The sequence below is a fragment of the Meriones unguiculatus genome, chromosome 21 (genome assembly GCF_030254825.1).
Source record: "Meriones unguiculatus strain TT.TT164.6M chromosome 21, Bangor_MerUng_6.1, whole genome shotgun sequence".
Taxonomy (NCBI): Eukaryota; Metazoa; Chordata; class Mammalia; order Rodentia; family Muridae; genus Meriones; species Meriones unguiculatus.
Genome location: NC_083368.1, coordinates 22,525,182 through 22,669,360, shown reverse-complemented (window position 1 = coordinate 22,669,360; position 144,179 = coordinate 22,525,182). Strand labels below are relative to the sequence as shown.

General features: G+C 38.4%; 1 protein-coding gene across 1 annotated transcript; it reads left to right on the top strand.

Annotated features, from left to right (window-relative positions):
- Positions 1-59,593: 59,593 nt before the first annotated feature.
- On the top strand, positions 59,594-109,561 carry Gnat3 (G protein subunit alpha transducin 3). Its single transcript, XM_060373749.1, has 8 exons — positions 59,594-59,819; positions 80,326-80,368; positions 83,794-83,935; positions 88,805-88,962; positions 91,412-91,540; positions 103,560-103,689; positions 103,899-104,052; positions 108,819-109,561. Exons 1-8 carry the CDS (start codon positions 59,702-59,704, stop codon positions 109,007-109,009), a joined length of 1,065 nt encoding a protein of 354 aa, XP_060229732.1. The 5' UTR covers positions 59,594-59,701; the 3' UTR covers positions 109,010-109,561.
- The last annotated feature ends 34,618 nt before the right edge of the window (positions 109,562-144,179 follow it).

Here is a 144,179-nt window from a genome sequence, read left to right as displayed (position 1 = left end):
ACATATTTTAGCCACATGGATATCACACGCAAGCTGAAGCTGCACTGAACAGAGCAGGAAGGAACACAAGCACCCTGCATGGGGAGGATCACAGAACAAAGCATGTTAGTAATGATACTGCCTTAGACTTTGTAACAATCCTATGTCCGGAGACTAAACATTTCTGTGAGTAAATATTTATTTGATTCAGTGTTTTTCTCAAAAATCCTACATCTTGTAAAGTGATAGAGTAAGTATTCAAATTGTTTTTGGCTTTGTTGATAATTCCTTATCAAATAAATCTTGCTGTTCAATTATCCTAATGCGTGTACTTGTAGATTCATTTTTATTTATATTTCTGTGTCCATAGGAGCATATTACACATGTGTTATGGTTGTACATGGACACAGAAAAGGTATCAGTTCACCTGCAGCTGTGGGCAGTTTGGGGCAGTTGTGAGCTACCTGAATGTGTGTTAGGATTATCACTCAGGACCTCTGCCAGACCAACAGGCATTCTTAACTGCTGATCCATCTCCCCAGCTTCATACCCCATATGTTTTAAATCTGTCCTTTCATAAAAGCGCATATATATAGTAGAGTTCTGAGTGAATGCAAAGCATTAATTTAATTTTCAGGTTTTACTTGTTTTTATATATGAGCTAACATTTCTAACCATTTTTTATTGCTCATTTTTTTTTTTATAGTTTACATGCAAACCCTCTAGTGTTTAAAAATAGTGTTCATGAGATGGGGAGATGGATCAATGGGTAAGAGCACTTGCTGTATGAGCATGAGGGCCCGAGTTTACATCTCTGGTGTCTAGTCACTTAAAGCCTGGCAATCCTATGTGTACCAGTTAACCCAGCAATAAAGAAGGTGGAGACAGGAGGATGGCTGAAACTTGCTGGACAGACAATGTAACTGATAAATTGCAAGTTTCAGGTTTAGGTGTCTATTCGTCTAAGTAACTTGTGTCCAGGACTAAGGTGGAGGGCATAGGACCGCTAATGTCCTCCTCTAGTCTCCATAGTCATGCACATGGGCACGGGTACCCGTATCCACCGGTACCTACCACATATATGCACGCATTCACAGATATGCACACACCACAAATAAACAATTAATGTAAATAAATGGTATTTATCTTTGACATTATAACATTATATTTAATGCTTAACATAACATTTTAAATTATACTTAATTAATTAATAAATATCCTGTATTAAGAGTAGTCATAACAGAGAACTGAATTTGATTTTTTTTTACTAACAAGAAAATATTACTTTTAAATAATTAAACAATCAAATGTTAAAAGTATTTTTGTTAGAGTATATGCTAAAATCTTAATCATCATTTTTCCTTACTAAATATTTACTGAAAAACTAAAATTGAACTTTTGACATTTGTTATAAACAGTAATTTTTAATTAATTGCTATTTACTTTTTGTATTTCATACTTAAAATTTCTCATATTGGTTTTGTGTTCCTATTTTCATTGCAAGTTAGAAATACATTTTCAAGTCCATGAAATACAAAATGCATTACATTTTGGATGATCATCATTCCTATTTTAAAACATTCAATATACAAAATACAAGTTCCACTCATCTGTAGTGGTTGGACCAATAAACGGAAATTTCAACAGAGTTAATAGAATAGCCCCTTTCTCATTACTGGATTTGAATTGCTAACGATGACCTTTTACGCTGTCTTAGGATGCTGTTAAAGTGAACACATAGTTCCAATCCGGCAGCTATTGAGCTGCTGCCAGTTTGTAAGTGCCAATCAACACATGGATACATGATGGAGATGCTCCCTCTCCACCAGAGCACTTCAACAGCTTTTTACCTCACAGTGTTGTAACACTATGGTGCATAAGAAAATTTCTTTTTTTTTTTTTTCTCTGCTTATGACATTTATTTCAAATGTATTTTCATAAATATAAAATGATAGTAAAATATTCATTATGATTGCATCCCTCCAAATTGATTATGAACAATCTTTTTAGTGGCTCCAGAACCATTCTTTTTTTTTTTTTTTCAATGCAGTTTATTCAGGAACATTGAACAATCCTCGGACCCCGGGGAAAGCCAGCCCACAGCTTAAATAGCCTCTGGGTAGCCAACCCAGGCGTGCCACGGGGGCAATGCAGATAGGTCCACATACATGGAAGCAAGCCAGATCCTCGGCCTTAGCCAAATGTGGAGTTGTTCGTGACAGAGAGCACTCACCATCGGGAAGGTGGAAGGCGGAAACCAGCTCCATCTTTAAGGCATAGCATTCCGCAGCTTTCTACAGTTCCCCCTTTTTGTTTTAGACGCATCAGGCAAGAGTAGAGGTCTGATCTCTGATATTAGAAATAAATTGGGACTTTGTACAGATGTTCATTTAGGTGTCATCCACCCAAAGAGCATCAGACAGTCCGATACCTTTTTCTCAGAGGCGGGACCTGGGGCATCAACCCGCATGCAATCAGACATGCTCTTCTCGAAAATTTCTAAATAGCAATGATGACCTTCCAAAACCAATCCATGTTGAAAACTCTCCTGACTGAGTGGTGCTCATTTGACAGCCAGCATGAACATCCCAAGGCTGTGCTTCGTTCAGTTGAAAATGATATTCCAAATTGATTGTGTAACAGAGAATGAAGCAGATTCATTTGGAACTGCACCACTGTTAACCCCTGAACATTAAAAAAAGAAAACACTTGGCAGCTGAAGAAAGTTGCTGACCAGTAATTTATATGTGATCAGTTGCACATACAGTTGCAAGTTAACAGTACTCTAAGAGTACTTTGATATCAACTTTGATCAGAAATACCTGAAATAAATTAGTAAATACGTAGGAAAATGGCTACTATGCAAATTTCTGAAAAATAAAAAGGATTTGACCCTGTAGAAAAGAAAAGCAGTGTGCTTCTCTAAAAAGCTGTGTGGTCTGTAAGGCGGAGGACATGCACAAAGAGAGAGATACTTAATTGGTCAACAATGTTGCTAAGAGCATAGGAAACTAAGTAGATCTTTATGTGAACACGGATCAAAGGTGTGGAAGCTGGACAGACGCAGCCAGGGCAAGTAATTGGGGACAAAATGTTACACTGATCTTTGATTGGGAGGTAGGGTCTGTTTGAGCACACAGCTCAAATTCATGCAAAAAGGAAAAACAAACCAATAAAAGAACAAACAGAAAGAACTCCAGGCAACTAAGGAGAACAGAGAATAGGAAAAATAGTCTTCTCCAGGGAGGAGCACACCAGTTAGTTATCTAGTACCTAATGGATAGCCTTGAAAGCATACATGCAAACAACAATATACTGACTGAATAGGTCATATTTAGGAATACACATACATATACATACATACGTGTTTGTGCATGTAACAACAATTTTTTAAAAGAGGCCATGGAATTAAAAGACAATAAGGGGTGTGAAATGGGTGGGTTTGAAGGGAGGAAAGAGAAGGGAGAAAAGATGTGATTATATTATAATCACAAATAAAAAAATAACACGGCTAATAATGTTGCTAGTGGTTTTCTTTTTTTCTTTTATTGTTATATAGTGAAAGTGCTAACTATGTCATATAATATCCTTAGATATTAGCCTTAGGTAAAATCACGTTTGAAAAATAATTGTTAGTTTTATCTGAATATTAATAAATTGTATTAATACTTTCTATTGAAATTGGAACATTTTCCCATGGAATTATTTTAGATTGTGCTTATGTTCAAGAGTTCTTTCTATTTTTTTTTTCTTAGCATCATCTGGTATAGCTATACACTGTGCATTTTGTTTTTTCTTTTCTTTCCCACACTTAGAGCTTCCTTCCTTCTCCTTGAGACAAGGAAGTTCCAAGTCTCCAGCTCAAGGTTTCTACACTATAATGTCCCTCAAAGTAGAAATTTGTTCATATGAACCATGAGAGGAAGAAAAGGAAACACATAATAATATGTCACTTATTCTAAAGGAAACATCTGTTCCCTCACGTAAGTGATAGGTAATTTAAGCTAACAATGTCTATGATATACAAATGAGTGAATTCAGCAGTAAAGATTTCAAGGTTTCACTCTTATTCAAGATTTATCTGGCTTGTCCCTTCCAGGAAACTTCAAACTCACAGCATTTATCTTTCATTTAAAAAACTGAAGTGTATGCAAAATTCATGAAGCAAAGTGTGTGTTTAAAGGGATAGCAGAAGCAGTCAGGCTTGTTCGGTCCCCCAGAAACTATCTCTCTTTTTTTTTTTTTTCTTGGAAAGTTAAGGTCAGTGTCATCTGATTTTTTTTTTCTTCACAAAAAACAGTATTTGGAGGTTATTGGTTTTTATCTTGTGTCAAAATAAAACCCACACTTTTATTTTCAGAAGTGGAGCCTACCACACCAATCTTTATTAGCTTTTTACAATGGTGAAGTCAACTCCTGAGTTACAGTTAGGGTTAGGACTAGAGCTAGGGTTAAGGTTCGGCAGACCTTCAATAGTAAGAGGTTCGGCAGACCTTCGATAATAAGAGGAACACGAGGTCCACAGAAAACAATTAGCAGATATGTGAAAATAGAGGTTGGACAATAAGTGAGAACTTAGATTACAATTGCAACGAATAAGGTTAATAGAGATTGAGGGGGAAAATCTTTATATTGGATGTTTTTCTTGCAGGCATCCCAAATCACCACCCAAAAGCCTCTCCATAGGTTTATTAAGTTTTTGTTATTAATAGTAGAATTAAGGTAATTCAGGACATCAATTTTTTTAAGATGCTGAGTCTAAAAACAAGTATGTAATGGTATCTCTAATTAACTATCTGATTGAATGAGTTATTCCAATGACCTCCAAGAATGACAATCAACAGTTAGACCAACATCATTTGTTGAAGATGCTAAACTTAAATCAATCAGTGGGGTAGACAGTCATTCGGTACAGTATGTCAGTGATGCTCTGAGGATGACTACCTCTTCATTTGCCTTTTGAAGTAACAAGCCAAGTGAATACCTTCATATATATGGTCATTCTTTTAAAAAAATATAGTTATTTACTTATTTATTACAATTTATTCACTTTGTATCCCCACTGCAGCCCCCTCCTTTGTCTCCTCCCAGTCCTACCCACCCTCTCTCTTCTTACACTATGCCCTTTCCCTAGTCCCCTGATAGAGGAGGACCTCCTCCCTTTCTATCTGACCCTAGCCTATCAGGGCTCATCATGGCTGGCTGTATCATCTTCCTCTGTAGCCCGGCTAGGTTGCAACCCCAAGGGGAGCTAATAAAATAGCCTGCCACTGAGTTCATTTCAGAGACAGCCCTTGAAACCCTTACTAGGGAACCCACTTGGAAACTGAGTAGCCATGGGCTTCCTTTCAACAGGGGGGTCTAGATCCTCCTCATGCATGGTCCTTGGCTGGAGTTTCGGTCTCTACTGTCTTTCTTATTTTTTTTCTTGTATCTCCCTCTCCGCATGAACATATCAGTTCTTGAAAAAAATAAATCATATTTTCAAGATTGAGAGCATGATTGGAAGAGCAAGCAGAACAGTCAAAGAACAATTGTCTCCCACCTGGAGATCTTGTAAGTAAGAAAGGAATATATTTCCTCTCTAGAGAAATCCAGTTTAAAAACAGAATGAGTTCATATCCTACATTCTTCAATATCCAGATGTCTTTTATACATGCCACTCCCAGGGTTCCTTTTCCTTTTTTTCACAATTTATTCCTTATATATCCCGATTGAAGCCCCCTCCCTCAACTTCCCCAATTCCACCCTCTGTTACTTTCCCCCCTCTCCCCTTTTCCTAGTCCCCTGAAAGGGGGACTTCTCCACCATTGCCAGCTGCCCGTAACTAGTTAAATCTCATTCGGGCTGCCTGGATCCTCTTCCTCTGTGTCCTGGCAAGGCGGCATCACCAGGGGCAGGTGTTCAAAGAGCAGTCAACAGAGTTCATGATTGAGGCAGCCCCTGCTCTCCTCCCTCAGAGATCCACATGGAGACGGAGCTGCCAATTGGCCACATCTGAGAAGGGGGTCTTGGTCCTCTCCCGGCATAGTCCTTCTTTGGTACATCAGTCTCTGCAGGAACCCCTGGGCTCACATCCTTTAGCTTTCTTGGTTTAGTTGTGGATCTCCTGTCCCCTCCGTGTCCATTTATCTCCATCCCTCTCTTCCATGAGACTCCCTGCGCTCTGCCCAAAGTTTGGCCGTGAGTCTCTGCTTCGATCCTCTGTTAGGTGGATCCTTACAGAGGACACTTTATAGTTAGGCTACCATCCCGTTTCCCCTCTTCCACCATTTCTGGTATCTATCGCGTTTGCCATTTTGAATGAGGTTTAAGCATCCTCCCTAAGCAAAGCTGATAATACTGATGTTTACGAAAACAGAATTCAAACAAGATGGCTTAAAACTATATACTGTTCATCTTAGGGCTCTTGTATTAGGAACAGCTAGAAGCCACTGTTATCTAATACCCCGTTCCTACTCTCATTTTCCAACCTTGATTTTATATATAATACTAGAATATACTGATTACCCATGCTTTGACAAAAATGTTCAAAGAAACTTACGATTAATCTTGAAGGTAATCAAAAGGCCATAAATTCATTAATTCAGAATATCTAAAATAGGCAAATTCTCCTTCAAAATTTTAAATGAGTGATTTCTAGTGTTGCAAGAAAGACCATTCTAAAACTGTTATCAGTCCCTGCAATTATTTTGAACAAAATCTGTAATAAGTATTAGAGAACAACAGCAGTACTCTACAGGAGCCCCCAGTGCAATTCTGTGCACCCTGGCTCCTACTGTGTGTCCTCAATTCACTGTGCTTGCTCTGTGACATGACTGGTACACACTTGCCGTTGTTTCGATGTGAAATGAGTAGCCTAACATTTCACACAATCTCTCTGCATTTTTTTCCTTGGCGTTATAAGTAAGGGCTTCGCAACACTACTGTTGTCAAAGGCTAGCCTCTAGCCCTCTAGCGTAAGGTGGCTTTCCCCCTTTCCCCTTCACTCTGAGCCATTTCCCTTGCACCCCCCTGCTTACTTTGCCCCCTGACGACTGTTTCACTTGACACGATGGAGACACTTAATGCAATCCGCTGGCACACTCCCTATTTTCCTGGCATCTTGGGCGACATGATTAGAACAGAAGTCGTTACAGGGCTGTGACTGAGTTTATTTAAAATAAGGACACAATTTTATATGATGACAAGGGCAAACTGTAAGAGATACTTAGGAACTAACCGAATGGACCAAAAAAAAAAAAAAAAAAGTAGAATAATACAGCAGTAACTGCAGTGAAGTAGTGAGTTCAAAGGGAAGACCACGTGACAGTGTCTAATTCACACTGTGTGTAATGTGGACATCATATTGTAGTCAGCAAAGCGTAGTGAGGAAACCTGGATGCTCTGTATATTTGCTTTCTCATTGGGGATTAAAATGAGTCTCTACTTTTATTTTTTTCCAATAGATAGAGAGAGGAGGAGGGGCAGATGTGGGTTTATGTTTGCATACCTTCATGTATTGTTGAACAGTTAAATAAAATTGGTTAAATGTATTGTTTTTTTGTGCACCAGTTTTTCGAGAAGCTTAGGGCTTTCGTTGTTTTTGGTGCAGGTGTGTGTGTGGGAGAGAGAGAGGGAGAGAGAGAGGAAATGAGAGACCTTTAAATATATTTTCACTTTCCATTGTCTTCACAGGCCTTCCCCACCTTCTCACCTACCCAACTTTCTCTCTTTCAAAAAGCACACAATAATAAAAAAATCAGTAGAAATTAGACAAATCTGTACCAATGTTTAATGACAGGAAAGTACAAAATTTCTCTCACGTTATGTCCAGCTGCACCGTAGATCTCCTATGCTGATTCCTCTGATTTACCAAGCTTTTCACACTGTAACCAGCTCCTACCCATCTCCTACCAAGTCCTAGAGGCAGTCACAGCCCAGGAAATCATGGAGTATGTGTCTATCTTTCTTTGGATAATTTTGCTTAGAATAATATCCTCCAAGATCATTCATGGTGGCACAAATGGAAACATTTTCTTTATAATTCAGTTCTGACAAAAGCTATTGCCAGGAAATGCTGAAACGCACCATAGCCAAGTTTTCTGTGCCTTGGGCTTTCTCTCTTTTATTTTTATTCTTTAATTTTAATATGCTTTTTAATTTAACTAGAATTATATCAATTTCTCTTTTCTCTTTACTTACCCTACCCCACTCAGCTATCCTTTCTTAAACATCTCTCATGCTCCCCCTTCAAATTATATGTAACAGTAATAACCAAAGAGAAAGAGATTTTTTTTCTGTCTTTAAGTGGAGATATAAATATCTGTCCACTGATTTTATAGTAAAGCCATTTCCTGAAGCCAGTGAGATATCCATTGTCCTGGGATTCCTCCCTCTTAGAATCACTTTATGCATTGTCAAAAGCTCTTGTTCCATTTTTACTTTTTCTTCCTTTCGACAAAATATCATTTTGCTGTTCACTTGGTAATTATCATAGGTAAAAAAATAATCAGAAGCCCTAAGAGTATTTTAAGACTTAATTGAATTGGAGAAAAACTCATTTTTATTTCATAGTTAAAGCACTGTTTAAAGTGAGCACTGAGCTGTCAATCAAAATAAAAGAAGGAGCAACAGGGCCTTGTGTAGTGATGGAAAGGTGATGTATGAGATTTACCAGGTTAAAATTTGAATTTATTCGTTTCAACCAATCATGAGATTCCGTCATCATTTAGGTGTTACATGTGTCTTGTATGAATTAAAACCCATGTCCTCGCAAGGCGCATGAATTAGGGAATGTTTTATGTGTTAATGAGGTCTGATTGTTTTACTGTGTCAGATGCTGTTCTTCACAGGCTGTTGGAAAATTCTGACACTTATTTGAAAGCACTTGAAATTATTCTTTTAAATACAGGATTGTTTTATTTGGCTAACATCATCAAAAATTATTTTAACTGAAATTACTGGATGAGGCTCTTTCAGTGTTTAAAGTGTTATAAATAGCAAAGTCATTAAGTAATGCTGAAACTGGAATTTTAAAGGTGGTAACCTGAGAGATGTGAATTCACCTACCAAACAGTTCCAAGCACTTAAAATATTTTACAATAGCCTTTAGCAGTTACAATGTATCTACTATAACTGTCTGTGAGAATCTACATACATGATTGCATTAAAATTAGGAAACAACATGAGACTTTGTAGAGTTTTAAGGCTTTTGCAACTGCACGGAAATTAGAGCTTTCCTCCAGATCAAGATTCATAGATAATCATTTAGTAAAATGACCAATATCATTATTATAGAAATGTCACTTATAAAACATCCATATATATATATATATATATATATATATATACATATATATATATACATATATATGTCCCTTAAGATTTTCAAACTCTGATGATAGAAAGTGGTATAAAGAGAGAATAATTGCTATCTAAAACAGAATGAAAAGTCAGCAGCAGAAATACTTTTTTGAGGACTGAGGATGAGACCACTATAGTGTTCAGGAATACAAGGGGCCAGTTTTTTTAAACATTTGAGTTGTGTCTCAAAGTATAATATCAAAAAGAGAAGGACGCCTAAACCATGGGAGCATTTTTACATGGGACAGAAAAACAGCAAGCATCTTTCCATTCACAGCTGCAGTGTTAATGTTAAACTCAGATCTCATTATATGTTAAATACTCATTGTACTCAGGACATGCAATAAGCCATTTCAGAGGATATCCTTAGCACCCGAAATTAAAACTGTTATACATGAACTATCACTTGTAAGATGAAAACCTGGAACAACTCAACCAAATATTAAAACAAGGACATACGTACCTGTAGCACACACTTATTACAATTTTACAATATTCAAACACTATCAGAAGAATGAAGGGATTGTGTGTATTGTCACAGCAGTTTGAACTTACTCTCTAATTTTTTTCGTTGTTTTCATGAACTAAATAGAATTGTGAGCCAATCAATTCCATCTCAGCTGTTCCTCTTGTATATCTCCACTATTTGTTAAACTTTTTTATGTCACCACATGAAGATTATTCTGGCTTCAAGAATTTTTTACTATTCTAGAGTATCTATGATACCTATTTTTATTAATTCATATGTTTTTATCATTCAAAATTTACACACAATCCATGTTTTATAATGAGCTAGTTTAGATGGTAGCTCATGTCTCTCTACCACTACTCACATAAGAAGGGACAATAAGAGCTAAGAGCAGAACTTAGTCTTTTAAAAACCTCCACTGGTCTTTCTATCTCCCACTTCTTTCATAAGATTCCCTGCACTCTGCCCAAAGTTTGGCTATGAGTCTCAGCCTCTGCTTTGATACCTTGCTCAGTAGAGTCTTTCAGAGGCCGTCTGTGGTAGGCTCCTGTCCTGTTCCCTGTTGCCTCCTGTTTCCGATGTCTATCGTGTTTGTCCTTCTGAATGAAGATTGAACATCTTCCCTAGGGTCTTCCTTGGTGCTTCGTGTCTTTAGGAACATAGATTTTACTATGTTTATCCTATGTTATATGGCTAAAATCCACTATGAGTGAGTGCATATCATAAGTGTCTTTCTCAGTTTCCAACTGGGGTGCTTAGTAAGGGGAGCAGGGACCTTCTCTGGCCTGAACTCAGTGCCTGACTCTCTGATCACCAACCCGTATCAGGTGCAGACCTGCAAGGCCACAGAAAAAGACAATGCAACCAATGAGACCTGACAGGCTAGGATCAAATAGAAAGGGAGGACCTCCTCTATCAGTGGACTAGGGGAGGGGTATAGGAGGAGGAGAGGGAGGGAGGGTGAGATTGGGAGGAGATGAGGGAGGGGGCCACAACCGGGATACAAATTGAATTAAATTGTAATAAATGATAGTAATTTAAAAAAGGAAAAAAAAAAAACCTCCACTGAAGTGATGTTCTAAAATCAATTTGCATATACCATACATTTATCGGTGATAGCAATTTTTAAAAAGAGCTGACCTCAAGGTAGTGACATAGGATCAAGGCCATCCATCGCTATACACTTTCTGTAAGTTCCAAACTGAATTATTTTGTGACAGAAAGCTTTTCTTCGAATGTGCTCCTTGAAGAACTGTCTTGTTTTCAGAGAGGAAGGTCTTCGGGTTCTTATTTCGATCGGGACAGAGAACATTTCGTGGAGTTTATTATTGGAAGCACAGTCGCCGCTGCGCGCTGTGTGCTTTCCTCTGCTGTAATGTGTTTCTGATTAGACGGGAAAACACACACACATTCTCCCGAAATCCAGATGCTCTTCCTATAAGATAAACCTATCTTTTAATTAGAAAATCAACACTCTTAGCTTCCAAGTGATTGTCTCCAATCTCTATTAAATAACTACCCACCCACGGGTTTCCAGACACCATGATTGGGAAATACGCTTAGAGCTCTCTTAACTCTTTAGATGATAAATAACTTGCTTGACACTGGGACAAGCAGGTACATCTAGGTCCCGGGGAGACTGGGCTTTCAAATCAGGTACAATTGTTTTGCTAGTGCTGCCTTTGTTTATCTGACTTATAATTTCCTACCTTGATATCAGGAATTTAAGTGATTAAATCCATAAATTTTGCCACAAATCCTCAAAAGAATTAACTCCTTTAGGAAAAAAAAATACACGTTTGGAATAAACAAAAGTTCTTGAGCTTATTCTGTCTGACCTGGGACCTGGCTGAGAGGTGCTCACATTCTTGTGTCCATTTAGACATATGATGTGGGAAGGACTGTGTTAATCTGTGCAAAACGTTACAATGACTGCATGAACCACTTCTTTACAACGTGTCATTGAAAATGATGACTACAGTTCTTCCTCACAAGTGTTTCTCTTGACAGGTGTTGACAGAAGACAACCTTACACTTACATGAGAAGAGCAAGGTAGAAACTGATTTCTACCACTGAGCTCTTGATTGCTCCAAATGTCCCTTCGGAGATTCCCAAATCCATTAACATCTAGAGCAATGATGTGTGACATAGTTTGGATTCAGAATGTCCCTCAGTGGCTACCATATAGGGAAAAGAAGAGGGAAATAAGCCAGAAGAAGAGCCCCCGTGTCTTGGTGAGGAGAAATGGCACTTCATATCCTGTTAAGGTGTTCCCAACTGTATGTTTCACGTGCTAGCAACTTGAACGAATGCAATCACTATGCCCTAGACTTTTAAGAAGATGTCCACCCATGGGTGTATCAGAAGCCAGGGCTGCAGCGTAGCATCATAATAAGACAAAAATGATACAAGCCAGTGCTAAGTAATAGAGTAGAAAACCCTGTCAGTCTGAAATCTAGTCAAAGTTTACAGCATTCCTTCTTTGAAGGTACAAGTTTAGGACTTTTTTTTTTTTTTTTTCTGAAATGGGAACAGATGTGTTACAATCTACTCTCAGAGAAAATATGTCACCTGTCTTCTGGAAAACATTCTTTAGTTCCTTGGTCTGACTTGTGAAAGGATCTAGGAACTATGACCAAAAATAATCATGTGAAATAAAATGTTCACATGACTTTATGCAAACCACCCAAATGGAGCAAAGGACAAGAGTTAAAAGTCAAAGGATGGAACATGTTTTCCATAGGAGGGAAGCACTAAGATTCAATGAGGGAAAAAAGAGTGACCACGGATGATGGCATAGGAGGGCCAGTCAGATTAAGAAAAGTTTATGGGCCTAATAGTCAGTGAGAAGAAGCTACAGTGACAGGTCATGAGGACAGAGGAGATGTCAGTGTTGGAAAGGCACTTCCGGATATACTCCGCTACCGCAGTGTTGGCTGCGGTAGCGGAGTATATCGGGAAGTGACTAAGGAGCAAGGCTGTGTAGGTGAAGGCAGGGAGGCCAGAGACCTGCTCAGGAAGAATCTATGTTATTTTTAAATTTACTGCACAGTGGAGACACAAAGGACATGGCAGAAGCCACAGAATCTGCTATGCACGGTATAGTTCAAGAGCAAGGAAGAAGGACATTTCCAGGAAAAATAAAACCAGTGCAATGGAAGGAACTTGTAAGTCAAGTTGTTTACTTGCTTTGTTTTGTTTTTATTTTTTACCATTTTATTGTTAATAAGTAGTTTGGTGGTTGCATATATTCTTTTTATTTATATTACGTTGAGATTATAATACAATCACACCATTTTCTCCTCTCCATTCCTCTCTCCAAATTCTGTCTTTTGCACCTCCTTGATCTCTTTCAAATTCATAAACTCTTTTTTTCATAAATTGCTGTTGCATACCACCATTATTTTACACATGTATAGTTAAGCATAAAAAGTTAACACTGAAGTAAATTTGCATGCATTTCTATCTTCTCGTTTCACTAAAACAATTACAAATTTAACTGTCTTTCTCAACTCTTGAGGAAAATAACTATGGCTTATATAGTTAACATGCTAATATATTTATTTTTATTTGTTTTTAAATTAATATATAAATAATAGTTTCGCCATGGATTTTGATACATATTTTGCTTTGAGTCTTGTTTCAACTTCCCTTCTTTCTATTCCTCCTGCTGCTGATCTATCCTCCCCTTGAGAATTACTTTCTAGCTGTATGAAGAGGCTAATTTTTTAATATGACATATTTACTCCCTCACTTTTAAAACCTCAATAAAATAACAATGTAATATAAAAATGTATTAATGATGAACTTAGTTAAATGGGAGGAGATCCCACAGGTGACAGGAAATTTTATCATATTTTTGGAAAACAGTACAGATTTGAAGTGTTAGGAAATATAAAGCTGAGAGGGAGATTATTCTGCTATGAAATTTACATAGAATAATGGAATGGAACCTTTTCTATCTGGGTTTAATATGTATTTCATCAATAGAAATTCTAAATTATTTAAATATCATTGTAGAGCGAGTCAAAAATTATAGTAATTTTGTTGATTTACAAATATTCATCCTTTGATATGAATAGTATATAAAACACCATTTTCAAATATATTTGCATACTATAATTTTTGAAGTGGTTATTCTCATTTTTGTTTTATAGGTGTGGAAATGAAGACACACTAGATTGCATTCAGTGTTGTTAAACTGATAAACATTAAATTCAGGATTTGATCTGGCAGTGCAGCTCTATAATAACATTTTAGCTACTATATTATACCAGTTTATAAAAGTAACTATTTTGACATTGCTGTTATAAGATCAAAAACTTTAAATTGTATTTAAATTTACATTTTGAAATGCAGAATTATTCTCCATGTATTAACAGACTTATATTTTTAAGCCTTAAATGCTTCTATGTCAATGTCTACACTGTTCATGAAAATGTCAAGGATGAAATTTCAAGGTCCATGTATGGATTTGACCTAGGCCCCCTACACATTTGTACCCAATAGACAGCTTGGTCTTCATGTGGGTCCTCTAGTAGGGAGAGCGGGGACTGTCTCTCACAAAGACCCTCTTACATGCTTTTCCATCACTTCTTCCTGGTGGAGCTGCCTTGCCAGTCCACCTTGGTAGAGGATGTGCTCAGTCCTGATAAGCATTAATGTGCTTGGATGGGTAGGTGGCAGAGCTCTCCTTCTTTTAGGGGGAGAGAAGGGAGAATACAAGAAAGAGGGAAGGAGGAGATAAGGACATTACAACCCTCCTGAAGATACCTGATAAGCTAGAGCCAGATGGAAGGAGAGGAGGACACCCCTTCTCAGTGGACTTGGAAGGAGGCAGGGAGGAGATGAGGGAGGGAGGGGAGGATTGGGAGTGAAAAAGGGAGAGGGCTACAGCTGGGATACAAGTGAATGTATAAAATTATTTAAAACTAAAAAAAAAAAAATTAAAAAAAGAGAAGGAGGATGGGACCAAGAGAGGAGGGAAGAGGCTCTGACTAGGATATAAAGTGAATGAATGAATGAATGAATGAATGAAACAAAAATTACAGTTATCTATACAGTTCATAGTGCTGTAAGTTTCCTTTTTTTTCTATCTGAACTTAGATTCTACGAACATAACTGAAGAGAAAGTAGTCTATATGAAACATATTTAACACTAGGAGTCAATGGCCTTACTGTGTAAAAGAGTACCAAGAAGAGAGAGTAAGATTATGTACTAGGAAAGATAATTATCTATGTTTAAACAAGCTTTATATATTTATACCTCATGCCATCCTCTGTGTATGTGCTTTATTAGAGTTAATAGAGATGGATAAATAGAATCAATACAATCAAAAAGAGACTTTAAAACTTATAGCTTATAAAAGATAAAATTAACTCTAGCACTCAGTCAGTAGAGCAAACAAAAACCCAGACGTGTGTTTAGTATATGAATAAACATAAACAATTAAGGAAACATCTCAATGACAAAAATTTAATACTGAGCTGCCCAGTGAAATTGTCCACATTTATCTGAATTGGAAATTCCCAGGAAGGGGAGGTAAAATCATTTAAAAAAAATTAACTATCCAAAAAGGAAGCTATGGAAAATAAGGGTCAGAAGTTCACTTGTTCCACTTATTTTTTATTATTATTCCCATTAATTTTAGGAGAAAATAGAACAGATGGAAAATACGCATTAAAGTGTATTTGAGTTGTTTCCTGAAACTGAAATCTGGTCGATAGTCTTTCAATAGACGTTACAGTAATTTGGAATCTGTTTTCAGTTTTCTATGCTCCTGTCTTCCAAAGATGAAACTGTTCATGGGGGGGTATATCATATATCATACATCACAGTATATGTGATGACTTACATATCAGTAAGTTGGGGCATACAATGAGCTGAAAGTACAGATATGCCTGCGCTTTAGACACTTTAGCTTTGGCCCTGTGACTCTTTTGCCTGTCTATAAATCACAGCCAGATGCTTGTGTCCTTTTCTGCGTCCTTCGTGATGATCAGTATTATAGTAAGTGAATTCTTTTCCTAACACTGTGAGAAATTTACATAAGTCATTGAATTCACAAGAGTTCGTGGGAACCTCTGACCTATAGCCAGTCGACCAGGGCACAGATGACACCCTGACACCCTGGACTATAACCAGCAAAGGAAGTGGGGGTAAACTGATGGGACTGAGCCCAAAGCCTTGAAGTCTGATCCTGAACAGAGATCAGTAGTGTTAAAACTGAGTCCAGCTGGAGGATGCCAAGGGGATGGCCCCTCCCCAAATGGAGAATTTCTTGGTGTAAGGAAACAAAGGTCCACAGGTAGCATTGGAAGTGCAGTGAATGAGTACCCTGAGGATTCAGCAGTGGATCCACAGGAAAACCACTCAACGGGCTCTTATGAGTTCAATTACACACACCCTGTAATGAAAAGGTTGGGTCTGCTCAACTGTAAGGGGCTGGTGCTCACTTCGGATTTTGTAAGCAGTTTATTTTTGAGAATACTGTTTCAGTGGAGTAGATGGCAAGCTTCGGATACTGTATACATTGAGAGAGAATTAAAAAAAAAAAATCTCAGTGCTGAGACCCAAAACACCTGCTGAGGGTAGCAAACTAGGAACTCCTTGAGAAATCAAGCCTATGACTCCAAACCACTATAATTGTGGAGAGAAAAATAATCCTTATTTCATGTTTTATTTAATGAGGCATTTGTGGTCTGATTAATACTGTTCTGTGTTTATATAGTTGCGGCTAATACCAATAAGGATCAGAACCCTGATCTCTTCTAAAAACACAGTGAGTGCTGATGTAATTTAGTCGAAATATATTCATAAAGAACTTATCCCATGGCAGGTGGCATGTCTTACCACCTTTAAATTAACACAAAATGAGAACAATTTACAAATGAACTAAAGAAAAAGGCATTTGTTTTCATTATTTTAATGTATAATTTCATGCAGAGGTGTGAAATTTAAAAAAAAATGTTGAAATAGGGTAAAACAGGAAAATATGGCCCTTTGTGTCTTCTAGACTTGTCTGTACATACATGTTTTATATACATGTTAGTTAAGAACAAAGACTGTGCCAGGTGCACTGGCTTAAGCCTTTAATCAACAGCATGCAGGAAGGCAGAGGCCGGCAGAGTTTTACAGATGTGAGGACAACCAGGGCCACACTCTATCCCCTACCCACACACCAAAAAGGGTGCAGACTGAACTCAAATGTGCTAGGTTTCACGTATGGCACTGACACTGTATGACTTTATATTATGTACATTTTTTTCTTGATGAGACAATGTATACAACTTTTTAAAAAATATATGGAGCCATTTTATTATTAACCACAAAGTTAGATAGTGCCTGGCTGGCACTTAATTCAGGTTACCACTGTCATCATCACTTGCCTGAAGGCATATGTGCACAAATAGGTTATAATACATCTTTATATGTATATACACACATATACATGATTATGTCCGAATATATGTACATATATAGCAAATAATTTTCAACCTTAGATATATAACTGAAAGGAAGACCTTCGAATACGATGTGCCTGATACCTTAAATTTACATTTTCTCTTTTATCCAGTTAAGAAATCAGTAGGAACTTATTTCCCCTGCTGACTCCTGAACTGCAGCCATCAAAGGAGTCAATATCCTGGGGCCTGGCAATGGAGGTGTTCCTACCAAAATCCTCAAACACTCATTTTTTTTTTAAGTACTTCTAGCAGTTTTCTCTTCCAAAGGATGCTAGGAATTAATAAAACACAGGCATGGTACATTAAGGTTAGTTACCGAGTGCACATTGCTGTCCTTGTGACTTGGTTCTTGTGCGAATCTTGCCCAGCGGTCATGCCACCTGCAACAGCCTCTACACTTTCCCTCGCTCGCAAAGACTGAAGGACACACCGGACCTGACACATTCGTCACTCTACAAGTAGTTTGAATCTACTTTCTGTGATGCAGAAGTTCAATCCTTCCTTATTTTAAAACAACCATACTACATAAATAAAATCTTGAATGCTATCTGGTCCACCAAGTATTTGTTGTCAATAGTATTCAAAGGAACATACTCTGATAATCAAAGCATTTGACACAAATGCATATCTTTAAGCAGGTTTTCCTAAAACACCACAAATAGACTCAATTCTTACAGTTCTTGACATTGAGTTTACAATTTCTCAATAATGAATTCTTCTTTCTTCTAATGTGCACATTATGTAATCTTTTATTTAATTATTTATTGTACAATTCATATTTATTAATTATTTAGGAATGAATGTTGGAAAAATGAAAACTGCAGAAAGGTGAGATTATTTTTTCTTTTTTAAAATTTTATTTATTATTTATTGCAATTTATTCACTTTGTATCCCCATTGTAGCACTCTCCGTTATCTCCTCCCAGTCCCACCTACCATCCCTCTTCTCCTCCTATACCCTTTCCCTTGTCTCTAATAAGGGAGAACCTCCTCCCCTTCTACCTGACCCTAGCTTATCAGGTCTCATCAGGGCTGGCTGCATCATCTTCTTCTGTGGCCTGGTAAGGCTGCACCCCCCAGGTAGAGGTGAACAAAGAGCCATCCATTGAGTTCATGTCAGAGACAGCTCCTATAGCCCTTACTAGGAAACCCACTTGAAAACTGAGCAGCCTATGGGCTTCCTCTGAGCAGGGGATCTTGGTCTTCTCCATGCATGGTCCTTGGTTGGAGTAGGAGTTTCTGCAGGACCCCCTCTGGGCCTGTTTTTATTTTTATTTTTTGTTGGTGGTAGTTTTTTTTTTTTTTTTTTTTTTTTTTTTTTTTTTTTTTTGGCTCTGTGATGTCCTTGTGGAGTTCCTGACCAATCCTGGTTTTCTGGAAATTTAAAGCAGTCATTTAAATTACCAAGGGGAAAGATCTTCATAAACTCAACACTAATTCTAAACATGACTCTTTCTCATTAAGGGTTTTTTAGTTAGCATGCTGTTCCATTACTGATATTATTTCTATGATGACAGCAATCTGACAATTAAAATTATCTTTAAAATAATTTAATTTAAATTATTTTTAAATTAAAATGGTGACTGACTCTTTTTTTCCAGTGTTAGACAGGAAATCCAAACTTCATCTGGGATGAGGGACAGAGCCTCTTCAAATGGGGTACAGCTTTGTGACTCATTTATTTATTTATTACAATTTATTCATTTTGTATTCCTGCTGTAGTTCAACCCCCTCATCTCCTCCCAGGCCCATCTAACCTGTCTTCACCCCCTATACCCTTTCCCTAGTCCCCTGATAGGGGAGCACCTCCTCCCCCTCTATCTGACCCTAGCCTTTCAGGTCTCATCAGGGCTGGCTTCATCATCTTCCTCTCTGGCCTGAAAGGCTGCATCTGCCCAGGGTTTGGTGATCAAAGAGCCAGCCACTGAGTTTGTGTCAGAGACAGCTCCTGTACCCCTTACTAGGGAACCCACTTGAAAACTAAGCAGCCTATTGGCTTCCTCTGAACAAGGGGTCTATGTCCTCTCCATGTTTTGTCCTTGGTTGGAGTGTTGGTCTCTGCAGGAACCTGGGCCTAGTTTTTTTTTTTTTTTTGGCTCTTTTGGTCTCCTTGTGCAGCTCCTGTCCCCTCCAGGTCTTTCTAGCTCCCCCTTCTTCCATAAGGTTCCCTTTACTCTGCCCATTTGGAAGAAGGGAAGGTAGAAAGTTTTGTGACTCTCAATAGTTTTTTTCTCATAATAAATATTAAAACATACCCATTTTCGTTCAACAAGAATCAGAATCAAAGGGTGTTATGTTTTATGAAAATCAAGTGACAGCTAAACAACTGTTACTTTTGCATTGTGTAAGGACTCTAGATTTTTAGAAATTTACATGCAGTCTTTTTAATATAGGAATTAACATCTCTATAGGGTCATTTCAATGAACAATACAAATCAGCATGTTCCTCGTTGATTAAACTAAGGTCAGCATTTAGTGTATGTAAACAATATCATTTTCATTCCATAGTTAAACTACATTAATTTTGTGATTTCAACTAGAATTATGGAATTCTCTTGATTAGTACCATCTTTGATACGCCAAATTCTATTTACAAGTTGACAGGAAATTGAGATTTATTTAATATTTTCTATGCATTAATATATTTATTTTATTACAAAATTTTAGGCAGTTTTTGTTTTTCAGTTAATATTATTTATGTTCAGATAGACTGAAGAATATTGTTTGAATATATTTCTAGTTCTAGTTCATAGCTTAATTAAGATTAAACACTAAATGATATCTGAATGTGTAAGGACTTCCCAGCAATACAAAACATTTACTAGAAGAAAATAACATCAACAATGATGTATTTATAAAAAAAATAAGTACTTAAGTTGGTAAAAAAAAAAATTAAAACAGTAAAAGGGGAAGAAATGTACACATTTTAGTTACAAAATTGAATAAAGGTTATCAAATCTTTTAAATTGCTTAATGTCTCAAACTCAGCACATTTGGGTCCAGTAGGATGTTGTCATGCTTCACACAGCCTGAATCTTCACTAAATCATGTTGTAAACAGGTATTCAGTTTCTCACCCACTTGGAAAAGATCCAGGACCCTGCAGTATTACTGGCCGTGGGTGTGTCTCTTGTTGAAGGCTGAAGTTTCCTGTTGTAAAGACAGCCATGGCCTTTGTCAGGTAGGAAGTGGAAATTTTTCCTCAGGGACATTCCTTGGAGCTACACTTAACACTTCCCCTACTTCCCACTGGCTCTAATTTTGTTGCACAGCTTTCTCTGTTAAGAGAAGAAGTTAGTACACACATTCTGTTTCTGGTTTTTTGTTGTTTTGTTTTCTAGGTAATCACTGAAAGAAAATTTTCTTTGGAAAAGTATGGGTTGAAGGACAGTCATTTTCTGTGATGGCATCAAACCAAGCTCATTTACCATTCTTCATGAACACTTTTCCTTCTTGACATAACAAGTTATAATATCATGCTATTTTTTTTCTTTTTACACACTAATAGTCACATTTTTCTACTCTCAAGAGAACTGAGAAAGGTTATCAAATCAAACATGACTGGGCATGGAATTTTGTCTTCTACTTGAAAGGTGTTTTTCTAATGCCTTTCTTATGCAACTTTTCTATATTTTATCAATAGGCTAGATAATGTAAATGGACTTAGGTTTACAAGCATTACATAAAAGAAAACAGTTTTCAGTAATTTTTGGCACAGTAAATATTAGCTTTACCTTCATGATCTATAGCAAGCCTGTTGTCATGTCTTAAAACACATTATTTTCATTGCCTTGTTTATAGATTTACTTCGTTAACACTGGTTAACCAACTTCATAATGGACTTCTACACTCTCACTCTTTCTTTCCTGAAGAAATATTGCCCCGTTAGCTAGAATTTCCTTCCCCAAAGAACCTTAAATGTAATAGATATATCACATACAGAAAAATTCCAAGACATCTTACGTGAAATAAAATAGGGAGAAAAATGTGCCATTTTATGCAAAGAAAGATCTTTCTCAGCCTCTTCACCCATTCTGCATGCTTATATTTGAACTCATATTCAAATGATCCAAATACCACTATAATCAGCTCAGATAAATTCTACTAAACGTCTTCATTATTATTAATGTTCTCTTTCGGGTATAAAATTAAATTCAACTGGATAGTTACTCATAATTTTTTTCACCCAAGAATATTTTAAAGAAATATGTCAAAATATTAAAAATAATTAAATAAAAGGAGTTGAGAATATTTTTACTGTAACTATTAATTTGATATGATTGATTTGCAAAGAAATTTCATTTGTTCCTAAAATTTAAATAATTTTCCACTCTAGAATATTTATTACATTTTGCTGGTTTTTGCTCAAATAATAAATACTATGCAGCATATATTTTTTCTCCTAGCTTGTGTTCTTATGATAACCAGTGTATATATGTCAATATATACATATTTGTATATACTGCTGATTTTAACTTTTGAGATTATAAGAATTATGTATATGTAGTACGTGCTTACTAATCTATGTATAAAAATATAAGCAATACCAATATAGGCCTTGCATCATATATCCTAAGAATTTTTATATTTAGTTGAATTTTAAAGAGAAACTTACCTAGCAATCATCCTCTGTATATAGAATTTAATCTATAAAGAACTAGTGAAGATAAAAAAAAAGTAATAAGTAACAGCAAAGCAAAATAAAATACCATAGGAAATGTTTCCAACTTTAGTAACTAGTGAAATATTTAGAAAAAGAAATAAACTATTTCAGTGACTTATTAACTATTTACTAGTTGATAACATTTTGGCAGTTCACATAATTTCTACCAGTTTAAAATCTGAATCTGTGTGAAACCACGTCTTTAGGTCTGATCTTCATAGACTCCCAGAGCATATGTTTAACATTGCCTCTCACAGCAACTGGAGTCATAAGTAAACTGAGAATCACAAAAATTGGTGAACTGAATAGAGCAGAAAGTCTTTATTAAGGTAGGTATTGCACACCTTTAATCCCAGTACTCAACAGGGAGTACTCTGTGAGTTTGAGGTCATCCTAGTCTTCAAAGCGAGTCCGAGACGACCAAGGATACACAGAGAAACCCTATCTTGAAAAAAAAAAAGTTTTTTTTGAAGATGTAACTACTGAGTGATGAGGGGAGTTAGGATTTCATTTGGAAAGTGACATTAAGATAAATTATGAAACTCATAAGAATACTTTTTGTCCATAAATAAAAATTATTACTGAGTAACAAAGACCAGGGTGTTGCATTAAAGATTTTTAGTGTGGAAGATGTTTCTAAACCAGTCCTTATAAACTTTGAATTTAAGAATCAGTACTGTCATCTTGAACAAATAATTGTTAATCCATCAATTAATCCTCAGTTAGACTACATCAGCTATAATTCAATCAAGGATGTTGACACCAGCATGTTCAAAAGGAAGGAATGAGACACGTTAGTCATGGGGTTGCTTCCATCGGCGGCTCTCTTTCATATTAGGGATATGTGTCCTGAGAGATTATTCCTACATGGCCATCCTCACTATCGTCATTTTAGAGTAAGCAATTGAGGAAAATCAATGTAAATAGCTCTATTTTCTTAGAATTTGGGTCTCTGAAGTAGAAACCACTATTGCTTCATTCTTGATGAAGAAATGTCAGGAAAGTTTATCTCTGGGACAGTAGGATGAAGGTTTCTCCTGAGGGGGCAGAAAGAGGCACTGACTATATTGTTGATTACGAGGCAGAAAGTAGCAGGGTGACCTTTTCTCCTGGTTGGAATCCCAACAATTACTTGCTCAGTGGCTATTAACTAAAGAGGCAAAAACGCCTCTTGTCTGGGGTCAGTAGAAATATAGTAGCAAAAGTGACAATCCATACTCAAGTGAAGTTTTTCTCAAGAATTTTTCATTATGTAGGGGGTTTTGTCTACATATATCTGTTTTCCTCACTTCGCTTTTCTGGAGTTCATATTCATCAAGAGACAAAGTGTCTGGATAGACAGCTTTGTGGTGAAGAGTGTTCATGGGCTCAGAGTGTGGTTCTAAGCACCCATGTCAGGCAGCTCACAACCATCTCTAACTCCGGAGCCAAGTAATTGATATCTTTTTCTGGCCTCTGTAGAGACTTACACACATGTAGCATGCATGGAGACAGGCAAATAAGCAAAAATTAAATATATATATATATATATATATATATATACATATATGATAAGTGAAATGAACTGTTCTGGTAGCATTCTGTGGCATGACAGGCCTTCCGGCAAATGTGAATTGCCCATTTTCTGGGACTTAACACTAAACTCATGTGTGTTTTATTTCTCTCACATAAGTTCTTATAAAGCCTGTCTTACTCTTCTTGGAAGATGTGATAGTTCCCAGTTGTCATTGTTTTAATTGAAATTAAGGAGGATTCTCAGTCATAACTGAATCAGACACTGTGGCATGCCTACTGTTTGTGAGGAAACTAGAGGGAGAAGCTATCTAGTTTCATGAGGAAAGATCTAAAGGTTTAACTGTATGTGTGTGTGTGTATCTCTGTGCATGCAAACACACATAGACAATTTCTCCTTTGATTGTGTTATTCTTTTTAAGCTACAGTGACCTCTTCCTTTTAGCTAAAGATGAAAGATGGAGAAGGATGAAGGTGGAGAGGAGAAACAGAAAGAAAGCAAGAAGCCTAAAGCAGAAAGGATACTTAAAAAGAGGCTTGACATCCACTCATCATAATTAACTGTGTAGCATAATTCCAGGAAATACTCTTCCTATGAACAGGGCTTACAGACTGAGCACATTTGTCAAAATTTCCCTCATATGTGTGTTGTATGTACCAAGAGACAATAAAAAAAAGATCACAAGAGACAAGAGCATGGCAAATCACTTACGCCTACTTTGTGAAATTAAGCAACTTTTTAAAACTCCTAAGCTTTAATTGTCTCAGATGCTTTAAATGCCAGGAGCAAGTGATCAAAGGGCCCATCACTGAGTCCATGTCAGAGACAGCCCCTGCTCTCCTTACTAGGGTACCCACTTGGAGACTGAGCTGCCTTGCTAGGCCACAGAAAAAGAGGATGCAGCCAGTTCTGATGAGACCTGATAGGCTAGGATCAGATTGTAAAGGAGTATGACCTCCCTATCAGTAGACATGGTGGAGGGGAATGGGGAGAGAAGAGGGAGGGAGGATGGGGCTGGGAGGAGATGAGGAAGGGAGCTACAGCCAGGATACAAAATGAATAAATTGTAATAAACAATAAATCAATAAAAAAGCATAAAATAAATTTAAAAGATAATTAGCTGCCAACCAGGCACAGTGGTTCACTCTTGTGATCCAAGCACTTGGAGAGGCAGAGGCAAGCAGATCTTTGTGAGTTCAAAGCTAGCTTGGTCTACAAAGTGAGTCTAAGCACAGCCAATACTACACAGAGAAACTCTATCTTGAAAATTAAGAAAGAAAAAGAATTAGTTGACTTACAAGACAAGTTTGTTAAGAGACATATTAGTATAATAATATCATATTAAGTGTAATTTCAATATACTTAATAATATTGAATATATTCATAGATTAGTATTTGCTCTGCACTTATATTTTCAAAGTGCTTTCATTTGCCAACTCTTTATTACAGACACATCACAGAAAACAAGGAGGTAAATGTGAGATATCTCTGCTGAAGATTATAATGTGCAAATGTTTTAATATATTTCTGCATACTTGAATAAAACTAAGTAACCAGAAAAAATCCAATGTACAGTATTGCCCACAGATAGGGAAGATGCTTAAATCTCCTTCAGAGTGGCAAACAAGATAGACAGCAGAAGCTGTGGAAGAGAGGGAACAGGATGGGAACCTACTACAGAGGATCCTCTGAAAGGTTTCACCCAACAGGGGATCGAAGCAGATGCTGAGACTCACAGCTAAACTTTGGGCAGAGCTCAGGGAGTCTTCTGGGAGAAGGTAGGATAGAAGGACATGGATGGGGTCAGGAACTCCACAAGGAACCAACCAAGCTAAAAAGAAAATCTGAATACAGGGGATCCTGCAGAGATTGATGTACTAACCAAGAACCATGCATGGAGAGGTCCTTGTCCCTCTGCTCAGATGTAACCCATAGGGAGTTCAGTCTCCATGTGGGAACCTGAGTAAGGGGAGCAGCGGCTGCCTCTGTCATTAACTTGGTTGCCTGCTTTTTGATCACTTGCACCTGGAGATGTGGCCTTACCAGGCCATAAAGGAAGAAGATTCAGGCAATCCTGATGAGACTTGATAAGCTAGAGGTAAATGGCAGGGGAGGAGAACTCCCCATTTCAGTGGACTAGGGAAAGGGGATAATAAAATGAGGGAGGGAGGGTGGGACTGGAAGGAGTTGAGGGAGGCAGCTACAATCGGTATATAAAACGAACAAATCGTAAAAAAAAAAAAACTAATAATAATTGTAAAAGAAAATGTGTCTTAAATAATGTAGTGTCCCATTTGCTAAAGTTCCTTTAAAGAGAATTTAGTCATTGATTTAAAAAAAAAAAAGGTTTGGATGGAAAAGAAACACTCAAAAATAATTAAAGAATAGAGTAATTATAACTATTTTGTTGAGACCCTTTTAAAACTTGGAATTTGTATAAATTTGCAAAAAGGTAAAAAGAGATGGGGAAGAGGAGGAATAGGAAATGAGAAGAGAAGAGAGAATGTATGTGATTATTACTTATCCATGTACAGAGTAGAGTTGAAGCAATCACTTTCTTCTCCTAATTTTCTCTCTAATATTAAAAAGAAAAAAATCTGAATTTAGTTCGTATGTCACCAAATGTAGACCCATTAAGTGTGAGCAATACATAGACTATTTGTCTGGACAATGGCATGTTATATATAATCTGGATAAAGAATTGTCATTGTCATTTAGTGATATGATATTCTCTAAATGAGCAAAAAACAAAATTCTTCAAGGCTTTTTTTTCAGAAGAGCTAGGTTTGGTGATTTTTGTTTTCACATGGGGCAAGAAAAAGCTTAGCAAAATTATAGATTTTTGATAATTCATTCCTTTTCTAGCTGTATCCTCATAAGTTGTTCAAAACAAAATCTAAAATTCAAATTCTAGTGTTTGGTAGCAACCTTATCTTCCATAAGTTCTATGTCTTCCTTTCAGAATATTTTCCTTTTGAATTCTACTTCTGGTAATTTATCACTTATCAGTTCTTTCTCACAAACTATTGTATTCCTAAGTTGTCTTGTGAGTCCTATAAATAATCCTAAACTAGGGCTCAGCTTTCTACGCAGTTACCTTCTGCCTGGTAGAATCTTTGGCAGATTGTTTTTGGGAGTAAACCTGATTCTTTGCAATAAAGGCATCCATCTGGATCCTGACTATCATGAGGGAAATGGAGGAGGATATCACTCCCAGTGTATAATAGGTACCAAAGTGTTTATTTCCTCTCATGCTGATTAAATTTTAAAGGAAAAGGTTAAATAGCAGAACACGACAATCAGAACGTTGGACCCATCTGCTCCGATGTTCTCTGTAAATTTGACAGTACTGTGTGAAGCAACCAGTTTCCAGGACCCCCACCAGCAGGAACTGAAACAGTCTAAAATTAGATGGCACTGGGGAAAGTCTCTGGGGGATTTTCAAAAATGTCCTTGTGTTTGTTTTCTTTCGTGTCATTAAGCAAATGTTGTAAATCATAGGTCAAAGGTTCTGGGATGCTTCCAAAAGCCAACTCCCTTCAATACAGAACAGGAATTCCAAAAGAATTGTTTGGAGCTGAAAAAGAATGCAAAGAAGAACATTAACATCAGTAAACTATTACAAATTAACAAGAAAAGCACCAGCAGAAACACTGATGAAGGCGAAATCAAGCTCTCTGCTAATGACGAGGGCTAGACGTGACCAAAGTGACATCTGAGATTTTACTGACCATGTTTATGACAAGCTTTGTTTTGAGGATGAAAGCATGAAAGTGGGAGGAGAAAAGGAGGAAGAGGAGAAAAGGGACTATGGAAGAGGAAAGAGGAGGAGCATGGAAGACAGAGGAGAGTGATGCTCATTCAATCTATGCCTATATACAGAATCCCTACCCACCACACTAAACCAAGCTAGCCTTGCCACCAACTCAACAAAGCTGTTCCTAAAATTCTTTTATCTAAGAGAACAAAGTTCACCCTGTGTGTTTCTCCTCATGGAACAGCCGCTCGTGCCTCAGCTAAAATCTTTTGGCTCTCCATTACAGCTAAGTAGACACATGTCAGTCAGTTAGGGATATAACAAATATTTGCTGATCATACCCTGCTGGTAACTAGTTTGCCAGTGGAGATTTTACTAAGTAGTGGGGGGAGATGCAATAAGTAAAAAGGTGTACTGATGAAGTGATGCTTATGGGCTTATTATTGTGGAAAATTTGTGTGGTATTTCAGATAGTGACTGAATGGTGAGATAATCATACTGGAGACAGAAGCCACACTTAATATTATGCTTTGGAGTTGGACTTGACTTCCCAAACCAGAATCTCAGTTGATGAAAATTTAGAACACTCAATCCTAACAAACTTCCAAGATAATTCCTATTATGAACCATCCGTTTAAACCATATAGAATGGTGTTTTACCATTGCTAGTGATCACAGCTATATTTTTTTTTCCTTATGGCTGTGGTAAAATAATTGACAAGAGCAACTTAAAGAAGAAAGAATTTATTTTGGCTCATGGTTTGAAGGTAGAGTTCATCATGGTGAGGAAAACATGGTGGCAGGCCTTGAAGGAGTTTATCACATCCAAATGTGTCTGCATTTGGGAAGCAGAGAGAGGAAGGTTGGCTCTCTACTTGCTTTCTTGTTTATTAAATCCTGGAACTCCGGGACCATGAAATTCAGAGTAAAAAATCTTTGAAAGCAGACCACACCCAGAGGCTGCCTGTCTAGGAGATCTTAAATCCCACCAAGTTGAAAATCAAGCTCAAGTAACACAAGCTGGTGATAGAACTCAGTTGGTGAAGCATCCAATCTACAGGCTGGAGGAAGTGCGTTCATGCCCCTAAACCCATGAAGACCAGGTGTGATATTAGGCATTTGCTATCCCAGTGCTGGGGAGGCACTGAGAGGTAGAACCCTGAGTTTCACCTGCCAGCCAACCTAGCCACTGGGAGGATTAAAAGCCCATGAAGGACTCTATTTAAAAGTATAAAATGGATGGGTCCAGAGAAAGGACACCCTAAACTGACATCTGCCTTGTACATTAATTAATAAGGAATAGTAATAGTTAATAATATGAAATGTAATGTAATGTAGTGTGTTGAAAAATACTCTATCAGTTATGGTTCATCTTTGTGTATGTGGACATATGCACACGTCTTCACATGTGTTAGTGAGGTGCCAGGCACTTTTGAGGATCTGCATGTACAATTTTAAAGTCTCATTTTGAGAAGACTGTGTTTTTACTAACAGGTAAGCATTGCAATATTTGTGGAATTCAGGGTGACACATACTCAGTATGCACTAATAACATTGGGGTAAACATCGTTTCCAATCCTTGTCATTTCCTTATGAGTTTCAATCCTTTCTTTTTCATTTCTTCATAACAGGCTTCTCTGAACTATCATCATACTACACTGCTCTGAAATACTAGAACTGATTCTTTTTATATATGTTTTTATATAAGCTATCCAACCTTCCACACTTCCTTCCGTACATGAGCACTTCCTTGGCAGAAGTAACAGCTATTCTACATTCAGATAAGTTTTACTTGCTTCCATATACAAGAAAGAACATCCAGTATTTTTCTTCAAGTACATGGCTTATTTTATGCAACAAAGTATCCTGTAGTGTCATTATTTTCCTTCAAATTACAGGATTTTTTGCACAGCTGTATAGAACATATGATTATATATACACACACACTTTGTGCATGTCTCTCTGAATAATTCATACAGATTTTATTTTTGTCTACTGTGAAAAGTTCTGCAATCAACATGAGTGTGAGAGTATCTCTTATGCTAACCCACCAATTTCATTTTTTTTCAATTTTTTTAATAATTTTTTTTGTTTTTTTCTTTCTTTTTTAATTAAAATTTCATTTTTTACATTAATTAGATTTTATTTCTCAGCTGTAGCCCCTTCCCTCAATTCCTCCCAATCCCACACTTCCTCCTTCATTTCCTCCCTGCCCCTCTCCAAGTCCACTGATAGGGTAGGTCCTCCTCCCCTTCCATCTGACCCAAGCTTATCAGGTCTCATCAGGACTGGCGGCAATGTCCTCTTCTATGGCCTGACAAGGCTGCTCCTCCCTTGGGGTTGGGGGGGGTTCAAAGATTCAAAGAGCCAGCCACTGAGTTCATGTCAAAGACAGTCCCTGTTCCCTTACTAGAGAAACCCACTTGGATACTGAACTGCCATGGGCTACATCTGAGCAGGGCTTCAAGGTTATATCCATGAATGGACATTGGTTGGAGTATCAGTCACAGAAAAGATCCCTGTGCCTGATATTTTGGTTCTGTTGCTCTCCTTGTGGGTCTCCTGTCCTCTCCGGGTCTTACTAACTCCCCCTTCTTTCATATGATTTCCTGCAAATGGATACAGAAATTGTGGTACATTTACACAGTGGAATACTGCTCAGCAATTAAAAAGAAAGAAATTATGAAATGTTCAGGGAAATGGCAAGATCTAGAAAAGATCATCCAGAGTGAGGTATCCCTGAAGCAGAAAGACACACATGGTATATATTCAACTTATGAGTGGATACTAGACCTATAATATAGGATAAACAAACTAAAATCTGTACACCTAATAAGCTAAGCAAGAAGGAGGACCCTGAGTAAGATGCTCAATCCTTGCTCAGAAAGACAAATGGGATGGACACTGGAAGGAGAAAAAAGGAAACAGGACAGGAACCTACTACAGAGGGTCTCTTAAAGACTCTACCCAGCAGTGTATCAAAGCAGATGCTGAGATCATTTCTTTTAGAAAATAATAACACAGCTTGATACTATGGTATTTCACTTTTAGTTTTCTGAGGAACTCTTATACTATTTTCCATTGTGGTTACAGTGGGTTAAATTTTTAACAGTGTTTAAAGGAACCCTATCTTCACACCTTTGTCAGTATTTATTTATTTATTTATCTTTTTTGTTTTTTAAATAATAGTCATTCTGAGATGTAATGATGTCTCACTCTGTTTTCGGTATGCATTTCCCAACAGCTGAGGGCATTGTAAACTTGCCTACTTTTTTTTTTTTTTTAAGATTTACTTTTATTGTGCGCATGTGCATTTGCAGTTGCATTGACTGTTTACCTTTCTTCTTTTGAGAAGCACTTCTTTGGATCCTTTTTCCATTTTCATTTTGACTGTTTAGTTTTTGTAGCTGAGTTCATTGAGTTCTCTTCATAATCTGGATAGTAATCCTTTGACCACTGATGAGTTTGCAAATGTTTTCTCTGGTTCTGGAGCATCTCTCTTCAGACTACGGCTTGCTTCACTATGCACAAGCTTCTTACCTGCTGTAATTCCATTTGTCTTCTTTCATATATCGCTCGCGGTACCTTTGTGGTCTTGTCCAATAATCTGTATCTATAACAATGCCTTCCAGTTTTTTCTCCTATTTTTTTTCTAGTAATGTCACAGTCTTGGGCCTTACACCGAGATCTTTGCTTCATTTTGGGTTGAGTTTTGTAAAGAGTAAGAGATAAGGGTCAGTTTATATCTTCAATATATCAATTGACTTGTTCCGTCAGCATCATTTAATGAAGAGGTTCTTCATACTCCATTTTATGTTTTGATACCTTTGTCAAGAACACATTTTCTGTAGATTCTGACCTAAATTCTCAGCTCTCTCTTTTGTTCCATTGCTCTATGAGTCTATTAATAGCACCGTACCATGTTTTTCAATTAAATAGCTCTGCAATGTGTCTTGAAATCAGGAATTATGCTGTATCCAAATTACTGTTTTTTCATCTTGATTAAGTGGGTGTCATAGCCTTTCGTGTCAACTTTAGAATTTCTTCTTTTGAAGAATTTTATTGACATTTAAGTACAAATTGAATTTAATCTGTAAGTAATGTTGTAGAGTATGGACACTTCAACAATATTAATCATTCTAACCTTAGAGCCATAAAAATTCATTCATGGGGGTGTGCACATGTGAGTCTGTCTTTTTCTCTGTCTTTCTTTCTCTATGTGTGTGTTTATGTCTCATTTGGGAGCTACACTGGATGGAGTTGCCTTTTGTTTATCTTGCAGCAGGATTGTTACTCATGTATAAAAGTGCTACTAGGTTTTACACATTAATTTTAATTCTGATATTTACTGAATTTGTTTAATCATGCCCAACAATCAAATTTTTAGGGTTTTATATGCATAGAATCATATATCTATAAAAGTATAGATATTTTTATTTCCAATTTCTGTTTTTATTTTTATCTTGACTAATCACTTGATGTGTTTAGATGAACCAACAAACCCCCAAATGCAAACTGACAGTGTTATGGCTACTACACACTCACAATGCACATGACCTCTGACACTAGATACTTGCCCCTTTGGGAGAATTATTAATAGACTTGATGGGAAAGGGCCTGTCTGTCCAGATACTTCTGGGTTTCTCTATGCAGCATTTTTTTATTTTATCTTGTTGGCCAGAATTTTCCTGGGATGAGAAAGATAAGCTTTCCTGATGCACTGCTAGAATGGCAAGTCAAGGGATGCGGCTATATCATGATGTTCTTAGCTGCTTCCTTTGTGAATGAGCATGAGTGTTTCATCTAAAGACAGGAATCCCACAAGAAGAGCAACAGAACCAGAAAATTGGAACACAGGGGTCTTCCCAGAGACTCATACTCCAACCAAGTACCATGCATGGAGATAACCTAGAACCCCTGCACAGATGTAGCCCATGGCAGTTCAGTGTCCAAGTGGGTTCCATAGTAATGGGAAGAGGGACTGCCTCTGACATAATCTGATTGGCCTGCTCTTTGATCACCTCCCCCTAAGGGGGGAGCAGCCTTACCAGGCCACAGAAGATGACAATGCAGCCACTCCTGATGTAATCTGATAGACTAAGATCAGAAGGAAGGAGAGGAAGACCTCCCCTATCAGTGGACTTGGGGAGGGGCATGCATGAAGAAGGGGGAGGGAGGGTGGGATCAGGAGGGGAGGAGGGAGGAGCTTATGGGGGGATACAAAATGAATAAAGTGTAATTAATAAAATAACATAAAATTTAAAAAAGAATATTCAATTCAAAACTTATTCCCATTTTTAGAGTCAAAATAATTAATCTAAGCTATTATCGCCCAAATGAGCTTGTGTTCCAGGGTGTAGCCACAGATGAGCACAGTCTTCCATTTTTCTTTTTCTTTTATTATTTTGTTTTTTGTTTACTTTACATCTCAAGGGTGTCCTCTCTCTCCTCTCCTCCCAGTCCCCCTTTCTCACCTCTCCCTGAAAAGGGGCGACATCTCCTCCCCGCCCCTGCCCGCTCTGTATAACAACATTCTCCAGCACATCAAGTCACATCAGGACTGAGCATATCTTCATCCCCTGAGGCCAGGCAAAGCAACCCTGCCAGGGGGAAGTGATTGAAGAGCAGGCAATAGCGTCTAAGTTAGAAACAACATCCCCCTCCACTCACCTGGTGCCCCTTATGAAGACCAAGCCTCCCTTGGCTGTTAGTGCAGGGCGCCTAGAACCAGTTCATGCATGCTCCTTAGTTGATATCTCAGTCTCTGAAAGGCCCCACGGGACTGGGTCAGTTGTCTTTGTTGGTCTTATGGGGTTTCTGTCCTGTTCAAGTCCTTACAACTTCCCCCAACACTTCCCTTGGACCTCTGGAGCTCCGCCTCATGCTTGGCTGCAAGCGCTCGTCCTAATCTTGTCCTCTGCAGGCTGGAGCCTCCCAGACGACAGTGAAGTTAGACTCCCGTCTGCAAGCACCGCGGAGTTGCATGGTGCCTTACTTTGTCTGAAGAAATAATGCTTGGCTGAGCAAATGCATGCAATACTGTCTGTTCAGATTATTCCATACTGTTCTGACATTCCTATCTTCTACTGATCCACATCTGTCATGTCGAACATTTCTGTCAAGACATATCTGTTTCTTCATGGATACCAGCATGAGGCTCAAATGCCAGCTATGTTCCTAATTTTCCGATATGGGAATCTTTCACGCAGATACTGGCAATTACTGTCTCTTCTATATATAGACAGAATAGTTCTTTCCATTTCTCCTTCACTTCTGGAGGATAATTTTCTGAGTGTATATTTCTGGCTGCAATTTTTATTTTCTCTTTAAAATAAGAAATATATAGTCAGGCATGGTGACCCATGACTTTAATCCCAGCACTCAGGGAAGCATAGGCAGGTGGATCGTTGTGAGTTCAAGGCCAGCCTGGTTAAAAAACCCAGCAGGACAGCCAAGGCTACAAAAAAAGCTTATCTTGAAAAGCCAGCACACACACACACATATATTAATATATATACATATATACATACATATGAATGATACTGTTTCTATTCCTTCCTGGTTGTGCTGTTCATTTAATGTTTCTTTAAATATAGTTGATAGTTGTCTCTTGAAGACTTTAGTATTCTCTTTATCCAGTATTTCTGGCATTTCAGCTGCATTATGCCACTACGAGGAACTTTTCTGGTCTAGTTTATTTAAGGTCTTATAAGCCCCTGAATTTGGAGGACCATCTCCCAAATTTGTCAGACTTTCAACAAGTCTTTCATGAAGTGAGGTTGCATACTTTCTCCTTCTTTTGGACTTCAGGAACTCACAAAATTTAAATATTGGTTTATTTAATGGAATCTTATGATTCTCAACTAACATTAGCTAACTCATTTTTACTTTTTATAGAATTTTATATGGTTTGCCGGAGTATTTTAAAGATGATTTTTTGTGTCATTCCTAGACCACACACACACACACACACACATACACTCACACATACACTCACACACTCACACAGTACATGCGCACACACAGTGGGAGGTTTTTGTGTGTTTATGCAGCAGGTGTTGAGGGTAGCCACTTTGTCCCCACATGTTGAGACTACAAATGTATACCACCACACTTGGCTTTTTTTTTTTTTAACTTAAATTTATTTCTTGGATTTCTACTTGGTCTATTCCAGGATCTCCTCTTTGTTGATCTTTTTCCATATTAGTCATTCCCTTAATTTCATTGAATTGTCCTTTCTTACTCTTGAAAGGCTCATGTGTATCCCAGCGCCCACGCTTTCATATTAATTACTAGGCATGTTTTCACTCTTTCTTTAGAGTTCATTGCTCTAGGTACTTGGTTGTATGATAGGTGCTAGGAACTTGGTTTTCATAGTTCTTATGACCCCACATAACAACATTAATGTTTATGCATTTGGTAGACCACACTGTCTCTATTAGTTTTACAAACTGACTTTCCTAGCAAATGGCTTTGTCATACACGTGCCTCAGGTCAGTCACCAGCTTGTAGGGTATGTGCTGGCTTCGTCTGGTTATGAACCACGGAGTGCTGTTCCTTTAGGCTCAGAGAGTCCTCTTTCTCAGAAGGCCACTTGGGGAAGGGAGATTTCTATCAGACCAAATGGGTGTGGTGCAGACAGCAGTGCCAATGGGACACACATGGCTGCTTCAGGGATGCAGAGTACAACGGAAGTTTTCTTAGGAATGGAAACAAGGACAAGAGTCACCATGTGTGAGTTTTGGCACAGTGGGTGCAAAAGTCATTTGTGGGTCAGTAACACCAGCAGTGGAAGCAGTGGGGAACAAGCTGAGCATGTGGAATGCATCTCCTCGCGTTTTTGCAGTTTTGTCCAGCTATGGCCTCTTGGTTTTGTAGCTCTTTCTACCAGAACCAAGCATTAGAGAAGGGAAAACAGAAGTTCTTCTTCTTTTCTTTTTAATTAATTAATTTATTTACTCACTTTACATCCTGATTGTAGCCCCCTCACTGCTCTCCTCCCAGTCCTACCCTCTGTCCTTTTCCCCCCTTGCCTCTTCCTCAGAAAATGAGAGCCCCTCCTCCGTCCAGACCACCCCAGCTCATCAAGTTGCATCAGGATTGAGTGTGTCCTCTTCCCTGTCCCCTAGGGAGAAGTGATCAAAAAGCAGACAAGAGAGTCCATGTCAGAGACAGCTCACAATTTCTTTTTCTGATTCAAAACTATAGTATAGACTTCAAGTTGCTTCTGGAACTGGTGTCCAAACCTTCTGTTTTGTTCGGCTTATCACTTGGACAAAACACCTGACATAAATAACTTACAGAAAGGGATTGCGTATCTTATGCTATGACTACAGAGGACACAGTTCACAGTGGCAGGGGAGGGCATGACAGTACAAAACAAATTATATCCTAATGGACATGAAGGGGAGAAAAGTAGGGGAGGCAGGCCAAAGACAAGACCTAGTCCCCCAAAACATTTCCTAAAACATTTCCCTAGTGCCTATATTTTTAGATAGGCTACACCAAATCAAGTGTTCAACACTGCCGGGGGCCAGCCCCAGTGATGGCCAGGTTTGGCAGAGGAGATAAGGAGTCTGTGAGGGAGGAGTGCGTAAGACACAGAGGCCTGGGTAGTCTTGCAGCCTGATTGACTGGCAGTCAGAGTGCTTCTTTATTGATACAGAATTCAGCTGGCAGGAATGCTTTTCCAAAATATAAGACATATCAATTTTTGTCTTAGGACACATATTTTAACTCTCTCTTGGTCATTAAGTTTTATCATTATTGAAAATATGATAGAACAGTTATCTTTTATAATCATTTTCCCTCACCAATCCCACAACCCAACTTTTATGACTTCTGAGGAATATTTGGCCAAGGCATGACAGCTCATTCACATTTTCATGCAGTTTCAAGGGCACTAGACAGAAAGAAAAATCTCCAAGCCAGCCTGGGCAGATTCTCATGTCCCAGGCAGTGCATTATCAACTTTTTTTGTTGTTTGTTTATTATTATTAGTTACATTTTATTAACTCTGTATCCCAGCTGTATCTCACTCCCTAATTCCCTCCCAATCTCACCCTCCCTCCCTCAGCTTCTCCCTGCCCCTTTCCAAGTCCACGGATTGGGGAGGACCTCCTCCCCTTTCGTCTGGCCTTGTTTTATCAGCTGTTTTCAGGACTGGCTACAAAGTCCTTTTCTGCGGCCTAGCAGGACTGCTCTTTCCTTGGGGGGTGGGGAGGTCAAAGAGCCTGCCATTGAGTTCCTGTCAGAGATAGTCCCTGTTCCCCCTTACTTTGGGACACCAATTGGTTATGGAGCTACCATTAGCTTTGTCTGAGTAAAGGTTCTAGATTATATCCATACATGGTCCTTGGTTGGAGAAACAGTTTCAGAAAAAAACCCTGTGCCCAGATGGTCCTTGTGGGGCTCCTATCCTTTCCCCGTCATACTAACTCCCCTTCTGCTGAAGGTTTGGTTATGAGTCTTAGTATCTGCATTATCATCTTTTAGTGATCAAAGTGCCAATTGTCATTAGGCTTAACTACAGTTATTATCCAAGTTCTGCCATAATACAATGTTTATATTTTATATATTTGTAGAATTTGTTAATATGTCTAATCTTGGTATTCTTTTGTTCCTTGGTCATATGACACCTCAGTGGCCCTGCATGAGTATTTCTAGGAAAGAGGCAGAGGGGGGGGGGTTGTCTTAATCCTTCATTCTTTTATCATTTATCCACACCATTCTTTGTCCATCAGTAGGAAGAAGAAGCTTTTAGTTTGATCTGCTGCCAACTTCTGTAGCCCACTTTTTTACCAATTTTTTTTTTTTTTTTTTTTTTTTTTTACCATTTTAAGTTTACTTTGTTCTGATTATCTTGTTCCTGAGTAAGTGCAGGGGCAAATGTTTCAAGTGTGTCTTGGAGACAGAGCCTCATAAGGAGGTTTCTGGCATCGTTACTTGAGTCACAACCTCTTGGGTGTAAGGAAGACCTTCAAGTAGGGCCAGATAAGGATATCTCCCCCCAAATGGGAGGGGTAGTATGCTCAGGACTTTCCTGGGGAAGCTCAGAAGCAAGAAGCTTAAAGCTTAGAAGGCATAAATGATTCATAAGAAGTTTCAATCCAATATCCCCAAGTTGTATAAATATTAAAAGCCTCCCACGCATACAACATGTGCAGAACAAGACTAAAAGTGAAGGACAGCACCACAGCGATTGCTTCATAGGCCCCAGCTTTGCTGGATCTTTGTCAAGCAGCTGTGCTGGATTTATCTAATGCTGTCCCCATTAGATTTGGCTGTGCCCCAAAGCCTACATGAATAGTGTCACCAGCTGAGGCCAACCCTTCAACTTATGTTTGTGGAAGATAGTTAATACCCAAATTCTAACACCCATGAGAACTGTAGACCCTTCCTATAACTGTTTGACAGTAACCATAGAACTCTTTCAGCTATTAGCTTTTACCCTCAATTAGGAAGTTTTGCCAATCAGTCAAACAAGGTCAAATTTGCCAGTGTATTTTATCCATTTGTTTGTCACCAGCCCAGATTCCCATGTCTTAATAGAGTTTGCAGTCTTTCTGATTGTGTTACATTGCTCTCCTTCAATCAATGCAAAATTCACGTATTCTGTATTTGGTTCAATTTGAGGAGGGGAAGCCAAACACTGAAAACATTACTCAGTTCATCCTGTATCTAAAATATCCTCCACATCTAAGAAATAAGTTGAACATTGTGTTTTTATTTACTAGTAGGTGGTAGCAGGAAGTGGAAATGCCTGAAGAAACCTAGTGTTACATTGACCGATCTACAAATACTCTTCAGCATATTTGCACATCTCTGACTTATCATCTAATTAAATTCTAAAATTTGACAAAAGACTGTTTTCATCTTCTCTTTTCAAATAGGCATTATTTATCTTGACATAGTTTTTACTCATGCTCCATTGCGTTTAGAAGTACTTATCATCTGTGGAAGCTCTATCAACATAAAAATCTACAGGAAATTATTTATTCATTTATGCCCATAGAGTAGGAAGGAGCAAAACTAAGCAGGTTGTTCTATGGCAGGAATAGTCTTTATGGAGGCCCAACAGGGTTGGTTTTGTTTTTTTTTTTTTAACTTTTTATTGATTCTATGTGAATTTTACATCATGCACTTGAAACCCATATATCTCTGTGTCCCTCCTATCTACCCTCTCCCCTTACAACTTCCCCACCAAAAGAAAACAATCAAAAAAAAAGAAAAAAGAATTGCCATGGAGATGATGTGTCACACTATACCCTTTTTGACCAAACAGCTTTACTAGCAAGTGATCTTTGCAGTGAGTCAGTTATTTTTAAGGCCTCCAGCTTTTGCTACACTACAAATACTGGATCCTCACTTGGACTCTTCTCAGATATCCCGTTATTGCCCTGTGCCATGGGGATTCCACAGGTTTGGTTCTGCGTGACCAGCCCCTTCATATACTCCAGCAGTTCATAGATGGGGCAGATGTTGGGTTAACCCAACATCCTGGATCTCAGTTTGGGTGGTTGTTGAGATTTTCAGCCCACTGGTTTTTCTACACCAGTACCACATGGAACAGCCCTCACTCAGGAGGGGCAGAGACAGCTCTCTTGAGTGCTGTGGCCAATGAGGAGAGAGACCACAAGGGCCATAGGCAGTGGCCCAGAGTATGGCTTTGGATATTAACATTGGGCATAGGCACAGATACAGACCCATACAGCTGCAGTGCCCCAGAATCAGACATGGTCTTTGGTGGCAGCACAGGCTCAGTTGGCCATGCAGCTCAGGTTACTCACATCAGGCTGTTCCTCACCATCTTCCGGTCTCCAGTTCTGCCTCTCTTCATTGTGTATGAAGTTCCACTTCTCTTCCTCTCCCATCTCTCTTCCACATACTTGCTCATCTTAGAGCACCCCGGCCTCTGGCAGGTAGAGGTCCTCTGGGTGTCCCACATGTTTTTAACACCAAACTTCAGATTGTTATCTGAAGTCACATGGTGCACAAACAGAACTTCATGTTTAGGTTAAGAAAATATTATATTTTCTTTATAAGACTTAAGGGAGTCAATCCTAGTGTTACATACGTGTGACTTCAGTTAGTCAGTAGAATGAGGAAGAATGATCATAAGTCTAAAACTTGCTTGTGTTACAGAGTGAGTTGAAAGACAGCCTTGGAATCTTAATGTGACACTATCAGAAAATTTTAAAAAAAATGTAGTAAGAAGGCTAGATATGCATGTCAGTTGAGGCCTGAGTTCAATTCCTTGTATAAGAAAATAAGGGAGCAGAGGGAAGACAAGGTGATGTTCATAAAGGAGAAATCATCGTTAGTGGAAGCAAGGGAAGACACTTCCATGATAGGATTGTGGTCTACTTGATTGGATGATCATTTTTATCTTAATAAAATCATGGAGACAGTCCATGTTTTGTGGCACTCAGCACCTCAAAAGAAGTTTTCTGGCATGTAATGTTTAAACCTGTCCTGGGCCAGAGAGGAGTATATAAAATGCTTCAAATCTCTTGTATACTAGTGGCATTGCTTCAAGTCACCAGCAGGCCCCATTGCAAAATGAAAGAAAGAAAGAAAGAAAGAAAGAAAGAAAGAAAGAAAGAAAGAAAGAAAGAAAGAAAGAAAGAAAGGTCTCAAAACACTTATTGGCTGTGTGGAGGGATGAGATGGGAAGTGCTCTTTGGCCACTTCGGAGAAGACAGGTAGTCCAAGTAACTAACTACTAACTACTATTACTTTTCCATATTTTGGAGAGAGAACTGAATAGTGAAACGTTCCTCTCCTTTTAGTGTATTTTTTCTAAAATAGGTCCTCACCTTTACTATCCTAACCTTTTCTTCATTTTCTGTCATAAAGAACTTTAATGTTGTCCCTCTATTTATACTACAAGTGAGAATCTCATAAATTATTTCTGATATAACTATTTTTTCTCCAGGTTTTTGGATTCTTGGTTATTTTAATCAGGAAAAAAATATTTACTTAATTAAGCTTTTCTTCTTTCCTTTGTTAAATAAACATACTTTGAAGGGTCGTCTTTACAGGCAACCATTATTAAGGCTCTGCAGGTACTTGCATTAATTTTGCAGAAAGCATTTCCCCAATAAATAGATCTTTTGTTTACTGGTGCTTTACTGGTCCTCTCAGTGCTATTTAGAAAGCTACAGCTTGCTTTTCAATTTCTTTTATTTTCAGAGTACCCTTGGCTCCTTTTTCACTGACTTTCTACTTGTGATCTTCATGAATGTGGCACATACACACACATGCAATCTTATTATTCATCCACAAGAGTATAGTCCTCCCTGTCAGCTAACAAGATCCTTCTTTCAACAGCATTGCCTGCTCTTGTGTCATCAGGCTAATAACACCTGATTCATCTGTATTGCATTTTCTACACGTGACTGCTATAGAATGAGTAATTCATAGTAAGTAGAAGCTTACTTCTTACCATTTTGGACACAGATATGTTTCAGAGACTGGTATTCACCCAAGATTTGGGAGGGTGTTTTTAATGCATTGTGATATGACAAAGGACCACAGGGTAAGATATCAGAAACTACTCAAACCCGTTGCTTCAAGTTCACTCTTCACTGGACTTAGAGAAACTCTGGATTCTAAATCAATTTTGACCCTAAACTAGCTTATTTCTTTGAGAGGAAAACTCAGTTCTTTGAGCTATAACGTGAAAATTTTACAATACATACTTTTACATAATCCTTCAATATTACCTAACTACAAGCATCTGTCTCCTTTTTTATACCTGTCCATGCTTTTCTCAAATGTTTGTCACTAATATATTAATGCAATATCTTTCTAACATTCTTATCATATTTTGTTCATTCTTTTTATTCTAAAATCTTCATTTTGTTTTTAATGTTCTTTCTCTATTTTTATTTGTACCACTGACAAATAAAATATATTTTATTTCATTTTAGTATTATCTATAGGTGCAAAACTGATAACTTTTGCTTCTGTTTCATAACAGTTTTATGAATCAATTTTCAACTGCTCAAACATCTCAAAGATAATATTTCCTTGCTTTTGGAAGCTTTGTAGGGTAATATAAAAAAAGACTCACCAGAAAGTAGACTCTCTTCTCTTCGAAAAATATGGCATTGTCTTGAAGAAATTGTGCTATTTTGTACCCAATGTTTTCAAAGTAAAATAAAGTAGAAATAAATAAAAATGTTTTTCCACTGTTTAGAAGGGCACAATGGCTTCATGTAATTTAAACTTAAATTTTGGGAGTTAAAAATATTGTTCTTAAGTTATAAACCAAACGAATGTTAAGGATTGTATTTAGAGATTCAGAATACAATGAAGACAATGCAAATAGCAAGTTACAACTGATTGGAGTAACTTTAAAAAAAAAAAAGCAGATAGCAGACAAAATACTTCTAGCATCAATAGTTGTAGAGATGCATTAATTCATTTACTCTTTCATTGGTGTGGCTCCATGCTTAGTAAGGCAGGCAGAAAGTCAATTCGTGTTTTCTTGGGTTCTTTGTACTTGGGGAACACTTTGAAGATAAAATATATTTAAGTAAAGGACATTCCATGCTCAAGAGGATTTCTGGATAAATTACTTTCCTACATTTGTTTTTTTTTTAATTTTAAAGTGTGTGTGTGTGTGTGTGTGTGTGTATGTGTAAGCTTCTGGACATTCTGTTGTTTTCTCTTCTTATCTCAGCACATTGATATGTACTACTGAGTTCAGCTTCATATGGGTGCTGGGAATATGAACTTAGGTCTTCCATCTTGCAAGGCAAGCACTTTATCCACTGAGGCACTCTCATCAACTTTGTTTTCTGTGTGTTGTTTTCTGATATGACAGTTATGCCACTTCTTGGCATATGCCCAAAGGGCTTGAGTTCCTACTCCATAGATAATGACGCACCAACCTTATTGTTGCTTAGTCACAAAAAGCTAAGGACTGAAAACAACCTACAAGTTCTTTACCAGATGATTAAATGACACAAATACGCTTAATATACACAATGGAATACTATTCAGATGCAAAGAAAAATAAAATCATAAAATATACGGACCAGGAATAGGACTAGAATATATTATTTAATGAAGATCAAGAAAACAAAAACCACATGTTCTTTCTCATCTGTAGGTCCCATCTTTGAATTTTCAGATGTGGGTTTCTAACCATAACCTTAAGTAAAAACATAAACCAGAAAAATAAGATGGGGTCAGGGTGAGGAGGAAATGTAAGAGACAGGAAGATAAAGATAAGGGGGAAATGGAGAAAGTAGGGGTGAGAGTCTTAAGTATAAAGTGGTAAGAGAGATTAATCAAAGGAGAGGGATGGGGAAAGGATAAATAACACTAAAATACATAAGGAATTAGGTCATTTTATAATTACTTAAAACTATTTTGGGTGATAGTGCACTCCTAAGAGCCATAGACTAACAACAATAACAACAAAAATCTAGTACCAGGCATGAAAAGTCACTTTTGTGTTATTGGTCAGAGGAGTTCCAGAGACTCTTCAAATGATATAGGCTATCATTGTTGCCCCTAGTTATCTCCCAGAAACTGAAAGGGCATTGCTATTGCTAAAGATGCCATAGACTTTGAACTCAGGAGTCAGGGGTCGGGCTGGATCTTATCCAGATCTCCTCCCTCAGTGATAACTTTCATAGTACCTGAAGATGTTATGCAACCTGCAAGCACAGAAAGAATTCAATAGTAGTCCTACTCAGCCTATGAACCACAGCAGTGATTGGTATGTTAAGTACTCTCACCAGGTGTTGTAGAGATGCTTATACCCTAGCTGTACCCGACAGCCATCTAATTACGTGTAGGTACTGTTCAGTAGAGGAGAAATCATGCCTGATACTGAAAAACTAGCCAACCACCCATAGCTAGTGAGGTCACAGATCTCAGAGGAGAACCACGATTGCCACTTTCTTAAACTAGTTTATTTCCTGAATACATTCAAAATGCTCATATTTATACACACAAATAAGTGTAACTCCTATCTTTCATCAAAGCAGGGGCTGTCTCGGTCATGAACTTGGTTGTCTACCATTTGATCACTTCCCCCTGGCAATGTGGCCTTGCCAGGCCACAGAGGAAGAGGATCCAGGCGGTCCTGATGTGACCTGATAAGCTATGGGCAGATGGCAGAGGAGGAGAGGAGGAATCCCCCTTTCAGGGGGCTAGGGGAAGGGGATGAGGGAAAGAGGGAGGAAGGGTAGGACCAGGGGGAGATGAGGCAGGGGTTAGAAATACAATGAATAAATTGTAATATTTTTTTTTAATTTTTAAAAGAAGCTTTTATTCAAAACAGACAGGAACCAGTAGTCAAAAAGCCACAACTGATAGGGGGTCCCCAGGCCCACTGAGTACATCTATAAGACAACTTTCACACCTAAGACTGAAAGGAAGACCATGGGAGAGAGGACGGAAAGATTGTAAGAGATACAGGTCCTGGAAGTCTTCTGAAGGACTGAGCTTTCTTGACATGTCAAGGTGGATGAGGGTAACCACACAGGCCCCTTGACTAAATGAAGAGCTGTAGACAATGTTGAGAGATGCTGAGAGAGAGAAAATCAGCCTTCCACGGAGATGAGCACTCAGAAGGTTGTACAATACCAAATGGCCCTAGAAAAATACACATTCAACAGTGAAAAGATTTGCAGATTGCATTTATCCATCTATTCGTATAATATATGTAAGAACAATAAAGAATATGAATTTGAAAGGGAGAGGGACTTGGAGCAAATAGAGATGAGAAAATGATGTAATTTTAAAATTCATTTTAAATTTAATAAATTTATTAAATTAATTAATTTAAATTTATTTATTTGTTTGTTCTTTAGAAAAGGAAGTTTGCCATTGCTCGCAGATGGGAGATGTCAGGCAAGAAGGTCCTTATTGGAGTTAGACTCTCAGGAAGGTATAAAAGATTTCCCTAACAAGAAGGAGGACCCAGGGTAAGATGATCAATCCTCGCTTAGAACGACAAATAGGATGGGCATCAGAAGCAGGAGAAAACAAGTAACAGGACAAGAGCTTACCACAGAGGGCCTCTGAAAGACTACTTAGCAGTGTATCAAAGCAGATGCTGAAACTCATAACAAAACCTTGGGCAGAGTACAGGGAATCATATGAAAGAAGTGGGAGTTAGTATGATCTGGAGAGCACAGGAGCTCCACAAGAACCAAATATATCTGGGTACAGGGGTCTTTTCTGAGACTGATTCTCCATCTAAAGACCATGCATGGATATAACTTCAAACCCCTGCTCAGATGTAGCCCATGGCATCTCAGTCTCCAAGGGTGTACCCTAGTAAGGAGAACAGGGACTGTCTTTGACATGAACTCAGTGGCTGGCTCTTTGACCTCCTCTCCACCCCCACAAGGGAGGAGCAGCCTAGCCAGGCCACAGAAGAGGACATTACAGCCAGTCCTGAAGAGACCTGATAAGCTAGGGTCAGATGGAAGAGGAAGAGGACTTCCCCTATCAGTGGACAAATGGCAGGGAGGAGATGAGGGAGGGAGGGTAAGATTGGGATGGAATGGGGGAGGGGTTACAGGTGGGATACAAAGTAATAAACTGTAACTAATATAAATAAAAAATAAAAAAGAAAGGTCAAAACCAAAGATTTCCTAGAATCCAAAACCCCAAACCTTCAAGTTTTTTATGTCATGAACTTTTTGAGAAGACTTTTACGTAGGATAAATAAAAAGCGAAAATCTATGCTCTAATAGTGTAGAAGGAGTCTATGCCTTTTTATTTTGTGTTTGCCTTGAAATTTGGTTGGTTGTCAGAATTAGTTAATTTTAAAAAGCCTGAAGGAGTGAAGAAAGATAAGCAGTAAATTACAGGTATAATTGAAGAAAGGATTTTAAAAAAATGAAACCATACAAGTCTTGTGATGGCCAACTATCTTTATCTGTATTTGCATTGTTTAGTATGGATAACACTAAAGAAAGTTTTGATTTAAGGAATAGTGAAAACACTATAAATAACCAGAATTTTTTTTTAACCAGATTTTTTGTAAACGTTCAAGTTCACTTATTACGGAGTATATTCAGATAGGTAAAGACAAACACAATGGAAACACAAAAACTGAAAAGGATTGTTACAGCATGTGCAGCAATGTATACATTTTCTCCTTTGTTATATCTTATTCAGAACTCTACTTTCAGAATTCGCTTCATCTCATAAATACCAAGACCCCCTTAAATATGAGTATCTCCTTATATACCTTGCTGGGTAAAGTCTTGTTGGTAATCTTGTTGGTAGTCTTCCTATCCTGTTGTATCTAAAATCACCCTGGCCTGCTGTTGTTATGCCCAAGTCTCCAGGACCCCAAAGACCAAGGAGCCCATTTCGATGCAAATGCTGTAGGGTCTTTTATTACAAGCTCAATCTCAGCCCCACACACAGCAGCATAGGAGCTCAGGGAGAAAGAGGTTTTTATTTAAGGTTACAGTACAGTTACACAATTGGTGACATTCAGCAGGGGCAAGCTTGTTACAAAGTGGCTGTGTCTAACCAACACTGAGCAGGCTATCTATAGACCTCAGGAACATTAGGCATTTCCATGAAAGTTCTACTACCAGGTTGGGCTGTCCAGCACAGAGGCCCCACCCTGGGATAAGATAACTTCCCATTTTTGTGGTTACCTCCAGGCTATTCCTCTGGTAGGGAATTTTATCAACTTCCTGTAACTGGTGATCTATGGCCTAATTCCTGGTGACTCTGGGGGAGGGAGGTCTGGCCTGGTTCTCTCACTCTAACAAAACACCAGTCAGGGTATCATGTAAGTGCAAACATGTTCTGAAAGGTGAGAACCCCAAGATCAAACCCTAATGCATCTTCCTGTGGCAAGTACATTTGTGATGATGTGTTCTTCTTGTAGTACCCTCACATTCTAGAAAGAGCACTGTATTTCTGTGGTGTCTTTGTTGAAGATTGGTGTGATGCATCTTCCTAGCCCTCAGGATCTGGGCACACCTATCCTTGTGTGTAAATCTCCCGGAATGGCTAATTAAACGGCATATACCTAGGCAGGGAAGAATGGGTTAAGTGTGGCTAAGGTGCTGGGGCTTGGAGAGAATTGGAGAATCATGGGGAGACAGAGGCCTGGGAAAAGAGGAAGGACGGAAGGACGCCACAGTGAGTTAGCTTGGAGAAGGAATCACATGGGCCGGGAGGAAGGACTCCAATAATATTGTGAAAAGGCCCAGATGAAGAATATAAGCAAGTGTCATGGGATTGTGGATGGAAGGTAGTCCAGATAGGAATGATTAAGGTGGATGGCACTGGATGGGGGCTGGGAGATGGGATGGTGAGGTTACTGACACTCTGTAGGTAAAATATCTGCCTCACCCAAGGTAAATAAGGCAATTATAAAATCTAATAGATATCTGTGTCTTATTATCTGTGATAGCTAGGTAAATAATATTGATGTAATAATTAAGGCTAACAATGAACATTATATAGCCCAACATTCATTTTTTTATTTACTGCAATATGTCTTTAATTAAAAAACCAGATTAAAAAAAAAAACAATCTCATCCAGGAAGCTGTGTCTGAGTAAACTTATTCCTCCTAATATCTATCTCACTGCCACCTCTGGGGATTAGTTGTAACGTAATCAGAGAGAAGGGAACAAGTGCAATGGTTGAGCAAGAAAAAAATGTTATTTCAAGTAACTGAGATTTTGGTATAATATGACTTTTTCTGTTTAACTGTTACAAGGTGCAACAATTTTGCTGTCACCATTTTCAGGAAAAAAAATCACAAACACACACACACTCAAAATAATGGCAATAACTCAGAACTATCAGCCTTGGAAGAAGCGAGCCTGTTAAATAATTCAAAAGAAAATTCCATACAGAAACTGTTTATCCTTTCAGCAAAAAATAATACTAGCTATATGTCAGATTTGATGTCAAATTTTTGATTCACTGAAGACTACAGAGGAAAGTATTTTTCATATTGTCCCTCACGGTAATTCTCTTGAATTTCAGGATTGGAAAGCGAAATAGTTCACTTTTGTGCACTGGTAATTTGAAGTAAGCCAAGATACGAGAATATAGGAGAATATTTATCCTGTTCAAGAACTGTACAAAGAATTTTTTCCCTTTAAATTTCCTTTCATTTCTTTTTGGGAGGATGAGGTGGTAAGACTGTGAAATGTGAGGAAGAGTTACCCAAACTGGAGACAAGTAAGCAGTGAAATAAATCATGACCTAGGGCACCGTTCATACAAAATCATGACTTTCACACGTAAAAATGTCATTAACTGTGGGGCTGAGACACTGGAGTGGAATTGTGGTGCAGTGGTGAGAAACGAAAAGAAGGGTCACACGGAGCCCTGTGAAGTTCGGTAGCGGGCAGAGCGCTGTTGCAGCACTGCCAGCCAAGTGAACATTTCGATCGCCGGAAGCTCAGAGTGACACCAGATGCACACATGCCTGGGCTTTTCCTCCCCAGAACTTACATATGTCTGAACTTGCACGAGTCATTTACTCTTTATTAATATGAATTGCATGGGATAACTGTTACCACATGCAAATGATTAGGTGAATTATCCGTAAGCACTCAAATGGTGCTGGCTGAGAGCTGAAACCTGGCAAGGCCAGTGTGGAAAAACGAAATGTCTAGTCATCATTGTGACCTTCTTTTTAAATTTTGTCTGTTTGGTTCCCTTCTGCTCATGCTTTGAAGTTTTCTTATATTTGTATTAATTTTCTCCCTCTGCATGTCTTTTATTTAACGCATTCATGTGTGTGTGTGTGTGTGTTTGTTCATGAGCATGTGTACACACGTGTGTAGAGGCCAGAAGTTTACCTTGAATATTATTCATTAGGAGGAAGTCTATATGGCTGCCATGCCCCTAAATATGCCTTATTTTTGTCTCCCCAGCACTAGAATTACAAGGTATACCATCGTGTCCAATTTTTTTTGCATTACTTCTGCAGATTGAATTCAGATATCCATACTTGTATAGTAAGAGATGTCCAAAGTGACCATGCTCCCATGCCCTAGCTTTCTGCTTTTATTTCTAGCAAAGCTGTATTTTAACAGATGCTTTGCAGCTCATTCACTACAAAATAGAAAGAGTAATAAAGCCTCAAATAATTTGTTTTCTGGTAATGCAATATGGTGGGGATTTTAAATATAATAAATAGTTTATAATTCTGGAAAAAGTTTTTAATAAAAGAAGTGGTGATTTTAGAACAGTGTAACACCCTTCTTTCCTTAAAATGATTCTGTAGCAGCAGTGTGTCCAGATGAGCTTTAGAGTAAAAGGATAATGCACAGGGAGCTAAGCAATCCATAGCAATGCATTTCAGTTGTAACAAAGACCTCATTGGAGACCTATCAGGACATACAGAATACCCTACAGAGAAGGGTGTGATGCTTAACAGCATACACATTATCAGCTGGAGGGGATTTCTGGAGAAAGCCAACATGACTTGGCTTACATTTTAGCAAGGAGGGTAAGTCTTCAGCTGAATGGCTTCACCCTGCAGCCACAGCAGATTTCTTATCAAGGAGAGGTGGAAGGTTGGGGTTGGGAGGGCATTGTATGAGAGAAGAATAAATAAATAAAATAATAATAAAGAAGAAAGAAAAGTCTAGTGAAAATGTTTATTAGACTACTCAAAAATTAGGCAATCGCCGCTGGTTATTTATTTGAGCACAGTCAGAACTGTGTTGGGCAAAGGTCAAGGAATGGTGCCTGTTTCAACAAAAGTCCTATGTGAGATGTTACTGAGATTTTTCTAAGGCACTTGTTCATTTATTTGTGACAGATTATAACATTCTTTCCTTTTCAACTAAGTTTGCTCTTTGGCATTTTCATGCATGTATATATTTTATGCTGATAACTCTCAGCCCCTACTACCCACTCTTTCTCCTTACAGGCCCCTTTTCAGACTTACCTGCTTTGCTTTGAGATGCAGTGAGCTTCACCAGGGCCAACTATGTGACCGAGGGATTGGGAACGCTCACTGGAGCCTGGTGGGCTCATCGGTGTCACACAACTGACGGTCACGACTACTTCTTAGGAGCTGTCAGTGTCAACTGGTTCAGATGTGGGGTGGCAGCGGGGACGGTTGACCCCTCTCCTGTAAATGGTTGCTTGTTTTAAAAGCCCGGCCTTGAGCACGCTTTGTATGAGCAAGCACAGCTGCATAGAGTTGGTGGCTGAAACAGTCATGCCATGCCCAAAGGGTGGCACTTTTTAGCACTTTTTCCAATCTTCCGCCTATTATATTACTTCTTCACCGTCTTATGTGAAGATCCTTAGAGGGAGCAATATAATTTCTTGTTTACGGCTAAGCACTGAGGCTTCCCTCACTCTCAGTACTATGGACACGTGTGTATACTTACATCCAATGCTGTTCTTGGTGAGAAAGTGCTTTTTTGATTAAAGGCTGAGAAAAACCTTTATCTGTTGGCATAAATAGTTAAAAGGTTGTTTGATGCTATGTCAATTTAGTTATATACATTGAGGAGATCCTTCATAAGGTTTATTAGTTCCCAAATCATCAAGTGGAATTTATACTTCTGGAAATGGGCTTTCTCTACTCAGAAATGGGCCTCGATGCCAATCAGAAAGTGGTTGGTTTTCTTGTGAAAGTTGTGTCACATTTGCACAGTTGGGCACATTGTACATATGAAATTGGGATTTTATTTTATAGAGTTTACAGCTGGGTAAGACTCTGAGTGTATTTTCCCTCTCAGCCAGCTGTCATATGCCAGCATTGTTAGAGCTAGCCAGCAAGGAGCAAGCAGCCATCTCAGTTACGGCTGGGTTTCTCGTTACCTGGCTGTGCAGGTGTGTGCTGTCACAGAAGCAGGGTCTATCCTCTAGATCTTGCTGGCAGCCAAGAGGGATGTCAAGAGCCTGTGCTGGTTTGCTAGTGCTGCTGCTGCTGCTCTTGTTGCAGTGTTGGTTTGGGGGGACATATTGGGCCTCCCTGGCCAAGTGCTCAGAAGCATAAATCTTACTTCTGGCACTAGGACTTTAATATCTTCAGTTTTGTAGATGAAAATTTTCAAAACAGTGAGTTCTATTTTACTTTCTGTTATCACATGCTGCTTAGCAAATGGTGATAGCTTTGATCCTTAGGAAGAACAAGTCTGAATTTGAGTGCTTGAGAAGGTTTGGTTATAGTGTGATCTCTAAAAAAAAAAAGTGATTCTTGAAAATAAGATGGGCCAAATGATCACTTCACTTCTTACCCATTAGGATAACGATTTCCTTACAGGGTTAAGTTTCAGGATTAAGCCAATGATTGTATGATCATTTCTGTTGCTCATTTGCAGTAAGCACTACTAAAGGTCACAAAGACTTGCATCTCTGCCAAACATTCATTGCTCTCATAATGGGAGAACACTGCATTTGCAATATTTGTTGGAACTATGGCAGTGAAAAGTAAATCTGACACTTAGTTTGCATCTGAGGCAAATAGTGTAAGTCAAAATATAACATGATGTTAATCTAAAACCTTGACTTCTGGGTTCCTACTTCGTTTAAAAAAAAGTTCTAATTTACATAGCAAATCTTGTACTTTTCTAAATGGATATTTGCCGATATCTGAGAAACTTGAGAGATATACAAAGCCTGAGAAAATGCTTTTCAGGCAATGAGTTTATTCTGATGAATGCTACATCAGGATTCTTTTCTCATTAGATTTTTAACTAAAACAACAACAAAACTGATGGAAATGTGAGACCAGAAGTTTACATCAGAGCCAGAGAGATAAGAATATCAAACCTCCATTATCCATAGTAGCTTCTGGGGCTTCGGGAAAATTTATTTAAATCTACTGTGGAAACTGACTAGAGAGTAAAAACCAAGCTAGGAAAACCTGTCACCATGATACAAAGGGTTCATCATAGTCTGACATCAGGGATGAAAGGCTGAGGCAGACTTATTAACCTCCCAATGATGTGCCACCGTTCCTTGATTTCCTACTGATATGGCTACAACAGCCTCCATTTTCCAATTAAACAATAGCCTATCTCATGAATACGGTCACAACTTTCTAATGTCTTTAATTTTTTTTCTTGAGGAAATTGTACTGTGGTTTCAATTTAAACAAGTCAAATGCCATCTTACTTTCTTTTCATATTTATTCCTCTTTACCTATAATGTTGCCATGTATGCCGTCATTACCTGAACTCAAAATTTTAAAGTGCCTCAATATCCTTCTTGGCTCAGGACCATACCACATTTATTAATGCCATTACTAATATTTCACAATAAACTAAGGATCAGGAAGATTCAGTCTTCAGTGGTAATGAGATTGAAGGCCAAGCTTGCTGACTTATAAAACAGCCTTGAATGAAATGCAACAGGCTTCCACCCTGCACTGCCCTTAGGGTAAGCTGCATTTTAAATCAGTGTTGCTTCAAGTCCTTGTGCGTTAAATATTACATTCCCATAATCACTGTCTTAACTTTTGTTCCTGTGCTTGAATGTTTCAGCTGGTACAATAGTATCTTTCTGCTCTTCTATTTTCTGACCTATCCAGCATGGCATGGATGTAATTCTATCCAATGCGGCCATCAGAATGCTGCTTCCAATAGCCACGTTCTTATATTTCTTTTTATTACTTAGTTCTTCCAATCTATGCAATAGCTATTTACTTAACATAGAATTCAATATGCCCCCCAAAATCTCATTTAAGTGTATTTTTTTCTGTATTTGCCTCTTCTTGCTTCCATATTCCACAAAGACTCTTTATGCTGGTCTGATCTGTTATGGCAGCTCACTGCATTCCTTATTACGCCCCTCTGTGTCTGTAGAAATTTCTAGCTACACTATTTCAATTGGTTGGAATTCTAGCCATGATACCATGATACAGACATTATTTTTAGTTTTGGAAAGACATATCCATGCCTATCGCTTTATAATAGAAAAAGGTAAGCCAAATAATATGAATTTGCATAATATTGCATCACTATAAAAGAGTAATATCTGCCTGATAAGTGGCCTACAAATTTTATAAGCTTCTAGTTATCTTGGCCTATTCTGTAAAGGTCTGTGGATAACTCCAAATTTTACCTATACTTGAATGCCTAGCCAATGTCATAACTTCACTACTGTGATTTCCATGTAAAGGTCTTGCCTCTTTTCTCTTTCAATCGTGTATGTGTGTGTGAGATAGAGAGAGACAGACAGACAGACAGAGGGAGAGAGAGAGGTGAAAGACAGAGATAGATTCATTTGATATTTATCAGAACATATGAAACACTATTTGCTAGTCACACTGTAATACTGTATGATAGTCTCACAGACTCATTCTATTGCCCTCCTGGACAACAGTCAGGAGTATCCCTTTATGTTGGCTCAAATTAGTAGATACATAAGTAAGACCAAATAATTAAAGAGGTCATTTGAGAATTTACTGGAGAACAGATAATTCAGCCGCAATATGATAGTAGTTTTTACTAGGACAGTAATGGGGAAACTAATTTTTTTCTGCAGCCATGAAACTAATTTTTTTCTGCTACTTTTATGAATGTTTTTGACCCGTTGGTAGGAAGAAAATACAGCTTCAATGAGTTAGAATAACATGATTCAATGTTTTAAAGGAGTAGGTAAGCTTCATTCATCTTTTGATAAGAATTCCACTGTTTGGTTATGTTACAATGTAAGTAATAAAATCTAGTTTGTTGAAATAAAACTCCTGTTGTTTAGGCTGTCTAGCTTGTGGTAGTTTGCTACAGCAGTCCCAGGAAGGTAATTTATGTATATACATTTATTTTGTTACTGTGGGTTATATGACTGTTAATTAAAACTGGCAGATGAAATATAGCAAAGCTTTTGCCTAGATTTAGATTTATATCAGACATTTAAACCATTTCCCGGTGTCAACAACTTTCTTGGCAACTGTTGTTTTCCTTGAAGTGTAAATATCCCCACAATGCTATTGCATTCCTATCAATTTCCTTTACACCTTTTTTAACATAAAAATATAAATGAAAATATAAAACATAAATCATTTACGGCACATATTAACACATTTGTGCTGCTGCAACAAAATCTCAGCAACTGGATATATAATAAAACAAAATTAATTTTTTTCACTCTTTTAGAGATTCCAAACTTTAAGATCAAGGTACTGGTACATTTAGCCGTCTGATGATGGCTGAACCTTGAGAAAAAGAAGAATGTTGTGTTCTCTCAAATACTGTCTGATGCTCAGAGAATAATAGCCGGGAGGGCAAGCCAACATATACTATGCTGTTTCTTTAATGAAGGCCCTAATTTATTGATGAAGGTAAAGATCTCACAGCCTAATCTCTTAGCACGATTTCACCAGGGGCAGATATAGTCAAACTATAACATGATGTTATAATTCAGAGTCACGTTAAATAATAATGAAAATAAGATTGTCATTCAGATTTTTATTATTCCACAGTCTATAGTTTATCAATTAATATCGGTGACAAATTAGAGTTCACAAGGTGTGAATAAATTACAGTAACTTCTCATAGACATTTGTCATGAGGTATTGATGAACACCATTACAAAGACTGAAAGGTCTCATCATATGTCAGCAAGCTGTACAACCAGGAAAACCAGTAATTCTTCATATTCTGAGACCAGAGAGATTTTGGAGAGTCCTGTATGAGTTTAAAAGTTCACTGAGAGCAGAAAAGGATTAATGTTCTAGATCCAGCCAAAGGCATAAAGCTGTCTTCTCCTTCCCCTCTAAAGTTTGTGATCTGCCATGACTTAACAAGCATACATGCAGGCCGGCTGCATCGGAAAATGACTCTCTGGGTGATAGGAACTGGTGTCTTAAGAGTTACAGAAAGCCAATGGTGAATCATAGCACAAAAAAATGGAGAGCAAAGGCAAACCAGCTATCACAAAAATACATTGTCTTAGAAGAGCTCTTCCACCATACTAAATCTTAGTTTTAAAAAATGGAGTATTTGGTTATGACACTACTCTGGGTGAGAACCACCTATCATGAACCTGGTTGTATAAGGATGCACTCAGTCACAAATTTGGCTTACGAAGAGTCTGCTGTTTGGTAAGAATATTCTATCTAGAATTCAATCAATGCATGACCAAAGGGCACCAGAGAGCTACATCACTGACGGCTTAGTCACCAATGTTTTTCCCTTAGCTGTCCTGAGTAACGAGGAAATGAATAAGGAACAGGGCCAAAGTAACTTCACAGCTGGGTTGGGCTGATACGTAGAATTAAACCAAATGTAAATTGCTGCTGTCTTATTTTCCTTTTGAGTGGTAGAACAAAAGTTAGCTGTGAGCACAGCTTTTGGCAAAAAGGATACAACTTTGGTAACAGCACGTTTTCCCATTTCATGTGAAAAGCAGAGTGACCTTAGGTAAGATAGAGTCTTATAGTGGTGAGTATTTGCAAACAAATTGTCTGGAGACTTTCTCTCCTGGGAATGAAATAATCGTAAGGTCATGGACAAAATGTTTTAGAGGCAAGGATGAATGAACCTGTTGAAAAGTTTAATTTTGTTGCAATGCCATATAATGCCTAGCCACCATGGAGGTGGCTCTAGGTAGCCACTAGGCAGAATGATTTGGCCTGTTGATATCAGTTCAGCCTGGTCAACAGATTCACTAATGCTGTACCAGTGAATTAAGGAAAGAATAGCCATGGTGGTAGCAATAGAGACATGGCATGCACCTGTCAGGAAGAACTCTTCCATACACTATGAGTGATGTAATCTCTACTTTTTCTAGATTTTTACCTCTCTATAAGAAAAATAGAGAGAGTCCTTGTGTTTTGCAGTCCCTTCAAGAGATCAATCAATTATCTCTTAGCAGAGTGATTGCACTAAAATATTTACACCTTGGAAAGGACACCCGAGGTTATGAAACATACAGTGTGAACTTATAGTTTTCTATCTTCAGGTTCTCTCTGTCAAAAGACCAGCAGACAGAAAGAAAATCACCAGAATGGCAGGAATGAAGTCATCAGCAGATATGACCACAGTTATGCAGTAAAATGAGGCAGTAATACCTTGGCGCCCAGATGATCTGGCATATTTATCAACGCTTCCTGCTCAATTTTACTAGTAAATAGCAAAGGCAGCAGCCGTGGCACAAAAAGGGTATGGTGAGCAGGCAATAGTAACTCTCAATGATAAAAGTCTTTATTATCTCAGCAGATAAGACAAGCTAGAGAATTATTTTAGTAATATATCAATCTCATGTTCCATGATAACCCACATATTTTCCACTAAAACCCCCACATCTCATCAAACTTTATCATCCTATGTGATTTTGGCTTGCTTCCTCAGCACTGTTACCATCTAAAAGTTTCCCAAATCTCTTCACTGCTGGAAAATGTGAGCGAAGTAGTCGCGCAGTGCTGTCCCGGGGAAGGGAGATCTAGAACAAACAGCAGAAATGGGGTACGATGAATAATGGTTGTATATATGAAGCCATCATGGTAGCATAGACAAGTAAGTTTCCCAAGAAGTGAAAACAATCAGTCATGGGACAAGAACAAATGTGTGTTAAGCACTAAACCCTATTACCACTCATTGGCACAGGTGAAGGGAGAGTTGTGCTACAAGTGCAGGTTCACTGCCTATCATCTCCCATGAAGAAGGAATTTTTCCACTGACTGACAGATCCTTGTCCTTGCCTACTCCTTGTGCAGAAATTATCCTCACCCATAAGACCCTGCCCATCCATAATCGTGCCTTCTCTAGACTGTGACACATATTTCAATGTCTGGTTCTTGAAAATGATAAATGGTCCAGTCTTCTTGCCTCATTTCAACATAAGCCCAAAGGATCATCTCAGCTTCAGATCTCCTAGGGATTGCCTGTTTCTCTATTGCAACTGTATTGCAACACAGTTTCTTCTACTGTCCATATTTCCCCACTCATTTACATGGATTCTCCCAAATGAAACATTTTAATTCAGTTCTTACAAGCATTTTTAAAACATTCAGGTGAATTGAAACCTGCACATACAGCTCAACAATGTAAAATTTTTCTGGCATAAATGAGTCTTTGTACTCAATCCACAGGACAGAAGGAAAGAAGGTTCTAACACCTTGGTGTTAATAGCCAGCTACCTAGGAAGCTAAAGCAGGCAGCAGATGAAAACACAAGGGAGATTATATATACTAATCTACCTTCTTCATTAACATACGAACACTATGGGGAAGAACTATGTCTCTAACACAAAAACATCTTTATTCAGAAAAAATATCAAGAATGAAAACTAGAAATGGATGCTGAGCAAGGCAAGCCTTTTAAAAGATCAACTAAAATAGAAAATATGTTTAGACAACTACTGAGAAATATTCTTTGATAGTTGGGTGGTGACAAGATTGTTGATGAAGAAGTCTAACATACAGGGAATCATTTGTGGTTGTTGTTTTGTGGTAGAAAGGATTAATAATTTTGGCTGTAGAATAATTTAGTGTGGCATAATCAGGCAAACCGAACAGGAACAGGGCAGAGTCTACAATCAGAAAACTTAATAAAGAACTGTTGTAATAATCAAAGCTGAAAAAACTCAGGAAAACAAGGGAATTGGTGATGAAAATGATGTAATACACTTAGAAAGAAATTTACAAAAGAATTTGAGGTAGAAAGATGTACTCTGTAACATTATTGCTATATATAACCAGTCATCGTTAAATATAATCATATCCACATCTATAAAGAGTGCGTAGAATAAAGATGGAAACCAACTTCACCACATACACACTTGTATTACTTACTATAACATGGATACTTAAATGTCAGCATTGCCACCTCACTGTACTCTCCAGAAGTACTGACTCGAAGAGGCAAGCTTTCATATGTTACCCCAAGATCAAAAGATTGCTTTCTGGAAGCCCCAAAGGCTTGAGCTCTCCAGGGAAATGCCCTGCTCAGCATTCCCTGAACTGCACATCTGAGTACCATTAGCAAAGGGAAAATGATTTGTCTCTTGCTCCATGGGGATATGCAAGTAGAAAGGTCATTGCTAAGGCAGCAGGGACTCCAAATGCCCAGGGACCCCATGCTTGAAATCAACACCTCTTATGAGATATGAAAATAAATAACAGCACATCTGATAGCTTGTCTAGATAATGCCTACATAATGTCTATAGCAGGAGATGAACCGCTGAAATCAAGCTCAGGTAAAAACCCCAAAAGCCAAGTCAATGACTGTAAAAACACAAGTAATAAATAGTGACAAGAGAAACATCCCCAAAACATAATTTGAAATGCAATACTAAAAATTAGATCACCATGAACTGTATGTTGAATAAAATAAATAAAATAATAATAAATCAGATTTTTTTTTTTAAAAAAATCACCTAATATCCCCATGAACAGCCTGAGGATAATTACTTGTACTGCTCAGGTTTGTTGTACCTCTGTGAGTTAGAGAAGTAAATCTTAACCCATTCAACCTCCAGTTCATTTTCTTTCTTGGAAAGAAAGATGCCAAAAGGAAGATACTATCACACATTCTAAGAATGCAATGCCTGAAAGGTAATATTCAATTATTCTGAATGATCAGACCCTTCAACAAAACCTTTCATTCGTGTGTGTGTGTGTGTGTGTGTGTGTGTGTGTGTGTGTGTGTATACAGTACAATTTCTCACTACTAGTGGCCAGTGTATACACATTTAACATTATAGTCTTTGGGATAATTTTGTGTTTCTTGCTTTCAAGAACAAACTAAATTTTTGGTTATTACATCTCAAATAGCTAATTGACTTTAGTTAGTAAGCTGCTCAGGAAGACTTTGAAAACAGAAACACAGAAACTCTCATAAGCACATATATCCCTGCACAAAAGCTAGAGCTGTGTTTTCATTTGATTGCAAATGATATACTATATACTGTCAATCCTGTGCAGGTATAAAACATGTAGGAATCCTGAATATGTGGGTACAATGTCCATTCAACCTACGAAATGTGAATAGGCAAAAGGTGATTTAGTGTGCTAAGCCTTTCATTCTGAGATGGGAGCCTGCCTGCAGGGCTGCTGCTCACAAACAAAATTGCAGGGAAGATCTCCTTCCTTTGGGACTGGCTCTTTGCATAGTAAAAGCAATGGCACATGATTTGCACAAATCTTTGCATATGTGCTTTTCTGAATCTTTACAGGATCGCTACATGTCTTTGGAGGAATAAAATCCAGGATCCTTTGACTATGCTTGTGTATCTTCAGCTCAACATATTTAATGTGCAAAAGTAAACAAAGCAGGAATGAGTATTTAGTCTGGTGGCCTATTTCCTTGTTGTATGAATATTCAAAACCCCACCTGTTCAAACTTTACACATAATCCCTGAAGAGCAACTGTGACAGCTTGACCAACTAGTTTAGTTCCAGCATTTTATAATTAAAGACACCCTGACACCCTACAATGTGCGGTGTAATACACATTTGCCGTCACAGGCAAACAGTTGTGTTTATAAGAAGAATATAGTTTGACAGTCTGCTAAATACTTTTTCCTTCAGATATATGAACAGAAATGGTGTGTAAATCATCTTTTTCCTTGAGCCAGTCAATGTTCAAGAATTTTAGGGTGTTAGTAGAATAGCTAAAAGATATGGAACATATTTAGGTATATTTAGTATTTTTATTATCAGAATTGAAACTTTTTTTCTGCTTCTAAGAGCACTTGTCTTTATTCCCTGGGTAGCAAGTCAATCTGAGTATCCCCATCTCAGCAGCTGTTACTTAATGGCCCTAAAGAGTTGAGTGCTGCTCATTTTGACCATAGGTCAGTGTCTCTACAAAGCGGGCCTTCAATTAGCCTTGATGGATTGACTTTCTCACAGGCAGTAAGAGCTCAATTCATAGAGATGAATCCCATGAGACTAAAAATTTGTAAAGTAAGATACAAGACCTAGACTTCTACATTTGTTGCTATGAAACATGTATAAATATGGGAAATATAATCTTTGTTTCTGTTTTTAAATGTTTTCTAATTTATTGAAATATTAAGAGATTCTCAATATTTGTGTAAAATAGGCAAAATTTAATTTGAATAGCATCGTACATACTTCTTCTGAGGCATAGGAGTGATTATAAAGAATCTGAAAAACAAAGTATCTGAAGATAAAATGGTAGTGTTATAATAAATAATAATAATAATAATAAATAGAATGCCAATGATAAATATTTCCTGTTGGTGAAAAACATTTCACTTGAATTGCCTATCATAGACTGCGTGGAATGTCAAGATTTTAAATGTTTTCCCTGTGTTTTGTGCTACACTTTAAGGCAGGTAAGAATGATTTTGAAGGTGAGCCAGATATGACCACTTAATTTGAAAGCATAATGAGTTTCCTCCTCAGCCTCCATTGGAGTTGTCTGGTTTTCCTTCTTGATCAGGTGACAGATGGAAAAGATCCCTTCAGTCAAAGCAGAATTGGGGGTTCAGGGCATAGGCTGCTGCCTGCTGGAGCAAGCACTCCTCATAAGGGCTATAGACACACCACAGCTGTGCTCTGTGCTTGAAAAGTTGGAGCAATCAATTGACCAGAATCTCCCTTCAAAAGATGGGAAGTGGAATTAGTTCAGAGAGCAAGGAGTCAGCCAAAAGGTCAAAAGAACTGGAGAAGAAGCTTCAGGAAGATGCTGAACGAGAGGCAAGAACTGTTAAGCTGCTGCTGCTAGGTAACGTTTCTCTTTTGCTCTCAGCATCTGATTATTTCCTTCACTTATGACATGTATTAACTTTTCTCACATTTTAATTTAAAGAGTATAGCTTCATGGAAGATTTAGTCTGAAAATATGTGTGGAATCCTAAGTGGACAGATTTTTATCTGTAGTCTATATGTATTTCACAATTTGTTTTGCGCTCCGTACTTATTACATTGTCTAAGAAATAAATATTAGATGCCTCAGTTTACCTCTTTCAAGGACTACATAATATCAGCACTAAAAGAAGATTCATATGCATTTGTTACTTTGTTGCATTCTAATGTTTCCTAAATAACATCTAAAATCCTTAATGATAAGTTACAAATGTCTCCTATTTGTTTAGACATAAATAGCTGAGTGTTGACATCAAATTCCATGTGCAAAAATCAATTAATCTGGAGCTTTATGTAAATAATGACAAGGTGCTTAAAATTATATCAAGAATTCTATTAAGACTGCAGGAGCAATAGTGCCTTTAATAGTGCTGTACATTTAAAAATATGACATTCAGTTCCTTATAGAATAATTACATATTCACCCATACCACAAATTATCTCTCTACTTTTATCCATTCAAAACAAAGGGCAATGTTTTATGATTACTATAATTTCAATAATTGCTCAATTAACTAAAGGAATTAAAATAATCTGAGTGCCGCATATTTTTCATAAACTGCTTAACATAAAATGGTCAGTGACATGAAACAATAGAATTTATAACTACTTGTGGGAGGAAGAAGGTGGCAGAATTGGGCATAGTAATTCTTTTTCATTCAGCATCATGTGAGATTCAAGGGAAATTGGACTATGGAGTTCTGGAGAAGAAAGCAGAAAAAAGGTACAATTGAAGACATTAAAACCCATGATATTTTTAGTTCAAACATATGGCAATATATGTTAAGTAAATATATTGTGTAATTTAGGGAATGCCCCAGTAAGAGACATTCATGGATTCAGTCTTCTATTTTGCTTGGGTGTGTTTCCGGGCTACCTAGTCCCAACTAGTCACCCAATTAGTTTTGGTTTTGAAACTTTAACCTTGTGTTAAAATATTGTATAAATGATTCCCCAAATCAGTAAAAATCTAAATCAATACAGAAACAAACAAAAATAAGAGCTTTGACTTATGGACACTGTGTGTTTACCCCAATGCTAGTTATATGCAAAAATAAAGTCATTATTTCAGGTTCATGAATCTATCATGCAACAGATTTCCTCATTTTTAAGTGTTCTTTAACTATGCTCACACTACTGAGTTTTAAAAGTTAACTCTGTTACTCAAGGAAAGGGACATGTTCTTTCCTTCTTTGTACTCAGATAATCACCTAGAGATTAACGATCTAGGAAGGTAATGGGTTAGTGCTTTTAAATCATCAAATGTACTTTCCATAGTTCCAGAGAACTGTCAGAGTCTCTACACTGGAGTCGAAGTTAGATGGACAAGACAAAGGTAAATAAAATGTAGAAGGGAAAGTCAGGCAAAAACACAAGTGCCTTTTATATTCTACTGCACTGGCACATGGTGCTAATGCATTGAGCATTCACATACATGCAATCACTGTGGTCTGTGTCTTGACTCTGAATACAACTCATCAACTTCTTTAAGTGCCTGCCTCTTTGACTTCCTTACCATGGCAGAGTATACCGTGAGTTGAGCCAGAATAAACCCTATCTCCCTTTAAAAATGAATAAATAAACAAAAGACAAGAGTACATGGAGAGATAAATTTCCCAAAGAACTGATAAATGTTTTTGACACGACATTTTAAAAATATTTTCTCTTTGTTTATAAAAACACAAACTGATGTTCATTTAGGTGTCATCCACCCAAAGAGCATCAGACCCGTCCAATACCTTTTTCTCAGAGGCGGGACCTGGGGCATCAACCCGCATGCAATCAGACATGCTCTTCTCTGGGTCCAAAGCGGCTGACCCTGAGTGCAGTGCTTAGCCTCGCATCCTGAGCGTATCATTTTAGCTTTTTATGGTATCCAACCATGCTTGGGGAGAATGTCCTGCTTCAATGGCTGTAAAGGCCTGAATGATCATGGCTGCATCACACTGTTGTGAGACTCTAATCTTGCATATATACCACAGGCAAACCAAGGAGACCAACACCAGAAGGCCTGCTAACACTCCCATGCCCGCCCATTCCTTCAGATGATTCATGGCTGCAGCAATCCATGTTGATAATCCTGTGGCTAGTCCTGCGTCCACTCCGGTAGAATTTACTGTGACAATGGCCACTCTCAGCTGCTCCATCGTAGTATCGAATTCTCCAGTCCAATTACCTAAAATATAGCTCCACAATTGTTTAGACAGATTTGCAGCGCAGGAAAAATTCTCATGTTGTATGCTAGTGACACAAAGTCCAGCATACTTTCATTGACAGCCAGGTTAAGCGATTTGCCATAGGGTATCAATTTGTTCCTGCAAGAGGTCAATCCTCTGATTGAACACCATCAAGCTTCCTTTTAGTTGAGCATTAATTCTTTTATGTACAACTAAGGCATGAGCTACATTGGCTAAATGATTATTCAGGGTCTGAGCAGTCTGCCCAGTATGACTCATGGCTAATGCACCTAAATGAACATCGGTACAAAGTCCCTATTTATTTCTAATATCAGAGATCAGACCTCTACTCTTGCCTGATGCGTCTAAAACAAAAAGGGGGAACTGTAGAGAGCTGCGGAATGCTATGCCTTAAAGATGGAGCTGGTTTCCGCCTTCCACCTTCCCGATGGTGAGTGCTCTCTGTCACGAACAACTCCACATTTGGCTAAGGCCGAGGATCTGGCTTGCTTCCATGTATGTGGACCTATCTGCATTGCCCCCGTGGCACGCCTGGGTTGGCTACCCAGAGGCTATTTAAGCTGTGGGCTGGCTTTCCCCGGGGTCCGAGGATTGTTCAATGTTCCTGAATAAACTGCATTGAAAAAAAAAAAATAAAAATAAAAAAATAAAAACACAAACTGTAAGCCAAATCTCTGAAGTGGCTATATTACCAATCTCAATGACAATACTGTTAAACAACCACAAAGGTAGGATGCTTGAGGTCTCTGTGAACTGGCCGACTGGACGTGGGGTTGGGATGAGAGAGAACACAGTAAATAATATGAAGAAATGACTGAAAATGTGTCATTGACAGCAAAACTCCAAAAACGCCAACAGGTAATAAAGAAAATTGAGTTTTCCCAAATTATGAATTGAGAGCTCACAGATTACCGCTATGCACTGGCCTCTATAACCAGAAAAGTGGAACAATACAGAGAGCTAGTCACAGCTTGTTATGTGTAAAGCTCTCAGGTGGAAATGAAAATAACAGATGTTATACTTAAGTGGTGGGTTTCATCAAGTTGAAAGAATAACTTTTCTTAACAGGGAAGAGAAAGAATCATTAATGGTAATAGCATGTCTTTAGTTTATCCAAGATAACGATAGCTTCATAGATTCATTCTCATACCACTACATTATTGGCCCCAACAATAAGTAGGTTGAGCTAATAATTACATAAATTTTTATTTAATCTAATAAAATAGTAAAATAAATCACACTCTTCCCTGTTTTGATTATATTTGAAGCATTGGATCATTTTTTTTTTCCTTTTCAACTTTGAACTCTAAATTTGATTTAGTTGTCAGTTCAAAACAATAAAATCTGTTTCATTCTCATTTTTAACTGAGCTTGAGTTATCTACACTGTATTTTTCATCTTAACCTTGGTTTCATCAAGGTACCATACAATGTCTTATAGAACTAAACTTAACCCTCCTATTCTTTCGCCCTCAAAATGACTTGGGCTCTTATTGAAAAAACCTCCATAGTCGTTAGTGGACTCTGAACAAGGGTCTTATGATGACATGATGAGCCTGATTCAGTTAGTGACCAATTCTGAATTTAACTCGGTACTTACAAAGACAGAGAGAGAGAGAGAAATCTATAAAACAAACAAAACATGGTGCAATCCATGTTACTTTGATCTTCCCGTCTAGCGAATTTCTGGGTGGCACAACTTAGAACACTAAGTTTTCCATCATGCTCTGTGAAGTATATGTGTTAATAGAAATAGGTCTCAGTGATCCTAAGGGGCTGATCCCTCTTCAAGTTCATTGCCCCTGTTTAGGTTTTTTTTTTTTTTTTTTCTTAGTTGACAGTTACGTCTTTCTACTGAAAATAGATTCTTTTCTCATACAAAATATCCTGATTAGAGTTTTCCCTTCGTCTCCTCCTCCCAGCCCCTCCCCACCATCCGTGGCTTCGGTATCCACTCCATTTCTTTCTCTCATTAGAAAAAAAAGACTTCTAAGGGATAACAACCAAACATTACAAAATAAAATATAATGAGATGAAGCACAAACTATCCCTTCTATCAAAATTGGACATAGCAACCTAACAGGAGGGATAAAATCCCAGCAGCAGGCACAAGAGTCAAAGACCCACTCATTCTCTCAGTCGTGATTTCTATAAAAATACTAAACTAATGGTGCAGCCCCTTGCAGGCCCTGTGCTTGCTCTGTAGCAGTCTCTGAAAGTTCATATGTACCTTGCTTAGTTGAGTTAGAGGGCCTTGTCCTAATTTTGTCCTCCATACCCTCTGGTTCTTGCAATCTTTCCACTTCCTCTTCCATAGGATTCCCTGAGCTCTGATGTGGTGTGTGTGTGTGGCAGGGGAGAGATCTGATGGAAACATCCCATTTAGAGCTATGTGTTTCAAGGTCTGTCTCTCTGCATAATATCGAACTGTGCATCTCTGTATTTGTTCCTATCTGCTACCAGAAGAACTCTCTCTGATGATGACTGGATTAGCGCTAATCAATGTATATAGCAGAATATCATTAGGAATCATTTTATTGATTTTCCTTGGCCAGTCATGTTTGATTTTACACTAGGTCTCTGGACTGTCTAGTATTTGGTTCTTAGTTACTCAGGAACTGTTGGGTATGGTTCCTTCTCATGGAGCGTTACATCATATCAGACATTTGTTGTCTATTCCCACAAGTTCTGTGCTGCAATTTCCCTATTGCAAGCAGGACAGATTGTAGGTTAAAGGCTTTGGGGGCTGGGTTGGTGTCCACATTTCTCTTTTGGTAGCCTGAACAGTACCGTCTCATGCCAAACAGACTAGCATGTTCTATGTAGGCACTAGGTTGACTTGGCAATAGGGCCACACTGTCAGTTTGCAGAGAGCAACCCTTTGTCACAGCAAATTCCTGGGTTGCTCGTTGCTTGGTAATTTCCACAGGACTTCTTTGACCCACAACTCAATTGAATGTAATCCATTCTCTCCATTGGAAGCCTCTTCTCATTACAGGAAATGGCCAGTTGAGACTCTAGCCATCATTACTAGATCACCTTCAAATATTCCAGAAAGTTTTTACTTCACTAGGTTCATTCCTCAAACACCCTCTAATTCTAGGCATCTCTCCCTGCATTTTGTCCCTCAAACCCATTCCCCAACCTGATCCCCCCCCCCAAATCACACTTCTATCCCCATTTGTCCCAAGTCCACCCATAAAATATATTCTATTTCCACATCCCAGGGAGATCCATGTGCCCATCCATAGGCACATTCTCTCAACCTGTCCTCTCTGGGTGTATGGGTTGTAACTTTGTTTTACTTTGCTTAGGGGCTAATATCCCCTCACAAGTGAATACCTATCATATTTATTTGCCTGCAAATTTCATGTTGTGAGTTTGGGTATCTCAAAACACTTGATAAACACTTTAAGAAAAAAATGTTCAACATCCTTAGCCATCAGAGAAATCCAAATCAAAACAGATTTGTGATTCCATCTTATGCTTGTCAGAATGGCTAAGATCAAAAACACAAGTGACATCTCATGATGGCAAGGATGTGGAAGAAGAGGACCACTCCTCCATGGCTGGTGGGGCTGCAAACCATGATGTACAGCCACTTTGGAAATCAGTATGGTGGTTTCTTCAGAAGTTGGGAAAAGATTTACCTCAAGACCCAGCTATAAAAATCTTAGGCATGTTCATGGATTGACAGGAGGCTAACAAAACAGTCCTCTGAGGGGCTTCACCGAGCAGCTGATGGAAACAGATGCAGAGACCAACAGCCAAACCTTAGGTGGAGCTTGGGGAATCCTATGTAAGAGGAGGAAGAATGACGGAAAGAGCCAGAAACTTCAAGGACACCTAAAAAAAAACCTACAAAAATCAACTGACCAGGACCCAAAGGGACTCGCAGAGACTGAACCACCAGCCAGAGAGCAACCATGGGACATTTCTTTGCCCCCCTACACACATATGTAACAGATGTACGGCTTTGTCCTTCTGTGGGACTACTAACAGCAGGAGCAGAGGCTTCCTCTGACTCTGTTGCCTGCCTTTGGATCCCTTTCCCCTAAATGGGCATCCTTGTATATCCTTGATAGAAAAGAAATGCTTCCAGTTCTACTTGATATGCCAAGGTGAATTTGATAACAATGGGAGGTCTCCCCTTCTCTGAGGAAAATGGGAGAGGAGAGATGATGAGAAAGAGGGACTGGGAGGAGAGGAGAAGAGGTGAGAAAGAGGGACTGGGAAGAGTCAAGGGAGGGGAACTTCTTACAGGGAGGAAAAGTAAATCAACTAATATTAATGAGAAGAAAAAGAAATCTTAGTCATATACGCAAAGAATGCTCGACACTACCCCAAGGACACTTGCTCAGCCATGTTCATTGCAGCTTAGAAATTGAAAATATCTAGATGTTTCTCAACAAAAATAATGGATAAAGAAAATGTGATACATTTACATAATGATGTACTTTCGTGTCTTTTTATTCTGTTCTGTGACCTCCTAAGTTTAACCAGGTCCGTCTATATGTCTGTGAATTTTAAAGCATCCATTGGAGCCTGGTGGGCTCACGAATGAATGCACAACTGAATATAATTACCAACTTCCTTCTTGATATTTCAGTCATCAGTGGTTCATCAAGGGTAGGAGAGGAGTGTAGGGCCTCAAAAGCACTCAAATCTACATCTCTCTGGCTGTTAACAGGCCCAGTTTTGTGCAGGCCTAATCTGCTATGACCATCACAATTGCAAAGACCATGTTAAGGCCAGAAAACAGAATTTTACAGTCCCTTTCCCTGTCTTCAAATTCTTATATTACTTTCTTACTCTCTTCTATAACGAACGTTCTCTCAGTTTGAGATGGTATAAATATTTTGTTTAGGATTAAACATTCAACTACTTCTTAGTCTAAGCACCTTGAGTAGCTGTGTGTCTCCATATTTTCAAATATTTATCGCAGGCAGTACCTTTCCTAGATGGGAGAAAGCTTTGAAAGACAAAAGTCATAGAAATTTAATGTTTAATTGCATATTATAGTGAGAGGAAAGCATGGTAGATTAATGACAATGTGTGAAATGTGGATCAAATAGAAGTCTGGAGAAGAATGAGGCACAGTTGCCCACGATATATAACTCTGTGATACCTTTTTAGCAAAAGCAAGTATAGCTGTCTATTAATGTAATATTTGTGGATGTGGGATTTTAAAGGGACTATCTTTTTTTAATTTTTTTTAATATTAGTTACAGTTTGTTAACTTTGTATCCCAACTGTATCACACTCCCTCTTTCCCTCTCAATCCCACCCTCCCACCCTCATCTCCTCCCTGCCCCTTTCTAAGTCCACTGATAAGGGAGAACCTCCTCCCTTACATCTGATACTGGTTTATCAGGTGTCTTCAGAACTAGCTGCAAAGTCCTCCTCTGTGGCCTAGCAAGGCTGCTTCTTGCTGGGGGTGGGGGAGGTCAAAGAGCCCGCCATTGAGTTCATGTCAGAAACAGTCCCTGTTCCCCTTATTAGGGTACCTACTTGGATACTGAGCTACCAAGGGCTACATCTGAGCAGGCGCTCTAGGTTGCATCCATACATGGTCCTTGTTTGGAGAAACAGTCTCATAAAAGACCCCTGTGCCCAGATATATTTGGTCCTTGTGGAACTCCTGTCCTCTCCAGGTCCTATCAACTCACCTCTATTTTTTTGGTTCCCTGCATTCTGCCAGAGGTTTGGTTAAGAGTCTTAATATCTGGTTTGATACAATGCTAGGTAGAGTCTTTCAGAGGCCCTCTATGGAGGGCTCCTGACCTGTTACTTGTTTGCTCCTACATCCAATGTCCATCCCATTTGTCTTTCTAAGTGAGGATTGATCATCGTACCCTGGGTCCTCTTTCTTGTTTATCTTCTTTAGGTGTATAGATTTCAGTATATTTACCATATCTTATAGGTCTATATAAGTGAGTATATACCATGTGTGTCTTTCTGTTTTTGGGATACCTCACTCAGGATTGTTTCTAGGTCCCACCATTTGCCTGCAAATTTCATGTTTTCCTCTTTTTTAATTGCTGAGTAGTATTCCATTGTGTAAAAGTACCACCATTTCTGTATCCATTCCTCAACTGAGGAACATCTGGGTTGTTTCCAGGTTTTGGCTATTACTAATAAAGCTGCTACAAACATGGTTGAGCAAATGTCCTTATTGTATACTTGAGCCTCTTTTGGATATATGCCTAGGAGTGGTATAGCTGGATCTTGAGAAAGCAGTATTCCTCATTGTCTGAGAAAGCGCCAGGTTGATTTCCAAAGTGGTTGTACAAGTTTGCATTCCCACCAGCAATGGAGGAGGGTTCCCCTTTCTCCACAACCTCTCCAGCATGTGGCGTCACTTGAGTTTTTGATCTTAGCCATTCTGGTGGGTGTCAGGTGAAATCTCAGGGCCGTTTTGATTTACATCTTTCTGATGGCTAAGGACGTTGAGCATTTCTTTAAGTGTTTCTCTGCCATTCTGTATTCCTCTACTGAGAATTCTCTGTTTAGCTCTGTACCCCATTTTTTAATTGGATTACTTGATTTGCTGCTTTTAACTTCTTTAGTTCTTTATATATTCTGGATATGAGCCCTCTGTCAGATGTAGAGTTGGTGAAGATCATTTCCCTGTCTGTAGGCTGTTGTTTTGTTTTGATGACCGTGTCCTTTGCTTTACAGAAGCTTTTCAGCTTCATAAGTTCCCATTTATCGATTGTTGCTCTTAAAGCCTGTGCTGTTGGTGTTCTGCTCTGGAAGTTGTCTCCTGTGCCAATGAGTTCCAATTCTTACCCACTTTTTCTTCTAACCGATTTAGTATATTTGGTTTTATGTTGATATCTTTGATCCACTTAGACTTTAGTTTTGTGCAGGGTGATAAATATGAATTTATTTTCATTTTTCTGCATGTAGACATCCATTTGGATCAGCACCATTTCTGGAAGATGCTGTGTTTTTTTCCACTGAATGATTTTGTCCTCTTTGTCAAAATCAAATATCCATAGGTATGTGAGTTTAATTTTGGGTCTTCTATTCGGTTCCATTGATCCACTATTCTATTTCTATGCCAATACCATGCCATTTTTATTACTATTGCTCTGTAGTACAGCTTGAGATCAGGATGGAGATGCCTCCAGATGATCTGTTGTTGTACAGGATCGTTTTGGAAATCCTGGGTTTTTTGTTTCTCCATATGAAGTTGATAATTTTCCTCTCAAGATCTATGAAGAATTGTGTTGGTATTTTGATTGAAATTGCATTGAATCTGTAGCTTGCTTTTGGCAGAATAGGCATTTTCACTATGTTAATCCTACTGATCCATGAGCATGGGAGATCTTTCCATCTTCTGATATCTTCTTCAATTTCTTACTTCAGAGACTTGAAGTTTTTCTCATATAGGTCTTTCACTTGCTTGGTTAGAGTCACTCCAAGGTAGTTTATGTTATTAGTGGCTATTGTGAAGGGTGTTGTTTCCCTAATTTCTTTCTCAGCCCTTAAAGGGACAATATTGATGAAAGAAATACATCTGATATAGTCAGCCCTTTAGTTTCCTTATCTATATTTTTCTGTTTTCATGTAGTAATGCCTACAGGATAGTCTTGTGATTAACAAAAGCTTTCTTTGGGAACATCTATTTATCCTTAAAAGTTGTATACATTATTGTCAAAAATAAAGAACATTTAGACAAATAGATAGCTATCTAAAATAGGCTCACATAAGAGAAAAATAATATAATTCTCCATTTTAGATTCTTTATTTTCTATCCTAAAAGATAAAGTGATAAGATTAAAAAGACACCTTTGAAAATAATCTTCAAGATCCATTAAAGTGAATATATAATTTTGAAAATGCTGTGAAATATAATTGACATACAGATTTATATATTTAAAATAAAATGAAAATCAAAATGACCTTGAAATTTCACCTTACACCCACCAAAGTGGCTAAAATTCAGGTGCCAACACATGCTGGAGAGGACCCTCCTCCATTTCTGGTGGGAATGTAAACTTGTATAAACAACTTGGAAATCAATCTGGCCCTTTCTCAGAAAATTAGGAATAGTGCTACCTCAAGATACAGCTATAACTCTCATGCACTAACCTATTGTGCAAAGAGGACAGGAGCTCTACAAGAACCAAATATATCTGGGCACAGGGATCTTTTCTGAGACTGATTCTCCAACCAAGGACCAAGCACGTATATAACCTAGAATCCCTGCTCAGATGTAACCCATCGTAGCTCAGTATCCAAGTGGGTACCCTAGTAAGGGGAAAAGAAACTGTCTCTGACATGAACTCAGTTTCTGGCTCTTTGACCTCCTCTACCCCCCATGGGAGGAGCAGCCTAACTAGGCCACAGAGGACATTGCAGCCAGTCCTGATGAGACCTGATAAGCTAGGGTCAGATGGAAGGGGAGGAGGCCCTCCCCTATCAGTGGACTTAGAGAGGGGCAGGGAAGAGATAAAGGTGGGAGGGTGGGATTGGGAGGGAATGAGGGAGCCGGATAAAGCTGGGATACAAAGTAAATAAACTTTAATTAATATAAAAAAATAAAAATTTAATAAAAAAAAGATCTATCTATATCACTCCTAGGCATATCCAAAAGAGGCTCAAGTATACAACAAGAACATTTGCTCAACCATGTTGGTAGCAACTTTATTTGTAATAGTCAGATGCTGGAAACAACCCAGATGCCCCTCAACTGAGGAATGGATACAGAAATTGTAGTACATATACACAATGGAATACTACTCAGCAATTAAAAGTAAGGAAAGCATGAAATTTGCATGCAAATGGTGGGAACTAGAAAAATAATCATCTTGAGTGAGGTATCCTAGAATCAAAAAGAAACACATGGTATATACTCACTTATAAGTGGATATTAGACTAAATCTAATACGCCATACTGAAATCTGTATGCCTAAAGAAGCTAATCAAGAAGGACCCTGGGTAAGATGATCAATCCTCATTCAGAAAGGCAAACAGGACTGACATCGGAAGAGGTAGAAAACAGGAAAAAGGACAGGAGCCTATCACAGAGGGCCTCTGAAAGACTCTACCCTGCAAGTTATGAAAGCAGAGGCTGAGACTCCTAGTCAACCTTTGGCAGAGTTCAGGGAATCTTATGAAAGAAGGGGGAAATAGAAAGACCTGGAGAGAACAGGAACTCCACAAGGAGAGCCAAAAAAAAAAAAAAAAAAAAAAAAAAAAAAAAGAAAGAAAAAAAGGAAAAGAAAGAAAATCTGTGTAAAGGGATCTTTTCTGAGATTGATACTCTAACCAAGGACCACTCATGGAGATAACCTAGAACTCCTGCACATATACCTAGAACTCCATAGCAGCTCAGTCTCCACATGGGTGCCCTAGTAAGGGGAACAGGGACTGTCTCTAACATGAACTCTAACATGAAGTGTCTGGCTCTTGATCACCTCCCCCTCAGGGGAGTACAGCCTTGCCAGGCCACAGAGGAAGACAATACAGCCACTCCTGATGAAACCTGATAGACTAGGATCAGATGGAAGGGGAGGAGGACTGCCCCTATCAGTGTACTGGGGGAGGGTCATAGGTAGAGAAGAGGGAAGGAAGGTGGGATTGGGAGGGGTGAAGGAAGGAGCTACAGCTGGGATACAAACTAAATAAACTGTAATTAAAATAAAAAAAAATAAAATAAAAAATTGAACCTAGTAAATTTGAAGATAAATATGTACCTATGAACATGGCCACAATATAAATCATTGACATATCCATCCTTTTCTTTTATTACGGATAAGAATAGCACATAATAAGTATAAATATTGCAAAATTTTAATTATATACTGTGGTTTGGTACTTTTAGGTAATTTGGACATCGTCATATATTTTCAAAATAAGTATGAAATTGGAAGTTGGAGCATGCAGCTCTGCTTTCAGAACTTGCAGGGTAGAGTCTTTCAGAGGCCCTCTGTGATAGGCTCCTGTCCTTTTTCCTGTTTTCTACCTCTTCTGATGTCAGTCCTGTTTGCCTTTCTGAATTAGGATTGATCATCTTACCCAGGGTCCTCCTTGATTAGCTTCTTTAGGCATACAGATTTTAGTATGGCATATTACATTTAGTCTAATATCCACTTATAAGTGACCATTAAGAGGAAATATAGGAGTCTGTCATTTCTCCTAGGAGAGACATTTGTAATCAGCTTCTCTGATGAGAGATTTTATGGAATTGGGATGTTTATTTTTGATATATTAATCAACAAGTTTCTAAGGCAGAATAACAGGCATAGAATTTCATCTCACACCATATACTTTCTAATGTGATACACTAAAAAACCTGCAATATATGTAACATTTATATAAATATATTTACCCTGAAACAATAATCAAACAAAAGAGATTATTCAATTCTCTCAAACTTTGTTAACACCGTAAAGACAAATAAAAATATCACCAAGAGTACAGGGGGAAATTTTGTAAACTTTAAGTTATGGTAATGACAAAAATGTTTAAACTGTGAGTGGATCTTGAATCTAGGAAATAAGAGATGAATGAAAAAGACTGTGTAACAATCAGATAAATTTGAATATTCAGTGTTCATTAGAGAATGCTTTGGATTAAGATAAAATTTCTTACACATTTAACATCTTTAAATATTTGCATATTTATATATTTAAAATTTCTTACATAGTTACATATTTATACAAAATGCACTTGAAGTATTGGTGGTAAAAGTGTCCAATTTCTTTCCAAAGTTTCAGCAAAACAAAACAAAGTAAAAATAATTACATATATCTGCAGAGAAAAACAGATGTTTACTAGTGATAGAGAGTGTAATGATGAGCAGATGAGGAAATGGTAAAGGCAAGCAATGTAAATACCAGATTCTGAAGTACTGTCTTCTCAAACTTTCATCTTTTTAAGAAACATTTTTAGAAACATAAAATGTTTGTAGAAAATAAACAAATTTTCTTCTACTTATTTTTTTGCAAACTAAAACGGTACCTCACATGTTCGTTTCTGTTTCATTTCAACTAAAATCTACCAAATATTTCATGGACAGATAATTTCAACATTACATAAATATGTAGGGGAAAGTTTTGTCAGTTCATTGAAAATATTTGATACAGACAATGAGAGGTTTATCTTTATAAAATATAAAAAAAATATTGACAGACTAGAGACAGGATTATATGAAATCCAAAGTAAAAATAGGAATAGAGGAATTATATGATAGATAAATCCGAAGAATAGTGGTTGAGTACTATAAGGACATTCATTGATATTTACCACAGCATCATGTTAACAGAAAATAGTCATCATAATTATGTCAAGAGAGGCAAAAAGGTTCATCAAAATAAAAAAGATACGTATTCTTCTGTACCTATCAAAAGCAAACTAGGAAGAGAGCGAATTCCCTTACATAGATAGTCTGAAGAAATCTAAATTTCATACTCAGTGATGAACAACCTTTAGAATTGTTGTCTATGGATGGTAAACAAGGATTAATGATGATTACTGGCTTCCTGTTAACAGAATAAATGCTAACACTTTCCTGTCCTTGACTTTTCCCTTGACAAACCCTAGACAGGTACCAGGAATTTGGGTAAAGGTGCGTAGGCATGAATTGCAATCAAGTAGGCTTAGTTGGGAACACAGAATCATGGAACAAATCAAGAATGTGAATGATGGGAATTTCAGACAGTAACTAAAAGCACAACATTTACTTCTTTTCCCCCCTTTATTATGACTTAAAATCAACAGAATTTTGAGAAAATTATACTTTAGAATATGTTTTAAATAAACAAAGTGGAGTGTAATAGATTCACTTGTTGAAGTTTAGAAAAATCATATTGTGGCCAGCTTCATATGGAAAATATAGAAAGCTCTGAACTGTGGAAGAAGCTCTTAATAACTGTGGAAGAAAGATGGAACTCTATGGAAAAAACATGACAAAAAAGCTAGGTAAATCAACATCATGAAGACAAACAAATTGTGGTCTGTATTTTGAAAAGCATCCTGTTACTTTGCCAGCCCAAGGAGGATTCAGGAAATCCTGATGATACCTGATAGGTTAGGGTCAGATAGTAGGGGAAAAGGACTTCCTGTATGGTGGACTATTGGAGAATGATGGGGGCAGGGGGAGAGGGGAAAAAGAAGGAAAGAGGGATAGAGGGAGAGAGGAAGGAAGGGGGACCCGGAGGAGATGAAGGCGAGCCCAACAATCTAGATACAAAATGAATTAATTGTTAAAATAATAATTTTTAAAAAAGGCTGTGGCTGAAGTGGCTTCCGCCAGGATGCTGTAACTGAATGACAGTGTTCGTAAACACTGTGACACAAGAAATCTCAGAACCTCGGTATGGTGAGGAGTGGGCAGAGGGTAGGAAGTCTAACAAGCACGATCCATAAGAAAGCATTCAAAGAACACTAGAGAGCTAGAGAGATATCTACGATGGTTTAGAGAGCCTATTGCTTTTCCAGAGAATCTGAATTCGGTTCTCAGCACCCACGTGAGGTGGCTCACAGTTGCCTGTAGTTCCTACTCCAGAGACTGATGTTCTCTTCTGGAACCATTAGGGGCTTGCCCTTGTGTGTACATACGCACAGACATACATATACAAGCTATCAAAAACATAATAAATGTAAAATCATAAAAAGAGTGGAAGCTACTTTTCTTGCAGGGTCTTAAAACGATGAAAGCGCATTCTGCACAACTGAGACATCTAGCATTCGCTGCAGCGTTCTCCAACTCATTTGTATCTATAATTTAATCTCCAAAAGCTATAACGCTAAAAACAAAATTTGGTAGACAAGGAAACTAGAGCTCATAGTGATAGAACTGAATCGTGTTGCCTAGTAAAAGTCGGGAATGCATGGAAGCTAAATTGAATAGCACAAATAAATAAAATATATTTTTCTAACTCTAAAATCACATGTACAGTGCTTCTTTTCTTTCATCTTTGGGTCCAGGCTATTTGAATGTATGTCATGTAGAGGAGATAGAAAATTTTAACTTTACTTATGGGTAGAATTATTGGGTGGGACAAGTCATTCCTTAAAAAGACTAACTATGATGAGAGGCTGGCACTTTAATCCAAATATCCAGATATTATCTTTCATTTCAATTTAAAATAACTAAGCCCTGAAACCACTTAAATTTTTGCTCTATTATCTCATGCCTGGAAACAAAGTACTATGAAGAGCATTAGCAGGAGACTTGAGAGTTTATTGAAGGTAAATAGAGGTTTTTAGAAGTAAATTCTCCTCTACAGTTCTTATTTCTGTCATGCACAGAACTAACACTATATACAAGGCTGGCTCATTCTAACTTTTCCTCTATTATACAATTATTGGATTTTAATGGCCTAGAAAATTATCATGCGTATCAAGATATGTCAAATTATTTGATCATATCTTGCCTGTTTTGGCCAAATGAGCAATCAAGCCTTGCATGTGTTCAGTAGCGTTCAGTTACAGGTATAACACTTATATTAAAAGATTTTAAATTCTTTTAGTATTTCTGTATAGCAATAGTGTTATTTATTTATATTTTATTATTTACAATTTGTGCATGTTAAAATGCAAGTTAAGTTCAATTTTAATTGTTATTTGAAATATTATTTTCTTCAAAGAAACAGATCTGTATCTTGTGAAAATTCCTTTGGTACTCTTTAGCCCAGAAAATAATGTTAGTTATGACCACGATTTAGAAGGAAGGAACTATTTTAGGGTGTTCTCGGCATATGGGAACATGCTGTCATGTGTATATTTAGCCCTGTAACATGACCTAATCCTACAAGAATGGAGTGGTGATTGTGAACTAAGACCTACAATCAGTGTGAGAGTGGGAATGAACAGTTCATCTCTGAGGAACTTTGAGATGGAGTTTTAAATGATGAAGGAGATTTTTAGATGGGTTGTTTTTTTCTTTAGGAATTATGCCAATATTGCAGTTAACTGTTTAACTCTCTTAGAACACTAAAGTTACTACACAGAGCAAAGAAAATCTTTTTAAGAAATTAAAAATCTTTAAATGCTACTTTCAAAATAATTGCACATCAAATTATGAATTACTAATAAGAAGTTTCATCAAAAGTTATCTGCTAGTTTAACGTAACTAATTATTCTACATCCCTTAGGGACATTCTGAATTACCTAATAAGTTACACAAATAATTGTTATGTACTTACAATTCCTCTCGTCTCAGAAATAGTTTGGGAAATTCCAGCATTTAGTGTTATCAGTGTGATTGCCCTCTGATCTTGACCATTGCCCTCAGTATTCTTGGACTGCACATCAGTGGCTCCAAGCAACTAAAGATCAAAAATGCTTGAGAATTTGCACCTGTAGTTAACATATGGAGATTTTTAGTTCTCATTATCCTTTCAACAATAGAGAATAGCAGTGGCTTGCATCACACTTCCATCATAGTTGATATTGCAAATAATTCTAGCTCTAGTGGGTTAAAGCACAGTAGTGAATGTACATAGGTTCAAGCAAATAAGGCATCCTATTACATAAAAAGACCAGAGCATGTGACAGGTGTTGTGCCTTCAAAGGACTCCTGGAATCAACCTAGTTTGTTATCAGTGAATCTCAAAAGAAAGACCACTCTGAATGAACATTTAGACTATGGCATAACCTACAAGTCACTTTTGTCCCAAAATGTGACCCAGATTTGAGTTTTCTATAACATAGAGAAAATAAAATGGAATATGTTTGTGATTTTTTTTTTAATTTTACCTCACTAATAGTGGTTCTCAAATGATAGCGCATTTCTTTATGATCCAGGACCAACATTCAAGTTTATCTTCTGGTCTCAAAAAGCATGCCACAGCATGCATACACATACAGAATCATATAATTCTGGAATTTTATTTTTGTGTGTGTTGTGATAGAGATGAAACTCGTGGCCTCACATATACCAGACACATACTCTGCCTACAAGCTGTTTCCTGCTCCAATAGACTTATAAATCTGCATAGGGTAGGACTGAAGCTCCTGCTAAAGCCATTGATTTTCTTCTCATATTCCCAAGGCTAGGAGATTTTAAGCCAATATAACTAAATATATGTATTTGATTTGGTGGAGTGAGATTCTGTGTAGCTGTGCCTGCTGATACTTAGTTTCCAATATTTGCTTCTGTTGCTAGTACTTAAAAATACAGGGATGGTTTACACTTTTATGGTAGAATGAATGCCTAGAGACCACTGGCCTTAGTTTTAACAACAGCTCTGTAAAAATAGATATAATATTGATAATAATAACAATAATGTCTATGAAGGTGTACTGGCAAATTACTGCTGATGATTTTTGCATTAATTGACTTTGTCTCTAACTTTAATGACCTGTGGCAGAAAGCACCCTAGCAAAATAATGGATAAGAATCATGGCAGTTTTTCCAAAAGGAAGAATCAGTATATAACCACCTGTTGATGAAGGATTATTTACCACCCTTTATTTTTCTCTAGCCTACATGACAGACAGCTGTTTAGACAACTGCAGAAATCAGATACATTAAGACTTGCCAGGGACAATAAAAACTTTTTGCCATAAGAGTTAAATTTAGATGGGTCTCTATTTGTTCACCCAAGCTCATGAAAACACTTAAAACCATACAGAAATACTTCAAAAAATGTTGTCTCAAATTAGGGACAAAATCTGTTTTTAAATGTGTCTTCCTTTAAAATAAGTTCCACAGTATATTTTGATCATACTGTTTTTATCCCCAAACTCCTTCCAGATCCTCCAAAGCCCCTATCCACTCAGTTTCAGGATCTCTCTCTCTCTCTCTTTCTCTCTTTCTCTCTCTCTATATATATATTCCTTCCCCAACTCAAAAATCAAAACAAAAATAATAAAGCAAAAAAGTATCAAAACATACTACCCTTACCAAATAAATAGATTAGATTGATAGATAAGAGAGAGAGAGAGAGAGAGAGAGAAAGAGAGAGAGAGTGAAAGAGAGAGAGAGTCCATTTTTTTGTTGGTCATTTGCTCTTGGGCATGGGACCTGCACTGGCTTGAGGTTGGTACACTCAGGGACACACCTTTGAAGAAAACTGGTTTTCCTTTTTCTAGTAGGTATCAATTGCAAATTGCTTCTTGGTAGGGGTAGATTAATTTTGAAATATAAGTTCAAGGAAGTATTTCTTTCGTGTGAAATATGTCTTATACTGATGACAAAAAATTAAAGTGATACATGAAAAACTATAAGCAAGCAGCGAAAAAGTAAAGGTCAAGCAGCAAAACTCTATATGGTGGTGTCAGGGTGCTCTAACCCATAAGTAAATTTTAATAAAATTTCTAGATTTGGAGTTATCATTCAAATTAACTTTTGCTTACATTGAAATCATCATACTTCGATAAATCAAGATAACTGTCTGTCGTATACAAATGCTAAGACCAACCTAGATTACGACCCATTATCTCAGCACTTTTTAGTTTTCAGTTCTCAAAAAAAGAAGAAAAGAATAACATCCAGAGAGATATTCACTACATGTCTTCAAAAGCTTCTTATTGACAACCTAAAACAGCCACTAAGTTTTCCCTAAGAGCTATTACTTTCTGTGTTATGAATCATGTATGTTTTGGGTTTCTCTTTATGATGCTTCCAGAGTCCAGCTGATACAATAATCTTTTATAGTGTGAGTCATAAGCTAAAATACATGTTGCAGAAAAAGGTGACTGTAACACCTGTGGTACCACTGCTGATTTCTCATACCCTGACCCTATGACATGAGACATTCCATGTCACCTTCCTATGCATTAGGGCTCCTAGGATCTCTTTACATTCCCATCCCAGCCACCTCCCTCCTCTCCTCCCAGTCCTAGCCTCTCCTCTCATTCCCCAATCTCCTTCCTCCCAGAGAAGGGGAGACACCCAATTGGTACTGATCCACACAGGTATATCAAGTCAAGGCCGGGCTAAGCACATTCTCTCCCACCTGAGAGTGATAAAGCAGCCCAGCCAGGGGAAAGTGACCGAGCAGCAGGGAATGGATTCAGAGAAACCCCCTATTAAGGGACCCACATGATGGCCAAGCTGCACATTTGCTGCATATCTGTAGAGGTTCCAGGTTCATTCCATGCAAGCTCGTTAGTTGGTGGTTCAGTCTCTGTCAGTCCCTGTGAGCCCAGGTTAGATTACTCTATAGGTCTTCTTGTGGTGTCCTTGAACTCTCTGTTTCCCTCTATCTTTCTTCCCACTCTTCCACAGCACTCCCCAGCTCAGCCCATTGCTTGACCTTGGCTCTCTCCATCTGTCTTCATCATCTGCCAGCCGAAGAAGCCAAGGGAACCTCACTCAGAACAGGAATCTCACTCAGAACAAGAAATACAATAGACATGCAAAGTAGATGAATGGAGGGAACTTGCTGGGAGATATGGCTAGAGGATAGTGGAGGTGGGGACCCGGAGAGAGAGAGGAGGAAGGGATGTGAAGACAAGAACTGGGAAAAAGAAGGGAAAGTGGTGGAGGCCAGGTATCATCTCGGGACAAGGGAGTCTGTAGTGGTTATACTACCTGAGAGTCTAAGGCCAGGTGGGACTCCCAGCAGAGGGAAGGAAACACCAACACACACGTAAAACCTTCATCACAAAATGTGTCTTCTCTATAAGAAATATAGGGGCAAAGATGGAACCGAGATTGAGAGAATGGCAAACCATTCGCTGACCCAACTTGAAATCCACCCCACCAGAGAGGGCCAACCACCGTCACTATTAATGATACTCTGCTGTGCTTATAGACAAGTGTCTAGCATAACTGTCTTCTTTACTTAGAGATTTTAAGAATTTCATTCATTTAGATAAAGGAAATCATAGCTATGTGCAAAGGTATGGTAGGCTTCTAAGGAGAAAAGCATGTTTTAAGCAGGATAGATTTCTGTTTGAACAGTTCTAGAAATAAAGTTACTTATGGTTTTCTTCTATTGTCATTTATTCAAATAGAGATATAAGGTGTCATCCTAGGAGGCCAAGAGCTATTTAGATTCTGAAATTGTGGAATATATCATTGGGTTGCAAACCCAGGAGATATAAACATGTCAAATCATGTTTAAATGTAAAACATAATTTCCTCCGTTAGTACACATTCTTTCCTTTAGAAGTTACACAAAATTTATACCTGATAAAATAGGTCTTAATATTCATACCAATTTGATGTAAAGGTTAATAACATTTGTTTCATTTGTTTCAGGAGCAGGCGAATCTGGGAAAAGTACTATTGTTAAACAAATGAAGTAGGTACAGAACTCTTTCAAATGTTTGATATTCGATATTCATCTATGCACTGAGCAATTCTGTTTTAATTATTTATGTTAGCGTTTTATTATAATATAATTACATCATTTCTTTTCTTTTCTTTTCTCCCTACAATTTCTCCCACATACCCCTTCTTGGTCTTTTCCATATCCATTGTCTTTATTTTCATTAATTTTTGTTATATATTTATGAGTAAGTACTATATTCTCATAAAGTTTCACCAGCATGACTGACAAATCGTGAGATGAAATAAGGCTACACTAATAAACATGTTAACATGGACAGAGTAAGCCCAGGAGAGTTCAACCCTACATGGAGAACTGCAAGCAAGCAAGTAATGCTTTCAGCTAGAGAAATAGTCTTCCATAACCAATTGGTTGTCCAATACCAAATGGTCAGCCCTGGGCACATACAGATAAGTAAGACACATCAAACACACTGAAGTTATCCTAAAAGAAATGGCATGTGAGACACTTTTCAAATTCGGGTAACCTCTTCAGGATTTGTGAGTAGTAACAGAGCTATTTTGAGTGTGGAAACATTCCATCCATTGTTCAACAATAACTGTAATTTCTGTTCTTCTTTTGAAGCATCAATGCTAGAAGATATGTTTTAATTGAATCAATCCTCAAATGATCTAGCTCTTTAACACTGTGGGTATAAGCCATAAATATTTCAATTATGTCAATCAAGGATCCATTTGAAATTTGGAAGAAATTGGCCTTTTATCTATACAGATGTGAAATCTTTGTTTATTAATGTCACTGCAATAAATACTTATGTGTTTTTACATTGTTTTTTATTATTTATTCTTTATATTGGAGTAACTATCTAATTTCTTAATGAAGAAATATTAAATACAATTTCCATGAATGAAAACTGCAATAAAAATGAATAAAATGAGGCTAGATGGTCAGTGATGAAATTCTCTGGTTAATCCAAAGCCACCAATGTCATGTAATTTGCTTAAGCTCATTATTTCTGCTCTTCCTTGTCATTTTCACCCTGATATGACTTTTTATACACAGATGTGGCTATGAACTTTTACACAGCATAAAATATGTTAAAAAGATAATTCTTTCTATAATTTGGTGCTTCTTATTAAAAATTTTACCATGATGAAAAGGTTTCCTGGCTATGATCTCTGAGTGTGAGTTTAATAGCCATTTGAAGATATAAACTACAGATTTATGTAACATGGCTGGTGGCTACGGTGTGCAGTAGCTGCTATATAAACTGGACTTTCACTATGGCTCTACTGGGAAAAGAGACAGGTGTGGCTCATTCATTTCTTTCACTATATAATGAAAAACTAAAATGCCCGATAAAATCTTCTTAGTTTGAAGTAAGCTGGAAATCAACTTATAGCTAGAGAACTCTTTCTACATGAAATAAAATTAAGCAGTTTGCTTCAGTCATGTTTCCTCACAGTCTTGTAAGAGTCATCTGAACTTGTTTTACCAAAGGAACCCAGATGCCCCGAATTTATTCATAATTACCATTTCAATTTAACAATTAAAATAATTTTCTCTTTTAATTATGGATAGAAGGCTGGGATTTATTCAACAATCATTCTTTGATTATTTGTAAGTAGGCTGTTCTTCTATTTTATGGTCTTTGTTGTTTGCTCAATGCTTGTTTGTATTTTTTTTTTTTTTTGCTTATTCAAGTGATTTAATTAATACAGCATGATAGGCATGACCCTGTTAAAGGTAAAAATGAGCAATTGTTGAAAATCAAATGTAAAGGAATAGATGAAAACAATATAGATACACTTAAGTCCTCCCAGAGCCTGGTCCTTCCATTTGGTGGTCTTAGGTTCTTCAAAGGTGTTGAAGAGATGTTTGTGCTCTGTTTGCCCCTTAAGCTGGCACTTCCATGTGTATAGACACAACATGAATCTTGAGAAAACTGACACTCAAAAACAACACAAAGCACTTTAAAAACAACGCAAAATAAACCAAAAAAAAAAAAAAAAGACAGAAAGAAACAAAAATGTATCACACAGTGAAGGCACAAAGGACCACAATTAGCACCAGCACAGAGTTTCACTTTAATGAGAAAGTCTATTTTAAGCTATTGTTCTTAAACCCTCAGTCAAACTTTGACTAATGAGTGATTGAGTGGAAGGAAGAGAGGAGCATAGCCAACCTACCGTCCAGAGACCCGGGAGCACGTACACACATGGAGAAATGACAAGGGTTCCAAGAGAAAGCAATTACCTAAATTAAAAAAAAATTAAAAAATAGAAAAAGAATGCCTTTGTTAATGCTGTAAATAGAAAGCAGACACTCCTACTTCCAAGTATTTCTTAAGTGATAGGAAAAACCAGGGTGTTCTGTTAAATGACTTCATATCCTCTAGAAATCAGTAGGAGAAAACAAGAAACAGGACAGGAGTTTAGCATAGAGGGCCTCTGAAAGACTCTACCTAACAGTGTATCAAAGCAGATGCTGAGACTCATAACCAAACCTTGGGCAGAGTGCAGGGAATCATTTGAGAAAAAGAGGAGTTATTATGACCTGGAGTGGACAGGAGCTCCACAAGGAGAGGAACAAAACCAAGAAATCCGAGCAAAAGGATCTTTTCTGAGACTGATACTCCAACCAAGGACTATACATGGATATAACTTCAAACCCCTGCTCAGATGTAGCCCATGGCAGCTCAGTATCCAAGCAGGTACCCTAGTAAGGGGAATAAGAACTGTCTCTGACATGAACTCACTGGCAGGCTCTTTGACCCCCCTCCTCCCCGAGGGAGGAACAGCCTTTCTAGGCCACAAAGGAGGACATTGCAGCCAGTCCTGAAGATACCTGATAAGCTAGGGTCAGATGGAAGGGGAGGAGGACCTCCCCTATCAGTGGACTTAGAGAGGGACAGGGAGGAAATGAGAGAAGGAGGGTGGGTTGGGAGGGAATGAGGGTGGGGGCTACAGCTGGGATACAAAGTAAATAAACTGTAATTAATATAAAAAAATAAAAATTTAATTTGAATAAAAAGAAAAGAAAAAGAAATGATTGTAAACAGTGTAAACACCACACGACGATTCAGGCCTAGATGCTCATTTCTGGCCTGGAAGTCAGGGAATTTTCTTCTTGGAAAAGGAATCTCTGTTCTAAATAAAATGCTGTGACTTATCTATTTGAAAAAGTATTTGACGTAGCCTAGACAAAGGGCTAAATTCTTCTTTTACGTACCATGTGTTCCTCCCACAGCCACAATAGAATACAATGAATAGACATTCAAAGAGGTTAAATCGTCCAGACTCAGTATGTACGCATGATCACAACCCTTTCTTTTTTTTAAGCTAAATACACAATGCTTTTATTTAAGCAATATAATGTCAATGGTCATTTGTGCTACAAAAGTTCAATTCACAAAAGTTTTTCATGTTTGATTGTAGGATCATCCATAAGAATGGTTACAGTAAACAAGAATGCATGGAGTTTAAAGCAGTGATTTATAGTAACACCTTGCAGTCCATCCTAGCCATTGTGAAAGCTATGACTACACTTGGAATTGATTATGTCAATCCCAGAAGTCCAGTAAGTATGCCCATGTGATAATTTCATGACCTCTGTGGAATTTGGACTAGAACATTCATAGGATTATATTTGTTGTCCTATTCTGTATTTAAGAACATAATATAATAATTTTGCAAATATTAACTACCCTCAACCTAAGTCTTATTTTTCTCTAAATGAATCCTCTATTTTCTACTGTGCATTATAATTTTTTAAACAGTAACTGTTTTCTAGGAATTAAATGTAATATTAAATATGACATCAAAAGAAAGCAGCAGAGCTGCACTCAGGTTGGTAATATAGCATTTAAGTGATGTTTTCTGTATTAATTAACAACTATCTCACACATTATCATGAATTAAAAATCTGCTTACTGTGTTACCTTCAGAGTAGTACTTGGAATAAAAGTTACAGATTACTAAGACCCTGTGTTGCTTTAGAATTAGCATATTATTTTGCTTTGCCCCTTCCACAATATTTTAGCAATATATATTATCAAAGTATACAAATGAATGATACACCAAAACCTTTGTCCACGTATATGGCCATGTACACTAAAAGTTAAATAACGTAAGGAGAAGACAGGCACTGTAATAAATGTTGTAAACAACAAGAAATAGGGGACAGGGGTAGCTTGAGAGTGTTCAGAGAATACAAAGGTGGAGAAAGGTTCTTTAAGAAGAGATTTTTGAGTTCATGTCAGAAATAGTTCCTGTTCCCCTTACTAGGGAAACCCACTTGGATACTGAGCTACCATGGGCTACATCTGAGCAGGAGTTCTAGGTTATATCCATACATGGTTCTTGGTTGGAGAAACAGTCTCACAAAGGACCCCTGTGCCCTGATATATTCTGTCCTTTTGGAGCTTCTGTCCTCCCATGGTCATACTAACTCTCCCCTATGATTCTCCAGGGAATCATATGTTTCCCTGCACTCTACTGAAGGTTTATTTATCAGTCTCAGCATCTGCTTTGATATGCTGCTAGGTAGAGTCTTTCAGAGGCCCTCTGCAGTAGGCTCCTGTCCTGTTTCTTGTTTTTTCCTACTTCCCATGTCCATTCCATTTGTCTTTGAAGAACAGCCTTGCTAGGCCACAGAGGAGGACATTGCAGCTAGTCCTGAAGATACCTGATAAGCTAGGGTCAGATGGAAGGGGAGGAGGACCTCCCCTAGCAGTGGACTTGGAAAGGGACAGGTTGGAGATGAAGGAGGGAGGGTGGGATTGGGAGGGAATGAGGGAGGGGGCTACAGCTGAGATACAAAGTAAATAACCTGTGATTCATATTAAAAATAGAAATTAATAAAAAAAAGAGATTTTGACCACCAAACAGAGAGCATGCATGGGATGGACCTAGGCCCTAAGCACATATGCAACAGTTGTACAGCCACCCTCTGCATGTATGCAACAGTTGCATAACTTGGTCTTTATGTGGGACTCCTAACAGCAGGAGCAGGGGCTGTCTCTGACTCTGTTGCTGCCTTTGGATCCCTTTCTCCTAACTGGGCTGCCTTGTCTACCCACAATAGAAGATGCAGCTAGTCCTACTAAAACTCGACATGCCTCAGTGGGCTGATATCCACGGTAGACTCCCATTTTTTTAGCATAAGGGAAGGAATGGAGGATGGGGGGCAGGGGAGTGAGAGACTGGGAGGAAGGGATGGAAGGGAAGCTGCAAATGACATGTAAAGCAAATAAATCAATTCGTAAAGAGAGAGAGAGAGAGAAGAAAAGAAAGAAGGTATTACAGTCAGAGGGATAGTGGACAAATCACAAGAACATGGCCCATAGAATCAACTGAGGACTCACAGAGATCAGGGAGGCTATAGGGGTCCGACTCGGTCTTCTGCATATATCTTATGACTGAGAAGCTTGGTTTTCATGTAGGAATCCTAATCCTAACCAGGGGGGAAGTAGGTGCTGTTTCTGACTCTTCTGCCTACTTGTGGAACCCTTTTCCTCCTTGATATGACTTTATGGTGTGAGCCTCATCTCACTGTAGTGCATTATACCATGTCTAGTTGATGTTCTGGGAGGTCTGATTTTTTTCTGAGGGGAAATAGAAGAGTGGATCTGGGGTAAAGAGGAAGGGGAAAGAGAATGAGATAAAAAGGAGAAAAATTGTGATCAGATGTCATATATGAGAGAATAAAAAATAAGAATAAAATAGAGATAGATAGATAGATAGATAGATAGATAGATAGATAGATAGATAGATAGATAGATAGATAGATAGACAAGTGTGTGGTTTGGTAAACACTTTTTCATAAAATCAGATGCACACAGCCACCCTCAAGATGGGTTTGGAGAGTTGCAGAGTAGCCAGAGTCCAGTACTTGAGGCTTGAGGAACAGGTGGAGAAAGAAACAGAGAGAAAGAACAGAGAGAAAGACACAGATCAAACATGGAAAGCTTTGTGAGTCATAGTAAATATCAAGGGTTTTGAGTCTGGAGAGAATTCCTGGAAAGCGTATTAGTTTGGTTTATAAAGGACTGCTGAGAAAGGAAGTGATTTGTTAATTTAGGAATGGACCCGGGAAAAGCTGCCTCCTCGCACTTTTTGTCCCAAAGACATGTTAGCAGTAGAAGAATGAGCCTACCAAATCATCAGCCCTGAAAATATACTGATGAGTAATATTACACAGACAGAGAAGACTGGATTTAGAAATAGATATACATATATATGCATGTAAGAACAATTAATGAGAGAAATGGCCTTGAATGTGAAAGCTAGCAACGACTGGGCTATGGGGAGGTTAGGAAAGGGGGAAATTATTCAGTTACATTATAATCTCAAAATTAAATTTAATGAAAAGTTAAGTAAAAGAATCATATTTCACTGGATTTGTAGTTCTCTGGGTAATAGGAAGGATGAGTTTTAGAATCAGTCCCTCATTAATGCTAGAAAATGAGAAAATAAGTCTTGCATTTTGGCTATTTAACAATCAGTGGGTCATCTGATCATCCTGCTTTTAATAATAAAACCTAATCAGAAAGCTGAAAAGTTTCCTTTTGGTTTTTAACGTTCTGTAATGATAAAAGACATGCTATTACCATCTTAAGCAAAGAAAAGACTTTTAACAAAGCAGCAGAAAAAACCTGCAGTTGGTTGACTATGAATGAATGACATCAGCAAGCGCTGAGTTCGTCCTGGACAGACTTCACTCTGGCAGCCTCACACTATATGGATTCTGCTAGCATTTAGCTCCAGTTTCAGAGCTTGATTTTTTTGTTTTAATTAATTTAATTTAATTTATTTATTCATTTATTATTTATTTATTACCATTTATTCACTTTGTATCCCCGCTGTAGCCCCCTCCATTGCCTCCTCCTAGTCCCACCCACACTCCTTCTTCTTCCTCTATGCCCTTTCTCTAGTCCCCTGCTGGGGGAGGACCTGCTCCCTTTCTATCTGATCCTAGCCTATCAGGTCTCATGGACAGAAACTCCACAAGGAGAACAGAGTCAAAAAACCTGGGCCCACAGGGGCCTGCAGAGGCTGATACTCCAACCAAGGACCATGCGTGGAGAGAATATAGACCTCTGCTCAGAGGAAGTCCACAGAGGGGTCCCTAATAAGGGGGGCAGGAACTTTCTCTGACATGAACTCAGTGGCCTGCTCTTTGATCACCTCTTTGCTGTGTCAAAAAGAGCTTTGAGAGAGCTACACTGTACATGTGTAAATGAATACATTGAAGTGTGTGCTTATTGTGAGGATATGTGTGTGCTATGTTGCTAGAATGATATTCACCAGCATATCATTATAGCAGGCAGAACCTGAGCTTTGGATACTGGCACTGAGGATCTGAACCCAGATTTCTTTGTTTTCCTAACCAATTGCCATAATCTATTTAACTACTCTATGACTCAGATTCCTTACTTATAATCTTCGCAGAGACTCATACTCCAAACAAGTACAAGGCATGGAGATAACCTAGAACCCCTGCACAGATGTAGCCCATGGCAGTTTAGTGTCCAAGTGGGTTACATAGTAATGGGAAGAGGGACTGCCTCTGACATAATCTGATTGGCCTGCTCTTTGATCACCTCCCCCTGAGGGGGAAGCAGCATTACCAGGCCACAGAAGATGACAATGCAGCCACTCCTGATGAGACCTGATAGACTAGGATATCAGAAGGAAGGAGAGGGGAACCTCCCCCATCAGTGGACTTGGGGAGGGGCATGTGTGAAGAAGGGAGAGGGAGGGTGGGATCGGGAGAGGAGGAGGGAGGAGCTTACAGGGGGATACAAAGTGAATAAAGTGTAATTAATAAAAATAAAAAAGTCTTGATTGCTAGTATAAATCGTGGCTTACTATAGATTGTTTAAATTGAGTTTGTTTAGTAAGCTTCTATCCTCCCTCACCACTTTCCAGGTCTTACTATGGAGGACACGATAGTTTGTTGTTTTTTCTTAGCTGCTTCGCATGTCTGCCCTATAGCACTTTACTACAAAGGCGCACAATTGATACCACCTAGAGACTGTCAACACCTCTGTGTGGCTACCCATGTGTAATCGCTTGCCAAAATGATGAAAAGAAATATGTTATGATAAATAACAGTTTACAACAAACTCATTTTTCTTTTACTCGAACATTTTAGCCCAGGAGACAATGGACTCGACCAAAGCACCATTACCCTTTTAACAACATGGTGAGAAGCCAATGACTTAAAGCAATCGTTCAAATTTTTCCATATAGTATTTTACAATTTTTCTATATAAATTTTAGTTTTATTGTTCTCAATAGGTTTTGAAAAAAACACATGTTCAGTGAAATTATTGGCAAAAGGAATTGAGTAAAAGTGTTTTAGGATGCTCTGTTTAAAACAGTCTCTGAACCTAAACGGCATGCTTTTGTTCTTGTTTCTGTTCGTGCAAAAATGTTACTCCAGGAAGACCAACAACAGCTTCAGTCAATGGCAAACACACTAGAAGATGGTGACATGACACGTGAGCTGGCTGAAATAATTAAACGGCTGTGGGGAGATCCAGGAATCCAAGCCTGCTTTGAAAGGGCATCCGAATACCAGCTCAATGACTCAGCAGCTTAGTAAGTGATTTTTCTGGATAGGGACTGCGGATGACACATAAGTTTATAATCTGGCATGTTGTGCATATAAGTATAACTGTCAGTCTGGAGCTAGGGTCCTGCTTCTTCCCCTAGAAGCTTCCAGGTGCTGGTCCCAGTGGAACCAAGCTAAGCCCGGAGGGTGGGTGGGTTTATAGTATCCTTGTCCAGCAGTGAATTCCCTGAGGGGAAAGCCCTCTCCAATACAGCTCTTTCAGTGTTACACCCCTTTTAGGAACACAACAATTCCGGTGATACATCTCTCTGTTTTGGAGGGTGGGGGTGGATAAGGGCTTTATAAACCTTGGGAAACGGGTAGGGATTTGGGGGGAGAGAACCTCATTGCCTGGGGCTGCAGGTGGTAGGAATCTTTCATTTGCATGGAGAAGAATTCCAGGTGCTACAATGGTGGGGAGTTGTAGGACTGTGTGCATCAGGCATGCAGGCACAGAACAGGGAGAGAGCGATCCTTACTCCTGCTACTCTCAAGATTGAGATTTTCCAGGTTGCTACAACTCAACCTCATTCTAGCTCCAGGCGGATTTCCCTCGTCCAACAGTCCACTTGCCCTCCACACAAGTGAGGGAAAAGGCCCCTGTTTGGGTTGTAGACTACAGGCTTGGACATCCAAACACCATATTAAAATCAGCACTTATTAAAATCAGCTTATTAAAATCAGCACTTTAGATGAAAATCAGTTTGTGAATGCCTCCTTTTACCTGAATGATTTACAAATGCAAAGAAAAAATGCTTTAAATCTATCTTTACTAAAGCTTTCATTAAATGAATTTTATTTCTATTTTTGTAAGTATGTTTTTCATTCTTTTTCTTGGGCATGAAATGACTGACATATAATGCACATATAGGATTTCCTCAATAGCAAATTTACAATGTTCCAAGTAGTAGTAAAAATAAACTAAAAATGTAAAATCTGCCAATACTTCTTCTGATGGCTTTATTTCTAAAGTCATCACCCCTTTAAAGGCAGTCTTTATAACCATAATCATACATTTTTACATTCTATCATTTCTGAGACACAATTTTAATTTTCTTCTTGAGCAAAATCCCTTTGGGTATACTTGCACTTTCCAAAATAAAGAGGCTAAAAAGCTACTTAATCTATTTTTAATGGTAAAACACCTTTGTTTTAGTGTCATGGTGTTAGATCAGTCATTTTCAACATTCCTAAAACTGTCACACTTTAATACAGTTCCTTACGTTGTGGTAACCACCAACCATAGCATTATTTAGCTACTACTTCATAACTGGAATTTACTATGTATGTAATAAATTGTGATGTAACGTAAGTATCTGATAGGCAGAATATCTGATAGGCAAACCTGTGAAAATGTCATTCAATCCCCACAGGGGTTGTGACCCTCTCATTGAAACCTGCAGTGTTAGATGCTAATGTATAAGAATCTTTACACTTAATCTCTGAACATATTTAACTTTATAAGCAATCACTGACATTCAGTGGGTCCCTACCCCAAAGAAGGAAACCAAAGATTAGCCCTCTTTTAAAATCTGTATGCAGGCATGTTCAATATTGTATTTAAATTTCCACAGAAATGGCCATATTGCTAAGCAATGAAATGCTCAGTGTAGAACACAACAGTAGAAATGAAAGAAAATACTGTTTTAATTTTTAGATCTTGCTGGAAAGGATGAAGATGCCTTCGTCTAACAGACTCAGAGCACAGTTCATCAAGCTTACGCCTATCCATTAACAAGCTTTAGACACTGTGATCAATAAAACAAAGAGCAAATACACAAAAGGAACAAACAAGCAAATACTTTGCCCTAGTGAGAGTAGGATGTCTGCAGTACTTAGATGGCTATCCTGTGGGCCCATAGGCAATACTTGGAATCTTTCATTGAGACATGTGGATTTCATCATGACCCTCAATGGAAATGACTGTGCTTTAACCTTATGAGCTGTGCAAAAATACCCAAATAATTAATAACAAGAAAACAATTCAAATTATTATTCAAGCCAACCACTCTCTTAAAGCATAGAGTGAGTATCCCAGAACAGGGTGTTTGTAGAGCTTGTGGTCACTGTTGTTACCAGCATCCCAAGGCAACCTAAAACACAGAAAAACATCTCTACAGCATGAAGGAAGAGCCTTTCGTCAGTCTGTCTACGTGATAGGGAATCTGTCCTTCAGACTTCATAGGACACACACTAAAGCAGCTTTGAGGCATTGTTAGAGAAGAGTTCGCCAGGAGCTAATTGCGGACTCGCACTCGGCAATGGCGGCATCCCAGCTGCCAAGTCCTGCCGTTCTGATCAGCAGCTTGAAGAGCAACAAATGCAGTGATTTCTAGTGTGCTTTAAACTCCAAAAATACATTTGTACTGAATTGCGGCATATTACGATGTGAAGTAAAAAATACGAATATATCCTATTTTATTTTGCTTCTATTAGCTACCTTAATGACTTGGATAGAATCACGGCCCCTGGGTACGTGCCAAATGAGCAAGACGTCCTACATTCCCGTGTGAAGACGACTGGTATCATTGAAACTCAGTTCTCCTTTAAAGACTTGAACTTCAGGTATGAACAAACCTGTCCTCTAAGTGTGGGTGGAGCATGCTTTCAGCTCAATATTTCATCTGGGAGTAACATTGCAACCCATAGTCAAGAGCAGTGACTTTGAACTGCTAGCCATCCTTAAATGCCATTCCCCCACCCTTCATTCCTGCCCTCCTCCATCTCATTCTGGCCCTGCCCTCCTTCCAGGCTGCATTTCTCCAACTCGTGGTTTACAGAGTCTGTTGCCTAATGCTTAAAAACGACATTTTTACTTTGACATGTTTTTTTTTAAGAAAATGTATTTAAATAGCCTTGTAGCAACAGGTGTCGTGGATACTATTTTGTTTACCCTCTTCTCTATTTGCTTGAATTATTCCTTATATCTACTTTAGCTTAAAATGCAAATAATTAAAATACTGTTATTTGAATGTGGTGCTATTTAAAAGAATCAGAAGACACATTTTGTCATCCTGTTTTTTTTTTCATATGGAAATGTGTCTTCTATATTTTTTTTGCAATAGCATTGAATTCAGTTTCAAGTAAATGCTTGAAACTGACCTATCAAATTGCTCTTTGGATATATTAAGAAATGTAAATCATGATGCAATGTTCGTTAGCATCTCTTGGTTCTCAACAGCTTTCACATTTTCTCTTAGGTCAATATGTTTTTTTTCATATTTATACAAAGCTTCACACTATTTTTATGGATTTGGGGTTGAGAAGGAATATTAATAATACCAGGTTACAACTAAATATGATAGCAAGGGAAATTGCTAACCTGTATAATAAATGAGGTCAGTTGTGTCTGCAATAATGGAAATGTATTCAAAGAATTTTTGAAAAAGTGAAGAATAACTGACATGAATTATTTATAGTCTTTTCTGAGGAAATAAAGTAAGTGAGCACTATTTATCCATTATCCTGCACTCAGTTTAAGCAGAGTAAACATTCTGAAATGCTGTAAAGTGTCAAAATTGGTTACTATGAGCTAGCTAATTAGAATAGCTATTATACAGAATATTTCAAGTGATCTATAAGCAATATCTTCCAAATTCAAACTAAATTTCAGGCCTACAAAAAGTTGATTTTCTGGAATACTGGTCAAATATCTAAGCAGGGCAAAGGGACACAGAGGATGGAGCCAAGTCTCGCTTAGCAAACTCAGTCAGATTTTCCTCAGTCCTTGCTCAGCCTTATTGCAGCCAGATGACCTTTGTCCCAGTTTCTGGAGTTTTCTTTAGGGTGCCAAGTCCACAGCTGCTCCCTGTCTACCTCTGCCTTGCCAGCCTCTTTTCACACACTTCCTTTTCTGTCTTGCTGTCTTTCTTCTCTTCTAATTCCTTTGGCACAGACTGGAACTTGAGGCGAGGAAGGCCAAATATCCCCTCCTTGGTTCTCCAGAAAACGGCAGCAGGAGCTGTGGATCTCTTAGCTAGCACACCAGCCATAAAGGTTGGATCAAGTTAAGAGATCGATCAGAGTTAAGCTAAGCGTGTTGACAATGCCTGTCTACATAAGCCAATGGAATTTTCTCAGCCCCAGTATATCTGAGTCATCCAGCAATTTTGGTGATTAATGCCACCTGTCGGACATCACGAAGTTCTCAGTCCTGTCACTCCCTGGCCACCCTGACCTTAGGAGTCCACTCATAAAATAGCTGGTTTTCTGGTTCTAAGATTCCAGGCATTAAGACCCTCTCACTTGCTATCTTTTTTACTTAAAGTGTTTTGCTTCTTTTTATCATAAAGATTCCAAATAAAATGACCATCTATAGATAGTTGTATTATCTATAACTACTAAATAAATACGTTTATTTAGTAGTAAATAAATGGAAAGTCACAACCTTGACCTTTTATCTGCTTACTATCTATAACTAGTTATCTCGTTACTACAGGCAACAGTGTTTTCCCACATGTTTAGGAAAGGGATTTCCAATATAATAATGTGGGTGAAGAATGGAGGATAAACGCTAATTTGTAGTTATTGATGGTGATGGTTTTTCTGGTATAAATACATCCACTCTGCCAGGTCCAAGCTACTAGTATTATATGACAAATGCAAAGTTGATGGAAATTTAGATAAACAGCTGCCTCCACCATATGGGAGTCATACCCTTTTTTCATAATAATACAGCAAACTACTTTCCTCTTTTCCTTACCAGTCTATGATTGCCCTACTTCCTTTTCATTTCCCCTTTTTTTGTTTCCGTTTCTCCTTCATGAACCCTCAACCTTAGAAAGTCAGGAACCACATGTGATTATGATCTACCACCACTGCTTACCAGAATGGTAAGCAAGAGGAAGTAAATGGTCAGCTTTAGTTGAATGTGCAAATATATCACATGCATGCCATGTGTACAAAATTACTGCATGTGGCATGATAATCTGAGCGATGCTATAATTATATATGATAAAGAATCAAGAAATGGAAGTTGGGGAAAAATCTTCAAATGGCTTATAAAGAAATGTTGAAGTTGTCATTAAATGGTATAGTTTCTTGTTTATCAAAGTGTATTTTTTTAATCAGTAAACTTATTTTATTTTTTGTTTTTTTATTGTTTATTATTATTAGTTACATTTTATTAACTCTGTATCCTAGCTATATCCCGCTCCCTTATTCCCTCCCAATCCCACCATCCCTCCCTCAGCTTCTCCCTACCCCTTTCCTAGTCCACAGATTGGGGAGGACCTCCTCCCCTTTGATCTGGACTCATAACCAAACCTTCGGCAGAAGGGGAATTAGTATGACGGGGAAAGGATAGGAGCCCCACAAGGACCAAATATATCTGGGCACAGGGTTTTTTTTTTTTTTTTAAACTGTTGCTCCAACCAAGGACCATGTATGGATATAACCTAGAACCTTTGCTCGGACGAAGCTTGTGGTAGCTCAATAACCAATTGGTTTCCCATAGTAAGGGGAACAAGGACTATCTCTGACAGGAACTCAATGGCAGGCTCTTTGACCTCCCCACCCCCCAAGGGAGGAGCAATCCTGCTAGGTCACAGAGGAGGACTTTGCAGCCAGCCCTGAAGATACCTGACAAAAGTGTATTTTTATTGGAGCCTACCACAGAAGGCCTCTGAAAGACTACCCAGCAGTGTATCAAAGCAGATGCTGAGACTCATAACCAAACTTTGGGCAGAGTGCAGGGAATCTTATGAAAGCAGGAGGAGATAGAAAGACCTGGAGGGGACAGGAGCTCCACAAAAAGACCAATTGAACCAAAAAATCTGGGCCCAAGGGTCTTTTCTGAGACTGATACTCCAAACAAGGACCATGTATCTGGATAACCAAAAACCCCTGTACAGATGTAGCCCATGGCAGCTCAGTCTCCAAGAAGGTTCCCTCCTGATGGGAACAGGTGGTGCCTCTGACAGGAACTCAATGGCTGGCTCTTTGATCACCTCCCTCTGAGGGGGAAGCTTACCAGGCCACAGAAGAGGACAATGCAGCTAGTCTTTATGAGAGCTGATAGGCTAGGGTCAGATGGAAGGGGGAGGAGGACTTCACTTATAAGTGGAACAGGCTAGGGGCATGGGAGGAGAAATGGGGGGGAGGGTAGAATTGGGAGAAGATAAGGGAGGGAGCTACAGCTGGGATACAAAGTGAACAAATTATAATAAAAAATAATGTATAAAAACAAGAAAAAAAGTTTATTTTTTACATGATATCAATGCTAGCTCTAAGAATGTATGGAAAGCATTCTTTTCTTAGAGAGTAAATAATGTATGAAATTGCTAGTCTTTCATAAGCCCTTTCAGAGAAAAATGATAGGTGAGAAAACAAATCACAGCTTGTTGGAGAGATAACAAGAAAGCTAAATATTTGAAGAATTGTAAAGTCTGTTCATATCAATTGATATATAATAAACATTTAATAATTTTTTTATAATATGTTTTTATTATTATTATAGTTTATTACCATTTATTCAATTTGTGTCCTGGCTGTGGCCCCCTCTCTCATCTCCCCCCAATCCTACCCTCTCTCCTTCTTCCCTTCTCTATGCCCTTCCCCTAGTTCACTAATAGGGGAGGTCCTCCTCCCCTTCTATTTAACCCTAGCCAGATCTTGAGGAAGCACTATTCCTAGTTGTCTGAGAAAGTGCCCGATTGATTTCCAGAGTGGTTGTACAAGTTTACATTCCCACCAGCAGTGGAGGAGGGTTCCCCTTTCTCCACAGCCTCTCCAGCATGTGTGTCACTCAAGTTTTTCATCTTGGCCATTCTATCAGGTCTCATCATTTAATAAATTCTGAAAGTTTAACCATCTTTCAAGTATTGAATAGAATAATCCAAATATTTAGGCTTCTGTGGTACATATAAAGTTCTGCATTTCAAAATTGAATATAAAAGTAATCTAACTTTACTTTAGCAGTTGCCCAGGTGTTAAAATATATTGCATTAGCATTGATTTGTATTCACATAGCACAAATCATCCTAGAACTATTTAAAACTAAAATGTTAATTTACATATTAAAATAGAGAACTCTAGAATTTTAAATAGGACTACAAAAATGAAAAGCTCTCTATGCCAAAGTAAAGGATCATTTCCATGCATCATCTAATTTAATGGAAATCAGCCTAGAGTTCTTATCAAGCCAGAGTGCCAACTGTCAAGCTGATAAAACAGCTTATCTTAAGAGGTCTTATTAAAGCAATCTTCTAAAGGACGATCTGACCAATGATGTTTACAGATGTTCGAGTTGCTACAACATTGGGGAAACAGAAAGCAAGTCTAAGCCCTTCTGCTGTGGAGCAATTCCCCAGACCTGTGTGATTTAAGAATAAGTCTAATACAAGTTATCAATTGTGGAAAAGTCACTTTCTCCTTAAATGTTCCACAATTAAAATATAGACTTGAAAACACTGCATAGGAGCCAGGAAGGCTGGAAACTATTTCAACATAGAGCTTAAAATTTATAAATTTAGCAAAACTGCTTTCATGAATGTTTGAGCAGATCTGTGATTTGGGGGGGAAAATGACAGTTTTCCTAAAATATAAGGTGAAATTCTATTCACTGTGTTCACTTCCAAGCAAATGAGTCACCAGCCTTAGCAGTGAGGCTTCTTGTCTCCCCAGCAGCTGCCTCCCAGTTTATATGTGCTATTCTCTATCAGAACTCAGAAAAAGTTAATTTACATGTGCTATACATTTGTTACATATATGGTCATGTTTAATCTTACCAAAATAACATATGACCTAATTTGATTATTTGTTTGCTTTGCAGAGCTGGGCATGAAACTTAGGGCCATCAACATACGAGGCGGGTTCCAAAGTACTGAACTGTGGTTCCCATAACCCTTGATTGGGAGATAGTGTCTTGAAACTTTGCTTTAGGCTGGCCTTGAACTCATTATGTAGCTTCAAACTTGACAGCCTCCTGCCTCCCTCCCCCTCTTATATGCTCAGATTGTGAGTAGGTACCAACAGGCATAGCCTAGACTTTGTTTTAATCACTCTGTGATTTTATTTTTTTTAACTCTGTGATTTTAAATTATACAAATAATTATTTTTTCTATTTTTATTGAAAATATTTTTGTACTATGTATTTTAATTGCTTATTCATCATTTAAAACTACACTGCACTAAATTGCATCAGTAATTATGATAGTTTTTGGACTTGGCTCACTCATGATTTTAAATCTTTTTGATTATTTTTTTTAATGTTGAGAGTAATCAAGGGATTTAGTCATACCTCTGTGCATGACTTTGGTGTCTGATAATATCAATTCTTCTGTTTCCAAAACAGGGCTAAGGAAAGATGTATGCAGATCAATTTACTGTTGTGCTAGGATGGCATGTGTTCAGCAAGTCACACCCTCACATGTAACCACCTTAACACTTTAAACCAATTTTGATTGAGTCAACATCATGTACAAATCTCATTTAACGAAATATTTCAAAATAAATTCCTGTTCAGATTAGCATTTGTTTTCATACAGCCAGAGTAAAGAAGGTTAGAAAAGATGCTTTTCAGAGATCCCAGGCCTATAGGAGGAGCGATGACATCAATCACAAATGAGCTGCAGATTCATGACCACTGGTTAGCTAGCCTAGATTATGTAATAGCCAAATTATTCATATTAATCTAATGTGATATGAAGCATTAGTAAGTGGTGTGGTCAAATATTTAGCCAACTATTTGACATAGCCTCATAAAATTCAACAGCTTTCCAACTGATTAAATCTACCCATAAACCTCAACTACTTGGTCAACTGATTAAGTCAGTCATATAACCCTGGTGGCTTTCCCAACGGCAATATCATGAACAATTTAACACATAATCAATATGTGGTTATTACCTAAAAGCCTGGCTTGTTAATGTTTACCTAGATCCTAAGCAATAATTTAAAATCTTTCTTTCAACTTCAAGTTCCTAATTTTAGCATTAGACATTTGAAAGTATTTATAAGCTCCTCTTAAAAATTAACCACATAACCTCCCCCAGCTTTAAGAATGTTCCATGTATGGATATCCATACAGGACTCTCATTAGTTGGCAGTTCAATCTGATCTTTCTAAACTCATTACAAGGTAATGAGTACAGATGTTTTCTTGATTTTTTTTCACAGAATGGTCACAATGATTTTTGTCTTTTATATGAAATCAAAAAATAAGTAAAACTCCCTTTTGCTAGTCTCCAGCTTATTTGAATATTTTTCAATAATTTATATCATTGTGAAATAGGCCTCAATTTAAATTTTTGTTTTGTTTTTGTTTTTGAGACTCAGTCCACTTGTGTATCCTTGGCTCTTCTGGAACTCTTTCTATAGACCAGGTTAACCTTGACCTGAGATATCCACCTGCCTTTGCCTCCAAGTGCTGGGATTAAAGGTATGTACTACCATGGCTCAGCATTTAATTTGAATAGAAGCTGAAATGTGAATAATGAGAAACAATTTATTATAATGCCAGCAGTGAAATAAGATTCAACTCTTCATAAAGCCAGTGTGATGTCCAGAAGAATCAACATAAAAACAGCTTCCTGGACCTTGATCTAATTTGCTAATGAACACTTAAGTTCAATTACAACAGATGGTTGAGTGCTCTCTGGCCCCCAGCTTCTGTGTCATTCTGTACAGAAAACAGTGCTGTGAGTCACAAGAGTCATAAATGGGAAGATCATAAACATTCGTGCAAAGATAGACTTTAAGAAAACACTTTGTCATGATGAACAAAGACTGAGTAATCTTTGTCCTCCCTTTCTTGAAAGAAAGCAAAGATTGATAAGCATGTGCATGGGAAGCTGTTCAATGCTGAGGAATGAGCTGAGGGCATGGTTTCCTAAATTCCTCATTCTTATAGTAGAATTCAGTGAGTTTAGTTAGATGATGATGATGATGATGATGATGGTGATGATATAGCCCAGCTCTTCAAAGGCTCAGAATTTTTTTAATTTTTATTTGTTTAATATTAATCACAGGTTATTTACTTTGTATCGAAGCTGTAGCCCCCTTCCTTATTCCCTCTCAATCTCATCCTCCATTCCTCATCTCCTCCCTGTCCCTTTCCAAGTCCACTGCTAGGGAGGTCCTCCTCCCCTTCTATCTGACCCTAGCTTATCAGGTATCTTCAGGACTGGCTGCAATGTCCTCCTCTGTCTCCTAGCAAAGCTCTTCCTCCCTCAGTGAGTGGGGGGAGGTAAAGGAGCCAGTCATTGAGTTCATGTCAGAAATAGTTCCTGTTCCTCTTACTAGGGAAACCCACTTGGATACTGAGCTACCATGGGCTACATCCGAACAGAGGTTCTAGGTTATATCCATACGTGGTCCTTAGTTGGAGAAACAGTCTCATAGAAGACCCCCGTGCACTGATATATTTTGTCCTTGTGGAGCTCCTGTCCTCTCCCAGTCATACTAACTCCCCTTTTTATCATATGATTCCCTGCACTCTACCGAAGGTTTGGTTATGAGTCTCAGCATCTGCTTTGACACACTGCTAGGTAGAGTCTTTCAAAGGTCCTCTGCGGTAGGCTCCTGTCCTGTTTCTTGTTTTCTCCTACTTCCCATGTCCATCCCATTTGTCTTTCTAAGTGAAGATTGATCATCTTACCCCAGGTTCTCTTTCTTGATAACCTTCTTTAGGTGCACATATTTTAGTATATTTATCCTATCTTATAGGACTATATAAGTGAGTATATACCATGTGTGTCTTTCTGCTCCTGGGATACCTCACTCCAGATGATCTTTTCTAGATCCCACCATTTGCCTGAAATTTTCATGATTTCCTTGTTTTTAATTGCTGAGTAGTATTACATTATGTAAAAGTACCACCATTTCTGTATCCATTCCTCCTTTGAGGGACATCTGGGTTGTTTCCAGGTTCTGGCTATTATAAATAAAGCTGCTACAAACATTACTGAGCAAATGTCCTTGTTATATACTTGAGCATCTTTTGGATATATGCCTAGGAGTGGTATAGCTGGATCTTGGGGAAGCAGTATTCCTAATTGTCTGAGAAAGCACCCGATTGATTTCTAAAGTGGTTGTACAAGTTTACATTCCCACCAGCAATGGAGGAGGGTTCCCTTTTCTCCACAACCTCTCCAGCATGTGTTGTCACTTGAGTTTTTAACCTTTGCCATTCTGGTAAGTGTAAGGTGAAATCTCAGGGTTCTTTTGATTTGCATCTCTCTGATGGCTAAGGATGTTGAGCATTTCTTTAGGTGTTTTTCTGAAAGGCTCAGTTTTTAGTGTGAAGAATGTTGTTTTCCCTTCAGACACAAAGAACCGTTAGCATGAAGTACGAAAACTGTAATTTGTTTCTCAGGAAGAGCACAGAATTCAAGCATGACCTTTATTCAGGTGTAAGGTAGTCTCGTTGGTGTTACAAATCTCCACTGTTCATATTTACGTGAAGAAAAGGCTTCTCATGCCTGCCATGAGTTACTGTAGACAGCTGCAAGGCCCTCAGACCCATAGCGAAGGTTAGGATCTACTAGTGAGGTGGCTGGGCTTGCATTCACTTTGATGATCACCTCAGCCTCTTCACACACTTTACACAGGAGTAGAGCCACATGAGATGATTGTGCTAATGAGGATAAAAGAAAGTAAATGTAGAAAATAAGTACAAAAGAAGTGTGGGGACTGCCTTTGAGGACTTGATAGCTAATTTCTACGTGCTAAAATGAGTTAGGGACCTTTGGTATACTATATAGGCTTATCGATAAGGAGAAAATATCACACAAATGAGTTATTGTATTACCTAGCATATGGCCTAAAATACAGTGGCCTCAGAAAATGTTCAATGAATAACCACCCTGAACAAGTTACTTGAATACCTCTGGAAGATAAGGAAAAAACAGATCTAAGTTTCTTAGAAGTTCCTTCTTTTGAGGTTCTGAGTCAAAGATTCTTCCAAGTGCTCAAAAGCATAGCATGGTTGGCAGTTTGGTTTGGGGCATTTGGGGAGTTTTCTTCTTTGCCCCAGAGTTGGTAGCTATGTTATTACTGTTCCTATCTTCTGGCCTGTATTTCCCAGCCTGTAGTTAAGCTTCAGAGATTTCGTATTTCCCCCTCTTTTCGGTGCACACATTTTAGCTTCATGTATAGGTTCTCTCCTGCATTTACATGGGAAATATGAAGTATAAAGTAATACATGTTTTTCCTTTTGCCAGCCTCTCACTCTGTAGCTTGTGCGGTTTTGAATTTGCTCTGATTCTCCTGATTCTGCCTTCAGAGTACTGAGATCATAGTACTTGCTTCTATCACCACACCCAAAACACTGTTCTTGTGATCATCTCCCTGGAGTCCGTTGATTGGTACTTATTAGGCTAGATATCAACAATCACCCTATTGGTCTGTACAGCCTGGATGCCTTTACTACTTATCATCTCCGTCTCAAAGATAATGATATCCCTGTAGCTTATAACTTAGTCTCTACATTATCAAACTTTTATCAAATGTATCTTCTGTCCTCAGCCTAACATGACCTTGGTACCTTAATAAACAAATAAACAATGTCAATCCACCTTACGAATTCCATGTGATCTCCTGTATGATCTCCCCATTGACCTCAACATAAAAAAATCTAAGATTCCTATGATTCAGTTCCTGTACTGCTGGTCAGCCACAACAGCTCATTTAGACCCCTTCCATCCTGTGTTTCTGCTGTTTCCTCTGTCGCTTTCACCCAGTCATTTCCTCAGACCTGCAAAGCTCAATTCCTCATGTTTTCTTTACACTGTTGACATTTTTTTTTCCTGATTACTAATCAACTGCATTGCAGTTTAGAGCCCTTCCCTCCTTACTACACTCTAACAACAAATCGGAAGCTCTAGAGGCTAAGTCTTTGGTAGCTGGTATTAAAAACATTCACTGAACTTTGGTTAAACCAACAAATGAAGAAAGGAGAAAACCGGAAGTTACCGAGTCCTGTAGCTCCATTTTTCCTTCTTCTTTCTAAAAACTAAACTTTCTCACTGCAGACATGCTCTGTTGCTTCATACCTCAATATGTTTACTGCACTTTTTATGAAAGTTGTCCGTGCCTTTGGCCAACATGTCTCTATTCAATTATGTAGCAAACATGTAGTACATGTATATGGTATACCAGGCAAAGAACATGAAAGAATTAATAGCATACAGCCCCTGCCTCACAAGGCTGCTATTCTGTTGACTTAGCATCTGCTAAACAGAAGAATCATATTTTTATATTGTTTGGCATGACCCTCACAGAGCAGCAGTGGTACCATATATAGTAAGTGGAAATGAAAGGTGAAAACTTGTGTGAACTCCCAGAAAGCCTCCTTTCTGGATGAGACACTGATAACAAAATGTGAAAGTAGAGAGAAATAGTAATGAGGGGGGGGGGGGGGAGAAGCCTGGTACGATGGCACATCCCTGTGATCCCAGGTCCTGGAAAAGTGAAAGCAGGAAGAAAGGACAGCCTCAGCTACATAGTGAGTTCATGGCCACCCTGGGCTATAGGAAACCCTGTCTGAAAAACGTAATTGACTAATTGAAAGGGGAAAGGAAACTGCATGCCCTAGGAAAGAATCCTGAACCATCAAAAAGTTAAATGTATATTGATTTAAACTAAGGGAGGACCATGATTTCATTGTATCAAGAGGGGAATGATATGAAACAAGCTTGGAAGGGCAGTGAAGGTGAATTCTGTTGCTGCAGATTGTGGGTTATCACAAATTTTTTTTAATGTTTGTTTTTATTACTTATTATTCACTTTGTATCCTCCTTGTAGCTCCCTCCCTTCTTCTTCTCCACCCATGCCCCTCCTCCAGTCCAGTGAGTGATAGGGGAGGTCTTCCTCCCCTTCCTTCTGATCCTAGTCTATCAGATCTCATCAGGACTGGCTGCATTGTCTTCCTGTGTGGCCTGGTAAGGCTGCTCGCCTGTCAGGGAAAGGTGATCAAAGAGGAGGCCAACCAGTTCATGTCAGAGACAGTCACAAATTTAGCTCTTGTTCTAAGGTAAAGAGAACCCACAAGAGTTGCAAACTGGACAGTGAACTTGCAATGCCCATTAAACATTAAATGTATTTAAACAAAGGTGGGTGCTTTGGGAGAGTCTGACGGGGGGGGGGGGCTGGAAGAGCAGCCACAAGGCTGTCAGCTGAGATACTTTCCCGATGGTCCTGAGATAACTGTAGGTGATTTGATAAGAGAAGAGTTGGAAGGAAGGGGTTAAAACAGAGATTGCATTTCAGTTGCTTAGTACCCAGAGGAAAGGGAAGAGGTGGGATAAAGAGTGAGCGATAGCTACTGATCAGTTTGCTCTGACCATGACAATTTCTTGATAGCATAGAACTGAGTCCACAGATTCAAACACCTCCTGTAAGTGATTTTTATGATCCTACAGAACGACTTAACCTACAGTTGTTTCCAATTCTTCAAGTTAGTGTGAGAACTATTTCATGCAGTCCTGTGCGAAGAGGGGGGAAAACGAAATTTCTCTTTTTTTCTGTAGTCCTCGATCAGCTTAGATTGCCTAACAGAAACGAAAGGATGTGTTTTACGGTGATTGAACTGTGCAGTCCGTGTCGACCGCTCAGAGGATTCATCTTTCATTTCCTTGTTTCAAAAGGATGTTTGATGTAGGTGGCCAGAGATCAGAGAGAAAGAAATGGATCCACTGCTTTGAAGGAGTGACGTGCATTATATTCTGTGCAGCGCTTAGTGCCTACGACATGGTGCTTGTAGAAGATGAAGAGGTGGTAAGTCTGAGGCAACAAGTGGAGTCAGAGGAGGGAGAACAAGCCAGACCAAACCGGTATTCTACCGTCTGGATATAGTGTTCCACTTCCCAAACTGGCGTCCACCTTACAAACCTGCATTTTTATATGGAGGCCCTTGCTTGCAATGCCCCTGCTCAAGCTCCTCAGGTCGTAAATAACCTTACACATTCTCTTTCCTTGCACTACAGAACAGGATGCACGAAAGCCTTCACCTGTTCAACAGCATCTGCAATCACAAGTATTTTGCAACCACCTCCATTGTTCTGTTTCTTAACAAGAAAGATCTCTTCCAAGAAAAGGTGACCAAAGTGCACCTCAGCATCTGCTTTCCAGAATACACTGGTAACATTGTTTCCCTCCGTTCTAGATAGTAAGCTGTCTAAGGCCTATGCCTGCTCTCTCTCTCTCTCTCTCTCTCTCTCTCTCTCTCTCTCTCTCTCTCTGTGTGTGTGTGTGTGTACACTCGTCATTATGCACATATGCAAGTGTGTTTGTTGGGTGTACATGCAAGCTTGTATGCATGCCTTTGCAATCTCAAGACTGGTATCTGATATCTTGTATTTAATCATTCTCCACCTTTTAAAAGTTATTGATTTTTAATGTGAATATGTGTGAGCTTACATGAGTTTATATGCACCTCATGTGTGTGGTGCCTTCAAGGATGGAAGAGGGCTTTGGACACATGAAACTGGAATTACAGACAGTAGTGAGTCATAATTGGTTCTTTTTTTTTTTGAAGAGGTTGTCATATATGTGTGTGTGTGTGTGTGTGTGTGTGTGTGTAACAATAGTTTTTTGTTTTTTTTTTTTTTTTTTTTGAAGAAGGGGGAGTTAGTAAGACCTGGAGAGGACAGGAGCTCCACAAGGACCTAATATATCTGGGCACAGGGGTCTATTATAAGACTGTATCTCCAACCAAGGACCATATATCTATATAACCTACAACCCCTGCTCAGATGTAGCCCATGGTAGCTCAGTAACCAAGTAGGTACCCTAGTAAGGGGAACAGGGACTATTTCCGACATGAACACAATCGGTTCCATGAACCAAATCCAGGTCCTTTGCAAGAGTAGTAAGTGCTTTTAACCTCTGAGCAATATCCTAACCCTCCGCACCAACCTTTGCTTTTTTTTTTTTTTTTTTTTTTTCTGGTAGTGCAGGGGGACAATGGTGCCTCACTGAACTTGAAATTCATCTATGGAAGCAAACTGTCTGACCAATGAGCTTCATGGATCCTCCTTTCCCCATTCTCCCCCTCCCTCCAACCTGGGGGTTTACGGAAGCACACTGTTACGGCCTGGTTTATACGTAGGTTCTGAGAATCCAAAGCCAGGTCCTCCTGCTTGAGTGGCTGGCACTTCACTGACTGAGCCATCATCATCATCATCGCAGGCCTCTTGCTTGGGTCACGATGTGACTGTGATTGTCACTAAAAATAATCTCTCAAATAAAGAAGAACCTTTGCTATATGGTGGAAATTAAAGCAACTGGAAAGCGTTAGATAGGCTAGAATAGCCCCTCTGCATACACGTTAAATAATAAGATCATAGCAGCCACCGGAAGTGCAGTCCTCAGAGCCACACTGGAGCCCAGTTGCTATTCAGTATCTACAGTGTGGTCATTGAACGGCAGGAATAAATGTGATGACAGAGGCACATTTATTCTTTCTCTTTCTCTTGTTTCCTGAGATCACAGCATTTGGTTGCTGATCCAGTCAGTAACTACTAAGTCCATGTCACACAAATGGGTTGGCTTACCTTTAGAGACTAAGTTTTTTAAGTACTTAGAAGTACCTTGCTAATGAAATTATCTAAGATGGAAATGGTTATAGTGTAAGCATAAATATATGTGTAATCTGACTCTGGGTATGAGATGTTCTAAGCCCATGGCAGTCTGTCAAAGAAGATATTTATGCTGATTAACCTACACTTAGTCATTCTATAATTGCAAACAACATTTATAATGCCTTCACATATATCATATGATATATGCAATCACGAATCTGTATTTCATGGTACAGATTAAATATAGATACAGATAAGATACATATGTAATTGGTACAGTTTCTTAGAGCAGGTTTTATTCACAGAGAAATACACACTTTGACAGTGCAGATATATTTAGGACATCCTTGGTGTCTCCTCCCGTAGTATCCTATTAGCTACATCTTGTACTGATGCAACGTGCTTGTTGCAATTGATGGTGACATGTAATTAACTAAAGTCCACAGTTTAATCAGGCCTTGTTCCTGGTGTCTGATAGTTCCATGTGTTTTGCTCAATGCATGCCATGTAGCCACGCGTTAATTAGTTTGCTGCTAGGATAACAAATACCAGAGGTAAATCAACAGATACAGACAAAAGTGTTTTTTTTTTTTTTTTATCACGTAATTTGTGAAGTTCCAATCTATGGTCAGTTGGCCCTGTTTTTTTCAAATCTGGGGCAAAGTAGAGTGACATTGGAAGCCTGTTAGTACCTCTCAAGAAGGAAGCAAGAGAGAAAGAGGTGGGAATCCCACAGTCCCTTTTCAAGGTACACCCTTGGGAGTCAAAAGACCTTCCATGAGGCCCTGCTTTTTAAACGTTTCTATCACCTCCAGTGGTGCCAAGATAAGGACCAAGCCCGTAATAAATGGCCATTCAAGAGACATTCAGATCCAAACTAAAGGAGCAGTACAGTAGGTATCATATGAAGTAGTTCTGTTGTCCTAGGTTTCATCAATATATGCCCTCACACTCCCTCTACATTCCAGAAATTGAAGATGTTTCAAAAACTGTTGTAGTTTCACGTATTCCAGAATCTCAAACTGCTGGATATAAACATTGTGCAACCTTCCCCCATGACTGGAATATTTTGCTTTCCAACTAGCAATGAGTAGTTCCTATGATTTTTGTATTCTTGTCAATTTTTACTTTCTAAGTTTTTATATTTTTTTCATCTTATTTTCTTGTATTTTAATGTATCTGTTTATTTACAATTACTGGTATTAAACTCATGGTCTTTCTCAAGAACTCTGCTCTTGAGCCACCTTCCAAGCATTATGTTATACGATTTGGAGAATTTATTTTCCTCCTAAGAGTTCACTTCTAGCAACAACAAAGGATGACAGCAAACATTTTATCTCATTATAAAATACTTAGGGTCCTTTCTGTGCTCCCCTCAGCACATATATTCTAGTGTGAAGCCAATCAGTTGTGGTTAGCAGCCCTGTATTTGTCAAAATAAATAAACTTTTCTTTTGTTCTGCCTGCATGTACACTTGCAGGCCAGAGGAGGGCACCAGATCTCATTATCTGATGGTTGGGAGCCACCCTGTGGTTGCTGGGAATTGAACTCAGGTAACCTCTGAGCTGTGTCTCCAGCCCATAAAACGAACCTTTATTCTCCTGGTTCAGTTGTTGTTTTGGAAGGCTTACTGCCGCTGTCTGCTAACCTAGGCCTAGTCCTGGAAGCTTTTAGCCTCTGTACAATCTAACCTAGGCCTAGAATGTTTTCTGCCTCTGTGACTTGCTGTGGAAAAGGCTCACCTTTTCTTATTCTTACTGTGCTCTGGGCTGGCTGGTTCAATTCAGCTGTTCTGGATCAAACTCCTTTCCCAACTGACTTTTTCAATCTGGCTTTTCTCTCAGCCCCTGAATTGCTCTGTTTGGCCTCAAACTAACTTCAACAACATGCTCCAATCTCCTGGCTCCTTCTCATTCTCTGGGTCATTCGGTCTTCACCTGAATTCTCTCAGCAAACTGTCTCTTCAATACTGTCCTGGTAAAACTGCCAGACAAGAGTAGCAATAAGCCTCCAAGATAGCAATTACCTCAGGAGAATAAAAGTTACTCTTACATGTCAGCTTTTCTATTTTATGTACGCAATTCCCCATGCAATCTGGGTATTATTCTATTAAAGTTTCTCAGGCCCAACTTTCTTTATATATGGAGAAAAGAGTCACTCTTTTCTGCGTCTCAGCTCAGCTCCTGTGCTTATCCGGCAGCCTAGCCAATGAGCTTCTGCTGACATACTTTTTAAAAACTCTTTTATTTATATTTCTTATATCTCTTTCTCCCTAGTCCATCCCAATCCCTTCCAACACCCCAACACCAGGTAGGAGAGAAAAAGAGTTAGTGGGACAGTGGGCATAGTTCTCTTAGCTGCCTCCTGCTGGCTAGGATCATTGGGTTCCTTGGAGCCAGTCCAATTTTTCAGGAGATTTTTAACTTCTCACATCACTGCATCAACAGCAATCAGGGTTGGGGGAGGCAGCAGCAGCCTTGCTCTTTCTTGGAGCTTTCCACACTCTCTGGGCTCTGGCATTTATTCTCTCTCCAGAATACTCAGATTTAAACTATCTGCAGCCAGAAAAGAGCTCTTCTCAGAGCCGGCATGAGGCAAATAGTTTGCTGCTGTGGACCATCTGAATCAGTCCCACAGCCCACACCTGGGATTAAAACAAAACTATGTTTATATCTACAACAGACTTCCTTACCATTTATCCTATGTGAATTGTATACTGCAGAATTGTATCCTCTACAGAATCTCACTCACTTCTTCTTACCCCTCCCATGTCTGACCACCACCTTTCTGCCTCCCAAATTCACAACTTCCTCTTTTTTAATGTGGTTAGACATGCATCTAACTGAATCAACATACAACTCTCAGAAAACCCAGAAAAGATGAAACAGTACACAACACCATTGTATTTTAACTGATTATTTGTTCGTTTACTTGTTTGTTTACCAGCATTGGGTGTTAAACTCACCGCCTTTTTCAAGCTACACAAGAACTCTGCCTCAGAGCCACCTCTGGAGCATTGTTATGTCACATGAATTAGAGACTTTATTTTGCTCCTAGAATTTTGCTTCTTGCACCAATGAAGTATGGGAGCAAAACTGTTATCTCATCAGAAAATATTTAGGGTCCTTTCTGTGGTGTTTAAATTTCTAAAATTTGATATTGGACACCTTGACTTTAAAATCTATAGATGACATACATTAAGATTCCACACATCAAATATCAGCCTGAAATGCATTTTTGTAAAACTTGTTAGTGCTATTTATAGATCTTTGATTTGTAAGGTGTAATTCATGTTTGCTTTTCTCGTCGCTTTGTTCATTAAGGGCCAAATACATTTGAAGACGCAGGGAACTACATCAAGAACCAGTTTCTGGACCTGAATTTAAAAAAAGAAGACAAGGAAATCTACTCTCACATGACCTGTGCTACTGATACACAGAACGTCAAATTCGTCTTTGATGCAGTGACGGATATAATAATAAAAGAGAATCTCAAAGACTGTGGGCTCTTCTGAGCAAGCTGCTTCCACTTGTGATGATTATGGTCTTTTTAGGACATAAAAGGTACTGTGTGGTTAGCTTGGATAGAGACTACCTTATCTAGAAGTGTAACTAGCAGTATAAAACAAAACACACACACTTAAAAAAAAAGTTATTGGATTGTCACCTATTTCTGGATAAGGTTTTCTTTTCTGGGAGAATGCAGAGAAGAGTTTCTGGTGTTCTATATCTAGACTCTGATGTGGCTTGGTAATTTTCAAAATATACATTCAGGTTACTAAATTTTCTTGGAAATGAGCTACGAGTAAACAATCTTTAATCACAGAATAAATTATAGAATATTTACGATGGATAGATTTTGAAAACCATTTAAAGCCATGTCTGTACTACAAAAACTGTAAAAATTGAATCACGGCATTTTGGGTCACCTGCCTTTCAATTAGACTGCCATAAAGCACACACAGTATACGCTTGTGCTGATGGGAAATTGTATATGTGAAATAAATATATACAACATTTCTGAGTGGCATGAAATGTAATAAGTAATAACCTAGAGTTTGCTTAATTGAGTGGTTTCCGTTTTGTGGATTTAAGTAATAGTAGTAAACACATAGGAAAATTTTAAATAGTAGCTCTTGAGCTTCTTTATTGGAACTGGTCTGTTCTAACTCTTTCAGTTGGTCCCTTACAAACTTCAGTGTCTCAAATGTATAAAAATAAAGATGATAGTTTCTTTTTTATTACAAGTTATACATTAAAGCATTTTCTTATATCATTCATTCTTCTGTATTTGAGAAAATGGATAGATAAAAACAGACTTTTAGACTGGTGCATGAAATCTGTAATAATTAATAAATGATTAGATTAATTTTTTTACAAAAAAGGAGTATAACAAAGAAGAAATAGTAAACCATTTACCAATCTGTAGCTCAGGTGGACCTTGATAACTCTGTCTCTCACTAGAACTACTTTACGGCCACAAAATGCCTATCCAATCTAAACACAAAAGAACCACTAGTGTTAGTACTCAAGAAGCAATCCTTGCTAGATTATCTGTAGCTTAGCCCCACCCTATTAAAAGCCACAAAGGAGGTTTTAAAATCACTTAAAATATAATAGTTTTTAATTTTAAATTCTTTGGAGGCTGTAAATCACTAAGGAGTATAAGATATCAAGGGCAAAAGAATTATAAAGAATCATTTTGTTCCAACATCTGATAAACTATGCTGGCAAAAAAAAATCAATAACTATATGACAAAGAGCCAGAATTTTGACGGAGATAGACAATGTTATAAGATTTTTAATTCAGATAGCAAACGTTTTAATTATGTCTGCAGCTTTTATCCTCCTACTCTACTCTAATCTGCTTTTCTCTATTAGTGCATGGGGAATTTTCCAGAAAAGAGAAAAAATTATTATTTGGAATACTAATATTATTGCTGTTTTATTTTTACTTTGACTTAACTTTAGTTTTCACTTTCTAATGAAGAAATCAACATGGTCCAATTTGTCTTTACAAAATATATGGGTTTTTTTTTTATTTGTTTGTTGTTTTGTTTTGCTTTTTGCTCATGTATCCCAGGTTGGTCTTGAATTCACCATATAGGCTTTCCCTCTCTTTCCTAGAAGTTTTGCTTCTCTGACCTCTGATTCCATCTCAGCTATTGGTATTATCACAGTAATTCCATGTATCTTCATGCCTAGATAGTTTGGGCTCTGGAAGAGAGAGAGAGAGAGAGAGAGAGAGAGAGAGAGAACTAATACAGATTCCTGAGAGAGAGAGAGAGAAAAATTCCAGAGAGAGAGAGAGAGAGAGAAAACTAATACAGATTCCTTCCTAGAATTCTATGATTAAACATAAGAAACTTACACAATGTAAAAAATGGTACTAAAACATCAAATTTCATTAAGGAGCAGACTTTTCAGTAGAGAGAATCAAAGGTTAATGTTTATTGTAATATTTAAAATAAAAACTATTTTTTATAAGTGCACAGCATTTGGGGGTTAAAGAAAGAAATGGTATAAGACCGTGGGGAAAGAGACTAACACAGTTGCTACAAAGAGCAGCAACTGTGGGCTGTTAAATTGTCTAGAGTTAAAACACCTGCTTCAAATGGACATTCCCTCTTCTAACTGGACAACTCAGTTACCTTAAAGCACCTCAAAGAAGCACCACAAAGGACAATCCAGCAGACTGAAATGGACGCCACACAGATACACATACACATTTTCAAAGTGTCCTTCCTCTATCGCTTGAGCCTTCCCTTCTTGCGTGAGCTTGATCCCCATCGTTCTCACATTAGACATTTCCCCCCAAGGTTTGCCCAATGTGGATACAGTGCACTACCAAAGAAATCTGATATGGCCGTATCTCCTGGCTTGCTGCCAGTCACCACAGAACTTTTGCAGAAGCATGAGCTTGTCGGCTGATAAGACTTTTCACGCTGCTCCCAAGACTGGAGTGATAAGAGGATCCCTAAAAGGGCAATGCTACCTCATATCACAGCACTGTGAGAGTTGGTGACTCTGTGACAAGTGCTTTCTGGAAAGGGAGTTCCAAAGTGTGTAGAATGGACCGTATTTGTCGTAAATGTCAGCTATGCGATTGGTGAGCAAAACGTATAAACAAATGGCTGTCTTTCATGGGTCTCACCAAGGAGCAACCAAGGTCCTTAGACCTCTAACCCGGTGCCTGCTTTAGTACAAACGTTCTTATCTTGTTCCTAACCCCATTTAGCCACAAAATCTACCGTGAAACAGTGGCTGAGAATTATTAGTGCTTGACTACACCCCGAAATATAAATACACACACAATACCAGTACCACGACTAATAATAATTTAATAAAGCTTTTTATTCGTGTGGCTTTATGACTTCTGAATCAGAGAGAGAGAGAGAGAGAGAGAGGCTAAAGTGTGTGACTGCTGGACAGAAACCACTTGTAAGATTTATGAGAGAAATCACATGCTTGCTCAATTAGACTAGAGTAATTATTCACTAAAAAGCCCTTTTGCGCTGATGTGTTTTCTGAAGATATTCTTACATGTGATTCGGTAGCCACATGGGGGCACACTTACATTATGTGTTTCCAAACCAAGAGGTGCAGCTGTCATTTGGATTAGCAATGATGTTGACGCTGTTGACGAAACAAGTAAGAAGCATATGAAGAATCATAGTTCATCCCATCCTTCTAGCTCAATAGTGTGTGCTTGTCTCCTGATAATCACAGTTATTCATACCCGTCCATAAGTGACAAGCTATTGAAGCATCTCTGACTCCGAAAAATTGTGCAGACATATATTCCTTGTATGGTCTTATTATACACTTAGTTGCTTTTAACTGTTCAAAACTGAGTGGTAATTAATTTTTAAATCTTCCATTATTTTGTACTATATTTCAAATGCTGTTTAGTTCACAATGTTGAGTACAAGAATAACAAACGGATGGTTCACAAGTGTGCTGTTTTGAGTTGTAATCAACTAGCTGCTTATTAATGCATGTTCTTTCATAAACTATAACTCACAGTAAAATTTCATTCTGTTAAAAGTTAGAGCCATTTGATTACTCTATTACAGTGTTTTTTTGTTTTTCATCTATTGCTTCGCCACTTGTAATACTTTTTCTTCCTGACACGGCTGGGCTGACACACTTTGCATTAGTAATGGCGTAAGTTTTCCTTCCAGCCACATTTGTCACACTAATTTAGTAATAAAAGAGTCACATAAGAAAATAAAAGACCCTAATTTACATCCTGGGGACAGTAATGGTGCTCTAATTACTATGCACCTTTCAGATAAGGAATAATGTATAAGACTCACAGCCAAAGCCCTTACTTTATTTGAAAGACATATTTTCTAAAGTGGTCAAATTGTCACAACACCAAGCATACATATGTGATTAAAAATTGTCATTTTTTGCTTCAATTTATATTGCTTAGTGTTCTGTTCTAACAAAGAAAAATCATTCAGATTTTAAAAGTGCAATGTAGAGTATTTAAAATTTAATACATTAGGAATCTTAGACTGGAGAAAAGACATTCATTCGTGGCTGTACATAGGTTCAACATAAATTGGCATATTGAGCACCCCATCCAGAGAAAAAGGCAATGCCTGCTATAGCCTATTTTTTTAAAAATAATATTTGCATATCAGTCTGGTGAAATGGGTTCCAAATAAGGCCCACTTATCCCCAAACCTGATAACCTCAGTTTGATCCCCAGAACCCACATGGAATAACAAGAGAGCTAATTCTCAGGAGCTATTCTCACATGTCCTCACAGGTACACAGTGATATACATATATTTATGTAATATACATACATACCCCCACATACACAAATGAACTAAATACAAAAATGTAAAAAAAAAAAAAACAGAATATTTTATTCCACTTAAATATGTGGGTACGCAATTGTTTATTTTGGCACAAGGAATGTAAGATAATTTACTAGCAAAGAACAATTCTGTTCCTTACGCAGAGTTAATCAATGAGACCAATTGCTTTAAAGACGTAAACCACCCATTCTTCAACTTTGAAGCTAATCACAGACTTAAAGTTTAAATGAAAATCAATGCTCTTGATTTTAGTGATTGTTTTTAATATCAAAATCCTGAATGAATAGTTATGCCTTCCTAATAAGAGCATAGAAAAATCAGGTATTATTTTATACTTTAATTTTTATGTTTTAATATCTCAAGATTATGATCACTTATATTAATCATGAAATTATATGTAAATATGTCTTTCCTTTTGGGTATGTATGTCAATATGTAATAAAACTCATCTCAAAATTTTGACTTTCTCTTGTCACCTTTCTTAACATCACCAGTCTTAACGACACAACACTTAAGGGTTTTGCTTTCTCCTTGAATGTAGCAAGTTAAGTCACTGAGCAAGGAGAGGGCATTATCTCGTGCTTTATGAAAAACCTAAACCACCTAAAGGAGTCTTGCATGTTCTTGAAACTAGTGAAACCCATATTTTTCTTAGTCCTACTTAAACTCACAAATTCCAACTAAATTAGTTAGGGGTTATACTTTGTTGTGTACTATTTCCAGGATTTCATTAATGAATTGTGCATTGGGATTATTCTAAGGCAGAGCTAATGATTTCCACCATTCATGCATTCCGTTTGTGCTGACTGGATATCATTTTTTTCCTTGCAAGATATAAATAGTAGCCTTTTCTGTTTTAAATGATATTTGAAATGCACATTTTCCCCAAACATAATGGCTGGACTGAATCCCAACCAGCTTGCAATCTCTTAACCTCATACAGAGCAATGGTGAAAGCACACAACCTGACTTTCGGGTAATCGTGTAACTGTTTACGGGATGGAACTAGGATATTAACGTCTGAAAAATGCATTTTTACTTTGAGTATTACTTTTCTTTTTAGCCTCGATTTTTTTTTTTCCCCAGAAGAGGTCTACTTTCAAACACCAGAGACTAAGCAAAAGCTCAGCAAATGTCTGTATTTCCTCTGTGATCAATGACTACAAAATGCCCTTGCTGGAGCTCCTACGTTTCACAAGTGCTCCAAGCAGAGGAGTCCAGAATAATTAATACTCACGCCCTATTTGTGACATTAATCTCCCCTCTTCCACCAACTGGGGATGTGAGAATTGTACTGGAAACGTGCTGTAGCTTCAAATCAGTTCAACAAGTAACTCCTGTAAGGCCTTAATTTATAACTATTCCAACAAGGGCTGCTATGAAGCAAGGGTGCCCCTGAGCAAGAACTGCGCTGTCATTCTCTGTTCAGCAGGGTTTTGGATTCAGGCTGGTGTTCAGGAACCCACTAGAACGGAGGTTCCTTTTCCCTCAGGGGCAGAGAGAGCGCTTTAGGGTGATCCCCCAGTATGTAAGCCAGAGTGTGGGAAAGGTTTTCCACAGAGTGTTACACTTTAGCTCTTTTATCATGAGGTCGCCAAAGGCAATGAAAGCTAGGGCAGTCCAAAGCCTGCGGAGATACCAAAGTGTTACAGCTCAAGGTCAAGATGCTGAGCTGAACACTGAAGAAGTGAGGGTCAAGACTCATGTCTGGTCGGCTTGCATCCAAGATACAGGCCTGGAGAGGCGTAGGCCTGATAGGCCAGAGGGCAGGTCTGGTTAGATGCCACCGGAGAGAGGATAAACGACGAATCTCAGAGGATGTTGAAGCGAATAAGTACAAACTTTTACTCATGTGAAATCAAGGGAGCAGTAAAAACCCTTGGCAGAAGGAGGGATTTCAAGGACAAGTGTGTTTGAGTCACTGGGGTCAGCAATACTTAATGGTTCAGTCACAAGCAAGAAAATACACTTCTTAATTATTCTATGCCTTTCCCCTTTCCCGTCCATCCAATCTCCAAGTACAATTGAAGGTCACCGCTAGACTAAGATCCTTAGAAGTGTGGGGAAATTCTAAAAATTCCTAGATGCTTGCTAGAGCAGTTTCCTTATCAGGGAAGGATCTGGTCTGCAATGTCTCCTGAGGGCTTACATGTCCTCCTTACAAGACCTGGAATTATCTAGATCAGGGGGAACTTTCAAAACCCCGCTGAGAAAAGAGAGTCTATTATCAAAGACCCAGTGCAAACAATTGGCTCTCCGGAGACGACCCACTTCAACCTTGCCCAGCCGAGTCCCACACTGTGTCTTTATATACAGTTTTTATATACAGTTGTATGAGTAGAATATGAGAAGCTGCCGCACCATCTAGAACTCAGTGAGCATTACATATTTCCAAACATCTGGCTATCTGTGAGATTTCTTGTTTAACAGGAGTATTTTCAGACTAGAGAAGTGATCTGGTCCTTTTAAACTCTGCTGTGTGAAACAATAATGGACATGATAGCCTTGACCTTGACTTACCGGTTGACTACAGAGGTTTGGCTGTGAAGTCTTAAATTCTGTTGTGTTCACAGCTTTGAAATGAGGACAACAGTAATAGTGAAGTTTTGGGTACAGCGATCAGTGGGGTGACATGGTGGAATACTGAGAATAACGTTTACATATATTAGTTGAGCATTTGAGGAAAGTGATGTAAAACTTAGCATGTGCTTGTACTGCTGTATATTAGAAGTTTAGACCATTCTACCATCAGCACAAAAAGCCTCCAAAAAAGGAAGAGGCAAAGAGAACAGAGGGAAACCAGGCCTGGCTCTGGAAGTGGATTTTGGAGGGGAACTTGCACCTGTCACTTTAGTAAGCCAGCATAATCCCTGAGTGCACAGTCAATACACAGTCAATAAGAGGTCCTCACCTCTTATCAAGGACATTTTCTTTGCAGCAGATGGAGACCATTATAAATGCCACAACCACAGGATGAGGCAGTGCAAGCCTTTGATCCCAGCACTCAGGAAGGCAGAAACAGGTAGACCTCTATGAGTTCGAGACCAGCCTGGTCAACAAAACAAGTCCAAGACAGCCAAGGCTACACAGAGAAACCCTGTCTTGAATAAATAAATTAATTAATTAAAAAATAAAAACCACAGCCAATTAAAATCAGAGTTGGACTACTAGTCCTAGCTGATACATCTCTACCACGGCTCTTGCACTTAATATTGTCAGGTTTTCTCTAAGATCAACAATCAATAAATTGGACCTCATGAAGCTGAAAAGCTTCTGTAAAGCAAAAGACACTGTCATCAAAACAAAATGACAGCCTACAGACTGGGAAAGGATCTTCACCAACCCTATATCTGACAGAGGGCTAATATCCAGTATATATAAAGAACTCAAGAAAGTTAAAAAGCAACAAATCAAGTAATCCAATTAAAAAAATGGGGTACAGAGCTAAACAGAGAACTCTATGTAGAGAAATATAGACTGGCAGAGAAACTCTTGAAGAAATGCTAAACATCCTTAGCCATCAGGGAGATGCAAATGAAAACGACCCTGAGATTTCACCTTACACCCATCAGAATGGCTAAGATCAAAAACTCAAGAGACTCAAAACATGCTGGAAAGGTTGTGGAGAAAGAGGAACCCTCCTCTATTGCTGGTGGGAATGTAAACCTGTACAACCACTTTGGAAATCAATCCAACGCTTTCTCAGACAATTAGGAATATACTGTTTCCTCAAGTTCCAGCTATACCACTCCTAGGCATATATCCAAAATATGCTCAAGTACACAACAAGGACATTTATTCAACCACATTTGTAGCAGCTTTATTTGTAATAGCCAGAACGTGGAAACAACCCAGATGACCCCCAATGGAGGAATTGATACTGAAATTGTGGTACATTTACACAATGGGATACTACTCAGTAATTAAAAACAAGGAAATCATGAAATTTGCAGGCAAATGGTGGGACCTAGAAAAGATCATCCTGAGTGGGGTATCCCAGAAGCAGAAAGACACACATGGTATATACTCACTTATAAGTGGATACTGGACCTATAAGACAGACTAAACATACTAAAATCTGTACACCTAAAGAAGATAAACAAGGAGGACCCAGGGTAAGATGATCAATCCTTACTTAGAAAGACAAATGGGATCAACATTGGAAGTAGGAGAAAACAAGAAGGAGGATAGAAGCCTACCACAGAGGCCCTCTGAAAGACTCTACCTAGCAGTCTATCAAAGCAGATGCTGAGATTCATGGCCAATCTTTGAGCAGAGTACAGGGAATCACATGAAAGAAGAGAGAGTTATTAAGACTTGGAGAGAACAGGAGCTCCACAAGGACTAAACATATCTGGGCAGAGGAGCTTACATGAGACTGATTCTCCAACCAGGGACCATGCATGGATATAACCTAGAACCCCTGCTCGGATGTAACCCATGGCAGCTCAGTCTCTATCCCGACCTGTGGGAGTTCAATGAGGTCCTAAGGGTGTGTGTGTGAAAAGAATGGTATGGGACAGAGAAACATGAAGAAGGAGGCCAAGTCTGTTTGTCTGATCAAAGCCTCATTTATTAGAAATTTTTACCCAACTTATATAGGGAGAAGGCAGGAAAGGGGGAAGGCTAATTTACTGCTGCAGGAGATAGCAAGAGTGCTTTCATGGCTTAAATATTACACCTGCAAGATACCATAAGGATGTTTTCTTAAGGTATCTCACGGATGCTCTAAAACTGACAGACGGATGTCCTCGCAAATCTATCACCCATGACTTAGGGTCCTAGATAACTCTTTCACTAAATAGCTTTAGGTCTCCACTAAATGACCTTTACTCACTATCAGGCTTTGGCTTTAATAGATAGCTTTGTCTCCACTAAATAGCTTTGGCTCACTATTTGGCTTTGGCTTCAGTAAATAGCTTTGGCTCCCAGCAAATCTCCAAGTGGGTACCCTAGTAAGGGGAACAGGGACTGTCTCTGGCATAAACTCTGTGGCTAGCTCTTTGACCTCCCCTAACCCCCACCCTCCGTGGGAAGAGCAGCCTAGCTAAGCCACAGAGGAGGACATTGCAGCCAGTCCTGGTGAGACCTGATAAGCTAGGGCCAGATGGAAGGGGAGGAGGACCTCCCCTATCAGTGTACTTAGAGAGGGGCAGAGAGGAGATGAGGGAAGGAATGAGGGAAGTGGCTACAGCTGGGATACAAAGTAAATAAACTGTAATTAATATAAAAAATAAAAATTTAATTAAAAAAAAAGATTGTCAGATTTTGTCACCAGTATGGTTTCCTAAACTTAACCTGAACAGTGATTGTAATGTAGATAGGTTGGGGGGTGGTGAATTCATGAGGCCTCAACCCTACACAAAGAACTACAAGCAATCAAGGAATGCTGAGAGTAAGGAAAACAGTCTCCTCTGGAGAAGAGCACACCAACTGGTTATCCAATACCAAATGGTCAGTCCTGAAAACATATGGTCAAGTAATATTACATGAACTGAAAAGGTACTATTTAGGAACACACACACAAGATGTAAAAACAATTAAAGAAAAGGAGTCTATTAATTTGAAAGAGATCAAAGTTATGTGTGTGGTGGGGGGGTGTTGATACATGGGAGGGTTTGAAAGGAGAAAAGAAAAATGAGAAACTATATAACTATGATCTCAAAAAGTTTTGAGACATAGTTTCTCTGCATAGCCTTGACAACCTCAAACTCACAGAGATCTGCCTGCCTATTCCTCCCAGAGTGCTGGGATTACACGAGTGTGAAAACTGCACCCATCTTTATGGTTTGCTTTTGTTTTATAAATTTTTATTTGATTTATATAATTATTTATTACAATTTATTCACTTTGTATCCCTGCTGCAACCCCCTCCCTTGTCTCCACCCTATCCCATCCTCCCTCCCTCTTCTCCCCCATGCTCTTTCCCTAGTGCCCTGATAGGGGAAGTCCTCGTCCCCTTCTATCTGACACTAGTCTATGTAGACTCATCAAGGCTGACTGTTTAAAGGGGCTGGTGTTTAGCAAGTATAAAGTTTTATGTGAACCTAGCACTTAAAAAAGAAAGAAGGAAGATGTGGGAAAGGAACTGGTTGGGGAGGGGATAAAGAAGCTAGTGTGGGGGAAAAGAGAGGTGTTGAGAAATGGAGAAAAAAGAAAGGAGGGGGGAATGTGAAGGTACTGTGGGAAAAGGGAAAAGAGGGGAAAGGAATGTAGGGAAAGAGGGGGGAGAAATAGGAAGAGGTGAGAGAAGGGAAGAAATGGGAAGAGATGAGGAAGGTGCAGCAAGGAGGGAGGTCAGTCCTGGGGAGCCTCTTTCTTTGGCCACATGAGGAATGTAAAGGGCCTTTATGAATCAGGATGTGCTCTCACCAGTTAATAAACCTTCTCTTGCCCTGATCCTTCAGCTTCACAAAGAGTAAGACATGAACTTCTATTTGTTTGTTTGGTTTGGTTTAGTTTTTTACACTCAGGGTTTCTCTGTTTGGCCTTGGCTGTCCTAGACTCACATTGTAGACCCTTGTGGACTCAAACTCACCACAATCTGCTTGCCTTTGCCTCCCCAGGTGCTGGGATTACCCTGAGTGCTAGGATTACAGGCATGTGCCAATGTACCCTATTTAAACTTCTACATTTTATCATCCATCCAGCATATAATATTCTATTATATTATCCTGAATTATTTAAGGCAGGGTTTGAAATTCATTAAACAACTTATCAGTATATAAGATTTAATACAATTAAATCTGTTTCTATAATGTTGGGTGTCTTTGAGAAGGAAACAGTATATATTTTCAGCAGAACCTATAACTTTTCAGTTAGTATTTTTTAAAACACAGCTCAGAAAAATTTGATGATAAATTGACCACAATAACACCATTTAATGGACTCTGTAATAGCTTTTATTTTCTTTTCTGCATTTTTAATTATTATTATTTATTACAATTTATTCACTTTCTGGCTGTGATCCTCCCCCTCATCTCCTTCCTATCTTACCTTACTCCATCTTCTCCCCCTATGTTCCTTCCCTAGTCCACTAATGGAGGAGATCCTCCTCCCCTTCTATCTGATCTTATCCTATCAGGTTTCATCAAGTCTGGCTGCATTGTCTTCCTCTGTAGACCAGGAAGGCTGCACCCCCCAGGTGGAGGTGATCAGAGAGCCTGCCACTGAGTTCATGCCAGAGATAGCTCCTGCTCCCCTTACTCGGAGCCCACCTGGAGACCGAGTCTATAGGCTACATATGAGCACAGGTTTTAGGTCTTCTCCATTCATGGTTCTTGATTGGGGTATCAGTCTCTTCAGGACCCTCAGGGCCCAGTATTTTGGCTGTGTTGGTCTCCTTTTGGAGCCCCTGTCTCCTCCAGGTCTTTCTATTTCCTCTTCTTTCATAAAATTCAGTGCATTCTCCTCAAGTCTGACTCTGAGTTTCAGCCTCTGTTTTGATACCTTGATCAGTGGAGTCTTTCAGAGGTCGTCTGTGGTAGACACCTGTCCTGTTCCCTGTCTTCTCCTGCTTCAGATGTCTATCATGGTTGCCCTTCTGAATGAGGATTGAGCATCTTCTCAAGGGTCTTCCTTGTTTAGCTTCTTTAGGAGTATAGATTTTAGTATGTTTATCCTATATTGTATATCTAATAACCACTTATGAGTGTCCTTGTTTTAATTGTTAAGTAGTATTCCATTATATAAATGTATCACAATTTCTGTGTTCATTCCTCCACTGTGGGACATCTTATTTGGGGTGCAGGAGCTGCAAATATTTTTCCTGTTTAATAGTTTTCAATTCTTCACAGCACCGAACTGTTGATTTCATAAGCCAAATTTCAATGAAACAAAGGCTCTACTTGTACCGTTTTAAAGAGAGCACATGCATGAGAAACATACTGTCTTATAGTGGGAGGCTGCTTTGATGACTGACAGATCCAGTTCTCAGCAGAGAGAGGTCGATAAGGCCTGGCAGGGTCTCTGTGTATAGAGATCTGTGCTTGCACCCATCACGGAACTGAGCATAGCTACTCACTATGCTCAGTTTGGAGAAGCACTTTTCTTAAAACAGATAAAATCAGTGTCTAAGGAGAGCCCCCTTGATATTCCCCCGGGACGCAGTGCTCGTCCTGACTGTACACGGTACGTTAAGCATGAAATAAAGATGACACCTTCAGTTATAAAGAGGATGGCTGAGTTTAAGTCACAAAATTGTAATGTTTGAATACAGTTTTTTTTTTTTTTCTGGCATAAATCTTAACTTGTACCAAAATTGGATCCATTAGAATTCTATTCAAATGATATATTATCATTTTAAAATACTGAACAAAAGGCAAGTTTCCCTTTACCCAGGAAGACTGGCCCCTTTGTATAAAAACAACGTGAGGTTATTCGTCAGAGCAGGATTCTTCCTTGAAGCTCTCATCTTTCACTAAAATGGTGTTGCAAGAATCTTAACATGGCTTCTAGGGCTAGCTATTTTACAGGCAATTAATTCATCCCACTGAACCAAAAAAAAAAAAAAAGTTAACATTTAGACTGCTATTTCCCAAAAGACAATGCTGTAAAATATATGAGACCCAACCCTACACTGGTGGATTAGGATAAATCACATATTATTCAGTACAGGCATACAAACAGCATTCAACCTTAACTAATGTATTTTTCTACTTGAAGGGATAAATGGCAATTTTCTTATCATGTATAAGGAAAAAAAAATGTGTTTCTGCCTTTAGCAAAACATGGGTCAGCTGAAATTCAAAGTCTGCTTAAGAATCAAGAAAAACAGGACAGGGTTTGTAAGACTCTTGGAGATGAAGCTGATTTTTATTTGAAGATGTATCACTGCAAATATACACATATGGAAAGGAAAAATGTTGGAAGAAGACAGCAGGAGTGTTTCCTCAAAGCATATGTAAACAATGACATTCATTTTATCTTCTCTCCATTGCAGATATGAGTGTGTTAAGTCATTAGGCAAGAAATAGTCAACTTTGCCTTTCTAACCCTAAACATGGTTGCTTAAATATGCAAGTTATTGGGTTATTGCTCTAAAATGCTCAAGAGTTTATGATTTTTGTGATTCCATAATAAAGTGTGCTGCTTTTAACATCTAGATAATAAAGTAATTTGTGTTCTTTTACTTATATTTACTCACATATACATCTAGTTTATTTGGATATAAATCAGGGACTTAATATATTTAAATTTGGACATTTGAGGTAATCGCGAGTGAATAAATGTGTCTATTTTAAAATACTATTGTATTAGTTTCTTTAGATGTACAGATTTTAGTAGGTTTATCCTATATTATATGTCTACATGAGTGAGCATGTACCATGTGTGTCTTTCTGCTTCTGGGACAGCTCACTCAGGAAGATCCTTTCCAGGTCCCACCATTTACCTGCAAATTTCATGATTTTCTTATTTTTCATTGCTGAGTAATATTCCATTGTGTAGATGTATCACAATTTCTTCATCCATTCTTCAGTTGAGGGGCATCTGGGCTGTTTCCAGCTTCTGGCTATTACAAATAAAGCTGCTACAAACATAGTTGAGCAAATGTCCTTATTGTGTACTTGAGCTTCTTTTGGATATATGCCTAGGAATGGTATGGCTGGATCTTGAGGAAGCGCTATTCCTAGTTGTCTGAGAAAGCGCCAGATTGATTTCCAGAGTGGTTGTACAAGTTTACATTCCCACCAGCAGTGGAGGAGGGTTCCCCTTTCTCCACAAACTCTCCAGCATGTGTTGTCACTTGAGTTTTTGATCTTAGCCATTCTGATGGGTGTAAAGTGAAATCTCAGAGTCTAAAATCTGTACACCTGCCACAGAGGGCCTCTGAAAGGTTCTGCCCTGCAGACTATCAAAGCAGATGCTGAGACTTATGGCTAACTGTTGAGCAGAGTGCATGGAATCTTATGTAAGAGGTAGGAAACAGTAAGATCTGGAGAGGACAGAAACTCCACAAGGAGAGCAACAGAACCAGAAAATTTGAACACAGGGGTCTTTCCAGAGACTCATACTCCAACCAAGTACCATGCATGGAGATAACCTAGAACCCCTGCACAGATGTAGGCCAGGGCATTTTAGTGTCCAAGTATGTTACTTAGTAATGGGAAGAGGGACTGCCTCTGACATAATCTGATTGGCCTGCTCTTTGGTCACCTTCCCCTGAGGTGGGAGCAGCCTTACCAGGCCACAGAAGATGACCGTGCAGCCACCCCTGATAAGATCTGATAGACTAAGATCAGAAGGAAGGAGAGGAGGGCCTCCCCTATCGGTGGACTTGGGGAGGGGCATGCGTGAAGAAGGGGTGGGAGGGTCAAGGGCTTCGAAGGGTGTGCTCCAGCAAATAAGTTCGAACTATGAATGAAGACGTAATAATGAGATGACATTTCCATATATATATATAATGGTTTTATATATATATATATATATGTGTGTGTATATATATATGTGTTAGTTCATCACTCTAAGATGAGAGGACTGGGTAATGAAGAGAGGTCAAGAATGCTTCTGACATGCTGAGACTGGTAGTGACAAAATAGAACCAAGAAGGAGAATGAGAGGTTATGGGTTGGCATCTTCAACATGCTTCATTTGAAGGACCTTAAGACACCTAAGCAAAGCCAAGTAGACAGTGTGAATTTCTGGAACTCAGAGAATTCTAAACTAGAGATAGGCACTTCTGAATCATAAACAAGACTAGAAAGAATAGGTGAAAACAAAAGAATTGTCCACAGATATAAACAAAGACAAAAGAGCTCTAATAAAATAGGAGGAGAACTTACGTGGAGCTGTATCCCTGAAGAAAACCAACTCTTTCTCCCATATCAATCATCAGTTGTCAACATTTCCTTTGTTGTGGAGTCCACTCTCATCCATGGTGGAATCTGCACTAGATTGGTCTTGTTCAAGACTCGTGTGAACAGGTGGGAAACACAGTTTCACAAGAGCTCCCCAGCATTCCTGGGTCTTACAACCTTTCTGTCCCCCTTTTGCAATGATTCTGGAGCCTTGAAGAGATGCAGATGTATCATTTATAATTAAGCATCCCACAGTTCCTGGTCCTTTATTCATTGATTAGTGATGCCCATGCTCCAATGGATGGCCCTGTACCATCACATATTAACATTACTAGGTGAACTCAGTGAACTTAAAAAGAGAGCACACAGAACTGTATAGGATTATGGGAGGGATCAGAAAAGAGTCAGTAATAAGTAGAATTGATCAAAATATGATATATTCACATATGAAAGTTTTCCAGAATATTCAGTTACATATGAGAGAGTGCAGACCCTATCCTCCTCCAGCCGCCAAAGCTCAGGGACATTGCAAAAGAAGGGGAGGAGAGGTGGTAAGAGCCAGAGGTTATGGATAACTGAAATGGAACTGTGTCTTCTGGGTGTGACAGGACCGCTGCACTCATGAGCTCAAAACATCTGTGACTGCCTGAGCAAGACGTGCTCAATACCAAGCTGAAAACATTCTAGCATAAAGGGTTTGCCAGTTCCCCACCTCTTACATAGAAGCCATCGGCAACTGATGGCTCTTTGTGGAAAGCACTTTAGTGTTCTTTAAGGATCTCTAGTAGGTTGACTACATTCTAGTGGATGTCACCACTCACATGAGATAATGTGTCACACATATCAGACTCAGTGGGTTATTAGGAAGAAGAGGAGGAAGAGGAGGAAAAGAAGAAGAGAGGAATTTGAAGGTTGGGTGGGGTGTGGAAAAATGGATGATCTGGAAGGAATTAGATAAATATTCATTATATGCATGTATGTCACTCTCAAATAATTAGTATACACACATAATATATGTTATAATAATATACACATATGTAATATATCATAATAATATATACTAAGGAGGAATGAAACGGCAGTATAAAATTATTACTGGGTAATTAAGAGATACACAAATGTCATCAGGCTCCTGAGACTTTGATCTATGTTAGATAATTCTCTAGGGAAACACAATGCACAGTGTTTTTAAGAGTGTTACTATGGAAATCCAACCTAAATGGAATCACAAAATCTACACAGAGAAGCTTTGAAAGAGGTCCCACTGCTAATTCTACACAGCACAGACTGGGAGGTCTCTCAGATCTAATGAGGAAAAACATGACCTTTCAACCTTTCATGAACCTTTCAGAAAACTTATGTTACACTAAACTACTACCTCAAAACTGAATCAGATGAGTACGGAAAGTCTTAGTTGTCACGGCAGAACATGGAGAAACCTTACACGGAAACCAGCCCTGGCCATGAAACACTTAGCTGTAACTGGGAAATGCCTGTTGGCTCCAGAACGACATATCTAGGAGTCAAAACTCCAGGGGTCTTAATCACAAAAGCATTTCCAGCCCCCTCTGTGTGTTCTCACGGCGAATATTGGGAAGAAGCATTCTGCAACAAAGGAAAGAAATAACCATTTCGAAAATTCACGTGAGCCTCCTCTTCTTAACAAAACTTGTTTGGTGGTATAATGGTAAGCATAGCTGTCTTCAAGACTTGTTTGTAAAACCTAACTATTGGAGTTTTTTTCAGATCCTTCTTAGGAAAAGGAAACAGCTATTTCTAACACTCTCTTCCCTACCCTCTGCCTGCCTGCTACTAGCATATTGCTAAAGGCTTATACAGCTCAGGTCCAGTAGTATATCATGTTTAGCTATGAAGAACACATTATAAAAAATACTGAAAAGTGGAAAACAAAACAGTTGAAGGGCTTGACGGATGAGCAACAAAATCAGGTTCAAACACTGCAGTGATAACACAATTATCAGACTAGGACAGAGGGGAAAAAACTGAGTCACATGCTGAGGGCTGGACAAAGTCAACAGGACGAAAACAGATGGAACTTCGAGAAACAGAAAAATGCTGTTGATAAAAACTAGATTTAGTAGACTAGATATGACTGAGCTTGAGGATATGCTCATAAAAACTAACAACATGAAATAACAAATAGGAAACAGACTAAAAATAAAAGCAGAATGCACATGAATTGTAGAGCTGCCGCAGATGGGTGTAACCCACACAGGAGAACCAGATGGAGAAGAAAGGTGGAAAGGAAGGAAGCCCTCTGACACTGAAACGCAGGATCATGAAGCTTTGAGAAGAGCACACAGGATATTTAGCTGAAATCCACACTTGGGCATGGCAAACTTGAATGTCAGGAAGGAAAAGATAAAGCAAAGGCCTTGAAAGAAGCCATGGAAAAAACAAAATTAGAACAGAGCAAAGAGTTGATGTGGGTAATAAGCTAGAGGACATGCAGTCAAATGGCTGCCAGAGACTGATTCTTGTCCAAAACCACTAGAGCATGGCAGGGTGGTACTTCATGACCATAACAGCAGAACCAGGAAGTCTGAGGGAGGACCAAAGTCTCTGGCCTACATACCAATTTTTTCCTTGTATTAGAAAGAAAGAAAGAAAGAAAGAAAGAAAGAAAGAAAGAAAGAAAGAAAGAAAGAAAGAAAGAAAGAAAGAAAGAAAGAAAGAAAATAGTGGATGTCTGAAAGGGGACACTAAGCCTTGAATAAGAATTATGCATGTTTTGCAGCCTTGAAATCAGGCTGGTGAGACTCTGAGCAGAAAATATAACAATCAATACTTTGATCAGTGAGCTTAGAAATTGTAAGGCACCATTCCTATTATTATGAGTTACTGTTTCTCTTTATTATGCCATCGGAAAGTTAATAGAGTCAGGCAAGAGGCACAGCTGCTGAACAGTTAAACGACTCTAAAGCCCATGAGATATTATTTCTTTATCTATTTTCTTGGAAGTCACTCCTGTGAATATATCTTTTGATGTTTCTTTTCTTAGATTAGGTAAATCCACACACACACACACACACACACACACACACACACACATACATACATACACACACACACACACACACACACACGTCTAAGCTCCTGAAGCTGGGGAAAGGCTCAAAGGCTAGAATAGAAGGAATGCTTCACAAGGCTTCTGACCTATTTGATCCCACCTACTATCCAGATAAGGCCAGATATCATAATGGGCATCTGTGACCCTAGCACTTCACCAGCAGAATGGGAGGCGGAGGAGACTCAGCCAGGAGTTGGCAGGCCACCTGGCCAAAAGCACAACTGCAAAACAAGCAAGAGGTCCTGCCTCCACAGAGTAGGGAGCAAAAATCAAATCCTGAGAGCTGCCCTGTGGCACATGTGTGTACATACATACAAACTACTAACAGGACTGCTATTACTGTTGTTGTTGCTGCTGCTGCTGCTAATTAATAATAATAATAATAGTAAATTTAAGCCCTTGATGTGTTATGCCTACAGTTACCCCTTAGTCCTTAATGCGGTAGTATGGGACTGGGCTCTGCGGCCTTCTTGTCTACGAACTGCCTGTGATTGTACACTTACCTATACATGCATTCAGGTTAAGAACCATAAACTGTGACCTGGGACCATATGCTAACAGCCTGACCTGACATTGTGCGTGTTCTCCATGTGGAAGCAGTTTGACAACCTTCTTATCCTTAATGTTGCTCGACAGCCTTGCTCTCTACCATTCAAGAGCAAACAGGTTCTGACAGGCTGAATGTGCTCGTACTGATGATCGAGGTGGGGAGGACTAGTGGAATGATGATCGAGGTGGGGAGGACTGGTGGAATTATTACGCTTTGGAGGTTTATTTTCTTTTTGCTTTTTCTTTGCGAAAAAAGTATGCTTGTACTTGCTAGCCTTCTTCCTCTCTAAAACATCACTAAAAGTTCTCTGTTTTCTCTTCTTTTAAAAACATGTTTCCTTTCTTTTCCTTTTCCTTACCTTATTTACAAATGCTTAGCTCTGTATATGTATGTGTATATATATATATATATATATATACACATACATACATACATACGTAATAGCAACATTCTCAGTATTACCTGAATTAGTCTGTATGTCTCCTGCTGTTCACAGGTCTGTGACCAGCCCTCACAAACTCTCAGAATGTGATTTTGAGCCCAGTATACATTTCTCACGGTATTTCTCAGATAAATGCCTTGGAGTCCTAAATTCTGCCCCTTTTATACGCAGCAGTTTGTTGCAACTGTCACTTGTCTGGAAGACGACTCTCTACAAACCTCCAGCTTCTGTCCATCAAAGCACTTAGCAGTTTACCTCCAAACTATCCTTGCAGTGTTTGAAAACAACACCAGGAATGATGGAAATTGAACTGAAAAAAATATTTTTTCTCTCCCCCCCACCTCCCCACATGGATTGAGACATCTTTTAAAGAAGTTACAGCATGACGAAGGCATTTCCCTCCGGTCCTGAGACGTTTTATTGCCTTCCATTCATTGTGCCCTGACCTCCCATTATCACTTTTCGCCCTTGGCTGAACTTGTGACTATTTTCTAATTTATGTTATCATCTCTATGTTTCAGCTTCCTAGTTGTAGATTCAAACAATATTAAAAATCATACTCATGGATTGTGTAGGAGGTTGAATTATGATGGCTGCTAATAGTAACTCATTAATAGTTAAGCTGAGGGAATCCAAGACCAGTGCCCACCATATCTGAGAGGCACAGGATCCAAAACTCCGAAATTGGTGAGTGGAGGGGCAACTGAAGCCAAAACATTGACACTGAGGCTTCCTAGGAGAGAGGGGACAACCTGTGAGCTGAGACAGTTTGGATCCAGGTCACACATGTACGTCTCTGGGGACTGAGAGTGGTGAACATTTGATCCCCCTAAATGACCGCCCTGTACTTTCCCTTGCCTAAGCACGGGTCTCCTTGCTCAGAGGGGGCAGCAGTGGTTACCCCAAGCAAGAGCATCTAAGCTCGGTGACTGAGACGACAGAGGCAGCTGCTGTATGAGCCTCCCAGGTCTGTAGCCCTGGCAGGCAGCAGTGGCCAGCCTTAGCAGGAGCCTCCATGCTCAGTGACTGAGACTATAGAGGCTGCTGCCCCAAGTACGAGTCTCCCTGCCTAGCGGACAAACAGTGGACACTATTGAGCTGACAGGTCTCCTACACTTTCATTTGCCCCTGTGGGCCCAAATCTGAGAGTAGAGAACAGGGGATTCCCTGTTCTGTTCTGAATCATTCTGATTAAGCCTGTGAGCCAGTGAGTATACTTCAAGTGAGTACAGAGCCTCAGATCCAGGGTCCCTCTACTCTAGCAGCAAGACATTGGATCCCTCCCACCCACACCCCGACTGTGGGAAACATAGGGATCCTTGGGACAGATCTGAATACTAGGAGGACAGTACAAAAGGCCTGTAGGCATCTGAGGTGTTCAGGGCATCTTCCATGCGAATTGTGCCTGTGAACAGTGCCAGCACCCGCACTCCCTCCTGTACTTAAGCACCACCCTTCCAAGCCTCTATACGCTCTGGAACCCTCTCCCTCAAGGCACATTGCAATACACACGCCTGTGCTTATGCAAATGTGCCTGCAACCTTCCTCCTTCAGCTACAGCTGAAACACAAACATCCACTCTCAAACCGATGGACCTCTCTCGTCTTCCAGAAGACTACTCCAGAAACCAGGAACAGACATACCAAGTCCGAAGTACAGACTCCAGGAACAAACAGAAAAGGTTACAGATAAGCAGATGGCTAGAGGTCGGCATAAGAACACATCCAACAAAAATTAGGACATCATGGCTTCACCAGTAACCCCAAAATCAAGGGATATTTTAATTCATCAAAAACACAGGAAAATTATTTTAAATCTCTGCTTATTCAGTTATTAGAGGCACATAAAGAGGAAACAAACAAAGCTCTCAAAGAAATAGCCACACAAATGAAGGCAAATAAGAGGAAATGAAAAAAGCTCTTAAGGAAATATAGGCTAATACAGCCAAACAAATGGAGGCACACGTAGAGAGATACAGAGTAGTGGCATATAGAGAGGAAACAAACAAACAAACAAACAAAAATAAAGGCATCATGGAAAGACAGGAATACACATTCAGAGAGATGAAGGAAATGTTGCAAGGCATGAAAACAGAATTAGAATCAATAAAGAAAACATAAACAGGGAAAACCCTGGAGCTGGAGAACTTTAAAGAAAATTGGAAAAGTTCCAAACACTGCAACACCCACGCCAGTGTCGCCATAGTAGCATAAGCTACAGGGCGGGGGATATGATTTCCCCGGAAATAATGCCCCCTGGAAGGTCCCTGGCAAACTCATCCCACTTGGAAAAGAGACGTGTTCTGAGATTTCTACGCTTCTTCAGTTGTGGCTCTGGGGCTGGAATAATGAATTCTTTGATATTTCCCTGTGACACCTGAAACAGCACAACTAACTTTATAAAGAAATTTATTATTAGTAGATTGTTAAAGGCTTTAATAAAAATAAGTTTAAGAAAAGTAATGAATTAGATTTAGTATTAATAGGCATTAAAAATAGTAAAATAATAATAGGCTCCTTCTTAAGAAATAATAGCATGAGAGGTGCAGCTGGTGGGAGTTTCCCCCTCCCTTCAGTGCCTTGTTCCTAGAGAAGATCATAAATCTTGGGCAGGACATATGGGAGGAGGGTTAACAAAGGTGTAGTTAGATTTTGATATAGAAAAGGACTTTGGCAGGCATCTGACTTAGCTCCTGACTTTCCTCTTCATTGGTTAGCAATAATAAAACTATATTTGAGGTTTCTTTTCCTTTGTTTGCTGTGATCAAAAAGTTTTTAGGCCAAGATTATTTGTGGGTACTGCTTTATGTTTGATTGCATTTTGAGTTAAAATGTAAACTTTGTATTCTTGGTAAAAGTCTAAATGTTCTGAAAAGTATGACAATTTTAAGGTGCCTTTTGTAAAATCATTATAAAAATACTAGCTTGATTTCAGTAAAGGTGCAGCAGAGTCAAAACCATCAAGGTGTCTCTGTCTGTCAATTCTTCGCCGAAACTATGTCTTCCTGTCTAAAGCCTTGTTCTCCCGCGGACGACGGGAGCCCGACTGGGCCGGTCCGTGGCAAAACACAAAACAACCCAGAAATCAAGGACGCCATGAAAAGATAAAATAGAATAATAGGAATAGATGAAAAAGAAGATTCCAGGCTCCAAAGTCCAGAAAATATTTTCAAGAAAATTAAAAAAGAAAATTTTCCCAGCTTAAAGAAAGAGATCTCCTTAAAGATACAATAGGCCTACAGAACACCAAAGAGGCTAGACCAGAAAAGAAACTCCTCACATCACATAATAGTTAAAACATTAAATCTATAGAACAAAGAAAAAATATTAAAAACAGCAAAGGAAAAAGGCCAAGTAACATGAAAAGGCAGACCTATCAGAATCACACTGGACTTCTCAACATAAACTATGAAAGCCAGAAGGGACTGGGCAGATGTCATGCAGACTCTAAGAGACCTCAGATGTTAACCCAGATTGCTATTCTCAACAAAACTTTCAATCAATATAGATGGAGAAAACAAAATATTCCATGACAAAATAAAATTTAAACAATATCTACACAGCAACTCAGCCTTACAGAAGATAACAGAAGGAAATCTCCAATCTAATGAAATCCAGCAAAATACAGAATACAGATAACTTCACAACAAAAAAATTGAAAGAAAACAAGCATAGAAAACAAGAAAACACAGTAACACCACCAGTTCCAAAACAAAAGTAAATAACCTTCATTGGTCACTATTATCTATCAACATCAATGGACTCGACTCTCCAATAAAAAGACACAGACTAACAGAACAGTGGTGGAAACAGGATCCAACATTATGCTGCATCCAAGAAACACACTTTTGCAACAAAGATAAACATTACCTCAGAGTAAAGGGCTGGAAAGGGGTTTTTCAAGCAAATAGACCAAGAAAACAAGCTGGAGTAGACATCCAAATATCTAATAAAATAGACTTTCAACCAAAATTAATGAAAAAATAGATGAGGAAGGGCACTTCATTCTCATCAAAGGGGAAATTCACCATGAGGACAACACAGTCCTGAACAATGCCCCAAATACAATAGCACCTGCATTTGTAAATGAAACATTATTAAAGCTGAAATCACACATTGATCCCAACACCTTAATAGTGGGAAACTTCAACACTCCACTCTCATGAATGGACAGATCGTCTAGACAGAAGCTAAATAGAAAAATAATAACACTTACACTTTTAGGGAATAGTGGACCTAATAGCTTTCTACAGAACTTTTCACCCAAACTCAAAAGAATACACCTTCTTTTCAGGACCTCATGGGACCTTCTCCAAAATTGACCGTATAGTCAGGCACAAAGCAAGCCTCAACAGATACAAGAAGATTGAAATAATCCTTATCAGAACACCACGGCCTAAAACTAGACCGCAACAACAACAGAAATAACAAAAGCCTACGTACACATGGAAACTAAACAACTATCTACTCAATGAAAGCTTGGTCAGGGAAGAAATGAAAAAAGAAATTAGAGACTTCCTAAAATTCAATGAAAATGAAGGCACAACTTATCCAAACTTATGGGACACAATGAACACAGTGCTATGAGGAAAGTTCATTGTACTAAGTGCCTTCAGAAAAAAGTTTGAGACATCTCATACAAGCAACTTAATGGCACAACTAAAAGCCCTAGATAAAAAAGAAACAGACATACCCAAGAGGAGTAGACAATTAGAAATCAAACTCAGAGCTGAAATCAATGAATTAGAAACAAAGAAAACAATCCAAAGAATCAATGAAACCAAGAGCTGTTTCTTTGAGAAAATCAACAAGACAGACAAACCCTTAGCCAAACTAATTAAAAGGCAGAGAGAAACTAGCCAAATCAGCTAAATTAGAAATGAAAAGAAGGACATAACAACAGACACTGAGGAAATCCAAACAAACATTAGGTCTTACTACAAAAGTCTATATGCTATATGCCACAAAATTTGAAAATCTAAATAAAATGAACAATTTTCTTGATAGATTCCATTTACCAAAATTAAGTCAAGATCAGGTAAATAAACAGCCCTATATCCCCAAAGGAAATAGAAGCAGTCATCAAAGTCTTCCTTCCAAAAAAGACACACATGGTGTATACTCACTTATAAGTGGATATTAGACATATAATATCAGATAAACATGCTAAAATATGTACACCTAAGGAAGCTAAGCAAGTAGGAGGACCCTAGGTAAGATTATCAATCCTCATTCAAAAAGGCAACTGGGACGGACATCAGAAGAGGAAGAAAATAGAGAACAGGACAGGAGCCTACCACAGAGGACTTCTGAAAGACTTTACCCAACAGGTATCATCAGATGCTGAGACTTATAGCCAAACTTTGAGCAGAGTGCATGGAATCTTATGAAAGAAGGGTGAGATGAAAGACCTGGAGGGGACAGGATCTCCACAAGGAGAGCAACAGAACCAAAAAAATCTAGGCAATGGGGTATTTTTCTGAGACTGATATTCCAACCCAGGACCATGCATGGAGTTAACCCAACCCCTGCTCAGATTAAGCCCATGGCAGCTCAGTCTCCAAGTGGGTTCCCTAGTAAGTGGATCAGGGGCTGTCTCTGATATAACTCATTGGCTGGCTCCTTGATCACCTCTCTCTGAGGGAGGAACAGCTTTATCAAGCCACAGAAGAAGACAATGTAGCCAGTCCTGATGAGAGCTGATAGGCTAGGGTCAGATGGAAGGGGAGGAGGACTAGGGGGAGGCAAGAGAGGAGAAGAGGGAAGAAGGAACCCATTTGGGAGGGGATTAAGGAGGGGGTAGAGCTGGGATACAAAGTGAATAAATTGTAATTAATAAAAAATAATTAATAAAAAATAGTTAAGCTGATGACACATGAAAAAAATCACTTAATTATCAGTGTATTTCAATTCACTTGATTAGAAATTTAGAAAACATTTAAATGGTGGTATATCTTTAAGAAATAAATACTTGTAACATTAAAATATTTCTTAAACTTAAAAAATTCAAAGTAGAATGATTTCCCTATTTGTTGCAAATAGGAAAAATGAAGCTAAGCCGATGTTCATTTTTCCGCTGTTTCTTGTTGTCCTAGTTAGTTTCAATTGCTCTGACTAACACCATGACCAAAAGCAAACTGTGTATGGGGAGGGTTCATTTCAACTTACAAGTCCTGGGCACAGTCTATCATCAAGGCAGGAACCTGGAGGCAGAATGAAGCAGAGGCCACAGAGGAATGCAGCTTGCTGACTTGCTCCCCATTGCTCAATCAGTCTACTATCTTATATAACTCACCTCTCAAGGGGTGCCACTGACCTAAGGGGCTGGACCCTTCTACATCAAACATTAATCATGAAAATGTTCCTACAGGGTTACCACCCACAGTCTAATCTGATAAAGACGTTTTCTCAATTGAATTTTTCTCTTTCCAGATATGTCTAGGTTGTCAGATATGTCTAGGTTGTTATGAAGTTGAAAAAAACTCAAACAAACAAACAACCACACCATCAAACCCTCACAGCTACTTATGTATCTATCCATTTGTGGCCGTGTATGCAAATCATTCCTTTCTCAAGCCTGCCTCGCCACATCTGCAGACAGATTCTGATGAAGTTTTTCTCTCTGAGGTTTTTACTCATCATATGTCAGTCCAGCAAGCGATTCAAGCAAAAGATTGCTTTTAATTAATATTGCAGGCTCTGGTCTTCGTAATATGTGACTAATTATAAAACATTTGGAGCAAACAAAATTACAGAGACAAGAAGAGTGAAATGAATGCAAATGTGGAAGGTCATTTGAGAGGAGGAGCCCTGGGTCACTTGGGATGTGCAGTTCTTAAAAGTGTGACTTATTTTCAGTTGGATAAAAAAACAAAAACAAAACCAAAATGTGTAGTGTGTTAGTCAGCCTTCTCTGGAGTAACAAACTTACAGAATGAATCTATATGTGCATGTGTGGGTGTGTCTGTGTATGAGTGTTAGCGCATGATTTATTAGAAAGACTTAGAGGCTGTAGCACAGCCATCCAACATTGGCTTCCTAAGAATGGAAGGTCCAGGAATCCAGTAGCTGGTCAGTCCACAAGGCTGGATTCTAAGCTGCTCTTCAATGTCTTCAGTACATGGAGTCCTGAAGAAGCAGGCTCTATGCCAGTGAAGGAATAGATTTCCTTGTGAGGGTGAGAACAGGAAAAGAGAGAGTGCTTGCTTCTTCTGCGTCCTTTATGCAGGATGCCAGCAGCAGGTGTGATCCAGAGTAAGGTGGACCTGGCACCTCCAAGGATCTGAATTATAGATTTACCTTCCCACCTCGCAGATCTATATTAGAACTGAGTCTTCCTACTTCAAATGACTTAAGGAAAAAAGGAAATCTCTCATGATTGTGCACAGTCACTTGGGTTTTAGTTAATTCCGATGTAGTCAAGTTGGCAAGGAAGAATAGCCATCAAATGCAGACTTGTTTATTGGAACAAAGCGACCAAACGTAGGCCCTCAGGGTCGGCATGAAAGCACTACTACCCACGGAGCAATCTAAACAGTCCCCTAAGACATTTTTCTTTTCTCCACATAAAATATTTTTATTTCCCTCCCCCTCCTCTTCTCTATTTTCTTTTCCATCCTCCTTCTTCTGCTCATCCTCCTCTTTCTCCTCTTCCTTCTCCTCCTGTCTTGCATGTAAGTCAAATGCCCTAACACTGAACTACAACCTCAGTACTTGTTTAGTTTTTATGTTTAATTTTTGAAATTATAATATAATTACATCATTTCTCAGTTCTCTTTTCTGCTTCCAAATCTTCTCATTGAGACACTTTCTCTCTTTAAAATCCATGGGCCATTATTTCTTTAATTGCTGTTATTTATATGCTGCTCAGCTCTTATTTTCAATGTTTTAATAGGAAACAATGCTGAAGTCCTTTCACTAAAAGGAAGGTGCCCCCTGGTGGCCAGATTTGCTGGGCCTGCATATAGCACTAGAAACTGAAGTGGATCTGGACCTCCAGAGAGGATCCATATCTGTTGTTCATCAGTGGTCTACCATTTGGGAAGGACAGACTTGGAGACAATGAATATTGTCATGCTGTCAGTATCTATAGCTAACTTTGAGTCAGAGCTGAGGACTACATTTAGAATAACAACATGTTGTGAAATGCAGTTCATAGCCATGAGCCCTGCCATACTTATGTTCCCTGAAGGAAAGGAGACAGGAAGATAACGGCTTCTGATATCTTTCCTTTATCTTTCTCTTCAACATAACACGCTGTATGCATCCTGCATATATATGAAGGAAAAGCTTCATGATCAGAGTGGGTAAGCTAGGATGCCTCCTTCTGCTTTTGCTCTCTCCTCTGCTGTACAACAAACTCCAGACTTAGAAGAGTGGCTTTAAAAATGTAAACTTGTTCAGATTGAGAGTGAGAGTTATATGTATTGTTACATGTGTCAAAAGTTTCTTTTTTTTGTATCACTGTGAAATAGACTTATTGAAGCGTATTATAATTTCTTTTATCTGTGCAAATACTGATGAATATTGAATATCTTATCATTTGCCTGTCAACATTTATATTCTATAAGTATTCTATATTCTGCATGCATTAATTTATAAATTCTCCACATTGCAAACAGAGATACAATAACAGAGAGAGAGAGTAGTAGCCTAGGGTTGGGAGGAGGGGCTGGGGAACAGAATATATAGGCCACTAGGAAACTTCTGCGTTGTAGAAATGTTTGGGATCCTCGTTAAAGTGGTGGTTGCAATGGTTTATATACTGGCAAAATAAGTGAAACAACACACTTTAAATAGGGATGACTTTCATTTTACACTTCAATTATATCGTAATTAAATTTTTAAAGCATCCAAAATTCTATTAAAAAAGTACAAACATTATTAAATGTAGCTTACCACATGGTTAGTGTTCCCCATGCAGAATCTCATATTTGGGAACGATGTATCTGAAAGATTGGGGCAGGACTACTAATCAGAGAGGTCAGCTAGGGACTGAGCCAGAAGATGGAAAGAGTAGGAGGAGGAGGAGAAGGACAGTGAGGGCAATGAGGAGAAGCACAACACTAGACACAGGAATTACAGTAGATGGTGGTTCTTTCAGGATGTCATTTTCTAGTTAGTTTGGGGTGCTACACTGTCTATGTTTGAGCCCTTCCTCCAACCCAATCTCCCATGTGAGATTTTAGAGACTATGTCCTTAAGGAAGTGTACCCATAGAAAAGTTAAAATGTTGTCCATGGCTTGTTAAGACATTTTGTTCTTCATAAATCTTGAGAATCTTAACTCCGAAGAAAGCAGTCTTCATGGTAGACTCAAATACTTACATGAGTCATGGGAGTGATGTGGTGTGGTATTTTGGTTCTGACAGGGTTTTTTTAAGGCAAGTTTTGAATAGTAGTTTCAATAGCTGTGTGACACAATCAATTGAACTCTCTTTTTCTCAACAGTAATGCAAAATGCCATTAACTTAACGGAGGGGAAGTAAGTGAGTAATTGAGTGCTTGCCTGGCATACCCAATGCTCTGGCTTCTATCTCAACAATAAAATTTAATAAACTATGAAAAATAATATGAAAAGCAGCATTTAGTCTAATAACAGCAATGTGAACCCAAATGATAAGACAGCAAATGTGAAATGTTTCCTCCAAACAACACACACACACACACACACACACACACACACACACACGTATACAAGAAACCACCTAATCCAATAGCCCTTTAAAATACAAAAGGTAGCTTTGTCTTGTAATAATGTCATCATCCCTCTCGCACTTTCATGTAAATAATGATGAATATTGCTTTCTTATCCATCTTCAAGTTTTAAATACTAGAAAACCTTCAATGCATCTTTTTTGAAGAATTTTCTATGAGAAACCTCTATGATGGTTCTCAGTTTGAAGTATTTTGTTTCTTTGATATTAAATTTAAAACATCTGATTTTAAGATTAACATATAATCAGTTCAATTTCTCAGGGGTTTCTTATAGCCCTCAAACAGACACAGCTCTTTGAACTAAGGAACTTATACTAAAGAATAAAATTTGTGGGCATTGCCAAATGTTTCATTCTCCAGCTTCCTTGACACTTTTACACAATGGAGCTTTCTAGCCTTTCCCTCTCTTTTTTCTTTCTTTCTTTCTTTCTTTCTTTCTTTCTTTCTTTCTTTCTTTCTTTCTTTCTTTCTTTCTTTCTCTTTCTTCCTTCCTTCCTTCCTTCCTTCCTTCTTTCCTTCCTTTTTTCTTTCCTTTCCTTCTTTCCTTCCTTCTTCCTTCCTCCTTCCTTTCCCTTCCTCTCTCTTTCAATTCCTTCTTTCCTCTCTTTTGTCAGCATTTGCAAATGCAGTTTATATTTGCGCATGGAGGCACACATTGCCAATGACTACAGGAAGCCAATGACACACACACGTGACGCTGTTCTGCTTTAGCAAGCCTTCAGTTCATGACATGATTTCTCTCGTTCCACCGAAAACAAAAGTTCAGGACACAGCAATGCTAAACTTAAGAATTCATATTTTGTGTTCAATCTTCATTTGTTTCATTCCTTATTCCTAAAGATTAAATAGTATCACAAATCAAGCCTACCAATATAAACTGTACTCATTCCAGCTGTTACTTATATTGTATCTTCTTTCTTCTTATGCAAAAAATTAAGGACACACAAGACAAAATATAGTGTAATTATTAAACAGAGTTAAATAGATGTTGCTGTAAACCCCTATTTTAGTATGATTTTGGGTAGTTTGTCTACGTTTTGCCTCTCTTTTATCACCTATAAAATGTAGAAATGTTGCATATAGCTTACGATTATTAAAGAATTAAATTCCATACAGGAAACACATACATGGTTCTTTGAATAGAAGACATGCAGGACAATTGTAAAAGAAATAATTATTATTTATGGAGTTGATTAACACTTTCTGAAAACAAAATAAAAATTTCTCCAACAGAGATTTCTCTTTCCCCTGACCATGTCCATTTGAGAAAGATGGTTGGTTGGATGGTTGGTTGTTCCATCATTTCTTTCTCCACTTGTGGTCATTATTTTATTAGTTAATTTCCTCATCACTGTGTTAAATGCCCCAAAGAGGTAAGATAAGGGAAGAAAGGTCTATCCTGGCTCTTGGTCCAGGGGATAGTCCATTATAGTAGGAAGTCACATTGGGAGAGCAATTCTACCCAGGCCTGCAGGAGGTTTCATCAGGATTGTCTCTTTCCTTTGAAAGCAGAATGTCCAGTCAGGAAGTAGTACCAGGCTATACCCAAACCACACCATCTTGAGGTCTCAGGCTACTAGGAATGCACTTCTCACATCCAAGCCCAAATCTGTAAAAACTCTCAACTTCCCACAATAGTGCCAACAATCTTTCTATCCTAGACATCGATTCAGTGTTGTCCATCATCGAAAATTATTAACCTGTATGAACAGTTATGTTGTAATTTTGTATATTTATATTATATATCTTAACATTCTTATGATATTTCCATACTTTTTGGAATTTTCTAGATATTACAACAGGGTTCCCCAACTACTCACAAGGATATCATTAAACTTAAATATAATAAGTATGAGTGCAGGTATATGTATGCCCAATATATTTTAGTAAACAAATTTCTTGTAATATTTTAGAAAATAAATATAACAGATAACAAATTCAAATTCTGAAAATTTTTGGGAATCTGTACCAGTATAAAACGCACTTACAAAAATGAAGAGAAACTTTATCCATTTAACGTTGGAGATAGAGCTTGGGTATCCCCTAAAGGCACTTTTCTCTGTATATTTCTCTTTACCTTCCAATCCAGATGGCTTGCTCTGGAAACTTATTTGAAAAGCTTCTGTCTTCAGTGCATGGTACTGACTTTATGTGGATAGATAGACAAACAGATAGACAGACAGACAGACAGATAGATAAATAGACAGAGATAGACAGATAGACGAATAGACAGAGATAGATAGATATAGAAATGTATAGATGGATGTAAATATCTTAGTTATATATATGTATATATATAAAATATATATAAAATAAAAAACACAATGGTCTTATGTTGCATAATATCATATGTTTCTTCCCAAACACAGAGAGAGGTAAGTAATAGATGCTAATGTCTCAACAAGAAGAAAAGAGGAACAATAGGGTTGTCTCAGGGTTTTCCTCCACTTTAAACATTTCTATGCATTTCCTTGTACATTGACATAAAGTGGCATGTAACGTAAAAAATATTCAAAATAAATTAGATATTAGATATAAATACTGGAAATTTTTCAAAAATATGGAAACTGATTTCATCATCAGCATGTATTCTTCTTTATAGTGTAGCACTAATATTTTATATAAAGTACCTCCTTCAGTTTAAATCATGTGCTATAGTTGTCAGGTAAAAAGTACCTGCTCATGTCCTGGTTTCTTGACCCCAACAATCCCTGAGCTTGCTTCCCAATCAGGGCAAAAAAATACCACCAATCCTAGGCCATCTTGTAAAACTCCCATCCACCTACCCACAAGAAACCCTATGTAAAACCTGCCCCCTCCTCAGTTCTCACTTCTCACCTGAGCAGAGGCAGCCATCTTCTTGGGTTTTATCCAATAAGTCTCTTGTGTGAGGTTTGTTGTGTCATGTGACTTTATGGTATTCCTTGGCTTCCCACTGCCAGGCAATGTAGAGCCTCGACACTTCCACTGGGAAAACCTTTCCCCTCAGAGTCGTAACACAATAGGAAGCAGGATTCTCCAAAGAAACAGAACAAGAGATGTGTCTGTGTAAAGATATTTATTTTAGGGAAGTAGTTCATATGATGTGGGGGCTGGCAATTCTGAAATCCACAGAGCAGGCTGGTAGGCTAAAAATTCTGAGAACTGATACACTCAGAAGTCCAAAGATTGAAAACTAATTTAGATTTTTACATGCTATACTCTGGGGGCACCATTCCTTTCTATTTGGTGATTTCCATTTCTTCTTTTATTAATTCCAGATAACTGGATGAGGCCCATCCATGTTATGGAGGATAAAATGCTCTACTGGCAAATCTATTGATAATATAATTCACAGCTTGAATAATATCTCACAGAAATGTTCAAATTTATATTTGACTATACAACTTGGCATCATGGCACCACCATGGAAACAGTTGAAATCAATCAGCAAGAAACAGACTCTAAGGACTACAGGAATTGTTCAGTGGCAGAATATTCTAAAATAGACTGTTTACTTGTTTGCAAAATCAGCTTGTGACTTTATACTGTCCATTGAAGCGAGCACACCTTCTCCCTATATCAACTGATTCAGCGCTATGTATAGAGTCCAATTCACTGTTGAGCTTGGAAATTTTAAGATGTTAATGAAATTTTGCTTGTCAAATAGCTTAGAAATATTGGAGCTATTTCAGCTTAAGGCTGTCATGTATTTAGAATACTGATGTCACAAGCAGAAGAATTAAGATACACCTCTACTTCAGACCATACCAAAAAAAAAAAAATGACCTCAAACCAAATCAGAAACACAAATTTAAGAGATATATAATCACTTAAAGAACACACAGAAAATATAGAAATAATTTGGATAGGTATTTCTACAAATAAACAATAAGCAAACTGAAAATTACTGAATATTCTACTCTATTACTCTAACAAAAAAAAAATCACTATCAAATCTCACATTAGTAGAACGGCTGTAATCAATATCACAGATAGTAATGAGTGTTAATGAAGAAGTGGAGTCCATGGAACCTCATACACTTATAGCATGAATACAGCATGGCGAAGTCTCTGGTGACAAACATCATGAGAGCTTCTCAAGCATTAAATGCAGAGTCACTGTACTACCCAATAATTGCAGTCCAAGTTGCTTCCCCTGGAGAAAAACATGCATTTTTAATCTAAAATCCTGGGCAGAACTACACACAACATTTAAAGTCATGGTGATCAAAAAGGAGAAATAATACAATACTATTGTCTATTGACACATGAATGGATAAATAACATATTGTATATACAGTGGAATAATTGGTAATAATAGAAAATTATTAGTACATCCTAAGACTGAAAATTAAAATCCTGAGACTGAAAAAAAGACAGCAAACATAAAGAGCACATGTTGCATAATTGCACATACATAAACTACACAGAATAGAAAAATCGCTTCTAGAGTCTAAAAAACAGCAATCCTATAATATATTGGAGTATTGATACTACTGGATTATTAAGTATAAGTTTTCTTTCAAGAAAGAAAAGAGGGAATGAAATTAGACTGTGATGATGGTCACATAAGCATGAACACACTAAAAAATACTGAGTTCTGTACTTTGTGTTAAATGACAACAATAAAATTATGAAAGTAGAATTAAAATATTGAATAGCTATATAAACTTGGACAAAAATGTTTTCTTTAAAACATTTTCATTTTGAAAAGTGTAACTTTTCTTAATAATACTATTTTTATTTCTAGGTGCTCAACTCCATAACTTTTGCGTCTTTCTGTGCCTTATATAAATGTCTTTCATTTCTCAGCCCTCACACTCTGAGGTACTGAAACTAAAGAAAGAATCCTACCTATATCATCTTTTCCTAGGCCATGGACTTAGGGAAATTTCACAGAATACAGAATTGTTTTATAATTAACATGGCAACCAGACACATTTCATTTTTCTTTAATTTGCATTGATGAGTCAGAATTTCTAACTGCATTTTCTTCATTGGAAAACTTCTACCTTCCTAATTCACAAGTGAGAAATATGATGATTTGATGTTTAGAATCTTCTACACACAACCAGGTGTCCATACATCTTCTAACAGTCAACTGACATGTCTATTTGTGGAGGAAAAGATGACATCAATGGCAAACTTATTTTTAAATGTGGGTGACGGGTACTGCATAGGAAGAGGCCTCTAATAAAAAAAGCAATGTCAGTTATTTTTATTTAATGTCAAACACGGCCTTCATTTCGCCGAACTTTCTACATCTATCATAAAATGAAGTCAAGCGACAAGAGTGGAACTAATTTTTTTTAATTAAATGATCTGTCAAACACGCAGAGAAATAGCTCAGCAAATTCTATTTATTTGTAATACCCTACTACAGACATTGCTAATGCTAATTCAGTGTCAAGGGAGCAGGCAAGTTCGGTTACTTGTTATTTTTTAGCAGCATACACTATTTTCAGAGAAAAATTCTCTATATCGTTTTCTATCAAAAGCTCTTACTAAAGTAGTGAAAGGAACAATGGCCTATAGATCTTGTCCACAACAATCTGATCAGAAATGAAGTTATCTCTCTTCTGTTTTCTGGAATGCAAGGAAATTGTGAAGATAAGCCTAAAGGAGAAATAATGCAGGGATGATGCTTTGGGAGGTGAGATGAGAAGCAGATCCTTTGGAAGATTTTGACACTAAAGAAGACTAAGTATTCCCTGTCACCAAAAGTGCGTTTTCAATTTTCACTCCCTTTTATGTAGCTAAAAAGAATTCTTAAAAAAAAAAAAGAAAAAAGAAAAACCTTTTTTCTCATTTATTTATCTTATTCACTTTTCATTCTGTAGCCCCTTCGCTACTCCCCTCCCAGGCCTCCTCCCCTCCCCCTCTTCTGGGGGAAAAGGGAGCTCATCCATGCCAGCTCATCTAGGCATTCTCTGGGGCCTGTCAAGGCAGTCCTACCAAGGGGAAAGGGATCTACAAGCTAGCAAGTGAGTCCGTGCCCGATGCAGTCCCCACTTTTAACTTTATTTATTTAATTATTTACTTTATTTCCCAATCTTAGTGTCCATCAGCCTCTCCTCCTGGTCCCATCTTTCCTCCCTCTTCCTCTTCCCCCACCTCCCCCCTCAGGAAAGGGAGCCCCCCCCACTAACCCACCCCAGCACTTCAAGTCGCCTCAGGACTGAGCACTTCCTCTTCCATGGCGGCCTGGCAAGGCAGCCTCCGCAGGAGGAAGTGATCGAAAAGCAAGCAACAGATTCTATGTCAGAATCAGACCCT

Bases quoted from the DNA above. Each gene is read 5' to 3' on its own strand.
- Gnat3 (XM_060373749.1), top strand. From the start codon at position 59,702: ATGGGAAGTGGAATTAGTTCAGAGAGCAAGGAGTCAGCCAAAAGGTCA. The intron at 59,820-80,325 runs GTAACGTTTCTC...CATTTGTTTCAG, and splicing joins TGTTAAGCTGCTGCTGCTAG to GAGCAGGCGAATCTGGGAAA. The intron at 83,936-88,804 runs GTAAGTATGCCC...ATGTTACTCCAG, and splicing joins ATGTCAATCCCAGAAGTCCA to GAAGACCAACAACAGCTTCA.